The 144179-nt window shown below is 41.7% G+C and overlaps 1 protein-coding gene across 10 annotated transcripts; it reads left to right on the top strand.

The window, feature by feature from the left end:
• Positions 1-76337: 76337 nt before the first annotated feature.
• npas2 (neuronal PAS domain protein 2) lies at positions 76338-142864 on the top strand. Of its 10 annotated transcripts, none has more exons than XM_018746594.2 (23): positions 76338-77359; positions 117390-117589; positions 118813-118869; positions 119250-119404; positions 120446-120537; positions 120833-120922; positions 122471-122591; positions 125076-125189; positions 127441-127559; positions 129011-129093; positions 130954-131060; positions 131351-131498; positions 132357-132438; positions 133150-133279; positions 133846-133949; positions 134049-134138; positions 135965-136129; positions 137051-137242; positions 139269-139456; positions 140069-140161; positions 140351-140446; positions 141002-141212; positions 141459-142864. In XM_018746594.2, the coding sequence occupies exons 2-23, from the start codon at positions 117534-117536 to the stop codon at positions 141618-141620; spliced, it is 2655 nt and encodes an 884-aa protein (XP_018602110.1). In that variant the 5' UTR covers positions 76338-77359; positions 117390-117533; the 3' UTR covers positions 141621-142864. The 10 variants fall into 10 exon arrangements, with proteins under 10 accessions (XP_018602110.1, XP_018602111.1, XP_018602113.1 ...); XM_018746595.2 differs by lacking the exon at positions 76338-77359 and adding an exon at positions 77927-78538; XM_018746597.1 differs by lacking the exon at positions 76338-77359 and adding an exon at positions 104080-104671 and having other exon boundaries at positions 133153-133279.
• The last annotated feature ends 1315 nt before the right edge of the window (positions 142865-144179 follow it).

The following is a 144179-nucleotide window of genomic DNA, read 5'->3' as shown; positions in this document are numbered from 1 at the left end:
CAACATGACAGTAATCAGGATGACTGTGCTTACAGCTGATCTTGTGCTTTGCCAAAGCTCAGAATATGCTGACCCTTGTTTATTTACATTTTTTTGTTATTGGTCTTATTTCAACCCATTGCAGACTGGAGAGCAAGTGATGATCGCTATATGTAAAATCTTTGAATCTGATTATGCTACCATTGTAACTTGCAGCTGGAGCTCAGAAACACTGAAGAGTGAAAAAAATCACCCCATGCAAATAATTTTTTTAATGTGGTAACCCTACAAGGGTTATATTTGGTTCCCTGGTGTAGAGATGAAACGGCAAGGTATTCCACCCACCTTATCCATTTTGGTTGCAATTTGTAAGTGAAAGCTAGCCAACAGCTTTGTGACGGCTTCCAATATGAAAAAGGGTCCAGGATCTAAGTGAGCGTAACGTGATGGGGAACTGCAAATGAATGGAATAAAGGAAAACGCTAATCTCGTAATCTCACCCTATGATATTGTTTCACAGAGACATGCGCAGCCCAGACACCAATCCTGCACTAAACCTGAGTTTAAGAGCTGTGACAACGCACATCTGACAGCAATCAACCATGCTCAGGTTGTACTCTAGATACCATTTAGTAGAGCCATCTGTCACTGTCAGACCAAAATTACCATGCCTCTCACTTCAAATAACATGTAAAGAGTGAAAAATCTACGTGAATGCAATTAATTTTCAAAATCCGACAGTATAGTACATCGCGTGTAATTTATGAATTATAAGGTTTGCATGCCACCATTACTTTGTGTTTCATAACATCTTTGTAATGCTCTCTCGGGAAGTAACGTTCTAAAACGAGAAGCAGATACTTACATAACTTTCTCAAGTGCATGCCCAGCACACACTGAGTAATTTGTCATCGATCTTACTGTAACTCAGCAGTCGCGCTAAGCCACAAGCAACACAAATATTTTCCAGAACTGTGTACAAATGTATGTGAACCCTCGAAAAACACGTGTACGCTCCGAGAAAACTTTAAAAATATATTCAGCAGTGCGGAATCAAGTTGGCTTCTGACTTCTCCGAGCCTTTGCAATCCGCTTGCTGTGTTGCGCAAAGTATGATTTCTGTTATTATTCTGCTTCTGTTCCACGTGAATTAGTGATGCAAATGCATAATAAGTCCTAGTACCTTCTTTAATGGGAATCCCCTGCATCAAATACCTGTAAATGAACGGCCTGCTTAATGCTCAGGATGTGTCCCAGCAATAAAAGCAGAACAGGAAATCCAAACGGGCCATTATATTTGTTCTTTCCTAAAAAGCGCCGATAAATGAATTAACGTTTTCATGGGGTCAGGAAAGTTTGCATTAATGATTGTGTGATGGGGTTAAAAAGCTGAATGGGGTGCGAGGGGTTCGGGGATTGATTGTGGCGCTGTTTCTATTTCTTTTTATTTTTTGCAGAGGGAAGATATTCACATTTGGCGGTGGAAGTTTCCCAGCTGGAGCGTGACAGTGTCGGTTCAGTTTATAAAAATTTATAACGTAATACAAGTCAAAGCTGTCAGTGTTATAGTAGGAATTACTTGCCAATACACACCATATGAATGGCACAGCAGTAGCACAGGTCCCCTCACGGCACCTGGATTGGGTTCAGATCCAACTCAGCGTGCGTGATTCTCTTGTAAAGGAGTGGCACTCCATCTAAGATGTACCCTACCTTGCAGCTTATACTTCTGGAATGGGCTTCTGATCACTGTGATTCTCCACTGTGTCAAGATGTGCCCGTTGCACCACCCTGCCACTTTGTTCTAGATCACTAATAAACCACACATACTGTATGCAGAACCAGAAAGCTGTGTGTTTCAGTGGTGTGTTACCTTAACAGAGGGTAGAACGCATTGCGCTCTGGCACTGGAATTATTCAACTTTTTTATTCTTTATTCTTCTGTTTTCTCTACGACTGTAACCATTACTTGTTCATTTATCTTTTTGAAGCAGGAACTGAGAGCACAGAAGGCATGCATGACATGCCCAGGATGGAGTAATTCCTTTGACAAATTGCAGTGACGGAAGGGTGGTTAAGGCGCATTTACCTTTTTGGCTGCACAAAAAAGCAATTTTTCATTTTCAGTGGATTTGCCCTCCTTCGCAGACACTGTTGTCATTTCAAAACTTTTTAGCCTGTTCCATCAAGTGTCTGAATGACATATTAGGTCTGACAATGAAGTTGGAGGACTTGTGTTTTTTTTTTTTTGTTTAATGCAAGGGGACAGCCCTAACTTTGGCTTCTGAGTATGACATGTTTTCTACTTTTTCTGTCAGTATTGTGCCAGTTGTCCTTTTTTTTTATGTCATAGTAACTATGTGGTCCTAAAGACAAGCTGCACATTTGAACAACACAATATTTCCGAAACACACATACAGTTCTCTAACATTAATGTCTCCCGCTTGGAAATTTTGTAAAATGATACTGATGGTGTGTAGAGCTATTCAACAGTTTTACCTTATTATCACTGTAAAAAAAAGTTACTAGAAGCAAAAATTTATATTTATATTGCGAATTACTTGTTGCAAATCTTTGGCAATCAAAAAGTATAAAACACCCAAGTCTGAACTACATACATGTGTAATTGATCTAAATTCCATAATTATAGAAAATATAATGCATATTTCGGTCTATACTTTAAACCAAGGTCATTGTCATGATTCTAGCGAGGTGTCAGTCAGAACGGAAGCGTGGGGCTCGTTGTCCAAAGTGTCGTAGACACGGTGCAAAGATCTAGGGCCGTGATCCAAAGGGCGATGGTCAAGGAATAAAGAACAATGCTGGTACAAGGGAAGGCGAGGTTTCTCAATGAGATTCTGTAACCCCTGCGGGTAGGTAGTCTTCCTTTATAGGGCATTTTAATGAGGTGTAGGTGTTTGCCAGGTATGAGGATTTAGCTCTGATGACCTTCTCCTGTAGTCCTCTGGTGTAACCTCCCCGAGGTCATGGCAGTCACGGCATTTTTGAAGGTCTCTTGATATTTTAAATTTGACCATAAATTTTATATGTCACCCTTGTTTTCATTACTAAAAAGTAAATTAAAATTATAATGTAAATGGAAATCTAGAATCAATGACTGGTTCTAACCATTAATTCTAAACCAAATAATATTAATAGTTCTTAATTACATTCTGAAATTAAGATATTATCGATACATAGGCTATATATGCAAAATATATGTATATATGTGCTTTACATACTGTCATGGCTGGTTCCGGAAGGAAGTGGCGGACCCAAGTGCAGAGTGGAATTCGTGCTTTACTCAGGGAAATCCGAAAGACTTGGTCACAGGACAGGCAAGAGGTCTTCGAGGCACGAACGTCGTAACAGGGACAACCCAAGAGACAAGGTCGGTACACAGGCAAGAGGTCAATGATCATAAGGAGGTACGAGGACGAAGGACTAGGGTTACGGGATAGGGAAAGAACTCAGGGATCAGGGAGGAGTAGAGTATCAGTAAAGGAGGTCGCAAGCTACAAGGCTGAACAAGGTTCCGCCTCAGCTCCTGGTCTGACGCTGCCTTTTATGCATCAGTCTGTGCCACGCCCACGCCGCCGAGCCAACGCGGAACACCTGGGGCGCGGCATACGTTATATACTATGTGTGTGTGTATATATACTGTAAATACAATTCAAATTAATAATCTTAATTAATTATGAATAAGAAAAATATCTCTGTCTGCTATGAGAACCACAAGGGTTCCAGCCAAAGATAACATTTTAAGGCCTCATCCTTCTTCAAGTATTACTAGACGACTATATTCTGCAAAATGACCCTGTGGAACTGACTTCCTGATATATGGCATACAGCTGCAGTACTTTCAGAGTGACCAGATCTCATTTGAAATAACTCCTATACAAAAGGGCCTCCCCACCTTTCTTTTGCTTTTATTTGTGTTTGTAAGAAATTTGTATTTTATTTTTGCACACATTTGCATTTTAGAATTTATACTCTTTGTTCATGGCTCTTTTGAAAAGATGCAAAAAAAACCATCTGTTATTCCAAGAGTAAGTGGTTTGGTTAACACGAAATGGAAATTAACGAATTTCAACTACACATCAAACTTTTCAAGATATTGATTTGAACCAAATTTTGGATCCCAAGGACATTGTCATAGTAATGCTGAGGAGAGTTATTAATATTAATTCACAGACAGGGATCATGAGAAGTGTCAACATGCTGAGGTCTGGTGAACTCTGTTGATCAATTTCCTCATGTCACCTTTCTTTAAATAAAGATGGATAGCTTCTTTACCCATTAGTCGGAGCTTATCTTCCCCAGCTCATCTTCATCTGTCTCCAAGTAGAGATTTTAATTCCATATTGCTTTTGAGATTGATAAAGGAAATTAAAATCTTGACCTCATGACATTATATCTGCAGCTTCACAAGGAATGCTTAGCAAAATCTCACTTTCTCCTTAAATTAAGGTTATAACAACTTTAAATGGACATCCTTAACTTGTAGTGGAAATTGAATTTTTTTTAGAAGACATTCATTTCATGTCTGTGTCACAACTGACTTTGTTTCAACAGGCTTAGTTTAAGGACATAACATTATCAAATACACACACATTTTCAGAACCGCTTGTCCCATAAGGGGTCGCGGGGAACCGGAGCCCACCCGGCAACACAGGGCGTAAGGCCGGAGGGTGAGGGGACACACCCAGGACAGGACGCCAGTCCGTCACAAGGCACCCCAAGCGGGACTTGAACCCCAGACCCACCGGAGAGCAGGACTGTGGCCCAACCCACTGCACCACCACACCCCCTTCCATTATCAAATAATGAAATTGAATTATTTAAAAAGATTTCTCAGAAGCCTTATGTTGTTCTTTAAGTTTTGTGTGAAAAAAGATCACTTTTGGCAGGTTCACTTAAATAGCAGGTAAATTTATCCAGTGAGATTTACACACCTTGGAACTTTACACTGTATATAAACGCCATATTGCCCTGTTACAAGTGGCAAAAAATAGACATGTATAGAAACAACAATAATGCCTAAAATAAAACTTTCCTCAAGGCCCTTGAGTCAGTCATATGATTATTGTACTACCATTGAAAATAAACTACCTCTCTGCATTTTGAGGTGTTTTGCAATAACCATACAATCTTGAGTACATAACGCAGTTCTGGTAACATGATTCAGTAAACATGGTTTTGTTTTGACAATGTACAAGTCATTACATTATTTATGTACAAGCCAGAATAAATTCACGAATTACAAGATATGGCTTTCTTGGAGTAAATCAATAAATTAACTCTTGGCAGCAAGACCTTCAGTTATAAGATCCCAAAGTGCGGAGTACACACACACAGACTGTCTGAAACCACTTGTTCCAAGTGGGGTCACGGCGAACCAGAGCCTAACCCAGCACCACAAGGTGCAAGGCTGGAGGGGGACACACCCAGGATGGGACACCAGTCTGTCGCAAGGCACTCCAAGCAGGAATTGAACCCCAGACCCACCAGGGAGTGAGATGCAGCCAAACCTGCCGCACCACCAAACTCCCCTAAGGGTGGAATAGTCTATGTTATATTAATCAGTGATTGAGATGCTCCTTCAGTCAATGCACTGAAGTGTCGGTCTGCTACTGTTCTTTACCATATTGTAAATCAATCATTCTATCCAACTTGTTAACGTGTTTGTCCATTACTACCCATAGTGACCAACTGTACACTTGCAGAGCGCTTCATTAGGAATACCCAAACACCTGCTTATTCACGTATTTATCTAATCAGCTAATCATGTGGCAGCAACACAATGAATAAAATCATCAGATACAGGTCTATTAATGTTAACAGTAAACACCAAAATGGGAAAAAAATGTGACCTCAGTGATTTTGACCGTGACGTGATTGTTGATGCCAGACGGACTGGTTTGAGTATTTCTGTAATTGCTGATCTCCTAGGATTTTCACGTAGAACTTTCTCTAGCATTTACTCAGAACTGTTCGAAAAACAAAAAACATCTAGTGAGCGGCAGTTCTGGTGACCTTGTTGATGAGAGAGGTCAAAGGAGAATTGTCAGACTGGTTCAAACTGGCAAAAAGGCTATGGAAACTCACATAACAAACTCTTTACAACTGTGGTGAGCAGAAGAGCATCACAGAATGCAGAACACGTAGAACCTTGAGGTGGATGGGCTACAACAGCAGAAGACTATGTCAAGTTCCACTCCTGTCAGCCAAGAACAGAAAGCTGTGACTGCAGTGGACACAAACTCACCAAAACTGGGCAGTTGAACACTGGAAAATTGTAGCCTGGTCTGACGAATCTTAATTTCTGCTGTGGCACACAGATAGTAGGGTCAGAATTTAACATCAACAACATTAATCCATGGGCCCAACCTGCCTTGTGTCAACAGTCCAGGCTGGCAGTGGTGGTGTCATGGTGTGGGGATGTTTCCTTGACATACATTGGGCCCATTAATACCAATCAATCATTGCTTGAATGCCACAGTCTATCTGAGTATTGTTGCTGATCATGTGCATCCCTTCATAGCCACAATTTAACCATCTTCTAATGGCTACTTCCAGCATGATAATACACCACGTCAGAAAACAAAAGTCATCTCAAACTGATTTCATGAACATGGTAATGAGTTTGGTATTCTTCAGTAGCCTTCTCAGTCACTGGATGTGAATCCACTTGAACACCTTTGGGATGTGGTAGAACAGGAGATTTGCAGCTGACAAATCTTCAGAAATTGCACAATACAATCATGTCAACATGGACCAGAATCTTTAAGGAATGCTACCAACATGGTGTACTTGAAAGAACCTTTTACATTTGGCTGATTCTTTTCTTCAAAGCAACTTACAACTATTCACCCATTTATACAATGAGGTATTTTTTTTAGTGGAGCAATTTAGGGTAAGTACTTTGCTCAAGGGTACTACAGTTGAGGGCAGGAATCAAACCTGTAACCTTTGGGACCAAGTGCAGAAGCTCTAACCACTGCATTAGCAGCTGCCTGCTGAAATTCATATGTTAATCATGCCATGAAGAACTGAAGCTGTTCTGTTAGCAAAGCGAGGCCCTACCAAGTACTAGTATAGTGTTCCTAATAAAGTGCTTTGTGAGTGTATAGCTGTTCTTCCACTTTAAACACCCTAGAGAACACATCTGAGGTGAACTTACCTGGTTGACACCTGCAAGCTCATGTGGTTTCGCTTATCTTCTTATTTTACCTTCTGGCACACATTTTTCGACGTTATATCACAGCGATTACATACACTATATGGCCAAAAGAATGTGGACACCTGATCATCATACCTATACAACCTTGTTGGAAATCCCATTCCAAAACTATGGGCAGTAATGTGGAGTATACCCCCCACCCACCCCCCTGCAGATAAAGCAGCCTTCACTCTTCTGAGAAGGCTTTCCACAAGATTTTGGAGTGTGTCTGTGAGAATATATGCCCATTCAGTCAAAAGAACATTTTTGAGGTTATGTACTGATGTTGAATGAGAAGATCTGGCTCGCAGTTGGTGTCCCAATTCATCCCAAAGGTGTTCAGTACGGTTGAGGTCAGGGCTCTGTGCAGACCACTTGAGTTTTACACCAAACTTGTTGAACCATGCCTTTATGGGCCTGGCTTTGTGCACAGGTACACAGTCATGCTGGAACAGAAAAGTGCCTTCCCCAAACTGTTGCTAGAAAGTTGGAAGCAGAAATTGTCTAATATTTCTCCGTATTCTGTAGCATTAACAGTACCATTTGCTGGAACTAAAGGGTCTAGCTCAGACCCCAAAAAACAGCCTCAGACCATTATCCCGCCTCAACCAAACTTTACAGTAGAGACTATGCATGTCAGCACGTAGTGTTCTCTTGGTATCTACCAAACCCAGATTTGTATATCAGACTGGCAGATAGCGAAGCGTGATTCATCACTCCAGCAAACATGTTTCAGCTGCTCCAGAGTCCAATGGCAACATGCTTTACACCACTCCAGGTGATGCTTGGCATTGTGCACAGTGATCTTAGACTTGTGTGCAGCTGCCTAGCCATGGAAACTCATTTCATGAAGCTCTCGACGCATAGTTCTTGTGTTGATGTTGCTTCCAGAGGCAGTTTGAGTGCTACGCGCTAGAGGACTCAGCTGCCCAGCTCTGTGAGTTTGCATGATCTACCACTTCATGGCTGAGCTGTTGTTGCTCCTAGATGCTTCCCCTTCACAATAATAGCAGTTACACTCAACTGGGGCAGATTTAGTGAGCAGAAATTTCATGTACTGACTTGTGGGAGAGGTGGCATCCTATGACAGTTACACATTTAAAGTTGTTGAGCTCTTTAGAATGAGCCATTCTGCTTCCAATATTTTTCAATGGAGATTGCATGGTTATGTGCTGGATTTTATGCACCTGTTAACAAGGAGTGCAGCTGAAACACCTGAGTTCAGTAATTAGGAGGGGTGTTCACATACTTTTGGCTACATAGTGTATGATGTAACGACATATTTAATGGACAATTACATACATTGCCCTGTTTTGCTTTTATTTTTGTAGTGGGGTAGCTGATAGTGTAGTGGTTTGAGCTGCTGCTGGTTTGAATCTCACTTCCTGCTGTAGTACCCTTGAGGTACTTCTCCTTAATTACTGCTATAAAATTACTCAGCTGTGCAAATAACTACATAGATTGCTTAACATTGTACGTTCCTTAGATAAAAGTGTCAGCTAAATGACTATATGTTCCAAAAATCCATATTTTGCACTATACTGTGTTGAGCACCTAAAAGCATTCTTATATTTTATATTGTATAAATTAAAATTGAACTGGATACTATAATTAAAGCAATGTAGGTTTATTACTTGAACCTGAACGTTTTACTTTCTGCAAAAGTAGAGTTCTAAAACCAATTTGTGGTCTTGGCAGACAAAGTCATCAGTTAAGTCCTCAATACATTGTTTAAACATGTATTCTTTATTCATGATGTAGTTTCTTCACTAACCATCACTTAAAGATGTGATTTTAAAACACATCTATATATATCTATGTGGCATATTAACATTTTCAAACATCAGCAATCTCATTACTAAATACTCACCAAATCATATTCTTCTCTTACAAGATGCCAGTCTATTCAGAGTTCCCATCATCTGTTTGAAAACTGTCATGGAATGACCTACCAGAAGATGTGAAAGATACTTCAGCCCTTAAAACCAGGCTGAAGACATGACTTTAAAACATCTTTTGAGGTCATCAGCTCTTGATCTGCACTTCATGCTTGTATTCCTGTACATTTGTATTTTTTTAGACTAATTTCCCTCTTTCTGCTCATATCATTAAACTGAATTGAATTTAACTGCATTAAAATGAATGGACTAAGTGATTATTATTATTATTATTATTATTATTTAAAGACACTAAGCCAACACAGAACAAGAGACAGCAGTATGTTGCTCATTCTCAGTGGATGTTCAGCAGACATTTAATTCTCCTGGTTTGTTGTTGAAACTGACTGAAGGCCTTTGAATATCAACTGGTGCTGCCATTTTGCTTGACTTCTGTGTCCGAAATTAACTGCCCTTTTAAGAAGCAAGATTAATGTAAGTCCAGCAAAGTCACTTTTAAGACACCATGAGAATGAAAAAGTGGAATAGTAAAGGATTCCACAGAATGCTGCTACTTGCATAATTTCCTTTAGTGATTTCTTTACTTGCATCCTCACTGTGCCACACCGAGTGCATGTATAAAGTATAGTAGGTTTTGCATTTCAATGTAAATCCACCAGCACACAAACCAAAACAAAATCCCACACAGAAAACAGCATGATTTCTTCTACTGCCCCCCTGCATCTTGGGTGCAGTTAGTGTGTGATACTATACATCTGCAGTCCCCATGGCAACTAAAAATTATTGGTCTAACCACACCACCTCCCCAATCCCTAAGGTAACCAAGCATAATGTGTGCAGATATGTTGGGAGAAGAGTCTGTTGAACAGCCCGGTGCCACCAACCCCAGGTCTTCTGCTGGAGAATGTCACTTGCAGAGGGCATCATCCGGTAGCAACAAAAAAAGAGAAATTAAATCAGTTTATTCACATCCCTCCTTCATCCCTACACCAGCTTATAACAGAAATACTTTCACAGACACACAATACTGCAATGTCTTAACGTTTACCTGGTGTAGAGTATGGAGGTAGAAAAAAAGATTTTTAAAGCATTTTTAAATACTTTTTAATTACAATCTAACTGATCTGAAAGAAAATGTTGCATAATGCATTTTGCCAATGCACCTCAGTGTCTGCAGTCTAATGGCTTTTCAAGACTAGAAAAGTAATCCAGGATTTTCAAAAAAAAAAATTGTTTTTCCAGGGACCTGACTCAACGGTAAATCCGTGGTAAAATGCAAGCATTGTTTACTGTGGAAAAAAGCAGGTGGCCCTAAGCATGAGGTGTGTCCATATTGATGCACTGCACTGAGCAAATGGAGCTTCGGTGTGATTGCAGATTACCCCCAGAATCACTTGTACATTGAGATGTCTTGTTAAATCTATCTAGAAAAGATAAAGATGATAATTAAATCATTATACATGTATATTTAAAAAAATATTCTAAAACCTTTACTGTTATATTAAGTTCTTTACTTTCATATGATATGGTTTAATTTCCTCTCATATATTTTCCTGGAACTATCTTCATAGGTCACTTTGTTAAAAAAAAAAAAAAAAACTCAATTGAAAACAATTTGGTTCTAACCAGTAGTTCAAATCATTACATACCAACAATGCTAGGAAGTTCCAGTGATCTTCAGCTGCTGCCCCAGGAGTTCACATTACCTCCAAAACAATTCATCTCAAGTCTTTTTCCTGGCTTGAAAGTAACAGTCCTTTCAGTCTCGAACCATTTATACAACACAAAGCATGTGGATATTATTTCCTTCTGCCAGTTTGCAGAGATCAATGATTTTTCTCCCGTTATTTTCTGAGACAGCTTCCTTTGAATTATGTGTGATACTTATTGCTGTTAAAGGTATTAATGTGTTTTCTCTGTTTCCCTTACCCTATGAAAATAAAACAAAGCCAAAACTTTCTAAAAATGTGCTTTTTGTAATCCTTCCCACAACAAAATATTGATACAGCAATATTTTGCAGGACATTATTTAAAAATATTAACACATTTAAGTTTTTCTGGACATTTTTCATCATGTTCTTAAGCAGTGTATGCTGGAGCCCTCTTTACAGATCGTTGACGTATTTTGATTCATTGGCTCGTTGCTTTAATCATTTTTCAAGCCTTCTCTTTCTAACTTAAAGTTATGCTACAGCACACCCCCTCCCTTTGATTCTGCTGAACACAGTAGTATATCTACCTAAATTCCTTTTCCTAAATTAAATTAGAGTAATTCAGAGAGGACAGCGTGGCTGTACCCAATGCTGTCTAGAGGGCTAGGTGTTCAGCTCCAGTAATTTCACCTTTATTCAGGTCGAATTGTATCCTTTCCACAGCGCCATTAATCTTTGTAGCAGACACCATCATGTCTTGAGTGACATTTGATTTTAGTGAGAGTAGGCTAATGGGTCTGTAATGGGTCTGTAATACTGCATTTATTTAAAGTTTCTACACTTGAACAGTGGAATAACTGCAGTGTAAAATTTCCAAGTGTTCAGTTCTTATTGAATTATATCACTGTTTTATACTTAACATATTTAATTTTATGTTTTTCTTTGTGTGTTATTTTAAAATATTTGCATTGTATTTATTGTCCTTAAAAAGACAGTACACCTGGATTTATCGCACTTTCACCTTTGACATTTTAAGCATCAACACTATAATTTTAACAATCGTCACTGACTTTTATTTGACTTGTAATTTCTTTCTGGTATTTATATATATATATATATATATATATATATATATATATATATATATATATATATATGAGGGTGTGGTGGCACAGCAGGTCTGGCTGAGTCCCATCCTGGGTGTGTCCCCTCCCCCCTCCAGCCTTGCGCCCTGTGTTGCCGGGTTGGGCTCCAGTTCGCCGTGACCCTGCTTGGAACAAGCGGTTTCAGACTGTGTGTGTGTCTGTGTATTTTCTTAGCTTCATTTACATATACATATTTAAAGTGGTTGACATGAAACTATAGGCATAAAAATACACACACACACACACACACACACACACACACACACACACACACACACACACACACACACATTTTCTGAACCGCGTGTCCCATACAAGGTCGCAGGGAACCAGAGCCTACCCGGCAACACAGAGCGTAAGGGACACACCCAGGACAGGACGCCAGTCCGTCGCAAGGCACCCCAAGCAGGACTCAAACCCCCAGACCCACTGGAAAGCAGGACCTGGCCCAACCCACTGCGCCACCATGCCCCGTTGACATAAAAATATTATTTTGATAAAGTTTGTGTGAGATCTGTGCTGGAATAACTTAGAATAGATGTATTTTACTGACTGACTAATTCCACAGCAGAAGCCGAGGGACAATGGGAATTAACGTTAACAGAAATCTAATACTGTCGGTGTACAAAAATAAGCAGTTTATATTAGTCGTGAGCATTACTTTCAATAAAAAGGACTTGGAGTATAATTAAAATCAGAAATAATAATCAACAGCAGAAAGTCACTAAACTTGCTTAGATGGATAATCAAAACCAAAAAACTTGCATTTCCAGTAATCATTGTGCACTTTTGCATCTCTTCATTTAGATTTTATTAATCTTTTTGGCCAGTTGCATTTTTATTGACTGCTTAGTCACTTCAGCTCATTACAAGCAAATCGCAGGAATTCAACGGCCTATACTAATATACTAATTAAGTTTTTGTGAGACAGCTTGAGTTCAGAAAATGTCCATCTAGAGTGAACAGGTGTCCGCACAGCTGGCTGTGGAGAGGAATAAAATAGCCAGTGATGTGTGAAGCTGACAATCATACAAATATCTGCCTACAAGAAAGATGGATGTCTGCTAACAATCAGCTTCCGATGTATTTGGAAGAATTGTAGGATGAGGATATGAAGCCAAAACTCAAGTTCTACTATAACCTCTCTGCAATTTTGAATGTTAAAGAAAACCATGTTCTCACTAGAGAAATGAGAACACCGCACTTAAAGAGGGTTGGCTCCCCTGCCTGGCAAGGCTGACCCTTTTAAGCAGAAAAACACAAAAAAAAGGAATTCACAGTCACTAAATGTAAAGTATTGTTTTTGCAGAGAACTATCATGGAAGATTAACTTAAGACAAATCTGTGCAGTATCTGTTTCCATTAATAGTTCTATTAGTACATTGTCATTTCTAATTATAATACAATTACTGCTGCAAATATCAGAGATATGTACAGGTATAAATAATTACATAATGCACATTGATATTAAATGTGCACCAGCAGTGTGCATCACCAAGAACGTACCAAGAACTGTTGATACTAGACCGCTTAGGAATAACATGACCAATAATAAAGAGTGTCAAGGTTATCATATGGCGTTGCTGTGTCAATCACATTTCATCCTCATTTCTCTGTTTCCGCTGTTTATTGCGGATCACAAGACGGTAGGTGACTTTTTAATTTTTTGTCTTACTCTTAGGGGGTGTGGTGGTGCAGTGGGTTGGACCACAGTCCTGCTGTCTGGTGGGTCTGGGGTTCGAGTCCTGCTTGGGGTGCCTTGTGACGGACTGGCGTCCCGTCCTGGGTGCGTCCCCTTCCCCCTCCGGCCTTACGCCCTGTGTTGCCGGGTAGGCTCTGGTTCCCCGTGACCCCGTAAGGGACAAGCGGTTCTGAAAATGTGTGTGTGTGTGTGTGTGTGTGTGTGTGTGTGTGTGTGTGTGTGTGTGTGTGTGTGTGTGTGTGTGTGTGTGTGTGTCTTACTCTTCTCATACCATGTAGTCCTGCCCTAACAGCAATGAAAGTGTTTAAGCAACGTGGTGACATGGGTGAAAAGAAGGCCTGAACAAAAATGGTAATACAAAAGAGGTGTGTTGAGGTGAGCAAACACCGAGATGGATTGTTCATTATAGCCAAGTGTGCAGTCCGCTGGTCCTGCACACTGACCTCAGCACTAATAAATGCTTCTCAAGTATCGGGGTAATGGGAATCTATGCATCAGTGACTGGCTGTAGTGAGCCCGACCCACCACCAGTTAGCTATGGTGTCCTGTTCTAGGTGCTAGAGAGCAACGTCAGTCCCTGACATTGGAGAGCCAAAAAGACTAGGAGGCTTTGTTGGGCCTGAGTCCTGGGGAAAATAAGAGAAGAATCACATATGGGAAATAAAAAAAATACTAGGAGTATGAAATGTTTAGCAAGGTCCTTTCCTGTTAGCTGTGACAGCAATACCTGGACCTGGAACATCCGAAAGATAGTGTAACACCATCTCATTACTGCTAGTGTCACATCAGATAGACCAGAGTCATGGAACAGCTTTTTAGCTAATACCACAATGTTTAAAATTAAAATTCTGTTGCGCTACTGTACTTGGACTCATCTGAAAGCAGTTAGTCTCTAGTAGCATAGTAATAAGTGGGAACAGAGTATAATTAATGGGACACTTTAAAGAGCATTCTGGTTTCACACAGAGATGGAGGATTTGCTGTGCTGATATGCTGAGCCAAAGTGGAGAAGCCTGAGGTCAAGATGGTCAACGGTTATGGTGTTGGAACCTCATCTGTGTGAAGTATATAGACAGCCTGAACTGCTGCTGACCCTGACAAAATAGCCATCCATAATAATCCCAGACTGTGTTAGATTTTGATATAGTGAGGATGTGAAACAGTTTAGAGGAGGTACACAACCCTGTATCACAACCTTGCGGGGCAGCTAGTAGCGAAGAGGCTAGTGTTGCTGTCTTTAAACCAGACAGTTGCAGGTTTGAATCTCACCTTCAGCAAAAGACTTTCTCTAAATTGCTCCAGTAAAAAATGACCAAGCTGTATAAATGGGCTAATTGTTTCAGTTTGCTTAACATCTTAAGCTGCTTTGGGGGAAAGTGTAAGTTAAATGAACAAATGTAAAAGTGCAGAAGAGCACATATGCGTGGGTTTCAAAACACACACCATCACACTATATAAACACACGACTGGTCTCCTATGCATTCATTTCTTAACATATTCCTTTGTTCCTTTGTGTAATGTATCTTCGGTCAACAGGCTGCTCACAGACTTGATTAAACATGTTATTTCCAATACCAAAATACTAACTTCCATGACAGTATGGAACTTCACATTTTTTGTCATTTTTATTTTAATCGTAAGCAGAGGCGCGGGTCTGATTTTTCTGAAAAATTAGATGTTTAAAAATTTCTGTGAATCAGAAATCTGTTGTCACATTGTCTCTCAGTTTTTTCTCTATGGTAGCCATAAATCTGTTGCAACTGTTTTGTCTATGTTATCCAGAAAAATAGAACATATTTTTTCTTGTTTTGTCCTGCCTTTTTGCTGCAGTCCTTTCAACAAGAAAACTACAAAGCATTTTTCAGTATCTGATAGCTGAAGGCTTGTGGTACTGAATTTCTTTTAATTAAAATCACCATCTGCAGGTGAAAAGGCCCCGTTTTTAAACTTCAACATAGCAAGTTGAGTTTTATAAGCTGAACAGTTCTAAAGAAGTATTATATGACCAGAAAAATGTTAATCAGCTGAAGCCAGAAGACATTCAAAAATTCAGTGTTAGAATAGAATGTGAGCTTTTTTCTCCTTAGGTTTGTCATTTCTTATTTTCACACATATTTTTGGAAGAGATAGCTTTTTGTGAAATCAGGGTAAAAGGCACAAGAATTCATATGTAAAGGCATCAAGTGTTGGATAAGTGCTTTTTCAGTTTTCCTTCCAAGGCCCAGGTACGTTTGTTATAAAGCGTTTATGAAAGCTTTTTAAGGAACACTCCACTGTCTCTCTGTAGTGAAACTGTAGCTTGAAACACCTACAGTGAAACAAGAGGACTTTTCCAAGCCAACTGTTTTTTTTTTTTTTAAATTTAATTTCAATTTGTCACAGTAAAGTTTCCCACAAAAATTCCCAGAACTCTTGTCTCTTGTTTTGTGTTACAGCTGGCAGAAAACTGATCATTGACAATTTTTAAGGAGAATTGAACTGGTTTGAGAGGGGGTGCGGTGGCGCAGTGGGTTGGACCGGGTGCTGCTTTCTGGTGGGTCTGGGGTTCAAGTCCCGCTTAGGGTGCCTTGCAATGGACTGGCGTCCCGTCCTGGGTGTGTCCCCTCCCCCTCTGGCCTTATGCCCTGTGTTGCCGGGTAGGCTCTGGTTCCCCGCGACCCTGTATGGGACACACGGTTCAGAAAATGTGTGTGTGTGTGTGTGTGTGTGTGTGTGTGTGTGTGTGTGTGTGTGTGTGTGGTTTTTTTGCCCTGCTTATGTTGCAGTCTACATTGCTTTGAAGGAGATCAAAATGTGTGAAGAAAGAGTCCTGCTGAGAGTGAATGGATAACCAGAAACTGTTACTATTGTTATTTTTATTGTTGTTACTGTCAGTGTTACTTTTGTTCTTATTATTGCTGTTGCTTCTCTTACTGCTGTTACTATTGTGACTGTTGTTATTGTTCTTGTTGTTGTTACTGTTACTATGGTTACCGTTGTCACTCTTGTTGTTAATGTAACTACTGTTACTGTTGCTGTTGTTACCATTTGCCATCGTTGTTACCGTTACTACTGTTACCATTGTTGTTACCTTAACTGTTTCTACTGCTCCTGTTGTTGTTAGTGTTGTTGGTATTGTCATTATTGTTGTTGTTCATGGCATCAAATAAACTTTGTCACTGGAATTATAATACTGTACAGCTATCCGTAGATGAATTCTGTGAGTATATCCGTACAGTTTATCCATAAAGCAGCAGCTTAATTGTTTCAAAAGAGGAGATTCCTATAGCATAAGGTTGTTATTTTTCCCCACTGATTTTAGGAGCTTGCTGGATGATTGCAGTGGGGAAGCAGAACACCAACCTTGACAACGACAGCTTCAATTATTTCAGACAAGACAACCTCAGTACTTCAAAGCAAGCTTTTTAAACAGAATTTCTTCCTGTTTACCGCTCTTCTCTTTTCAAGTCAAACTGCGTACCAATGAGGTTGTGATCAGCCAGCCTCCCTTGTTTGGGCTCTTTCGACAAGGAAAGTGTTATGCCTGCTGCCTTAGGGCTCATTTGCAAAGTGCACTCTTCCAACTCCTGATTGTTCTCATTTTTCACAGTTTTCACTCCCTGCCTGCAGTGCACACTGCTCTTCTTAATGGATCAGAAGATTAATAGAAGATATTAAGATTTTTAAAATCTTGAATACTAGTATAACAGTAATGTTAAATTACATTAATATTATTTTAAGTACTATTATATAAAGAATATATAATGACAAAAAGTACAAATGGTGTCCAAGCAATGGTATTTTCCACATGATTCATTCTTTCATGCATTTTCAAAAACCATTTGTCCAGTACGGTGCTCTAAGAATGTGAAAGCTGGACAACTGAGGAGCAAGACAGGAAAAATACATTCCTTTTAACTGTGGTGCTGGAGGAGACTTTTAAGGTCACCACGGGCAGCCAGGAAAACAAACAGATGAATCTTGGATCAAGTAATGCCAGAAATCTCATTGGAAGCACAAATGATGAGGCTGAGGTTATTGTGCTTTCTCTTGAAAAGAAGGTAATTCTTGGAAAAGTTGGAGGAAAATAAGACGATGACCAGTTACCAGACTGACGGGCACAGTCACAGCAACAATGGAAACATCTCTTTTAAGCCTAAGGACACAAGTGGAGGACAGAAGCATCTGGAAGGACTTTATCTCTATCAAGAGTCAACACTGACTCAACGCTACTTAGCAGGAACAAAAATATAATTAATAATATAAATCTGAAACAACACAGTAAGAAATTGCTGATATGCTTATTTAACTAAAAAATTTAAAAATTATTATTCACTGCTGTAGTCCAAACAGATAATATGCATGCACTTTTTGAACAGGACTTAAAACTGTACTTCCTTAGTTATTTGCCCATATCTTTTCAAGAGGAAATAAAAGCAACTTAAACTCATTAGAAACAGGCATATTTTAAATTTTCAAAGCTTGTACTTATAAAACATACTGATTTCATAGAAGCAGACTACAGCGACTTATGGAGTTACGGTTTAAAGTCTTAAATTTACTGTGGTATGGTGTTGAGCTTTTTAACACATTTAACCAAGATGTCAAAATGTTCTTTCATTTTTGGGAATAAATAAATGTTTTTGCAGACACCTTGTTCTTTGATGAATATCTTGTACAACTACATTCATTGAAAGTGAGCTGTAAATCCTCCAAAATATCTAATTGAAAAATTGAGGATTTCACGTCGGAAAACACTGACTATTTACACTGGGTATTGACTGCTCGAACAAAATAAAATAGCATTTAAGGAAGGAACATATTTCAGCAGAGAGGAGACTGCAGGTCATCTTTATGTGTTAAGGATTTATACCTGTTGGTTCATGGCTCTCCTACCACTATATGAAGCAAACACAGACTGACTGATGAAACCTATAACCTACCAGCTTGTGAGCGGCTCTGTACATAAAGCTGCTAAGCTCTGCATTCCATTCAGTGCTTCTAACCTGGGCTAATTCATGTAACATTTGTTACCCGAGGCATTGCAGCAGCAGATTATAATTGCCATGGTTCTCTAGCGGGGGCATTGATGGGAACACTCAAGATATCTCCAGTGCCTGCATCAGGGGGCAGCAAAATTGGTGTAAAAATTGTGTGTGTGTGTGTGTGGGGGGGGGCTACTGCTGACAGCTCTTCATCTGAGAGATTAAAACAGCAGAGGTTTTGTGACCTCCACCCCTCCCACAAAAACAGATCACATTTCCATGTACTCTCTAATCTCACTGTATTCTCTGCATTGGCAATTCCCCCTGTCCATTAAGCAAGGGTTATATTTGATGCAAACATTTCCCTTAAAGGGGCACTCACTCAAGTAAGCATGATGGTTTTCTCAGTATTTGCACTGTTGCCCTGGAGACACATCCATCCAAACAAGGTAAATTTTGCCAGAAAGGTAACGGTAAGATTGTATGATACTGAGATTCTCATGATAACGGTGTAACAAACACTAGGAGATCTGTCTGTTGAGACCCTGGCTACTCCTCCTTGTTGGATTCCATTCCACCCCTCAAACCAAGTTTACATCAAGAAATCAAGGACATTAAAAGTTGAATCGGGGCAGAGGATCCTTGCCAAATCTTGTTGTATGCGCGCCTACTTTTCTAAATCCTAGGGATAGAAGCTCCCAGTCTCTTCTTTTGTTAGCATTGTTTGTTTTCCAGTTCACATTCACTTCGAGTCGAGTATCAATGTAAATAAAAGGCCTCCACTTGGGTCCACCTTATCCGCACACCCATACCTTTGATACTTGGGGTCCTGAGTTATTTATCTAGCAATCACAACGTATTGAAATGTATACTATTGCTTACACTCATGCTATACTGTTTGTAGAAAAATGGTGGAAGAAGTGGATTTCCCAGCTTCTCTGACCTACCATATGTTTGATTACAGTGCGGTGGCTGTTCATTAAAAAAGTTAATCTATGAAATGAATGGCTTGTGCTCTTCTATTTCACCTCCTTGAGGTGCACCGTGAAACACTACTGTTTAAATCTGTACATGTGAGACCTGCTCCGGTGGTTTAGTTCAGAACTTACAATATATCTACTGTAAACAAGTCTGCTTGCCTTGAGCTCCTAATTCATTGTTCTGCCTTCCTCACAGACAGGAAGTCCCAAAGGTATCACCATAATATATTAAATTATTGCATTTAAGTAGCACAGAGCTGCACCAACCTCTTATGTGTCACCCAAGAGCTTAGATGAAAAATATTGCTATGCTGATGGGAACAGTTAAGACATATAGCACTTGCCTCATGATTTCAAAGAATATTCTCATGCAAGTGTATTGTGAAACCTAATGTTTTTAAAACTTTTAATGAGTGGAGTCACAGCAGCGCTGTGGCACAGCAGGTAGTGCTAGTGCCTCATAGCCTTCTCCACAGTGTCCTATGCAAATCCAGCTGAGTTTGTGTATTTGCATGCACTCCTTGTGTTCACATGGTTTCCTACCATATTCCAGCACATCTGTTTCATTGTCTCCTCATATCAGAATATAACATTTATCTGATGTGTTTTTCCAAAACAACCTATACTGTTAGGCTACTTGCAATGACTTATGCATTCATTCAGCTGGGTTATTCTTACTGGGGCAATTTAGGGTAAGTACCTTGCTGAAGGGCACTATAGTGGTAGGTGTAATTGGAACTAGCAACCATTAAGTAGCAGCTCTAACCACTAGGCCACATGCCACCCATAAAGTAAAGATATTTCAAATTGTTCTGTTTTTCTGCCTGATTTTATGTCTCTCCTTCACTCAGTCTGAGAAGTGGAATTACTCAGGTGGAGTCTTTTATGAAAGGTGGACACATGTGGTCATTACTTTATGGGTCAGATAAAGAAATGGCATTGCTCTGAATGAAGAGGTGTATGGGTGGAATCAGCCGTGCAGACGGAGTTGTTACTGACAGATGGCACTGCGGATCTCCAGTCTGGCAATGCATTTCCAAAATTGGCAGGGGTTCGCTGTTCTCCAAAGCTTGCATAGTTCTCCGCAGACTTAAATGGTCATGTGTTCCTGTGAGTGTCTGGTGGGCTCGGAATAGATGGGGGCCCCCTAGGAGAGCTTCAGAGAGTAGCAGGGGACAAAGGCATGCAGAGGTGGTTGGGGGTTCTCAAGAGCAACAGAAGGCACTGCAGGCTGGCAGACAGCATTATGCTGTTCAGGTTAACAGGCCTTCAATAGGAGGGATCAAAAAGAGCTAGAGGGCTTGAAGTGGCTGGTGGAGAAACACCTTTAGGGCATGCAAGAAGATCCCTCAGAGCTGCAGAGGGCAGGGGAGAATCTGCTTTGAGGTTCAGACAGGGGCGATGGAGAGAGACACAGCTGTGGGGTTACGGTGAGCATCCGAGACACTTCAGGGCTGCAAAAGGCAGCAGACAGGAGAAGTCTGCTTCAAGGTTAGGAAAATAGCTATAGAGATGGCTTCAGGGTTAGGATGGATACTTGACAGGCTTTTCTATGCTTACCTTGAGCACTGGTGTTATTCATGGCTGAAGATGGCAACAGAGAGATTAACATTTCATTCACTGGAACCTTTCCTCCAATGCATTTTTCAATGTTAGGTTTCTTTATTTAGTGTCTTACAATGATTTACCAGTTTATACATCTTGATAATTTTCATTGGATCAATTAAGAAGTTCTTTGATTAAGGGTACTACAGCAAGAACAGAGATTTAAACTTTGTCTCTCGATTACAAAGTTATGGCTCTAACTGCCACACCATGTGCTGGAGATTGATGTAGCTGCACAGGACAGCAGAGTGGTGGTTTCAGCTGGACAGAGAGCAGCAGAGACAGCATTCGGATGGTAGGGGTCAACAAACTGACCTTTCCTGGTCTACCAAGGGCATTAGAAAAGCTGTTCCAGGCTGCAGAGAACCACAATGACACCTGAAATGGGTCTCTAAGGAACTGCTGAGCTGTTGCAGACAGATGCCCGAAACCTGCAGAGAGAACTAGAAAGATATCTGCAATGTGCAGGCTAGTATAGTATTTCAAGGTAAAACGGTAATCCAAAATAGGGGTCTGGGCCTACAGATTTAGGGACGAATTAAAATCTTTCATATCTGTGGAAGGCTGCTCAGGGAAACAGATGGTTACAGAGAGCACCAGAGTGACGGCTTAAGGTGATGTACTGGGCTGGAGAAAGACAGCTTCAGGGGTCACGGAGGGCACTGGAGTACAAAAGTTTCAGGGTTACAGCAACAGAGCTGAAGCAGTTTCCACAAGAATTGTTTAGACACTACACATATTTTTCACTTGACCTGTTATGCCTAATTTCAGTGATTCGCGCAAGACAGCAAGGATGTCTCCAAGCTCGTCTTTCACAACTCTAACTATAGCTAGAGCTTTTTTATTCTATTTATACCTGTTTCTCACTGGAATGAATGCTGTCTTGTCATTCCTCATTCCGTGGTCAGTGTCATTATTGTCATTGAAATCCCTTCTCTTCTCTTAGATCTATCAGTTTTGGGTTTCAATGAACACACCTGTACTGTTTTTTTTTCATATAATTAACAGTAATTCTGTGGATAGTTATTAAGGTGGTTGACTCTGGTCCATTTATCATGTGCATCTTTGGTGTTAACCTAACCCTATCACCCAGCATCTATTAATATAAATTGCTAGTGTTATTAAGGATAATAAATCCATGAGCTGTTGCTGTTCTGAGCAGAACCTCATTGTTAACTCCTTTTTCCCCATGAATGACAGCTTAGTTTCTAGGTAGCAATACCAAAGAGGGTTACTCTCAAAGGAATTCAAAACTGACCTCACAGGAGCCACTAATGCAATGGATTCAACTCGCTTTTGACTTGTCCTTTAATTAATTCTGTTAGTAATTTTACAAACATAAAGCTATGGGTTCAAATGTGTATTCTGTTTTGCAGATGTAGGTGCTTCTCAGATAACATTTCTGTATCCTACAAGTTTGACTCCAAAGTATTTGTCTGTAAGTGAGCAGCAAAGACATAAACTCTCAGAGAAACCCATTTGCTGTTATCTGTCTGATACTAGAATATGTCAGATATCATGTGGTAATCACAATGTTTACTGCTGCCAATTTCAACCTGGAACACTGTCAGTAAAAAAAAAAAAAAAAAAAAGTTCAGAGGAGGAAAAAAGAAAAAAAAAAATAAAAAGAGACATTTAAAATCATTCAAGTGTTCAGCCAGTACTTACATAGCTGCATATTTAGGAGTGAAGAGCTGACCATCTAATACACATGCTTTTGCTTTAATGGGAACTTTTTCAAGATCACAATGACACTGGTGACAGAGCAGCCATTAAGAAAATACATTAAAAAATTAAGCATTACTTGAGGTTGAACTTGATAGAGAACTTGAACTTCATATTTTCATTGGTCATACGAAAACCAATGCATGGCCTTTGAAAGCCAGCTCCTATCAAACCATGTTTTCTTGAATCACTTTTTCTCTTACAAATAGAGATTTCAAGGACCATTATTGCTAGAATTTTTGCTGCATACTCCACCTGGAAAAGTCCATGTAATATGTGTATTGAGATAGAATCTCTCTCCAAGGCGCATCTTCACTGATCACGGATAGTAGAGGTTCGCTCAAATTAAAGATTTTATGGGATCTGACATTTCATAACCAACCTAAAAGTTCCTAGCACCAACCCAACCAAAAAATATCACATTTTGCTCTAAATTAAGTGCGTAAGGTTTCAAAATTCATTTCCCTGAAAATGTCAGGAAAGCAATTGGAAAAAAAAAAATGTCTTAAATGAGATATTAGACTCAGTATGGATTGTTATTAATTTATCACTCTGGTTTCTACGTTCATATTTATAGACGGCAGAATACAGAGATGCATAGCAATCCAGATGAAATTATTTCAAAACTGAGCCGACTCCAGTGAAACAAGGCTTGAAAACTCTACATTATGCATCATTTGTACTCAGCAACCACCTGTTAGCTATCATATAATAACATACCGTTAGTTCTTCATTAAACAAGTGATTTCAATAAATTCAGTTTCAGGCATAAATCATCATGAATCAGAATAATTTAGATATTGTCCACATTAGTGGAAAATAGCAGAAGTAAGTAGCTTTCAAGCTTAATCATTATCCCACAAGCCAGTTTACTACCTACCATTACTAAGTAGTTGCAAAATGTTGAACACAAATAGTTAATTCAGGGCTAGGGTTATGGTTAGGGTCTGCACTGTTTTAGACATTGATAGATGAGGTACAGTTGTCTGCATATTTTCAAAGGAAATCTATTCAGTATTATACAGTATGCGATATTTCTAGTAAATTAAAGGTATATAAGCTTGTAATTATATTTGGCGTTAAACTGTATTCTACATGGCATCTCCAGCAGCCTTAGCTGTAACCCCTTCAAAAACAGTGTTTGTGTTAATTAAACAGAAAATACACATACACACACACACACATTTTCAGAACCGCTTGTCCCATACGGGGTCACGGGGAACCAGAGCCTACCCAGCAACTCAGGGCGTAAGGCCGGAGGGGGAGGGGACACACCCAGGATGGGATGCCACTCCGTCGCAAGGCACCCCAAGCGGGACTTGAACCCCAGACCTGCTGGAGAGCAGGACCCGGTCCAACCCACTGCACCACTGCACCCCCAAACAGAAAATATTTAATTGGAAAAGAAATGCCAAAGCATCTTCTCATTTGGAATATTGCTCAGTAATGAAGATGTCATATCCTTCACCAGCTTTGTGATTCATATGACGCCCACATCATAGGCAACAATATAAATAAATCACTCTCAATGCACCAGAAAATAACTAATTGTTGAATTTCTTCAAAAGGACAGACGAAAAAGTAAATGAAAGTTAAAAATTAACAAACTTCCCATGCTTTGATTTGTTAATAGCTTTTGTTATAGGTTCCTTCTTGAATAGCTGCTGTTGTTTAAAAACACAAAGGCAAAGTGAATTTGTATGATCCAGGACAGCCTGTTCTCGGTCCCAGTTCTTTTATCCCTCCGGGATGGTAATGGTGAATAGAGGTATTTCCTAATACTCCAGCAGTGGTATTTTTGTTTCCTCATTTCAGTCACCATTTTGTTTCTTTTAACGCCACGCTGCCCACATGAATATTAATTGTGCCCTCAATCCTGCTTTGATACCTCCATTCCTATTTATTTTTCAGTGAAATGCACAAAAAGACTTTCTAGCTATTGCTATTGGTCTGAACTCAGAATATAATTAGAGAAACTAATTAAATAGAACAGCTTAATGCAGCATTTCTCAGTCCTGTTCCAAGCAGACCCCACGCTAGCTTTTTTTTCCTCTCCCCCAGCTGAGCTGTTAATTAAGTTGTTTTGACTGAGCTGTTCATTGAATAAATTGCAAAATTCAAATCAGATTTAATTGAGCACGTGAGTTGAGGACTGGTCAGGAAGCGGTCAGTTTGATGGAACTGGGTGTTCTGTATGCTCAAGATGGAAAACTCTTGCAAGTGCACTGGTGCACATAAAACGTTGTCTTTTTTAATGTTGTGAAAGTTAAAACTGAATACATTCATAAGAAACTTGAATAATGGATTGATTAATCTAAAATATGTTACATAAATTATATATCAAAGCACAAGAACAATAACTTACATATTTATGATAATCATTGACTAGCTGAAATAAAAGACATTGTACGAGTTTGCTTGGTATAACACTGGCTCTCTTCACAAGAGTTTTTTACTCAAAAACAGCATAATGAGCATAATGAGCTGTCAACTATTATTTAAGAGACACACCTTGCAAGTACAGACATGCAGTCAGTTTAAAATACATGCCTTCATAATCACTATATACGTATCAAGTACTGGAGTGGTTAGACCTGCTGCCTTTAGGTTCAGAGATTGCAGGTTTAGATACCACCTCCTTCTGAAGTTCCCTTCAGTAAACTACTCACCTTGAATGACTTCTGTAAAGTTAACCCGCTCTAATAATTGGTAATGAGTTACTATGGGTGAATAATTGTAGGTAGCTCAACATGTAAGTTGCTTTGGAAGAATAAATTTGCAAATAATTAAAACCCAACCTCCCCCATGATGTATGACTTTACCTGTAACTATCCCTTTTATAAATCACCAAAAAGCCTCACTTATTTCAAAACCTGAAGTGATAAAACGCATATATTTCTCTTCAAAAGATATAATTACCTATTACCTTGTACAATTAGATTTATTGTTTTATCACAATGGAAATCATGAAGATCATTAGAGAGGGATTACAAGTATTAATAATTAAAATCTGTGGATTTTGCATGTTCTCCTTATGTTGCCCTTGATTTTTAACCTGTTTGTCTTAAATTGGGATTTAAAGGTGACTGGAGCAGCTCTGATATTGTGTGATATTGTGATATTGTGACTTAGTATTGAATAAGATTTTCTCTATGTTTTAAAGATAAGTCAAGAATTTAGCATGTTAACTGTGAAACCCTGTATGAACTTTGACAAGGAGAAAAAGCACACCTTAAGCTTTATTCCTCTTCTGTAACTACAACACCCATAGTCTTTCTCTTTTTCTGGGACATGCATTCCATGTCAAACACAGCTGTACTTTTAGTTACAGTCTTAACATGTTGACACTTTTCTGGCTCAGGAAGCCATTATTAATTTTTTCTTCCAGAAATAACAGGTTCTTTTTATAAGAATCAGATCATAATAAAAATTGTAATGAAACAGACTTGTTTTTAAAAATAAAGCTTACTTTATATTAAATCTGTTGTTAAATCTTTTCCTGCAGTCCACTAGTATTCTGTCCAGGGTGCTCCCCAACTAGGCTGTTGTCCTGTGCTTCTAGGATGGACTCTGGACCACCACAACCCTGACTCGGTTAATGATAGTGAGTAAGACAATCATTGACAGATTTTTCACTATTGCTGGTATTCCTAGCATATGCATGAAGTCCTTAGCTGACACTTACTTTAAAATGCATTTTAATTGAGTAATTAATTCAGCCAACAGCTCAGTTAATCACAAGATCAGTCTGAAAAAAATTTGACACACTGGAATACAGGAGAATCACAGCAGCATTTTGAAATTTTGGACTACGGTTTTCAATTGAAGTGGACCAATCAAATTTTCCATAAACATCATTCTCATATATACATGTATGAAATGTAATATTTTTTAAAGATTTTTTTTTCGGGGGGGTGCGGTGGCGCAGTGGGTTGGACCACAGTCCTACTCTCTGGTGGGTCTGGGGTTCGAGTCCTGCTTGGGGTGCCCTGCGATGGACTGGCGTCCCGTCCTGGGTGTGTCCCCTCCCCCTCCGGCCTTACGCCCTGTGTTACCGGGTTGGCTCCGGTTCCCCGCAACCCTGTATGGGACAAGCGGTTCTGAAAATGTGTGTGTGATTTTCTTTTCTCCATCCATATTCTGTAAATTTAGGCTTGCTGTAACACAATGATTGAAATTTTCTGAATTTTTGTATATCTTATTGGGAAATTAACTGCTAGTGATTTCACTTAACTGATTTTGTGATATGAAATAACAAGAAACTAAAAGGAGCTTTTCAAAATTTTTTCACCTACTTATCTTTTCTAGAGGATCATGGGGTGAAGATGCTCTCATACTATCATTGCTGAAGCAAAGATTAACGAGGGGAAGAAGAAAATAATAAATTATGTATATTTCCTTAAAATCACATTGCTCTTAATCAGTTTGACATTGACAGTGCATACATTTGCAAGAACCAATAGCTGCCAACAGTAGCCCGAGAAAAATATATAAAATAAATTCCGCAGGTCTGTTTCCACTGCCACAAAAAAAAAACATTTTAAAAAGCGTGTTTTAGGATGACACATCAGCAGTGACAAATTAACACATTGTCAACACAGCTCTTCTAATTCTGCCAGGAGGAAATCAGCACCCAAATATTGAACTCCTCATTTGTCAAGAGGAGGAACTATAAGTCATGATTAACAGGAGGACAGGAGCATTCAGCATTTGTCACCATGAAGCAACCACTCCTGATAGGGTAGGAGCCTGTTCTGTAGAATGTAAATGCTGGTCTTCTCAGCATTCTGTCAGCCCCTCTGTGTAGGGAAATAAAACTCTAATGGCACACAGTTTGTGGAGAATAGCTGCCTGGCAATTTCCTTTTCATTGTTGTACAGTGTGTTTTCCCTGCTGTTCCTTCACAAAACAATACATAAATATGTGCCTTGTTATCTTGTTGTTTCAGCCAAAAAGTTGCAGTTAACTCAGCAGGAGCTCTAAATAAATCTACCATCAGTGATATCACGGCTACAGATTTGTTGAAACATGCTCTTTATCGTACTGGCGTACAATAAAGATAATTTCACAACGCATCGAAAAAACTGCGACGGTTCGCAGTGTTGACTACAATGGTGCTGAGGTTCATGGAGAAACTTTGCCTTGGACAACCCTGTAAGATGAATAATTAATCAAACACCTGTACAAAGCAGCAGGTACTAATACTTTATGGATTATAGATCCATCTCCATCAGACGACATGGCTAACCCAGATACATTTTGTCCGAAGATTTATCATAATGCCGTGCTTTTAAAAACCTTGACCTCTACGTGTATAAAAGCACAGCCATCCCATGGGTATTCTTATAATTTGCGTTTAAATACATAGTTCATGCATGGTAATGTTCTGTACACCATGTTCTTTGATTTATCCATTCTTTCATCTGCAGTTTTCTTCCTGCTTTCAACCAAAAAAGCAGCACAGCCACCTATTTTTACAGCACCATAAGTAAAAATCGCAGTGGGCCAGCAGTCCAATGTCTGAACTCAAATCTGTCATCAGCAGGACATGCAGGTAAATTAAGGGACACATGTGGAATTGAAATGTAGTAGAGAATACATTAGGATTCCAAGCACTTCTGTGAAATTCTTGTTGCACTCACAGAAATTGCAGGTTTGTCTTTAATTTCTTTGTGTCTCTCTATCACTTCATCACTGAGATAAAACTTGGTATTTGATTAAGAAGGGTCTTACTGCAAGAATTAAGAGCGTGCAGCTGGAAGTTTGTATTTTCCCCCGCACTCTTTGAGCAAATGTCTGTGGGCAAATTTTGAACAAATGTCACGGTTCATTCATTTTCCAAAGAAAAAACAAGCTGGGAAATGATAATAAAATGTTCCATTTCCCTAGGCATAACATCAGGCTTTTGTATTTTGCTAAATACAAAATTTATCTGCCAAAATGAAGACTATGTAGCGCTGAACCATTTTCGGTCTCCATACCATAGCCAGCAGAAATCTGGCAATGATGCCCGCATGCTCTCTTTCATTGTGTAAAAATAAACTTTAATTCTTCCTCTGAACAGATTGTGAAAGGCCATCTTATTCTAAGGAAATCAATGTATTTTTTCAGCAAAGATTTATTTCAAAACAAGGTCAATTGAATTGTAAACAATGTTATGAAGGGATATCTCTCAAAATTGCTTGTGGCAAATATCTCTGTCTGCTCAAATACAATATTTTAATGAATCTTCAAGATTTTTGCTCCAGCTGAGCAGTCCAAATGAGCTATAATTTACCCTGCAATAATTTACTGTACATAACAGCATAGTTTAAATCTTTAATGTGTGCAAAGGTATCTGGTATTATGAATATCCAAGCAACTGTGATTTAGTATCATGGAAAAAAACAAGATTATCTCACACAATGTTTTGGCTTATGTAAGTTTTTTAGTGAACAGATCATAGATGCTCTTTTATATGAGTCTTGAGTTCAATTTAAGCATGATATTCAAGATAAAGACATGTAATGTTTTTACTGATTTCATTCTTTTTTTTAATTTTATAATGAACCGTATGTAAATCAGTTGTTTCTACTTTGATATTTTTTTTTATTTTACTCTGCTTTACTTTTAGTATTTTTTGATACTTTTATGAATTTAATGTTAGATATATTATTTTTATCTGATAGGTGCTTGGTGAAAAAGCAGTAAAGAAGAATACTGAGAAAAACAATCGTCACAATTTATGAAAACATGCATTGTCATTGTACCTATCCTGTCAGGACCATAAGCGATGAGTTATTGAGTGGTTTCTGGTTTCTGACTGACAGCAGCATTTCTGACTGACCGCATAATGCGTGAAAAGCTGAATTAAACAAGTGGCAATGTCATCCCCTTCTACCATAGGTTGAGGTGAAAGGGCAACGTATGACAGTTGTCCTTAACTAAGGAGAAGCTTAATCAAACACTGAAAGAGAAGTTGTTCAGGATTGCAGTGTGTTCTTTAAAAGAGTCTGTCTGGCTAGCTTAATTGAACACCCTGTTCAAAAACTAAATATAATATATTCTACATGTCTGTTCCGTTATCGTGGACATTAAACTCTAAAACCATAATTATAGTTCCTAACAGAAACCCAGAAATCCCCATGTATATTACTTTCTGGTGAATTTCTGATCTTCCAACCTCTCCACAACTCGACTACATACATCAGAAGTTACCTACTAAATTAATTCTATAACTGAAGCTGAGTAACCATCATGAATGACAGTTGAAAGACTATTAGCTGCTAATCAGATACTTGCAATTCTGCCATTCATTTCCTTAAAATTGTATATAGTGCACATTAGAAAGCGTTCGATTATATTGAGAGATGCCGCTATTGCAGACGCTGATGAAATAGTTCAAATAAGATGACGTGCACTGAAAAATCATGGGATTCATAGTGTGCTGTTTTGTTTGCTTTGTAAGGTGAAACTTTCTCACTACGCTTTTAGGAGATGTGTCAGAGGCTTATCGCAGTCTCCTCTGGGCAGTGCAGGCCCACTGTGCAAGGCACATTCATTAGACAGAGAAAAACAAGTTGGAAACGGTGGCTAGCTGCCCTACCTGGGCAGTCAACTGTGCAGGTAAAGCCAATTAAGGTCAAACCTGACGGTATCCATCCTTTGAAGAACAGAAGTGCTTTCTGGTAATTAGAACTCAGAGATTCCTGCACCTGAACTGCAGAACCACAGGCCTGTGGGACACCGAAGAAGTGAAGACGTACAGCTACTTTAGAAAAAATCCTCACCATCCTGAAGGGCATCTGCTTTTATTGATCAATAACTTTTTTGTCTTCACATCTTGTTCAGGCCACCTGGTTATTGACTTCCACTCATGTAATCTTGCTGGTTGTCCTTGTATTGCGGTTGATCTCCTGGGTCTTAGTTTTCGACAAAAAACAGAAAACTTTGTTTTTGTAGGTTGCTCTAGCTTCCAAGTGTTAACCATTCTCTTAGTTAGTAATTTTAAGGCCTCATCTGTACTATTTTCTGCATTATTGTCTATGGGCTGTGGAGGCGCGGTGACGCAGTGGGTTGGACCGGGTCCTGCTCTCTGGTGGGTCTGGGGTTCAAGTTCTGCTTGGGGTGCCTTGCAGTGGACTGGTGTCCCATCCTGGGTGTGTCCCCTCCCCCTCTGTCCTTACGCCCTGTGTTGCCAGGTAGGCTCCGGTTCCCCGCGACCCCATATTGGACAAGCGGTTCAGAAAATGTGTGTGTGTGTGTGTCTGTGGGTTTATGGAAAAAGTCCAAAGTTTGAGTACACCAGGGCAAACCATATGGGATGAAGTGGGAAAAAAAGTAAAAGCAAAGCAACACACAAGTCTCCTATGTCTCTGGAAATTGCTACATAAGATTTGTGAAGACATTTGATTTTCTGCTCAGACTTCATAAATGAATGCATTGCATGAAAAAAAGTTTCCAGCAAGTGTACCCGCTTTTGACCAGTTCTGTATATTCTTAGATTTATTTTAAGAAACCCAGAACAAAATTTCACACCAAAGCAATGCAGGCAGGTTGTGGTGGGGACTTTTCCGCTGAGGTGTCAACTGTCAATATGATTTTAACAATGCTCCAGTGATGCAAAACTCATGGACACAATCGATCACTGACATGCCTTAAACCCTCAGTAGAGCACATTATAAGTCGATTCACTGAGGAGCACTGTGTTCAAATCCATTAAAACATTTCATATAACATTTCACCTTTCAATTCTCTATAAGCAGCAAAGTTTTTTTTTAAAAAAAAAAAAATCGAGCAGTATACCATGCTGGAAACTTACATTAAAAACGACTTTATAGTATACCATATAAATTTTTAGTGGAAGGGCACTGAAACCGTAGTGCTGCAGTAAAGATAGCGGTCATTGTATCATTCTATAGAGAAGGTCGGTGCTCCTTTTCAGCCAACACAACCTTCTTTCTCTCGCACGTCTGTGATGATCAACGTGTGAAATAATTTATAAATGACAAGGTCCTCTGTCTGTTGTGTGCTTGTCATTGGGCGTGTGTCACACAATACTTCAATGGACATCGAAATACTCTTCCCGCTCTTCACAACCTGGTGTTTAGCGGCTACAGTTGATGTTATCAAGTCAATAAAGCCCTCGAGGAACTCATTCTCCCCGTGTCATGTTATTGTACTGATTAAAAATGTAAGCATTAATTAGTATGGCACAAGATAATCTAGTGTTGACATTGAGGTCTTGTGGTAATAAATGCACAGCCAACTTCCACAAAGAACAGAAGCAGTTGTTCACCACTTTTGCAAAAAAAAAGCTCAACAGCATACCATTCACCATAGACATCAATGGGATTAAAATGGCAAAGTAAAGCTCACTGACATTTCTGTTCAGGAATATTAGATAAATGTATGCACCCGAATACAAACATTATCTTTGAGAAAATACAAATCTCTGCACTCAGTTAGATAACCAGTTTTCAAAAAAAAAAAATGTGCATTCACACTACAGCCATTAAAATGCCAGGAGCTTGTTATTTCTGGATGGTTTAACAAATAATCATAAAAAGTAGGCATCCTAAAAATCAGTTAGTGCCGAAAGTCATTGAAATGCAAAATAGCTGCTTCATTATAAATATCTGTGAGAGGTCAGCTGAGTTATCCAATAACAAATGTCTCTCAATCAAATCTATTTTTAATTATTTAACATTTTATAAATGTATCACATGAACTGGAATATATAGCCATTCATTGTATATATTGAGTCAACAGGGAATGATGTATATATGTTGGGAAATTCTTTATGCTGGGCAAAGTTATTCAGCATATCTTCACCATAGAAATGCATACAATCAAACATTGCAAAATATTCCCACTGTGCCTAGCAAGCAATGTGTGAATTAAATATCTACTCAAAGACTTGAATTATGTACATCACACACAATTAGTAGATGCCCTAATGCATCATTTTACTCATTGCAAGGGAAATCAGTGATATATGACAAAATAACAATGAAATTCCCACATCTCTGCAATGACTGTAATTAGAGATAAACCACTACTTATACTAAGGACCACCTGGTAGTGTAGGAGTTTGCGCTGCTGCTTTTGGAGTCAAAGGCTGCAGGTTCAAATCCAATTTCCAGCTGTTTTACCCTTTAGCAAGGTACTTAACCTAAATTGCTTCAGTAAAAATTGCACAGCTGTATAGATGGTAAGTAATTGAGCTGCTTTGGAGAAAAGCAACATCTAAACAAATAAATCAAAGGTGTTTTTTCCCTCAGGTGTTTTAATGTGTAAATAACCATTTCACTAATGCAGACTTTTATGAGGAACTGTCACACAGTAAGTTCACTGGCGGTACACTGTTGGAACATGAGGATTAGTAATAGAAACATTGATCGTTCTTAAACACCTAACCGCATTCTAACCATATGAAGGACACACAGGCATCACATAAAATCAATAAACCATACGTAGCATCATAAAATTCATACCATAGGTACCTCCCCAAAAGCTGGATCTGCACAGCAAATATATTCAGTATAATCCCTCTACATTATTCAGTTTATCTCACAGCACTTGCATCACCCAGATCAGTGTCATTATGAGTACATGAATTTGTATGATTTGATGTTTAATGCACACTGATTGGCAATTAAGACTAAATAATATGTTCTACTGCTGTTCTGTGCCCAGACAGAAGGCCTGCTGACTGTTCATGCGTGCTTCGACCCAGTATTCCCGACAGTGTAATGACCTGTCACTCTTTTCCAGCATATGCTCAGTTGTGCGTAAACACAGGGTGTCACCCATTCTGACATGAGACTGAGTAGATGTTGGAAAAGCTGGCATTTAAGAACATATTAAGGTTATCAAAGTGTTTATAAGAGGTAAACAAAAAGAGAAATGTCATTCAGCGCTGTACCCATAAAGAACAGCACCCTCTGAAAGTCTAGAAGTTGCCATTGAATCTATTTCTCTGTTTTTATAGGCGCAAACAGGGATGATGATGATGATGATGATGATGATGATGATGTTTAAAGACGGGTGAAGAAAGCAGGTTATAGTCTGGGTGTTCTGCCAAGACTGCAGACATTGCTAGTCAGCTCTGGTCAGCAAAGACATTGTACCAGATTCACCTTTGTAGTAAAGGTGAAGCAGGCTGTTGACTTAGGGCATCAGAAAGACATGTATTGCAAGTGTTCCGCTGTCTCCTGCATTGTAAGGACAGGGGTCGACGATGCAGAGGTGTCGTGCAGGTTGCGGGTGGGCTGGTTCAGAGGACCGCTCAATGACCAGAGGGGGGGAAAAGGTGAATAAAATCAATTTACAAATTTCCAATGATACCAAAATGTTTCAATTTCATCATATTTTCTTCATATACATCTAAAATTTGCAATGAAAAAATTAGTTGAAAAGCCAGACAGCTGTGGCAAATGTTTATGGAATGATTCAGTCTGCTGTCTGAAATGAACAAGAGTTTGTGGAGACAACATATTTTTATTTTCAGTCAATTTAGTTTTACTTTTCGTGTTTTGTGAGGTCAACAAAATTATTGTCGTGAAAAGTATTTTCTGTTTATTGGTAAATCTAAAATTAACAAAATAAATCAAGTCACCTGTATTATGACTAATGATTGTAACAGGGGGCACAGTGGTGCAGCGGGTTTGGCCAGTGCCTGCTGTCTGGGGTTTGAGTCCTGTTTGGGGTGCGTTGTGACGGACTGGCGTCCAGTTCTGGGTGTGTCCCCTCCTCCTCCAGCCTTGCGCCCTGTGTTGCCGGGTTAGGCTCCAGCTTGCCGCGACCCCACTTGGAACAAAGCGGTTTCAGTCAATCTGTGTGTGTGTGTGTGTGTGTGTGTGTGTGTGTGTGTAATGATTGTAACTTTGTGGTTAAAGCATTTTTTCGCTCTCATTTCTTTTTTATCTGTAACTGATGTTCACTGTGTGGCAGGGGTGTCCAGAGTCTATCCAAGAAGTATAGGGTGCTAGACTAGGCTGGGTACACCCCGGGCAGAACACAACACCATCACAGAACAGCCACGCACACAGACACTGAGTCACAAATCCCCCTGAAATGCATGCCTTTGGGAGGAACTCAAATCACTGAGGAAACCCACAGAAGCACAGAGAGAATGTGCAAACTACGCAGAACGAAAGGAGATCGAACCTCGGTCCAATAGCACAGCTCAGGTGCTATGGAGGCACCAGCATACCACTCTGATTTTTGGCAGCTGAAAGGTATGAACAGACTTCCAGTCCCAGTAACAGCTCTAAAGTGATGGAGCCAGGGTATGTTAACACAATGATAAGAGCCTGGATCTATTAGATGCACATGAAAAGTATACATGAAGAAGATACTTGTGACGGATTGAGGCTGAATTCATAAAATGTTTTATGTAAAAGGTTTATGCAATCTGAATATTTGTTTCAGATGATTTGCATCTGGTTCTCAGTATTGTTCAACCTAAACATGAATTTTCTGGCGAGCCATACCATCTATTCACATTTATGCCATTACCTTCTATTTATTTCTGTTGCAGGCTGTTTGGATGCAGAACTATAACAAAAGCTCTGGTGGATAGTTCCCTAATGCCTGATACATGCCAGTTTCAAGAACAATGAAATCCAGCTGCCAGCTGTTAGGTGAACAGTCAATGCCAGGCCAAGGCAGGGGATTGAACTCCCTGAGTTGCATAAGTTAGAGAATTATTTCCCCTCAAAGGTTTTTTTTTTTATTATTTTGTTGCTGTTTTGTGGCCAAGTTTCTGAATAAAACCACAATTTCAAATTGTTTATTCAATTTTTTCCTCAATAAAGCACATTTATTTTTTGTTTAAAACCCACTGTCCTGCTGCTTTGTCCACCTCAGCCTCATAAACAGCCACAGATTGTATGGATGCTGCAATAGTCACTACACTTGGATAATTGCGCGGGTCACATTTAAGAGCTTAATAGGAAAAGTTTTTCTGTCTGTCAGCCTAGATAATTTGCTGCTTGTCCAGACTTCTTGGAAGATGACAAATCCTCCCCTCCTGGTAGTTGTATTCATTCTCTATGACTCTGAGTTCATTTCTTTGTTAAATGCTAGACAGGCTCCAGAGTAACATTGCCTGTTTTCAAGAACTTCACCTTCAGGTGGTCATTTTCTCCACCAAAGTAATGAAATAGCTTTCTGGATTCCTCACTGAAGTTTACTAATGGATATTATCCTGCAGCAAAGAATATAGTGTGGCCTTGGTAAGAAATTTCATATACATGTTTTAGAAGCGGTAGGCTCCGGTTCCCCGTGACCCCGTATGGGATAAGCGGTTCTGAAAATGTGTGTGTGTGTGTGTGTGTTTTAGAAGCTTTCATAAACTGGATGATTTCACAGAATGTACTCATTACCCTCATTCTCGAAAAGACTCAGGTGAATGGTAGGTTTGGGGATTTTAAAACCAAATTTACTTAATTTAAGTCACACATTTTACATTGAAAAGGTTCTGTACTGTACATGGGCTTTTGATACCAGCAGCAATTGCCTGATCTCACAAATTATCATTAGCTCATTTGATGTTACACCCTATGCTTCTGGGATAGACTCCAGACCACCATGACCCTGCACTGGAGAAGCAGTTGCTTACAACATATGGATGCATGGGTCCATTCCACATCAGATGTATTCCTTATCAAATTAAATGAAACTCACATTAAATCAGTAGACTTGTTCTTCCTACAAAGAAGTATTGTTGGTAGTTTTTTGTTGTTATTTTTGTGTTCAGTAGCCAAAAAAATGACTTAGTTATCTAATGCAGCAGAAACCTTATCTGACAGGTTCAAATGACCTTGGTTTTCTTTACGCACAGATTCACAAACCGGCTGCTGAATAAGGTAAATGATGCAAATGAGGAATAATGACCATTAAAAAACATTGTGCTTCAGTATATTTTTCTGTTTCTTTTTCAGTGTGTATATTCTACATTGCCCCTTTCTTACGAACCTGATATTAGGCGTTGAAACTAAATCTACATGTTACTTCAGATTTTTACTTAATGTCAATTAAAATTTACAGGCAAAGAAAACAAATGATAAAAACAGCATGTTCACTGTCTCAGACTGAATTTAGACAGGATTTTTTAAGTCTGGTGCACTACAGCCCTATTTACTGTATGTGGGGGGTCAACAGGGCCAAGGCCATTGTGTACATATTGTTCCAGCTGAGTCAAATGAATTATGTTCAAATAAGTTGCAAATAGAATGTAAACATTGCATCACACTCATTACAGGATGTGATTTCTACCACAATTAAGTGTCTAGGAAATTTTTTTGTTCCTCCCAAACACACATTGATTGGCCTCATTTTCATGTCATGCACAAACACTCAACACATGCAACACTTCATTCCCCTCTGTTATGTAATACACATTCATAATTACGTATAATGTATAATGCTAATGTTACTTGTGGATTACTTACCCATCAGCATCGCTTACTTTTAGGTTGGCGAAAGGCCCAAGCATGCTTTCAGCTTTTTTAATGTATTCCCTGTGTCCATGGTGCACATGCTCAGCTGGAGCTAAATAGGAAAATGTATTGTTGGAAAGTTTGTTTACTTTGGATTCATCATTGCGTTTTATACTAATGGTAGTTTGTGAAATGAGAGAAAATGATATTCATGCATAAATTTACTGAAATATCTTGATCTACAACGGGGGTGTGGTGGTGCAGTGGGTTGGACCACAGTCCTGCTCTCCGGTGGGTCTGGGGTTTGAGTCCCGCTTGGGGTGCCTTGCGACGGACTGGCATCCTGTCCTGGGTGTGTCCCCTCCCCCCTCTGGTCTTATGCCTTGTGTTACCGGGTAGGCTCTGGTTCCCCATGACCCCGTATGGGACAAGCGGTTCTGAAAATGTGTGTGTGTGTGTCTTGACCTATAACTTCTCATGTTACATTTAGTTCAATGTATACAGTACTGTGCAGAAGTCTTAGGCACCTAGATGTTTCACAAAAATATTTGTTTTAGATGGTTATTTAATGTCTTCTGCATTAGTGTCAATGGGAAAGATCATATTTTATATTTCCAAGCATTCCTTTTGCAAAAGTTACAGAATTACAGTAAGGGTTTTATATGTCATTAAAGAAAGAAAATACACACACACACACAGAGTCTGAAACCGCTTTGTCCCAAGTGGGGTCACGGCAAACCGGAGCCTAACCCAGCAATACAGGGTGCAAGGCTGAAGGGGGAGGGGACACACCCAGGAGGGGTGCCAGTCCATTGCAAAGCACCACAGACAGGACTCGAACCCCAGACCTACCAGAGAGCAGGACTCGGCCAAGCCCACCGCGACCCCAATCGGGACACTCGGTTGTTGACGATGGATGGTTACTAAGCTTTGTAGGAAGTTTATTAAGAGCATTATTTTGGGAAACATTTTCACTTTACAGCTTTTTTCCACATCTGCCTAAAACTTTTGCACAGTACTGTATGTGGTTCAGATTTTAAACAAATGGTTAAAACGTACAATAGTCAAAGAGATGTATAAAGCAAAGAATGTTTGAAATGTTTTATATGTTGATAGGATGTAATAGGGGGCACTGTGGTGTAGTGGCACAGTGGGTTTGCCCGGGTCCTGCTCTCCCCTGGGTCTGGGGTTCAAGTCCTGCTTGGGGTGCCTTGCAGCAGACTGGTGCCCTGTCCTGGGTGTGTCCCCTCCCTCCTGTGTTGCCGGGTTAGGCTCCCCACGATCCCGTATGGGACAAGCAGTTCAGATGATGTATGTGTGTGGGATGTAATAAAAGTAAAGTTTTATATTTTAAGATTTTGGTATCACACGGATGAGAAAGCATAGTGAGCAACCCAATAATGTACTTAGTTGTGGTTTTAATCTTGCGATTCTAGCTATGAAGAGCTAAAACATGAAAAATTAATTAAGGGTTCCAAAAAAAACATACATGAGCATACACAGGCAGTCACCAGAACTAGGGTTTGGCACTGCTCAGCTGATCCCTAACATTGTGAGAAAAATAAATCCTTTTCCACCTTAAATGGATGTGATATGTAAATTATTCCAACGGCCTTGAAATACTAAGTGAACCACAGATCACAGAGTTTTCAATATTACTCCAAATTATATTATACTCAAAAAGTAATTATTTATTAAACCAGAAGGGTACGAAGTGTGTTTGATTTTGTCATCTATTTTTATACTTCAGCCAGACATATAAGATATGTGACAATATTTTTGTTGCCTAAAAATGGCATGAATTTTTTAACTGTTACTGATACCCAATTTCTGAAAAATTAAGAAACATTGAAAATATTGCAGTCATTTTGATTTCATTTACCAAAACCTCCCTGGAAACCAGATGGTTATTGAATTTCATGATTTAAAATGGCAGTTAAAGTCAATGAATTTCCAGGGACATCATTAGAAGGAAATGCCCATTCAAGAGTAAAATTGAAATGAACTGCTGTAAATATTTACTCCAGTGTATCAGTTTTGTGAATTTGGTTTCAAATTACTTGCCCTAGGCTAATGGATTTAATTGCTTTCCTCATCTATTTGTGTGATGTAAGACACTGTCTAGTCGCCTTTAGGCATTTATTGAATTCTGTCCCTCTAGTACAGGGAGCACAGTGGTGCAGTAGGTTTGACTGGGTCCTGCTCTCTGGTGAGTCTGGGGTTCAAGTCCTGCTGGGGGTGTCTTGTGATGGACTGGTGTCCCATCCTAGGTGTGTCCCCTCCCCCTCCAGCCTTGTGCCCTGTGTTGCAGGGTTAGGCTCCAGCTTCCTGCAACCCTGCATGGGACAAGTGGTTTCAGAAAGTGTCCCTCTAGTAAGAACAAGAAAAAAGCTGGCAGATCTCAATACTCTACAGGTGATAACTCACATTCCTTTATTTATGGCTTTATTCTGGGTGTGTGTACATCCTACATCTCAGTATGCTTTAGTTGGTGAATTATGGTTCACATTTTCAATACTGGCTAAAGAAACTGGATTTCATATATAATTCTGCTGCCCAACAGCACTAGGGAAGAGCTGCAGTAGCTGGTGCTGTGACCAGGTGCTCAAGGCTAAGGCAGGTTCCATCAGGGCTGAAACAGCCAACAGCAAGACCCATCTCCCAGCACAGCAAGGTCATGGTGTTTGTCAAGGAAGGGGAGAGGATAGAATCAATACCCAGAGCCAGCCCAGCTCAGGGTTCCTCATTTCACCAGGATACTGGCAGATGATGGCTACCATAGGAAGGAAACTCAGGTTTCCACTCACTATCATGTAGACATACCTAAGGGCAGACATTGTCCTACTCCCTGAAATATCCAGACAACTCATCTTCCCGGAGCTCATGGTCCCACAGGATGAGCATGATTTTTCATTTAGATGATGTAAAATTCTTGGCAAATGAAAGTGCATTTCTCAGCAAACGGACAGTTTTAGATATAGACACATGATTCTTGAAGTTGTCTGCTTGTTTAACAGCCTACTTTTTGTGCACATTATATAAGTAGCTAACTATAGAATTAATGAGAAATACAAAGGTGGTCAAGATGCAAGTTTATGGACTATCTAGGACTTCCTGCATGCTGTATATAGAAGGTATAGTACCCTTTTTTAGCAAAAATGAAGCAGCAGAAACAGATGAAGAAGCCACATAAGCCTGAAATATAGGTCGCCACCTCTTATAAAACAAAAAGTTCATTGTGATGTAGGTGTTGTCATCCTCTTTTCTTCTTCAGTCATATGTTAGCATAGAAACCCCTTGTGAATGAACAATGCTATGGCCTGTTGATGTGTTGACACTAGATATCTGGGGAGATTTCCTAAACCTATTCTTTTTCCATTCTTTGCTTCCTTCTAGAACAGTGATTTATGATAACTAGCTTGTGAATGGGGTTTTTAAACTGGCTGGTTAACGTAACTCTTTGAAAAGGGTGTGAATGACAAGGTGATTGTTTGGCTGAGGCTGTCTTCAGCACTGAGATGCTGGGGCTACAGGTAGCTGGTCTTTCATCATGAGATGAGCAAAGATCTCTGGAGGCATAAAAAAGAGCAAGGATTTCATCCCATGTATTAATAACCATACCCAGAATTATGGCGCCCTGAGGCACTTCATGCATAACCAACAGTGGACATTCCCAGTCAAGGTCCCAGAGATCTCATTTCGGCCGTGCCGGGACCCGATGACCTGGGGACTGTGGTGGCAGTTGTGTCGTTATCACCTCGTACCAGCTGCTTTGCCAGGAGGGAATAAGAGCACATGACTGGTGAGGACACGATGGCGTTTTGTTGCCCCTATGTTCAATCATACAACGTAGACCCAACCTTCCATCACGAACGCTGTCCTCAGCCACCCTAACTCCGCAAAAGCAATTTTTGTGTTGTTAGTTTATCTTTGATGCCAGATCCTCAGGGATCATCTTCACACTGAGCTCAGAGACAGTTTTGTTGTTTCAGCTGATCTTAAAATATATTACTACTGGGGTGGTGTTGGCAGTGAAGTTGAGCAGCACGTAGAGCTCAAGCCTGAAAGCATTAGGACCTTAGTTTGAGTTACATGTTAAGGTGGATTCTGAACATGAGTGTCACTGGCTTATTATTCAGGGTGTGCATTAATGTTATCGTGAAAAGTTTCAGCTCTCCATGAGCGCAGTGTAGCATAGCGTAGGAGATGAACATGTGACTTTGCTGCCTGTCAGAATTTTTTTAAGCTTAGAAATGGAATCCTACGTAACTTCAGAACTTGACAAAGCTGTAAATAAACCATCTGAGCATTTTTTTAATCTTCCAACTTGCTTTTTGCAAAAAATAAATTGCTTTTTCAAAAAATATATATCCAGCAAATGACCAGCTGCGGACACATGTAAATATGTCTAATGATGTGAATTTAAATAAAAGTTTTGCAGGAAAATGAGAGATCAGTCATGAATATGGAGAGTTTACTGGAGGTGCTCCTGCGTACAGAGAAAAAAAATTAACACATCTAAAAAAGTTTGTTCTTTTAAAGACGCAGTTAGTCAAAACAAGGACTAATGCTAAAGAAATTTATTCTTTCACCTGTCATGAAACTGGACACGTGCTAGATAAAATGTTTTCTTATGACAGAAAATTCACTTATGTCATATAAATTATGAAAATGAACACCTCAGTGGCCTCTAATAGCACCCAGATGCCTTTTCTCATCTAGTAGCGCCGAACCCCGATGTCTAATATGTCTTAATCTCTTCTGAGCCCTCCAAATTAAATTAGACAGTTAGCTCCAAAATGACCTCTATCAATTAGGTATGAAATGTGTGCCAATTAGGATCACAGTGGTGTTAATGTAAGCCATTTTAGGCGAAACAGGTAACTTTCCAGTGTTTTTAGGTACTCTATCACTTGAAGTATGCTGTTGTTTTCTCTGCTGGCACCCATTCCCTGGCACTTCTCCAGTTTCCATTCAATTTAATTTCCATAATTTATGCGGATGTATAGTAATTGTTATGTAATTATGAGTGTTTAACAACAGGGATTACATAAATAAAAAGGTCTTAATTTTCATTGCACATTTTCTCTCCAGGAGCATTTTTTTTCTATTGCAGCATCTTTCGACGTTTTTTTTTTTTCTTTTCTCGTTCTGCCTTCTGTCTCTTCTCCACACAGCTGGCCTTAACAGTGTGTCTTTGTTCTTATTTCTTATTCTACTTATTGCATGTCTTATTCATTGCATGTCTTAAACGTATTGCATGTGCTTTTGAATTAAAAGAAAGGAACCAGTGGGAAGGACATTGTAAAAAGGGTACACTGTAGAAAAATACATGGAATTGAATATTCTGTGTGATTTTTCTATTGTGTTTTATAGTTTTAAAAGTATTGTAAATGTATTTAACATAGAAAGAGTGAGAATTCAGGGGGCGCGGTGGCGCGGTGGCGCGGTGGGTTGGACCGGGTCCTACTTTCCAGTGGGTCTGGGGTTCGAGTCCCGCTTGGGGTGCCTTGCGGCGGACTGGCGTCCCGTCCTGGGTGTGTCCCCTCCCCCTCCGGCCTTACGCCCTGTGTTGCCGGGTAGGCTCCGGTTCCCCGTGACCCTGTAAGGGACAAGCGGTTCTGAAAATGTGTGTGTGTGTGTGTGTGTGAGTGAGAATTCAGCTGTGCATGCCATTCTGGTATATTATTATTTATTCATCTAACTCTTTTCTCCAAAACAGTTCACAATGTTAGATATTCTATGCTAAGCTCCTTGCAATTATTTTTCTGGAGAAGTGCAAAATAATTCACTTGAGCATGGGTACTGCTGCAAGTTTAGAGTTAGGGTTAGGGTTAGGGCTAGGGTTAGGGTTAGGGATAGCGTTTTAAATCTGGGTCCTTTTTTTGCAGGTAGCTGCAAAATACCATACATTTATTTTAGCATGAAGGCTCTAAAAATTCAGATGCTTTCACAGTACTTCATTTATGGACACCCTTCTGCTTTAATAAATTGTGCTCTAGTTTCTACATGCTTTGGGTAGGCAAACTAGATATTGCCTATAAGACACCGAAAGCTAAGCATCCTTTCAAATCTACTATTTGTATTCAGCGCCAATGTAAAGATATTATTTTCTTAAGCTTATCTGGTTGTTCTTATAGCACTTTATTGAAACAGTGTTATGTACTCTCCTAATGCATGTGGTGAACCATTACAGTCGTCAGCCTGATGGGTCACTGTATAGCAGTTGTGCCTCACTGAAATATGCTGAGGCTCTGGACGAGATCGCAGCCTCGGGATGAGTGGGAGAGACGCCTGTGTTTCTGTGCGGTCTTCATCTTTTAACTGCTCCCACAAATCTGCAGCCGACACAAGTCCAGGTTTCATGTATCTAATCAGGGAAGAAATTGCATATTCAGATACAACTAATCTTCCAAATAAGGTGTTTACATGCTTTCCATTTTCAGGTTATTAGAGGGATGTGCAGCCTACCTTCTGGTTTCGCATGACTGAAATGAGGAATTAAATGGGCTAAGCTTTTCAGAATGAAGCATTTAGGTGAGCCGCACTGCTCTCTGTACCCTTGAGTATCCTGTGATATTGATGCGCATGTAAACATGACCATTGTTTGATAACAATCAAAAACAGGTAATTAAAAACGGGAGCTGCTTGTCATTCTTTTAAATATCCATTTGAATATGGTCCCCTACCTGACTTTTATCTTCCTGTTAGCACCACATGTCCCCCATTTCCATCACGATTCATGGGTCTGATATCTTTGAATTCGCAACTAAGTATTCACAAAGAGGTCCTCCTGAAGGACTTGACTGACTGCAGCTGATTTATTTAAAAAGCACTGCCTTTTTCTTAATACCTTTAGGTTACACACAGAACCCAAGCTCCCTGATGGATGGGGAAAGGGAATTGACTGCCAGAAGTATGGGATATCTCCTTGATCCCATTGCTTACTTGTGGTTAGCAGACAATATTTCATCAGTTTTGGTCAACGACTTCCTCCCTTCCCTCTGGGCTGTACATTACCTATTGGCAGCCCATTCTTGGCAGTCCATTCTTGCTGTCAGAGAGCTGGAGTTACCTAATGTGTAGAGCCTAATGATCCCTATCATTCAGGCCAGGGAACGCTAAATATGTGGTAAGAGTGCACCCACAATGCTTAGAAGGAAAATCTCCAGAAGGTTAGCATGCGTTGCTGCATACAAAAATGTGGAGTCCTTTTGACTGATCAGTGTCCTATGTAATAGGGATGTAGGTATGTGAATCTTGGAATGACCTCTAAAGCTGCTGAAGAAAAAATGTTGCACGCAAAAATAGGCCACTAACTAGTCACTGGACCGTCTCATTTGAATGGACTCCCTGGGATACAACAAACAGTAAAAGGTGACAAATGTGTGCGGATACGCCAATCTCTGCAGCCTAGAGACGTGGGAGAAAGGCTCACATTATACACCGCCTGATGCAGTCTGCGCAAGTACTCATTCACCTCACCTTGGAGCCTGTGTGTGTGTACCACATGTGAAAATGTGCCTGTAGTAGTTGACCAGGAACGCTGAAGTTGAGGGTCAAGGACAATCGTCCTTCCTCCAGGAGTGGCTGTAAGCCCTGATGTTAATTAAGTAAATATCATCCCAGAAATCTGAAAATGTTTTATGACTTACAGTGGACCTCTAACAGTTCATGTGATCGCCCTACCTCATGAGTGCAGGACATTCATGGTGGAACCCCCCCCAGGAGCATTATGCCAGGTTCTACAGATCATCCTGCCTTTCAGAATACGCCTACAACTGGTCTGATCCTTCTCATTCCCTCCATTGATATGACATAAAAAAGCTTAAGAACCCCTGTTCTAGATGATGGAAGACCCTTTCAACCTTGTGACACAGAGCCTCAACGGAGGTCAGCTGAGCACACACCACCACCACCTTCATCCATCCTGAGCATACCAGTGAGGCACAGAACAATACCTTGAGTTCATGCTCTCTTATGAGGAAATGGTTGCTCTGTTTCAGAGGGACAACATAATGCCAGACCAGGAGAAAGGTTCCAAATGGTTGATGGCCCTTTTTCCCATTGTGTGAAATATAGTCATACTGGAATTGTATATTACCACCACACCCCAACACACACAAATATGACAGAGGTCGGTTAGATTAATATGCCAATGTTTTCACCTTGAGAGGGTGCGGTGGCGCAGTGGGTTGGACCGCAGTCCTACTCTCCGGTGGGTCTGGGGTTCGAGTCCCGCTTGGGGTGCCTTGTGACGGACTGGTGTCCCGTCCTGCGTGTGTCCCCTTCCCCCTCCGGCCTTACGCCCTGTGTTACCGGGTTGGCTCCGGTTCCCCGTGACCCCGTAAGGGACAAGCGGTTCTGAAAGTGTGTGTGTGTGTGTGTGTTTTCACCTTATCTTGATATGGTAATAGAAATTTGACACGGAGCCAGCAGCTTGGGGTAACCAGATAAGCCTTGTTCTGACAAGATTCATTTTTTTATTCTCTTGCCGCAGGGGATATTTGCTGGGTTAAGTTTACAAAGATCTTTCCTCAAAATCCTTCTATTAGACCACGAGGAAGAAACAAGGAATCACCCAATTCGCCAACAAAACAATACAGTGCAAACTCCTGATTGGTCTTTCGGCAGCTTTCGTATTTAAACCTCAGCCAGTCCCACAAAACACATTTCTATTCCCAAAATGAACAGAAAATATTTTTGAAGAACCTGAATATATGAAGGCATGATAAAATTGTATTTGATTTCAGTGGGATTTGGGCTTCAGTTATTTCGGGTTTCAAGGGAAATTTAAGTCGTGCAACTTTTCTCCTTCCCCTTCTGGTCTTGAGAGCGGAAGCACACGCTACATAAGGTATAGAATATCAATCTTAGTTTGATTTGGAAGCTCAGCTATCAATGTACCGTTTGAAAGGAAGAATACATGTCTGATTGCCGTTCTTATGTTTGATTGCTACATTTCAATACTTTCAATTGCTGAAGGATTAAATTGCTTTGTTGTTTACCAAGTAATTTGTAATTTAGTGTAATTTTAACTTTGTGTCCTCAGTGGTGGCAATCTAATATCATAAAAATAATTTCAGGCTTTGCCATTAAAATATTAAAACTCGGTCGCCATTGTAACTGACAGTCCCTGCCCAGGTTTGCCCTTGTATCCAAAACTGCAGCAGTTGAAATTTCATAGACGTACTTCAAAAATTGTGCTTATTACTGATAATTGTTTGTGTTGTCATCAGTCTTCCATGAAGTGCATTCATTTGCCTAAAATGTCTTTTGATTATGTTTGGTGAGAAGTCACATTTTCTGTTCTAACGAAAACACACAAGGTTCAAATGTGTGCAGTAAAGTCGATGTAATAACCGACGCAAAAATATCATAGCTCAGTTGTCCAGATTTAAAATTTTTATCTAATTTCTTTTTTCTTTTATCCACCTGTATTCATCTGTTTTATACTGCTGTTAATTTGACAATACCCTCATGATTACAAAATTTCTTTGTTAGTTTATTTGTCATTATTTCCTCTATAAAAAGATATATAGTATTGGTTTCATTGAAGAATTTGCCTGATAAATGATTGCATAAACACAGAGACCAGCAGAGGAACAGCAGCCAAAGAGGAGTCAGTTAAATCTCAATTTGGCAGTTGGATACATCTTATGCTTGAGAAATTTGGATCATGAGAACCTATGGCTGGAAGTACAGAAGCCAAGCATTAGGCAGTGTTGATTCCGAGTTATGTCTGAGCTCTAAATCTCCATTTTTTAATGACTCATGAGGAATTCACTAGTCAGTGCACTAATACCATTCTAATCACACAGGTTCATTTTTAATGAAAGACAAAAAAAATCCCCAACAGCAGAGAACTGCAATGGTAATTACACATGACAACTGATTATTTGCCAAATAAATGGACAATCTCCACTGTCTTATTTACAGAGAGAGTGTGGCTCGAAAACGCAGCTGGCGCCCCGGCACAATGCAGAGCAATGGAAGGTCACCCCCCCTCAGCCAAATTAATTGCAGCTGCTAGTGGCATGAGCATAACCTTATCTGTTACACGGTGGATTGCCATCCCTATTTCCCAGCACAAAGTGGCTCATTTTTAATTGCACTGATGATACCCTAAAGCAATTCCCCAATGGCGGACCTCCCAAAAATAGAGCAAAGCAAAAAGGTTGTGAAAAAGTGTTCCCCTTGCAAAGCCTGATGGATGGATTCCCTGAATCATGTCATTAAATGCTGTTTCCAAAGCAAATTAAGGAATTGTAAGAAAGCAATATTTTTAATGTTTGTCCCTAACTCTTCCGACCCCACATGCCAAGGTTTAAAAATAGACGTCTAATCCTTTATTCTTTGCCCCCAGTCAACAGACTTTTGTAAGTGTAATTTCAAAGCCATGAAGCGAATCGGTTATTTTAGCTGTTTGGAAATGCCCTTCGGCTCCCGGCTAATCGCTTTTCTGACAATAAAGTGTTCTTAGGCTACCGCTAATCATAACCGAGTCACTCATAGAGATTCTGCAGATATGCAGCATCCTAAGTAGCCTGAAATGCTGAATTTTCTGTGCGTCTCCATCCATAGCTTAAAACTTTAAACAGGCATCTGTAAATCATTAAAACGTATGACAAATTATCATTTCATTAAGAAGAAAGGCTATGAGAGAACTATCCCAAAGATTTGCTTTGAATGCAGTAAATGCTTACTTATTGTATTTACTTTCATTTACATGTAGTTCTTTTTTTAAATGACACCTTTCTCTAAAGCAGTTTATAGTGACAGGTTGGCATACGACAGTGCTCACAATATACTCATTTACACAGCAAGGTGGTCTTTACTGCGTTCAGGGTAAGTACCTTGATCAAGGGTGAGCCAGCAGCAGTAATCAAGAAATATTTCTACAATTCAAATTAAACGATAGGTAATCTTTCCAGATTTCAGTTTGAGTTTAAAATAAAACTTCACCAAGACAGGAGAGATCATGTATCATGTAAGTATCATGCAAAAAATATCACATTATTCAGATCTGCATTTTCCAAGATAATTCATGTGCATTTTAAATAGTGCAAAAATAATTCTTGAAACCTTTAATACCATTTGGGTCACGCTTCCTTCATTTTCATTTGAGATCTGTATTACTGAGATACCCCTTTGGCTTAAGTCGCTCAGTCTTCTGTGCTAAAGGCAGAAAGGAGGAAAGTTAAGGGTCTTTTTCTGTTTGGGGCTGTATGGTGGAGCGGTGGGTAGCGCTGGTGCCTCAAGGTTCCTAGAATGTTTCTTCTGGTGGAAGTCAAGAACAAGTCTGAGTGGTGTTTGCATGTTTCTTCTGTGATCACATAGGCTTCCTCGTGCTGCTCTGGTTTCCTCCCACAGATAAAAGGCATGTGTTTTGGGTAAATCCGTGACACTAAATTGGCCCTAGTTTGTCTATGGGTGAGTTAAAGAGTGTGTGTGCGATTGTCCTGTGATGGACTGGTGTCCCATCCAGGATGTTTCCTCTCTCACAGCTAATGTTTCCAGTACAGGCTCTAGACCACTATGACTCCAGCATGAAGAGGCTGGTGAAATTCTGTTTTCCTAAGGTATGGTGTACTTGCACACTGAGTGCATATTGTTAGTTGTATGTGAGAAATATGAAGTATATTCATAAATATGTTTTCCTCCTTTTAATTTATCACATTAATAAATACTCGTGCACCACATGGGTTGTTGCGACTTGCCATCAATTAAAGGAAATTGACGACCCGCAGAGCGGACTCCCCTCACCAAGACACGAGCCGTGACAATCAATCAGACAACAGCCTTTTTTCTTATTTCTGTTTGAAAGTTGGCTGATAAGCATGAGAGAAATTCCCTGCAAACTTTAATGACTAATTAAAATTACTTTAAAGATTTTCAAAGAATGTTTTCTTTTTCCGCGGGGGTGTGGTGGCGCAGTGGGTTGGACCACAGTCCTGCTCTCCAGTGGGTTTGGGGTTCGAGTCCTGCTTGGGGTGCCTTGCGACGGACTGGCATCCCATCCTGGGTGTGTCCCCTCCCCCTCCGGCCTTACGCCCTGTGTTGCTGGGTTAGGCTCCGGTTCCCCGTGACCCCGTATGGGACAAGCGGTTCTGAAATGTGTGTGTTTTCTTTTTTGCTCTTGCTGTTGTAAGTTCCTCCTCAGTAAACTGTACTGTTTTCTGGCAACCTGCAGTGTACCAAACACCAGGCATGTGACTTCTTTATATTTCCTTAAAATTATGAATAAGGGTATAAAAAAGATCCATGTATCATTGTTATAATAATTTCCACCAATTATACAATAATTTAAAGAAAAATTACTATGTATTGGCTGATTATAAATGATTGAAAAATGAAATTAGTTGAAGAAATGTTTGAATGATTGTAATAAACATATTGTGATGTTTATGCTTTATATGTATAGTGTCGTGATATTATGGTATGGACACCATAGGTGTTTAAGGGTCAAAACTGTGCATAAAAAATATCATTTGAAAATACTAGTTAATATGCTCAGTCACCTTTCTCAGACTCTCTTCCTCCTACAGAACCCCAAAAGACATGAATGTACTGTGGTATAATTGAATTTTAAACTTTTAAGCATAAAGTTACTGCTCAGATTCTTCACGAGTGACTTGAGTTTGGTGGGAAATCTGCAGTTTGGCTCAAAATGTGAATGATATTTATTTCATTTCCAGCGACTGCATACGGTTGGACCAGAACATTATTAATGTAACTTGAAGGCCTTAATAAAAGTTTGCAGGAGAAAAACTCCACAATTATTTTCCATTCATATGCATTATGATTGGATAAACTCATATTCATCTGCTCAACGTTCACGGAGTGTTTTTTTCTGTCGAGCAGTTTGGCTGAGCTCCAGAATGAAAGGGGGACTTTTCTGATGACATACTGATGCTGTCCTTGATGTACACAGTGACAAAAACAACGGAGCCTTTTTTTCTTGCAAAAAATGCTCTGATGGGAAACAGGCATGTGTTTGGGGAGAGTCTTTTATGCTAAATTGCCTAAATTGTGTGTGTGAGATGACCTAGTATCCCTACCAGGGTGTGCCCTGCCTTGCACCCTATATATGTAGGATAGGCTCTAGACCACCATGACCCTGCACAGAGGTAGCGGTCATTGATAATGAATGAGTTAAGGGATCGTGCACAGCGCTGAACCAAGTCACCATGGTAATATTAAAACCACAGTAGCACAGCATACTGACAGGATGCCACACTATATAAAGGGATGAGCAGTAATGCTTTTGGAATGGAAAAGTTGAGATACACAATATATGTGTATTGTGCATATATTGTTTATTATAACCCAAAACATTTACACACTTTGAAATGCTGGAAAGCCAGCACACACACACACTTTCAGAACCGCTTGTCCCATACAGGGTCACAAGGAACCAGAGCCTACCCGGTAACACAGGGCGTAAGGGGAAGGGGACACACCCAGGACGGGACGCCAGTCCGCCACAAGGCACCCCAAGCAGGATTCGAAGCCTAGACCCACTGGAGAGCAGGACTGTGGTCCAACCCACTGCGCCACCACACCCCCTCTAACCAGCCTACAAGAATCACAAATAAGTGTTTTTTTTTTGTTTTTTTTAAATCTCAAATCAGTTTCTCTCTCTCTTTTACGCAGGGGCAATAATGCATGAGGAAAATTTTTATGTATGATGAAAGTCAATCATTCTCAAAAAAATTTAAATTCCTTCCCTCATAGAGTTAGTGTCCTTACAGAGACAATCCATGATGCTGCCATGAAGAATAATGTGACTCTAAGTTGTCTAAGGCATCTACAAAAAGCTATATATGCTCATCAGTATTCAATACAGCAATTTAAATTAGTACATAAGCAGAAAAAAATGCAAAAAAAAAAAAAAAAATGACTTTTTTGCCTGGTTTTATCAAATCAGGCAACAGGAGCTTTAATTGATTTAATTTTCAGTAATTGTGAGTCTGGGAAATAAGATGAATGCTGGTGATTAAAATTAAGTTACTGGCTTACAGCCCTCAATAACAGCGAGATCAATTTCTCCACCAAAAAAATTCATGAGACAAATAACAGTGAAGCCAAGAACAAATTACCTGACAATAATGGAGGCTGAAATGTTTTATAAACCTTTCTTTGAGGAAACCAGGCAAAATTAACTTTCCTGGCTATATTTAGCACGCTTAACACAAAAAGCACAGGAAATTGTATACTGATATTGTGAAAACTCCTATGAGAACTACAGGTGGTCCCAGATTTACAATGGTTCCACTTACGATTTTTTCGACTTTACGTTGGTGAGTTGGTGATAGACGTTCAGCAGAAACCGTACTTCGAAATTTGAATTTAGATGTTTTTTCCCGGGCAAGCGACATGCAGAGCAAAACTCTCTCGTGATGCTGGGCAGCGGCAGCAATCCGCATTTCCCAGTCTGTCACACAAAGGTGTGTATTAGGTGTATTAAACGCATTTTTGACTTACAATATTTTCAACTTATGATGGGCTTCGCAAAACATAACCCCGTCATAAATCGGAGATCACCTGTATTTCGATACTGATTGTAATAGTTTTGTATCCCCCTGATATCTCATAAGTTGTTGCACCACAGTTTCCCTATGTATCTGTTATACTGTACTATACTGGAGTACGCTGGGGTCGGATGGGGAGAAGAAGGATGCACGGACAGTGTTCGTTACGAACGTTTATTGGAACACCAACACACGGTGAGAGGTATCGGTGCAAACACAAAGAAATAACACTCTCGGTCCAAGAACCCCTTTTTCTCAAAGACCTGCACATGAGGCCAGCCTTCCCAGCCTACTTAGCATCCCTCGGGCTTTTATCCTTCACTGGCCAACACACTCAGCCCCTGATAGTCCCTGTAAGTTCCCACAGCGGTTGAACACAGTTCCATTTTACCCACAATTCAACTATTTACAGTAAACCCATTTTCCCGCTCAAACTACCAGTAATGCAGGTCATTATAATATCTATATGACTGTATGTAAACTCACACACACACACACACACACTTTCAGAACCACTCGTCCCATACGGGGTTGCAGGGAACCGGAGCCTACCCGGCAACACAGGGCATAAGGCCGGAGAGGGAGGGGACACACCCAGGACAGAACACCAGTCCCTCGCAAGGCACCCTAAGCGGGATTCGAACCCCAGACCCATCAGAGAGCAGGACCCGGTCCAACCCACTGCGCCACCACACCCCCCGTATGTAAACTCTTTATCTATAAAATCGGTATCAAGCTTTTTGTTGCAGGTCACCCAATACTTCATTTTATATACACACACACTGTCCGAAACCGATTGTCCTAAGCGGTGTTGCGGCGAACCGGAGCCTAACCCGGCAATACAGGGCACAAGGCTGGAGGGAGAGGGGACACATCAAGGACGAGACGCCAGTTTGTCACAGGGCGACCCAAGCAGGACTCAGATCCCAGACCCGCCAGAGAGCAGAACCCGGGCAAACCCGCTGCGCCACCCCCTCTATTTTATATATGTTTAAACTTATGGAAAATATAAGCTGAACTGAATTGGACTTTCTGCATAAATTATTGCAATCATCTTTTTTATTACAAAACCAACCATAGATACCATAGCCAGTACTATGCAGGTTCCATGAGATATCACACCAGGGACCATTTGTAATATGTACTTTATTCATTTAACAGCTTTTACTAGAGCAACCTACACTGTTAAGATGTTAAAAAATATTTATCTACTTATACATCTGTTTTATTTTTGCTGTATCGGTTTAGGGTAAGTATTTTGCTCATGTGTACTACATGGAGATGTGGGAATGTGGGTCCTTCGAGTGCAAGGCAGTGGCTCCAGCCAGTATGTTCCCTGGGCTTTAATAATTTCATACATGTGCTTGGAGGCAGAAGGTATTTTGGCCCAAGATTATTGTTGTTTTTGGGCAGGTACAGATTTGACCTTTAACTAGTGAAAGCTGCAGGGTGTTTTCTTGTAGTATTTGTAAAGCTTCACTGAGAAGCTTGTTCTACCCATTGAAACATTTCCAGTTGTTCGGTGATTCTTATTTATTTCTTTCAGGACCAACGAATGACATTTTTTTCTCAAATCAAAAGTCATAGGATGGTCCAAACACACTGAATGTCGTTTAAATTTACATTTACGTTACATTTATTTATTTAGCAGACACTTTTCTCCAAAGTGACGTACATCTCAGAGAATACAAGTTGTGCATTACATTAGGAGAATGCGAGACATAGCTGAGACATGTGATTCCTAAGTAAAGTTAGTTTGTTTCTTTCCATTAAATGCACCGATGTTCATCACACGAGTAGCTGCGTGAAACTCGGAATAGATGAATCCTGATCACCTTTCAACATTTTCTTTTTTTTTTTGGGAGATACAAAAACATTTACGTACAATACAGGAGTAGCGGCTGCGTAAAGCCTTATCAGGGCATGATCATAAAGTTATGGTGCATGAACATTTACACCTGACATGAGCTTAAGAGATCATGGGCGAAGTGAGTCTGGAAGAGATGAGTTTTAAGACCCTTTTGAAATGTGGACAGAGATTCAGCAGTTCTGAGTGAGAGGGGGAGGTCATCTCACCACAATGGAGCCAGAACCGAGAATCTCCGTGCTTCAGCTTTTGTGCATGAGACCACCAAGCGGGCAGAGGTGGAAGAGCGTAGCGGTCTGGTTGGGGTGTAGCGGATGATCGAGTCTTGTAAATAGCTAGGAGCAGTTCTATTGATGCTTTTGTAGGCAATAACCAGAACTGCGATGCAATTCACACTCCTGCTGCTGGCCTCTCAGACAACGCTGAGCAAGAGTGAGCATAGGAAATATGGACACTACCAAGGCAAGCCAAGGCGTAAAAATTGGACATTTTTTCTGACCGTCCCCGCAACGTTGCGTTTCTGCGCACAGAAGTGTGCGCGATAGAGCGTGCTGCACCGCGTGAGCTTCACGGCCCCAACGCACACAGCACGCCCTCTTATCTTGTTTCCCAAAATGAAGCAGCCCAACATCATGTGAAGCCACTGCTACTGAAACGTGGAAAACCTCTACGTTTTTTTCCCTTCCTTCTCCCCCCAAAAATAAAAGTAATGCAAACAGCGCCACCTAGCGGTGATCAGTTCGGACGACGCATGAGCGGTGCAGCAGACGCTGAACAACCGTCACCTTTAGTCTATGTTCGCACATAAGCAGGGTTTTCATTTCGATTATGCCTTTCATTTAGATCATGTGTTTTCTCTGTGATTCACGTAATTGTCAGCGATGTTGCACTGTAGCGTGTTAATGAACCTTGAGCAATAATCAATCCATTATCAATAACCACATGTCTAGGTCAGGACCGCAGTGGTCCGGAGCCTATACTGGATGCGCAGGGTGTGAGGTAAGGTACACCCTGGATGGGATGCCACTCATCACAGGGCAGCCACACACACCCATTTAGTGACATTAACACACTGTGGGTAATTAGGAGTCACCAGCTCACCTAAAACACAACGCTTATATTATGAAAATCAGCAGGCCATGTGAAAAAAGTGCATCAGCAGACTGCCTAATGACATTTTGCTCCAACACTGCAGAAATTTGTACGTCAAGGGTGTAGCGAGAGGCTGCGGCGCGGGAACAGATGGCCAACCTTTAGTCCTCAACATACCTGTTATTTTCCGGCTGGTTTAGCAAAGGTATTTACAGGGACATCAGCTGAGCTGCCAGTTTTGAATGAACATTGTAATAAGATTTTTCGTTGCTTGGGGTCTCGGCAGGAGCTGCCAGTCTCACCATGAAAGCCCCTTCATTTTAATATTGCAGAAAAACGAGAGCGTGCCGCATTTCGGAAGGATGAAACAACGTCGGTGCAAAAAGGGGTTTGAGGAATCGGTGACCCGGATTAAGCCGCCATTCATTTCTCCGTTCAGTTGGCTTCTGCAAATGGACAACATGGCTTTTGCGTGTCCCATCTGGAAACAGGCCCTGGGGAGCTAAGGAGAGCAGACAGACACATCTCACACTCTTAAAAAAAAGAACATAAAAGAAAGCCGGCACGGTTCGTAACAAGGCTGAGTGGGCGATAAAAGGGAGCCGTCTTGTGTCAGGATCTATGCTTTCTGTTTTATTTCTTTTTACCTCCTCCGACAAGAACTTGGGTAGTTGGACAGTTGTTGTGAAGCAGTGCCTTGACAAAGATATTAAAGTTAAAATTACAAATCAGTCAAATTGGTCTAATTATATGCTATTATTATTTTTTTATTGTCGCTTATTGAGACTCACTATAGCCTCACAGGTAGGTTGTAGGTTTGAACCTTCTGCTGTAGTAGCCTTGATCCTTGAATCAATATAGTAAGAATACCCTTCGGGGCAGCACGGTGGTACAGTGAGTAGCTGGGTGGTGTGAGATAATGTGGGTTTGATCCCGGCTCAGTCCGTGTAGAGTTCGCATGTTCTCCCCATGCCTGCGTGGGTTTCCTCCAGGTGCTCTGGTTTCCTCCCACAGTCTAAAGACATGCTGTTCAGGTTCCCCATAGTGTGTGAGTGACACACAGAGAGAGTGTGTTCCACTGATGTATGGATGAGTGACCCATTGTAAGTAGTGTATCTAGCAGTGTAAATCACCTTGGTGAATAAGGTGTGTGGGCTGGTAACGCTACATAGTATCCATTGTAAGTCGCTTTGAAGAAAAGTGCCTGCTAAGTGAATAAATGTATGAATGGGCAAATAATTGTGAATAAACAAGTGCAACAAACTGAAAATGCTGCATAAACTTAATACGTTGCCTTAGCGCAGGGCAGCGGCTTAACAAAAAATTTCCGAGAATAAAGCAAAGAGTTGATCTGATATCAGCAAGTTAATATGAATATGAGCGCCCTGCAATCAGACAGTTCTATGCAAAGAGCGGACCCACTTGTCCCGCACTGTTGGCAATAGTCTCTGCGCTGTGGAGACTCTGGCTAGATGAGCAGTTAATGAAAATGAACAGGACTCTCATACGGTCATTGCGTTATTACACTTTTGCATTGTTATGTTCTCAGAATAATAATGCTGTTGTGTGTATATATAATGGTGAAATGGAGTTGGAACTTCGTGCGCTCAAGTGCAGAGTTGATGCAATTACCTCGGAAACTTTTTCACTGGGTAATTACCTCTAATTATTTCTACCTCTGAAATGCCCTTAACAAAGTTAAAGATGCAGCTGAATGCATTGGGAATAAACAGTAGCAGTTGCACTGAGGCTGTTCAAAACTTTTTTGTTCAAGAGGAAGCAGAGGGCCGTTTTAAAATCCTGGCGAAAATGTGCATATATCCCGCTGAATGAGGCCTTCGCAAATAAAACACTGGGTTGTTTTTCATTAGCCATGTGCCTAATGAAAACTTTTGTGAATAATAAATCTGACATTACCTGTTTGCGCTGTTTATGCAAGTTTTCTGCTTTAGGAAAGGAGTTGGAAGGTGTATGTTGGAATCTTGGCGAGAGACGGGAACATTCCTGCAGCCATATGAAAATTCCGATGCGAGACAGCCGCCACCCGCCGACAACCCCGCGATCATAATTTTGCACACGGAGACACAAACTTCAAAGCCCAGAGACAGTCCCACAGTAAGAAAGCTAGGGGTAAAGTTGTGGTACTGCTCAAATTGGGATGGAGATGGACATATGTGGTGCTTCAGTATGTGAATGAATCCCCGAACCATAAAGCTAGAAAACACTGAACCTCATTTTGCTTAAAAGACATCTTGCGGCAACACCAACTGCTTTGGGACAAGCTGCCGCAGGGCTCAGGCTTCAGTTAGAATCCTGGAGCAAAGGTCAGTGTTGCAGCCAAAAGGTCAGCATATAAGCAGTGCAATAGCTACAAAGCTCAGCACTGGGTTGTCATACTTACAGTTACCAAAAGCAGGAGCAGCTCAGAGAATTGGTTCTAGAAGTTTGTGGGAAAAAAATCTGAAGGTCAAAAAAAAATAAATAAATAAAAGCACAAAAGGTTCTCGGTTCTAGCACCGATATAGCGGAAATACCTCCCCCCGTCACTCAGAACTGCTGAATCTCTATCCACATTTTAAAAGGGTCTTAAAACTCACCTCTTCCAGACTAACTTCTTCCATGATCTCTTCAGTTCATGAACGTGTAAATGTTCATGCTGTATAACTTTGAGATCATACCTGTTGAACAATGGATAAACCTTCACACAGCTACTCGTGTAACGTAAATGCTTATAAAAAAAAATTAGGAATGTGATTAGAATCATCGATATTCTGATAAAGTTTTCTGCAGCTGCTTGTGTGATGTACATTGTTTCATATGGTGGAAAGTAACAAACTAACTGTACTTTAGAATCATGTGTCTGCATCGAAGTCCCTCTTTGTGCTAATGTAATGCACACATTGTATCTTCTATGAGATGTACATTTCTTTGGAGAAAAGTGTCTGGTAAATGAATATATGTAAATGTAAATGTAAATCAAACTAGTGTGAAAGTGATAAGCCATTCAAAGACAAGAATAAAAATCTGAACAGTGAAACTCACACACACACACACACACACACACACTCACTCTGTCTGTCTGTACCGCTTGTCCCATACGGGGTCGCAGGGAACCGGAGCCTACCCGGCAACTCAGGGCGTAAGGCACGAGAGGGAGGGGAAGCCAGGCCGTCGCAAGGCACTCCCTCCGAGAGGGACTCGAACCCCAGACCCACCGGAGAGCAGGACCTGGTCCAACCCACTGCACCATCGCGCCCCCCACAGTGAAACTCAGGTTCCTCTAAAATGAGCATATCTGCTTTGCCTGGTTTTTAAGGTTTTGAAGAGGTAGCAACGTGACTGACTCACTAAAGTACCAGCCGGAAGTTTGAGCACACTTACTTTTTCACTGCCCATGTTTTATCATTGAGATCAGTGCTTTGGGGTGTCCATCACTATGCTTCTTCTCCAGGTAGTTCTTGTACAACTTTGAGGTATGTTTTGGGTCAATATCTTGCTGAAGAATGAAGGGCTGCCCAACTAGCCATAACTTTCATGCCCTCCTGCCTCTGAACTATGCTATGATCTCCATGCTGGTTGAGATCTCCATGTCCAGCAACCTCAGACCATCATGCTGTATTTATGCTGGATAATGGGAGCCTCGGGCACAACTCATGCCCTCATCCTCTCTTCGGCATTCACAATTCAGCAGCTGGGCTCAAATATTTTATAATTTCACTGTTGAGTGCATAACACCGACTTCCATTCCTCAAGAACTCTGTATCCGGTATGGTATCAAGAAGGTGGTCTCCAACCTGTTTCTGGAGCTCCGAAAGCAGCTGGAAAGCTTTGCATTCACATGGAATAGAGCTCAGAGAGGGCCCTGCCAGTAGAGAAGTATTCATCCCAGGTGTAACAAGGTGGAATTCAGAATTATGTTCCCTTCTAAATGATGGATTGTTCTGTTTTTTTGCTTGAAGACCATGATGCGAGTGGTCGCGTAATTTTACATTCCTTTTTTTTATTGGTGTAATTGGCCAACACTCAAGCCAGCAGGTTCATTTAGAATTATTATCAATCAAACCAGAGCAGAGCAATAATAAACAACTCTCATATCTTTTATTGTTAAATTGAGCACAAGAGACTAATTTGCTTAACGGCAAGCGTGGATGAGCATTACACGCCTTTCTGAGAAAGGGCAACAATTCAAGCACGACATTACGAATGACACTTCAGACGCAATTTGCATTAAGAGTGAATTCATTTTTACCGCTTCTCAAAGATCCAACCGTGTTTCGGAAAGTATACCGAGTCCTTGTACGCATTGCACCAACGTACACTGTTTTAAAGGCTTTACGCTCATCTTGTTTACTTGTCTGCCTTTCTCATGATGTTCGAATCGCTTTGCGCTGGCACAGATGGCTGAGAAATGAATCAGAAAACTTTGAAAAAAAAGTAGTTCCAGGGAATGAGCTTTGGTTGCTGTCTAATGATAGGGAGAATCACGATCCCTTCAAAGAAGCACATTTCCATGCAGGTGAACCTGATTAAAGGCTTTTTTTTTATTTTGTTTCTTTCCCCAGCTGTCAAGTTCTTAGCCCGGAGAAGGAGAAATACGGACTTCTGAGGAAAGCAACGCTCCTCTGAAGTGTCACTGAGATGAACAAATGGAGGTCTTCAGGTGCAAATCACCAATATTGCTCATGATTTCTGATTTTTAAAAAAAAAAAAAAAAAACAGCTGATGACAAATTGAACATTTTATGCACAATCTATTGTCTGATTCTTCGGTGTACTGTGTGTTCCTCACGCTCATATTTCATTTTAAGTGAACATGTAGGGAAATAATTGGCTTGTGCTGTTGCTGACATTCTAATATTTATACACGTTTCACAGGTGCTGGAAACAGCACATTGTACATGGGCAGCGGGGGTTTAGTGGTTAGAGCTGTCACCCTCCCGTCAAAGGACCTAGGTTCTTTTTCCGGCTGTCATACCCTTGACCAAGGTACTTACCGTGAATTGCTAAAGTAGAAATTACCCTGCAGTACTAATGAGCAAACGGCACAGGTCTCTTAGTGTACAAACCGCAGACTGAAAGTTGCTTCAGACAAAGGCATCGGCTAAATTATAGTCAATAATAGTATGATGGGTCTCATAATTAGACGTGGGAACCAAATCACCTGCAAAAAGGCTGTGTGTTCTTTGTTTTTCCCAATAAAATAATATGTAAAAGAGAATCACAGATGTGTTGTTAACAGACAATAATACATTGGATTTATGCATAGAAAATGACACCATAGTAACATCTCATTATGAAAGTTTTAATTTAACTGTGAGACGATAAGGGCTTTCTGATAAAGCTATTTTATGTTCACATCACATTACTTTTTACTCCACGGAAGATTAGCGGATCACAAGGTTGTTCAATCAAAATAAGACAAGGATGAATCCAACCAGTTTTGACTCGTCTACTCGTCTAACATTATTCAAGGCTGCAGTATGAAGATATCTCCGTGTTCCATTTCATTGTTCGGTAGCTTGCCAAGTCATCTTCTCTCCTTGACTGAATGGCGGCACTTCATGAATGCAAAATATTTGGCATTTTGTGATTTAATTATTGAACACTCACACAGTTCCTTTCATCAGACAATGGGAGCTGCAGTTCACTGATCAACAGATGACAAAAGGAGCCAGAAGTGGGAGAGCTCCTGCAATGCCTATGAAAGAGTATGCCGTCTGCCTGTGTGTGTGTGTGTGTCTGTTGTTTCCACCTGTCTGTCAACGTGCATCAGGTGTGTGTCTGTGTACGAGGATCTGTGCCCACCTGTGTGTATGAGTTCACGTGTGCTCATCTGCGTCTATGCATATGAGTGTCTCTATGAGAGAGATGGAGATGGAAAGAGAGAGAAAGAAACGTTCAAACAGGTGTGAATATTACATAATTTCTCTTAAGTGTTTTAATTGTTCATTTTTTTGCATAGAATAATAATGTTTTGTATCTGCGCTAAGTGGAGAGGAGGCAGTTGATTTGGCATATCCTGAAGAGTTCGTGTACCCACCTCTGTAGCAGTCAAATACAAGTAAACATACTGTATGTGTTACAGAAACTTACTGTAGATAAGAACTATTAATCATTCGTATTACTAGTGGATGCAGTGGATGTGTTTAAAATTTGTTGATGAAAGATCAAATATTAGCTTATTTGAATCTCTGTTCTTTGTCCACTCAGTCCAAATGAAGATGAAGAACATATATCTTAGCTGGGGTTCCTCAAGGCTCAGTTCACAGACCTCACCATTTTCACTCTGTAAATTGTTTCTTGGCACTGCATGTTTTCATCCTCATATACTCATATGTTTCTTATGATAATGAGTTTATGCTATGGCTTTTGTTTCCTCTCACATGCTTGGGCATCTGATACTGAACTGGTTAGAGCTTACTATAGTAAAAGAAATCAAAGTGCATCCACTGAGTGAATGTAATTATAATGTTGCCTAATGTGGCTATAGAAATGTGTGAATCATTGCAAGTATCTTACTACACAATACAACCTAACACTATAAATTGCTTTGGAGAGAAGTGTCAGCTGAAACAATAGATGATCTACTGGAGAGCACATTGTAATCAGTCAGGATCTTTGCATGAATGTCACCCAAAACTGATTTCTTTTGAGACGGCTTTTTACATCCCAGCTGTAATGTTGTCACTTGATGACATCCTTGTCACTGAGAAGGGAACTGTTTTAAAATATGTGACTGACACCTGCCTGGTCATATTCCTTGATAACATTCATGGAACCTGCCTTCATGTACATTATTCCTGCAACTCGGTCATTATGAAATGGGGCTGCTTGTGTATTTTGTATCATCATCTGGCCTGGAGTCCATCAGAGGATTCCCACCCACAGTTGAGCACAGTGCTGGATACTCCTTTTGAACATCTTGACTTGAAAAGAGGCTGGAAACATGTTGGGGGTGGCATGGTGCAGTCAGCTACCACAGGGATGTGAAGAAAGAGGGCATTATTTATACTCTCCGTCAAGCGCAAGTGTTGTCTAAAATCCTCCGCAGCGCTCGCAGTTGTCTTTGTGCAGCTCTTAGTGTACACCTCGCCGATCCTCCTGTGATGAGTCTCCATGCAGGTGTAATTGGATCGCTCAGCGCTCTCTCAGAATGCAGCCTCACTGCTTGTTACCAGGCTCATGAATATACATGAGACAACCTGTCCTTAGTGTTCACCACTGGCTGCTGATTTCTGCTCATATCGGATTCAGTGGCTTCGTGATTCTCGTCGATTTATATGGCACCTGTCAAAAGTTTGAGCACACCTGGGCAAACCTGAGTACTTGTTTGGGAAGAGCTGGACAGAAGGGAACAGAAGGCAAAGCAGCACACAAGTGCCCGGCATCTAGAGGAACTGCTACAGAAGAGCTGAGAAGACACAGCGCATCAGTTCCTGATAAAAAATTGTTCATGAAATGCCTTGTAAAAAGACTAATTTTTAGTAAGTGTGCTTAAACTTATGACCGGTACTGTATTTTGCAGCCAGATTGCTTTGTTCAGCATCCCTGACCATGTGATGGTCCATCATCCCCATGGCCTCTGTTTCGGCTGTTTTTTTGCCTCTACATGTTTAACATCTTTATGCCTGGACTGGCGGTAGCAGATACCGGATAAGTAGAGAGAACTTTATAAAAGTTCTCAAAAGTGTTTGTTAAATTAAACTCTGCAAAAGCATTTCTCCCAAGCAGTCATCTGCTAATGTCTCTCAGGGCCCTTCTTGATGTTCTTCTATTGTTGTACTTGAACCTTCTTTTTCATTATCGTGTACTTTAAGTCACTATGAAGAAATGCAGAATATTCAAAGAGAAAACACAAGAGTGCGTTCTAGAAAGATAAGAGCTGGGAAAAGTTTAGTTTAAGGCAGAAAAGAAAGGAATTTGACGTAACAGGAGAAAAAAAAAAGCGAAAAGAGGCCCACGGGGGCCTCACTTTTAGCAATGCAGACTTCAGAGCCACGTCGTCGTTGCATCTCCTCAAAGTTCTGCTCGATGAAAGCGAAATTCCCCCTCTTTCTTCTGTAACGAAACAGAAGGAACCATTTATTAAAAGTAGTTCAATAGTCGCCATGAAGCGGTATTGCAATATAGTGTATTTTAGCATCATTGCACTTAGAAATAAAGGCAGGAAATGCACCACTCCACAGCATTAGTACTTGTCAAAACTTTAATTTGTAAACATCTGAAAATAATATTCACATACATATGATATGACATTCTTGACATTCTGGTTCTTCCGGAGCCCCAGACAAGCTCCTACAGACTAAGACACCAGTAGGTACTTGGATCTCAAACTCTTCAAAATCAGCCAAATTACACAAGTAATTCTCCTTTTAATTTAGTGTTGTACATTTCAAGGAGTTGTATTTTTATTATATGTCAGATTATACGATTTCCATGTGATTATGGCAGTAATTACCAAAAGGGTATGAAATACACCACTCTGCTTCATTATTACTTATGAAAACGTATTTGAAAACGTATTAATAATTAAATACTCAAAAGAGAATTGATCAGTTTTAACTGAATAATTTTTCACACCCTAAGTTGTCAGTAATTAACATAAACACAGTTCATGATAAACGCAAAACTGGAGTCGTTTAAGAGCCAAACGAATACATTTATTGTGAACTGCTGAACACGTGAACACTAGAGGGCGCCAAAATATGTTTTATTTGGGCCTGGATTTTAAAACTAATTTTGGTTTCTTACTTCAGTTCTCATAGTGAGCATTTTGGACTTAAATTCTGACACACGCATCTTTATGAAAAGCTCAAGTACTTGTTTTCAGTAATTAAACACGTTTAGTGAACCGCAAACAAAAATGTGAGACTTTTATTTTGAAGCCCGGGATCCCTCCGTTATTCTTCAGCGGCGCTTGAATTTGATGTCAGTCGGTGTCATGTGACCAGACAGTTGGTTATCATGTGTTTTATAAAAACGTGTTTTTTGTACTTCTGCTCTTTTTCCACTTCCGAAGGACATCTGCTGGATCATTTGGAACAGCTGCAGTTTGGGGGAGCTTTGGCTTCTGAGCCTGTGCGTTGTTGATTTGACACAAACGCTGCCTATGAAAACAACCATCCAATCAATAACCATCCAATTTTATGCTCTATCGTGCATATGTAAGAAAAAAAAAAAAAAAAAAAAAAAAAAAAAGCAGTGGTACTGGGGTAGTGAGGGGAAAAGAGGTTTTGGAAAAGTTCCAGAAAGGTGGAAAGCCTGATAGACAACATAGAGAATCTTGCCAATCAAACTCCCAGAATTCACCAGTACAGCTTTAGCACTTGACCGTAACAAAAAGCAGTAGTACCTGCCCCGTAATACCACACGACTGGTGCTGGGAGCGTAGTCTCACCTGCCAGTGTGGTTCTGTTTCTGGTTTGTACCGGTAAACAGGAGAGTCAGGATCCCATCCTCTTGGATCTTGGATACATCCTTTTGTCATGGGATCCCTGCTGTAGAACAGGAAGAATCCCTGCCGTGTAGATTGTCTCTAATGCAGTGTTTTTATTGGTTAGCTCTATTAAATAAATTTTACTGGGTATGTGTGTTGACTTGGTGGAATTCACCATTTTATTTATTGAATAAAGATTTTAGTATAGCAGATGTGGGCCAACTGGTAGCGCACCTATTAAGACGTACTAACTTTGAACCCAAAGGTTGTGGCTTTGAATTCCACCTCCAACTGAAGGATACTTGCTCAAGGTACTTACCCTGAATTGCTCGAGTAAAATTGCCCAGCTGTAAAAATGGGTGAATCACTGTAAGTAGCTTAACTTTATAAGTCGCTTTGGAGAACAGCATCAGCTAAATGAAAAAATGTAAGTGATGCATAGAGAGATGGTAACGTGTTGTGTTGAACTGACTGCGGCACAGGACACTTCCATTGTCTCAGTAGTTCATTCTGATCTGTTAGAAAAAAAAGGTAAAATGGTAAGTTTCTCATTATAGAGACATAACCCTGTAGTGCACTGCTGCCCCAACCCATGTGTACCCAGCATTATAATCAATCACTTTAATTAGCTCTGTTCATATATTATTGTTATATTTCATTATACAGGCTTTTATTCCCATCTGCCTGTAGAGGGCAGTACAGTGTGACTTCTGCAGGTGAATGCCATCTTCTTATACTTGGGAAAATATGTCCTGGTGTTATTCTTAAAGAATTTTTATAATATCATGATCCAGTAATGTGCCAAGAACATTGTATCCATACCGAGACTAGTGCGTCATTCATTTGACCCAACATAAGAAATGACTTCCTTGTGAAAATTCTCCCATTTTAAAAGAAAGCTTTATTTTAATGAAACCATGATATAACAGCATAATTGGGACTGTTAAGGTAATTTTTTTTTATACGTTGTGACATCTTACGCGATGCTTTCAGAGGTTATGGTGCGGTAACTGGCTGGGGCTCCAAGATCACTGGAAGATGCGGCCTGGGAACCTCTGCCCTTTCTTCCAGCTGTCAAAAGCCATGTAGCATCAGCACAAGAAGGAAGAAACGATTCTGAGCTGGAAACTGTTTTGCTTCTTGTTTAAGTGGCACTTTCAACATCAACAGGCACAAGTTAATCGCACTACACGTCAGTGAAGCCAAAGTACACTGAATAACTATTGCAGGAAACTCACTGGATGAGGTTTTTGTTCTGCATTCTGCTCATTTCAAGAGCAGCACCATCTGAGTTATTGTAACTCGACCCATACCGCGGTATATGAGCCCTGTTTACAACACTTCACTTCCACAGGACATTAAAATTCCTGCGCTAGACTATAGAGTGCCATGCAGGGTGTACTCCGCGTGGCCTAGCACCCCCGATTCCAGGGTACACTGTGGACCACCACGACCTGCCGAGGACAAGTGAAGGAGCGCGAGCGAGTGAGGTCGAGAGGACAATAAATTTTCGAGTTAAAACTGGTTAACTGTTTCCACTACAGTTAAGTAAAACATCTAACATGTAAATAATCATGGAGTTTAGCATATGATGACCAGATTAGCCATAGAACTTTGTATCATACACCAAGCTATTATTTAGCTGACCCTTTTCTGTGAAGTAACTTACAATGGTAAGATACATTACAATTCCTTCCCCATTTATACAGGTGGGTAATGTTACTGGAGCAATTTAGAGTAAGTACTTTGCTCAGTGGTATTGTAGCCAGAGGTGGGAATCAAACCTACAGGCTTGGAGTTTAGAGGCAGTAGCTCTAACCACTATTCTACCAGCTGTACCCATCATGGGTTGCAAACTGGTCAGGGGTCACAAACTGGTCAGGGTCAAGGGGGTCTGGAGCCTAGCCTGGAAATACTGTCTGCAAGTCTGAGGGTCAGAGGGGTACACCCTGGACAGGAGGCCAATTCATCACAGGGTAGCCACACACACACAGTCACCCATTTACACATTATGGGCAACTTAGCATCACCAGTTCAGCTGAACTGCATGTCTTTGAAATGTGGGACGAAACCAGAGCACCCAGAGGAAACACAGAGGGAGAATGTGCAAACGCCTGCACCAAACTGCTTAGAATCATTTATACGGTTGGGTAATTTTTACTATATCAATTCAGGATAAGTACCGTGCTCAAGGGTATTACAGCAGGAGCAGGATTCAAATTCAGGTCCTTAAAGTGGAAGGTGACTCTGATCATTATGCCACCTGCTGGCACTATACTGCAATAGCTAAACAAAGCAGGTAATAAGCTGTACAGAAGTACTTAGAGAAAAAAGAACTGCCTTCTAGGCCACGTTATGATGAACAAAGCTGCGTGTCGAAGTAAATTTGTCCTTGTTTACATAATCAGGTAATTATTTAGCATATTTCAGCGAGACGTGGATGAATTTTTGGCTCAGATCCACATCATAATTGTTCTAATTTAAATTAATGGCAACAAAGGGCCCAGTGTGCAAGAATTCAATTTGCGGGCAGTTCTCGGGAGCATGTTACACTCATAAATCAGGGTGAGGCTGTGTTTGAAATGAAACACTCCACAACTGAAATCCAATAAGCGGGTCTTCTGTAAGCACCTCCTAATTTGCTTACAAAACTCCGGTACACAGCAAGCAAAGGCAGGCCGTCGCGGTTCGAATTTGTGGTTCCGCGGGCCAATAATCAATGGACGCACACAGGGGAACTCGTGCTAATGCGCCTCTGTGAGATTTAACTGCTGTGTCTCATTAGCCCAGCGAACACTTTTCTCACAGAGCCATTAAACGTGCGAACCGCAAACCCGCCGGCGTTCGCCCAAAGCCGTGCCGGAGCTTCAAAGGAGAGCGCGTAATTGGCGGAAGTAAGCAAACGAACTCGGTAGCCCAAGCTATCCAACAAATCAAGCAGTAATGACATAACCGCAATTTCCCAGGATGCCTTCCTCGGGACTGCTTCGGACCCTTAGCGACAACATGCGTTTACTGTTTCTATGAAAGGCAGAGCTTCTTTATTCATATGGCAACGCTTTTCTCAAAACTATTTATGTTCGTACACGCGCACTGGCCGAAGCAGCTTGTCCTGAGCGGGGTCACGGCCTAACCCGGCAACGCAGGGCGTGGGGCTGGGGACACACCCAGGACGGGACGCCAGTCCATCACAAGGCACTCCGAGCGGGACTCGAACCCCAGAGAGCAGGACCCGGCCAAGCCTGCTGCGCCACCCTGCCCCAATGTTTGTACAGCAGGGTCATTTTTACTTTATCAATTAAGGGTTAGTACCTTGAAGGGCAGAACAGAAAGAGGTGGGATTCAAGCCCAGGTCCTTCAAGTGCAATGTGGCAGCTCTAACCGTTGTGCCTCCTGCCGGCCATGCCTGCCTTTTTCCAGTCCCTTCTCTCACTTTCCACGAGGTATAATCACAGTAGGCCGTTCAATGTAATGGATACAGAGCAAGCCTGTGATTTGTTCTTGCTGAAACGCACCCTTGTTGATCGACATATTTAATACACACACAGAGCGTGCAGACAAAAAAGAACACAAAATCAGTTTTTATATTCTGAAAATACCAGTCACAGGAATCACTGGGAGTATTCAGTTAGTTAGAACCGAATATCAAAAGTCTTAAAATTGCATACTGATTATAAAAAAAAAAAAAAGTTTTTTACATTTTACATTACATTTACATTTATTCATTTAGCAGACGCTTTTCTCCAAAGTGACGTACATTTCAGAGAAAAAACTGTGCAATACATTAGGAGAAAAAGAGACAGTTGCAGACATGTGATTCTTAAGTAAAACTAGTTTGTTTCTTTCCACTTTGCACCGATGTTCATCACTCGAGTCGCTGTATAAAACTCAGGATAGATGAATCCTGATCACCTTCCTACAATTTTTTTTTTTTTTTTTTTTGATACACAAACATTTACACACAATACAGGAGTAGCAGCTGTGTAAAGGCTTATCCGGGCATGATCATAAAGTTATGGTGCATGAACATTTACACCTTACATGAGCTTTTAAAGGACAGGAAGTTAAGTTGTTAGTCCTGGAAAGCAATTATGATTTTGTGAAGCTGTAACTGTGCTGTTGCTGAGGCAGTAATGCATTCTTACGAATATTCTGTTTGGCATTGAATGGAACTACGAGTGATAAGATATTCAAAACAGGTCCAAGCGACAGCAAAATGTGCAGAATGAATAATTACAGCTGAGCCATTTGTCTTTTACCAAGGACCTGCCTCTTTACTGAAAAGCACCAGTGACATCATCAATATCATCAATCATTAAAATATCAATCAGTTTTCTTCTTAACTTCCACTGTGAAACCTGTTAATTGTCTAAGCTTTTTGAAACTGCAAGTAAATCTGTACATATCTCTGTACATCTGTACATAGCTTTTTTTTTTTCTTTTAAAGAAATTTTAATAGATAGCGTGCCATGGTGGTGACTCACCGCTCTTAAGCTCTGGGTTTGGATGTGGGTTCGAATTCACCTCTCGTGAAGGTTTCCACCCACAGTCTGAACACGTTTGTTTCAGGTGAAATCCGTGTGCGTATGTGTGCGTGTTTTAGATAGTGGATTTTTTTACGCAGGTCTATGATTCTCTGTGTATGAATATGTATTTCAGTTATGTTCTGGTTTTTTCCTCTAATTTTGATCCTTTTTTATTTTATTTTCAGTTATTTTTTTTCTCTTGTTCACTGCCTACAGTCGCCTGTCCTTCTACCTGGAGCCTTGGAGAGGAGCAGCATCTGAGTGCAGAACCAAGGGCATAATGACTCCTTACAGACTATTGTAGTTAAAACCCATCCGCCGAGCACACCAAACACCAGCATTTACGTCATGAGCTGCTTTAGGGTCCCCAGCTGTTTGACAAAACCACTCTGTGTTCGAGATTGAGAGCAAGACGGTTGTGTAACTGTTCCCATGACTTGAATGCAAATAAAAATTTGGGAATAAACTCACAAAATATATTTGTGTACGACGACGCAAATCCAGCCACGCGCTATACAGAAGTAACAGAACAATGCACTTTTTACCCCTGCAGATTAACCCAGATTGCGTTCCAGTCTTTGCAGTGATCTCTATAGTCCTGCAGCCGGGTCTTTTCCATTTTCTCTGTCCTCAGATCATATGATTCAAGTATTGTATTTTTACTGCGCTTTTACCTACAAGCCGAATAAAAAGCACCATGAAGGATTCCTAAATTAATATCTCAGCCTGGAAACAAATTCATGTTTGGGTGTAGTGGCTATGTGTAATTAATGTGTACAGTATGAATGAATGAATGAATCAATCAATCAATCAATCAATCAATGAAACTTTATTAATCAGTTTTAATCAGTTGGACTAGCATACAAAACACAACATACTGTACATATACACACATGCCAGTAAATAGCATACTGGAATCGGCTGTGTTTCGGTGCCAAACAAGAAACAGAATATAACAACACGCAAGAGAGTGAAGGACAAGAAAATAACAATACAGAAAACAGTCACCATGAAAAAAAACAATATAGAAAACAGTCACCATGTCCAAAACACTGAAGAAACAGTGACAAGTAGATTTTAAAAAGTTAAGTGAATAAGATAGATAGATGGATGGATAGATAGATAGATAAAGCAAGCATACGTGTGTATATGACAAGATGTATATATGTATAGATTATATATTAATATGTACATAGATTTACAATTAGATTTACAGTTCAATTTGCAGTGTGTATAGTAGATCACACAAAAAATCTTTTTGCTATGTGCTGTCTATGTTTATATGTGATCGGGTGTTGATTTATCAACTATGAGTCAATAAATATTAACATGTGGGCACAGAGGTTGAGAAACATGGGAATGAGTCCCACGTCGGTCCCCTCTCACATCTGACACAGACGAATACGGAAAAAGCGGAAAAGTGAAAGATTGAAAGACGTCGGGTGTCGTATATACGTGTGCGGGTGGATTCATCTGAACCTCTTGTGTCTGACTCAGCTCAGTCCCACACCCACAGGCCACAATGTAAATGGGAGTTACATAAAACACTTCATGTTACGTTTGGCAAATATTAAGATACGCAGTGAAATTCACTTACTCTGGTTGCTTTGCTCAGGCTTGTCTATGAATTATGTATCCACTATCTTTTGTACTTATATAAGCCTTCGTTATTTAGATGAATCTCAAAGAAAGTACTATTTGTTTTAACATCCTGGTTGTTGTCTAACACTGCCCTTCCAGTTGTCATCTGTGTTTGCTCAGATCATAGGCATCTTATTCATATATGTCCCATAGAATAACACCTCTCATTTCACCTGGAGCTGCAGAACACTTAGCAAATTTAACACCATATTACCACAACAAGACTTATCACATAACAAAACTGACATCAGGCTAAACGTTGCGAAGTTTCCAGCAGTTTTACCGATTCATGCAGTAAAAATTCTGGCATAAATTCAGGTCTTTTCTTTAATCAACAGGGTGTCAATAGGTTCCTCCTCGGACACAACGCATCCGCAAGTCAACTGTGTTATTTTTCTTCCTGTCTTACTGCCCTACCGTATTTTACCCTGTTGAATGATTTTGCAATTCACTTCATCAGTGAATTTTTCAACCAGTCAAAAAGGAAAACTGTAATTTACAGAAAAAATATACAATTACATGCTGAGTTTGTGGAAATTTACATCCATCCAGAATCACTTGTCCTGATCAAGGTTCAAGGGGTCTAGAGGCAGCTGGTCACATAGTAGTTAGAATTGCTATCTTTAGACACAAAGGTTGCAGGTTCAAATCTCACTTCTGGCTGTAGTACCCTTGAGAAAGGTACTTGCCTTAAACTGATCCAACAAAATTCCCAGCTGCATTAAAGGGGTAAATAATTGTAAGTAATTTAACACTGTAAGCTGCTGTGGAGAAAAGCATCAATTAACTAACTAAATAAAAATAATGTAGAGTCTAATGTAGAAAGGCAGAGGGGTGAGGCAGTGCAGCCCCAGGAGAGGATGGCAGTCCATTCCAAGAGAAGCACACAAACTACGGGCAATTTCAAGTCACCAGTCCACTTGAAACACTTGTCTTTGGACTGTGGGAGGAAACCAGAGCACCCAGAGGGAACCCACACAAACATGGTGAGAATCGACCAACTCCACGAAGACTGAGCCATATTTGAACCCACATCCGAACCCACAGTCCAGACCCTGCAAGGCACCAACGTCACCCACTGCATTTATGATGACACGGAGGCGAGATTCATACTATAGCAGCTTCTGAGAAAGTTACCGAAGTCCTCAGTTTCACATACTTCCAAAATAAAAAAGATGCGTCACTCTGCCTACAAGTTTAAACATCGACACACTTAGTATCACTTAATTAAAAATTTTCAAAGACGCAGCCACGCTTCTGTGAAACTATTAGTCTTCAACATACTGTTATGTAATATAATAACTGCTGCATAGTAGATAGTGTTCAAGTTTTTTTAACTTTTAATGGAAAAAGGGAGTAGGAGTGCATTAGTGAAATGGGCGTTGGATAAACCCGTATCTCTGCGCTCTTCCGAAACTCGATGAAGTCATCACCGCCATGGACACTCGTGTATTTATATTCTGCGCTGTAACTAGGGGTGATTCACTGAAACGCTGTAAAATCAAGGTGGCCCACAGGGACTTCCTCTCGCAGAATTTCACACCATCACCATCTTTAACAATAACTTGTTTTTCCCTGTTCATATATCAACTCACTGGATGTTAATAAAGTGCTCTCTGCTGTTTTTAGTGAGTCATAGTAACTGCAAATGCTGTTACTACACGCTCAGAGCAAACAGTCACAGGGGTTGCATCTTTCTTTGGTTTTATTTTATTGCTGCAGGTCTCTTTTGTACCATGCTGCACACAAGCGGGCCCTTTTTACTGTACTAGACAGACATTATCGAGACCTGTGTGAAAACACACAGTGAGAGGTGCCGATGTACAGCGACCACGCAATGACTTAAGTACACTAAAAATAAGCACGGGCAGCAGGTGGCGTGGTGGTTAGCGCCATCACCTTGGCCGCAAAGGACCCGGGTTTGAATCCCATTCCCTGCTGTTGCCTTCCTGATCGAAGAGACTTACCCAGAATTTTTCCAGTCGAAATTACCCAGCTGCATAAATTAATAAAAAGCTATAAACAGTATCTTAACACTCTAAGTCATTTTGGAGGAAAGCATCAGCTAAATAATGAAATCATCAGATACTCTTTTTTTTTTAAGAAATAGTCTAGTAAGTCATGGGAAAAGCAGTGTACATTCATTTTGCCCTCTGGACTGCACAGCATCTTAGCGGTTAACGGAGAATCTGTGTCAGTGGATGCTCGGATTTTCTCTTTCCGGTACTTTCATTCCAGGCTTTTAAAGGTCCCTGACATCTATAGTACTGCACCCCATTAAAAGAAAGCAGATTCCTTTTTTCCCCAAAGGAGGGGCATCACATCAAGGGGCACTTGTTTTCCCTTATCACTGATGCGAATGGATGGAAACGGGCTTTCAAGATAAAAGTAACTCTTCTTACCAGTCTTGTCAATCCCTCTAAATGGATTATGAACCAGCAACCGGCACCACAGCTAGACTGTAATTAATAGAGGCAAGAAGACACCAGTAAATGCCAGAGATAAACATTATCCTTCTTGTTTCGTCTTTTAATATATTTCTTCTGGTACCACTTTATGGGATGCATGATCATTTGCATATTTAATCTAATTTCTCTTTGAAAAACATTCCCGAACACATTAAGAATGAAGAAAGCCAGGATCTTAATTGTAGACACAACCAGGATGCCTGTAGACCAACTAAAAGTCCTATAATTAACATTTATTGTGTTAACCTTAGGCAATGAAACATGACGGGAATGGGAAGGGAAGAGGGAAGTATTTTTCTGGGTGCACCATCATGTTCTTGACCTTCTGAGGAACATAAAATGATGATCAACTCCCTATTTTCACTGCATGTTCTGCATATGAATAAAAGAAGGCTGAAAGGGATTGAACCTAACCACCCATCAGCAACAGCATCAGATGGAGAATGACGGGTATCCTATCTCAGGTAAAATACAAGCAGTTGACCAATGGCATGGACTCACAGCGTGCACAACTCTTTTATTGTAATTTATTTTATTTAACAAGAGAACAGAATTGGGTTATGAAAAGAGACAGAATTGGATATGGAGAAAATTTATAAGCACCCTCTGTCACTCAGAACTGTTGAATCCCTCTCAAGACTTAGCACCTCCAGACTTTCATTCATTCATTCAAGAAGGATCTCAGAACACATCTCTTTTGGACCCCCATTGCTCTTGATCTCATATCCGCTCCATGGGTACATGGATGTGTAGACAACTGTATGGATGGATAAACATCTACACAAAGCCCAGCATGCAGTTTTACACTTTTTGCACTAGATCACCTCTTTAAAAAAAACTGTATTCTCTACTAATACTATATTCAGCTACATGGAGCATAACGAATGCTGGTGAAACAGTGGCGCTGAGCTAATGAACCGTACTTTGAGAATCATGTGTTGGCATCTATATCTCTCCATCTGTTTCTCAAATGTACTTTTCTTTAAGTTGTACATCAATATGGATAAAAGCATCTGCTAAGTGAATAAAATAAATTTAAAAAGTGAAATTTATACATAAATGTAAAATTGAAATACATACACACATGTAAACAGAGGGCCAAGGCGAAGGGTTATAATATTTAGGACAAGTGTAGCACAATCTAAGAAGGTCCAACAGGTGCAACCGGATATTGCAGAATTCATTCAAATATTCATACAGGTCAAATGTTAATGTTTCTAGTGGAAGTAAATTGAACATTTCAGTCAGCCTTGTATTTGCTATGTTTTCACTAGAACGTAGAGGTAGACAAGTCCAACTTTTCGTTGATGATCTTTCGAGTAGCTAAATGAATGAACTTAGACATCTTCTCCAAAGAGAAGCCCAGTATCACCGTGGTAAAAAAGGGAGCAGGGGATTCACGTGGGGCCCGACCGATTCTGATCACTCTCTCTTGTTTGTCCATCTACAGGAGAAGATCACGAGGAGTCGCTCCTAGACACGGCTGTCTCCGTTTCCAGTCTCCCCCGTGAATAAACTGATTAAAAGAAGCGTACGTATGCTAAACCAGTAGCCAGTGAAGAGTCTTCTTCGCCTAAGAGGATCTCTGAGACGTCCAGGGAAAAGGAATGGAGCGCTGTGAGGTTAATTCCATCGACGCCATAATCCCTTTACCAAAGAGGGCCAGGCTGCTGTAACCAGCCTTTTACACAACACACTTGTTTATCAATACGGGGATGATCTGTGATCTGGGGTCAATGAAATGGCACTGAATTCAAGTGGAATTTGCTTAGTGGATGTCGATCTTCAGAAACTGCAGTAATTTGGTGCACATACAATAAACTACTTATTTTCCTTTGAAACATTAAGGGAATTAGCCTGAGATGTACAGTATTTGCAGATACTCTTGCTTCATTTCTGCATTTTCAAATATAATTCCCTGTAATATAACATAATAAAATCTTAATTTTCTCATATTCAAAGAGCATCGTACTCACGACGAATCCTTATGATTTATTTGTATTTCAAAAGGCCTTTTTTCATTAGCTAATAGATGGTAAATGTAACAAGAATATTTATGTAATATATTTGTGTCAGTCTAACACAAAATAGTTTAAGTAACAAAGTTTCAACTAAAATTTCACTTTGCATAACATAATTCAGTACTAAAGCCATGTTGTAAATACTGTAAGCCTTGTATGATATATATTTGGATTTTCTCCCTTTTTCCCTAACTGCAATTCAAACTTTACACTACATGCTAAAGTAAAGAATTTTTTTCACTTAAATTTGTTAGACCTTTTGATGTAATCAGTAATATCTGATGCTTTGATTGTTTAATCATTGATAGATGACTAATAAATAGCAAAGAAAATTACACTTTCCATGTCCTGACTTTGTGAACCGTAATATATTCTGTCTTGAAGAATGAGGGTATTTTAATGAGCTAATAAACATCACAGCACTGCCACATCGTGATGTGGATTTAATTCATTATTTTACTCACGGCTCTGCTTACAGCCTGTGTGAAGGTCAGGGCATCTGCACCCAACTTAGTATCCAGGACCTCATGAATCCCTACACCCCAACCAGACTGCTTCAGGCCTCCACATCATACCACTTGATGGTCCACTCACAGGGAGTCCAACATCAAAAGCCTGGATGTTCTCAGTTTTGTCTCCATTGTGGTGGAATGAGCTCCCTCTGTTCCTCAGAACTGCTGAATCCCTCTGAACATTCAAGAAGGGTCTCAAAACATTTCTTTCAGGCCTTTTCATAAATCTGTGTTACACAAACTCTCACAATCATCATTACATTTGCTTTCTGACTCTCAATTCTGTAGGCAACTACTACGCTACCTCTGATGCATTTGGGTAAAAATGGCAGTATCACACAAAGAAGTTGTACTTTATACTGAAACGTCTGTACCCGAAGCTCACTGTCTGTTGTGAAATGCAATTTTGTTTACCCTGAGTTGCATGTATCTTCGGAGAAAAGCGTCTGCCAAACGAATAAACACAAATGCAAATGTTAGCGGCATTCACTAACACCTTGCTGAACTTCCACCGAACGTTAAACAATCTCACACCTCATGGGTTTGCAGGCCTGGTATGACACCTGATGAGATATTTATGTATAGTGCCACGTGTGACTCAGCCATGCACCTGTAGAAGTAAACAATGATCCCAATGCAGGTTCTCTGGCAGACCCACGTTAGAGCATATGTGACAGCACATAGTGTAGCGGTTACAGTTGTCCCCTTGCAATCTGTAGGTTCTAATCCCCAGTGCTGCCATAGTGTCCTTGGTGAAAGGTACACACACATTTTCAGAACCGCTTGTCCCATACGGGGTCACAGGGAACCGGAGCCTACCCGGCAACTCAGGGCATAGGGCCAGAGGGGAGGGGACACACCGAGGACAGGACGCCAGTCTGCTGCAAGGCACCCCAAGCGAGACTCGAACCCCAAACCCACCGCAGAGGAGGACCTGGTCCAACCCACTGCGCCATTACACCCCCTTTGGTCAAGGGTAGTTATCCTTAATTGCTTTGGTAAATATACTGTGGTACAAATGGGTAAAACAACAGTCTAAGTCAGCTTGAAAAAAGGTGTCAGCAATATAACGGTCAATAATAATGATGTCAAATGTATTGTTTAGTCCTGTTTACTATGGTTTTATGCAGTTTAACGGTAACTTATTGTTCCACTGGTCTACGTCAGGAAGGGTCAATATTCCCATTATTGTGTCTTTGTATCTTGGGAATTAACTGCCCAGCCATTTTACTGTACGTCTCTCCTGCACATTTAGAGCTCTTCTCAATTTGTATACGCATTCCATTCGAAAGCCAGCCTTTCGGTCTGTGTAATTGTCTCCGTGAGCCTGGACGTCTGTGTGTTTCTGTGTACGGCTGTGTGTCTTTCTAGCCGTTCGTCCGCATGAACGTGCTTGGATTTGCCTGTATGTGTGTGTCTGTGTTTTTCTGAGGCCAGATTAGCAGATTTCCCCGTGTACTTGTGTGTATTCTTTGTCATGAGTCATGGTGTGTGTCCGTTTGTGTATTTGTGTTTTACTACACGTTTGTCTGTGTCTATATGGCTGGACTCGTCCGTGTGTGTGTGTGTCTCGCTGTGTAACGTGTGTTCTTCCGTGTACCTGTGTGTCTTTGCGTGAGTGTGGCTGGATTTGCGTGTCCGTGTACATCTGTGTATGTGAGACATCCCTTGTGTGCTGTTGTGTGTGTATTTGTCATGGTGGTGCGCGTCTGTTTGCGTATTTGTGTGTGTTTCTATGTACGCGTAGGTTTCTCAGTGTGTGTGTGTGTGTGTGTGTGTGTGTGCACGCGTGCGCGGGCCCGGCGTTGAATCAGGAGGAATGGTGTCAGTTATGTAAGGCCCACGGAGCAGTGAGAGCAGCGCGAGGTGCCTCTCGAGCCGCTCCTTCCTGCCGCCGCCGCTGCCGCTCCGTCTCTCTCCGTCTCTCCGCAAAGCTCCGCTCCGTCTCCGCGCCACCCGCCGCCGGTGAGTTTCCCCGTGAGCGCCGCGCTACCCCCGCCGCTTCCCCCTCCTCTGCTCTGTCCTCTCCGGCGCTCCTCTGCTTTGCTTTTATAGCGGATCGCAGCTAAGAGGCGCCACTAACTGCTGCTGCGGTCACACGCCGCTCGTCATGACACGTTAGTTATGGGTCCGAAATGCGGACGGAGCCCAGGCAGGCGCGCGTCCCTGCTGCTTCACACTACCTCCTGTCGCGCGTTCCTCCGTGGCGCGAGGTGGACACAGACTTATTGCAGTCATCACGAGAATATCACTGATTACTAGGGGACTGACTCGCAGCGATATTCTCTCACAATTTTCTTCACAACGAGGAAGGAGGTTTCCGCTACTCCATTCATTCATCACGTACTTTGTGGTTAAACTACTGTAAACTTCTTCACTTCAGATAATCATGCAGTCGGCTGTAGGCTAGATGATCAAATAGTTCTGAGAACACCGGCTCGGAACGTAATTATATACATAAATGATATATTCTTGTACGTCATTTGCTGCTTTTATCGCTTTCATTATTGTTTTTGTCGTTATTGTTGTTTTGTGACGTTTCTTACTGTCAACGACGTTCCATGTACATCATGTGACAACTAAGTGACACTTAGTTCTGTTTAAAAGTAACTTAAGGATTAACTCATGAATATATTTTAATTTTTCGCCTTTGAAAAAGCCACTTTCGCGTTGTGTGATGCGCATTAGCGCTCCTCCTCGAGTTGTGGGAGGACGGGAGTGTGCGGAGTAAGAAACAGCCCTGGAGCGAACGGTGGCTCTGTTAAAGGGGCTCGCGCTGCGCTATATGGTTACAGTTACGAAAGGACCTTCGGTTACGTAAGAGCGTCGACTTGGAAGTCGTTAGCCGCTCGCGGTGACGTCACTGCACGGATCGCTGAAGAGGAAAAGATACCGGAGGGACCTGCTCCATTGGCGTCAAGTTATCATTGGCCTTTGCAGGAAGGACTTCTAACAAACGCTTCTCTGGAATCACGCCATTCGCTGTGATTATCCTCTATGAAATATGATCCCAGGACTTGACAGTATTTGTCAAATTTAGAACTCTTAGCTGTGATTTACTGCTAGTCCCCAAGGCTAAGGCTTTGTGCACCACTGATTATCTAACCTTCATACATCATCAGCCAACCACACGCCGGGCTTAAGGTAACATCCTAAAACTGAACAATATAATTAATGTGATTCATAATGATTTTATTACTTTATTCTCCTCTCTTTTCATCATGTTACGATGTCCAAAGTTTTTTCTCTCTTTTTCTTTTTTTTTTTTTTTTTGCCATGACTGGAGGTGTTTTTCTGCTTTTTCTCTTGCAGCAGGAAAGTGTGAGACATGCTGGAAAAAGTTTGCTCACGTAGCAGTGTTTACAGTATAGAGCATGAGAAATGCGTGTTTTTGAGGTGTATCAGAACTGAGCGGTCCAAAACCAAGGGGCTGAAGAGCTTCTTTTCAAATGAGAATTTAGATTGTCATAAAATTCACAAGTCCTGGGACCCAGCAGAAACCCACGCACCTTGTGACGCTCAGACAAGATGTGACTTTTAGTATCTGAAGGTTTCTAGTTCAAATCCCAGAAAGAAGGCATGGTGGCTGTACAGAAGTTCCATTTACTCGATATATTTATAAACATATTTGTCCATGATTTGCAGATGTTTTAATGATAATTCAGCTGCAATTTTTAATCGGTAGTCCAAAGTTTAGCGGACTTGCACGCTTCTGGTTCATCTCTTTTTGACTTTTAGGGCATTTCATCAGCCAGCTGCCTTTCTTTGTCAAATCAGAAAAGCTGGTGGCACAGATGTGTCAGATACGTAAGAATTGTTGCTGTTACAAGATATCACTGTGAGCCGTACAGCAGCTGCAGACACACTAGAGCTCAACTCGGCCACATGAACATCTGTTGGAAACTCACTTTCACCGCCACTCGGTCCTCTTAGTAATTTTCTAATTCTAAGTAATATAAAAATGTAGGCTTATTCACACAATACGAGTATGTTTTATATAAATTGTCATATTATTATATAATGAACGACATCAATAGGCACTATAATTGTGAATATGTGGATAAATAAATATGTGGGTATGTAATTGTTTCTTACATATAGTACTAAATACCTTCAGATCTGAAGGCTGCAGGTTAAACTCACACCTTCTGTCGTATGCTCGGACAAGGTACTAACCCTAAATGGCTTCGGTAACATTACCCAGCTGCATAAATGCGGTAAATCATTGTTGCTAGCTTGACACTGTCAGTCCCTCTGGAGAAAAGTGTCAAAGTGTCAGAGTAAATGTAAATGTATCCAGTGTAAAAACATTTCAATATATTTACATTGAATATATTTACATGTTGCATATATTTTCAGTGTATTTCAATATTGAAAATAGAACAAGAAATTTTAGGCAGCATTTGTGTGATATTCAATTTCACTGAAATTCCTACTGAGAGTAAAATCTTACCAGTTTAGAAATAACAGATGCAATTTAAAGAACAACAACAGACACAGACAAAATTTCCTTTAGCAACTTAGCTAACTTCTCTCTGCCATAGAAAATATCCAGACCATGAGTGAATTTATTCTTAAAAAATTGGGGTCTGTAAGCCATTTCTCTTATCCACTACCAAATAAGCACTGTAAACGATGCAACCACAAAACATAATATTTTTGGCAGATTTTTTTATGCGATCTGTTTTATTCAAAATCCCTCAGCTTTCTGCAGTTTGACGATGTTCGATTTTGCTTTCTGAAATTTGCAAACATTAATTAAATCTAATTCATATTTATAACACCCACTGGATCCCATGTATGCACAATAGAAGGGGAGAGTATCTTACTGTGAGCATCCTCAGAAACCCCAGTTAATTTAAGAAAGTAAGTGAATTCAGAAGGGCCACAGTCATGCTGATGGGTAATGAAAGTGACGCGTAGATGTAACGGACACTGTGCTCCAGTACCTGCGTCATCAGCGGCGCCACGCACATCTCCTTGACAACTAGAGTCCCAAACGAAAATGTGATGTCACCACTGTGATATTTAAATAGCGAGTGCAAATATCATGCCATGCCTCCATATGCCTGGGGTTTGGGGTTTCTAATAAATTACAAAGTAATTATTCATAAATATATTAGTATGAAATTCTGTCCAGTGGAGTACAGATTAGAAAAAATAAAGCTGTACCTAGAATGTGAGAGTGAGGTGGACTTAGTCATTCCCTGTGTGTCCTGTTCACTTATTAAATGGTCTTCTAATCCAGTTTATAAATGACAAAATCTCCATCTGTTCAGTCCCATAGATCCAGGGCCGTATTAACATTTTATTTGTCTCGCTGCCAAAGATTACAGTGGAAATACTGTTCTTACGGAGAGACAGAATTCCAAGAACGTTAAGTAAATGGCTTATTTCAAGGCTGTTCCAAAATAGACTCAAATTCGGTATATTAGAAAGAATTGATTTACTTTGACAGGGTCTGCACTGAAAGGGTTGAGAAGATGCCTGTTAATTTTTGTTTCATTTTTGTTTTGCGTATTAAACGTACATAAGGTTGTGTGCTTCTGGTTTCAGGAATTGGAAATAGTTGATCGTCCCACTGAAATACTTTGGCAAAAACTTTGGCGAGGTGGTCAATTAAACTGCAACAAGGGAGGAGAGATTATGAGAGTGTGTGGCAGGAAACCGTGTTGGAATTTTCTGGAAACGTGTATTGGTTTTGTAGCCAGGATCTAGTTATATCACTGTTAAGGCAGCCTGATATAGATAATGTGGAAATATTGTCATTTCTTCTTTATGTCACAGAGCCAAAATGATCAGAATATTGTTTTAATTCTTATCAATGAGCGTAAAGCAAGAATGAGAGATACTGTATATAAAATGCATCGCAGTGAGGAGATCTCGGACCCTCAGCTTTCCCATCAGGAGCTCAAGTGGCTGTGAAGATGAAAATACATTTTTATAATAGGCTTGTTCCTGTTGTAGCTTATTCCATTTGCTATAATAAAAGAACACGGAGTCCAAAGGAAATATTAATGAACACAGAGGCAAATTTCTGTCTTAATCAAAAATGGCTTATCTTCAACATATTTCCTATATTTTACAATAGTTAAGAGTTAAGAAAACCTGGGATGAATGGGGAGTCATTAATACTTGATTACATAGTCAAAATATGAATTACACAATACAGGATTATTGGATTTCAGGCTGATTACGCTTATGGGGTTAGGGTCAATCTGTGGTCAATTCACGCCTAAAAACTTTGCTTCCTGTTGTGGTGCGAATCAGAATTCTTGGTGACGGGACCAGTTTTGGCTGCTCAAAATCTTTTTTTGACCTTTTTGATTTACATTGACGTGTATTCATTTTTCTTTATTCTTAATGTAAACAGCAAGAAATTTGTTTAATTTTTCCCGAGCCAAGGGGGGTGCAGCGGCACAGAAGGGTTGGCCAAGGCCGGCTCTGTGGTGGGTCTGGGGTTCGAGCCTTGCTTGGGGTGCCTTGTGGCGGACTGGTGTCCCGTCCAGGGTGCGTCCCCTCCCCATTCAGCCTTGCGCCCTGCGTTGCCGGGTTAGGCTCCCGCTTGCCGTGACCCTGTGGGGGTCAAGCGGTTGCACACCTTGTGTGTATTTCTGGATCCACAGATGAGCACAGTAGTGCAGAGGAAGCCTAGTATTAAAGCAATGTCTCAAGTCAGAAATACATCAAGAGTAGATGTATCATCAGCCTGGTCTGGTTTAAATATTATAAACCATCTCATCGTGTAATGAGCGAAGGGACACTTCTGCATGTTCTCCCATCGGCTCTTATGCCTCAGCGCTGGCAGTGCAGTAGGCAGCACAGCTGATGGCCGGTGCCCCCCAGGGCCTCGGTGTCTAGAAGCTGCCGGCAATCCCGCCGATGTCTACAGCAGTTTGGACGGACCCCAGAGTCCGTGGTTTAGCCTTCCCTCCGGAGCCAGAATGAGGTCAAGTGGTTCAATGAGGTAAATCATTCAGCACGCTGGTTGCCAAGAGGAGGGTTTCAGCCCAGTATTTCCGCTATGTGACACTGAGTGCCTCCTGGTACCTTCTTTCTTACACTCTTCCTTAGGGTGAGCTCAGACAGAATACATGGTATTTTATGCATCCATCCATGAAGCAGGAACCATGAAGCCCCTGGAGGGGACAGCAGTCTATTGCAAGGCAATCACACACTGATTTGCTCGCACACACCCACTAGGCGCAACTCAAGAGTCACCATGTCACTTAAAGCAGGTTTTTGGACTGTGGGTGGAAACCAGAACACCCCGAGGACACCTAGACAAACATGGGGAGGATAAAAACTCGTACAGTGTTTTAACGGCAGCAAACCCAAAACCCAAATATGTTTGCCGGGTTTGTATAACAATTACAAGGCTATTCCCGTCTGTGAGCAATGAAAAACTGCCTGTTTTCCCCTGGATGCTTAAGCACAAAGACGTTTACTGTGAGCTGTCCTTTACAGTGAGCCAGCTGACGTGGTTTGCTGTGCCACATGTCCACCGTGCTTACGGAGAACTCAGTGGTCGCGTAAGGCCAAGGGGGACACAAGTTATGTTCTCGATCAGCCCGCATCGCTCCCGAATGGGAACGGGGTCTGCGGTCTCTGCCCGAAGGAGGGAATATTACTCCCGTTTGACCAAAAAGCCGCAGCATGTGAATGTTAGGTAACCGATGACACCGCCGCCCCATCTCAAACCTCGCAGAGCGTGCGGAGGGAAAAGTAGGTTACCAGGCCGTGTCCTGCTGGCTTAAAGTGGATGCCAGTCAGAGTATTGCTCGAGCGGCTTAGTGTGGCTCGCCACGCTGAAGTGGGGAAGGGCTGGGCAGCGGCCCTCGCCTGATTCCGGTGCGCTGTTCCTTTAAGAAAGCCGGCGTTTCCGTAGCGATCTTTAACAAACGCTCAAGCCCTGTTGGCTCATTTCTAGCACACTCGCCATGACAGCAGGTTTTGCGAGGATCTAACAGTGCGCAGTGAATTTATTGCATGTCAAAAACTGCATGTAACAAACACACACACACACAGCACGGTTTATTTTTGGTTTATAACAAGAGAGAGGAGAACTCATCTCTTCCAAGGCATGTGGAAGTGGAAGAGCACAAAAATTACTTGATGGCCAAACAGTTTTGTGAAGTAACATTATTTCTGCAATAACGATCTTTAAAGTACTGAGCAAAGTCTTGATGATTTTGCAGTTCACTTTAGAGTCCTTGTAGGTACAGCAGGGTATCTCTTTCGCACTACAGTATTCACATGTTGACTCATCCTTTTGTTTTGGATTGTATATAATCTCCATGTCTTCAAAATAATTAATCGAGACAAATTAGCTATTGGTTTTGAGAGGTGAGCTCAGAATGAGCGGGCGAATATTTAAATTCCACAGTTTTCCATAACACATTTGGGATGAATTTTTCAGATGGGGTCTGACCTTTTCAGTGTGTCAAAGAGTTGCCTAATGATCAAATGACAGGAGCCACAAGTTTCCAAAACTTTCATAATGATGTTCAGAACATTACTGTTCCTCGACAGGAAGCATCTGGGCATTGGAAACTGGGGTCACTGGAACATTTTGAAGGGTACAGAAAAAACCAAATTGATCCTCAGGGTTTACAGCTGTCTTGTGTGCTATTCAACTGTGAAATATTATGACCCGTTCCACACGGGTAAAAAATACAGAGGTTACCGGAGTGACCGCTGGGCATTCTCCCACTAGCAGAAGTTACAATTGAAGACACAGAGGGAAAACTAATTAAGGTCCAAACATTAATTCCAAGAAAAATGCATTTTATTCTTTTAAGACTCAATGACTCATTGTCATGTAAACATTTCATGGCAACGCTCTAGAAATGGATATCAGGCCATAACGATAAACTCTCTTTTTAAACTCTTTCTAAGGTGAAATTAATCAAATGATCGCAACAAAATGTTTCGATCATGCACCATATTGAAAAAACCAGTAAATTGATCACTTCATTCTTACCCTATCGACTGCTTGCTCTTTCATCTTGACCTTTATTTACAGTGCCTGCTAAATACATGGACATTGATTGTTTTTCCATTTTACTCCAGTGTTAATATGTGGTTTAGTATCATTAACTAGATGGCACCAACTGCTAAATTTCTTTGAGTGGACATTGATCATTCTTCCCTCTGTGTCTTCAACTGATCAAACTTCCATGTCTTATTCAGAAGGTATTGCATTGTGCAAACAGTACAGCCTGTCTTTTTATTGCCTTCTTTTGACTTCTTTTGCCTTTCAAAGTAACACCGTGTCATTTATTTGCACCCTTACCTGCCAAGTCTGTCACGTTCATAATGGGAGAACCAGCAGGTGATGTAGTGGTTAGGGAGACCGTCTTTAGACATGACAGTTTCCAGTTTCTGGTGTACTACAAGTCCCACTTTCTGCTGTACTACCCTTGAGCAAGGTATCTGCCTTCATATGCTCCAGTAAAAATTACCCTCCTATCTAAATGGGAAAACCAGTCTAAGTTGCTCTGGAGAAAAGTATCAGCTAAATTAATACACGTAAATACATGTTTTTCAGCCTTGAACGGCACAGTAGGTTGGGCTGATGCTTCTCATTGTCGGGCTGTCAGTTGGATTTTGCATGTTCTCTCCATGTCTGTCTGGGTTTCCTCCCACAGTCCAAAGATGTGTTTCAGGTGAATTGGAGACACTAAACTGTGTGAGGGTGTTAAATTATTCCGGTGTGCAGATGGGAATATACTTGCTGTAGTATGTCAAGCACTGTAAGATACCTTGCACAACGGCGTCACGCAAAGAGTACACACTCACACTGTTCAAAACCACTTGTCCCAAGCGGGGTCACAGCAAACCAGAGGCTAACCTGGCAACACAAGGAGCAAGGCTGGAGAAGGGGACACACTGAGGATGGGACACCGGTCTGTCACAAGGCACCTCGAGCAGGACTTGAACCCCAGACTCACCAGAAAGCAGGACCCGGCCAAACCCACTGTGCCAGCACATCCCCCTACGCAAAGTGTAGTTCAAAGTGTAGTTAACAATAATTGTGAGTCGCTTTAGAAAAAAACATCTGCTAAATGAATCAATCTAAATGTAGCTGGAATTATATACAGCAGAGCAGTGCACCCTGGTAAGAGCCAAATTCAAGAGTCTTTTATTTGGAAGAAAGACCCAGGAGTCTTAAAGTGTGTGTGGCAGGGACAACTGTCACAAAGGTCAAGGACAAAATATATAAAAAAGAATTTTTTCACAGCATCCATGATAAGAGAAGAGTGTAGACTTCTTTCAGACTACATTTCTGACAGTGGCAGTTGGGTAGGACCATCAGGTATGGACTTGAAAGGTTGGATGAAAGGTGTCCTTCAAGAAACAAGTGTAAAATTAGTTTGTTTTTTTTTTTTTTTAAATGGAAAAGAACTTAAAACCTGTATTCTTTTGTAGATACTTGAAAATGAAAAATTTAAATTTTTTCCTAAGTTATCAGTTATTCAACATAGCCACTCTTTGCCTTCATAACAGGAGGCATGTGGTCAAGAAGTTTTTGCTGGTGTACTCAAACTTTTAAATGGTGCCATGTGTCTGCTACATTTAATGCAAAAAAGGGTCAGTGTGTCACATGTGAACTACGAGGCATAATCCATTCAGGGAGTAAAGAAGTAAAGATATGGCATTTGTCAGAAAAAAAAATGAATGAGTGTCAATGAATGAATAAATAAATAAAGTCCCAGGGACGGATAAGCAGGATTATAGAACAGCAACTGGACAATGTGAACACAGCAGTTTTGTGAGCAAGGTAGTGGTGAAGCCAGGAAAAAAGGGAAAGGATGGAAAAATAAGGCCGACGGGAGAGAAAAGGGCAGTCTCTGGCAATAAGGGCTTAGTGGAATCAAATCACCTCGTATTCAGGCGTGTATGTGTGGTTGGAGAGGATATTGCAGCAGCGACTGAGATCAAGAGCAAGGAGAAAAAGCAGTAGAGAAATAGAGCATCCCGACATAGCACACATACTGCCGGAAGAAAGAGAAGTATTATATATTGGTCAAAGGCGAATGGAAAAAAAAAACACATAAAAACCAGATCAAAATTTCAAGCAAAAAAACCCAGTAGAGTTAAAGAAAGCAAGAAAGCATCCAGCCTTTTTACAAAGGCTATACATGTAAAAATCGTAGTAAGTGGAATAAAGATTATTTATTGTATTTTATTTTTAGGTGTGGTGTATTGTTGAGATTTCATAGCTAATGTGAGTCAATAGAATTTCTAGTACTTATGGTAGGCTGAGTATATATTAACAATGAAAGATTAAACATTGGAATTAATTTTATTTTATTTTATTTTATTTAGGTGTGGTGGTGGTTTCCAAGATAGCTAACTATAACTGTATTATAATGTGATACAGTAGAATTTCTAGTATTTATGGTAGGTAGGTGGGGTCAAAGTCCCACTCAGTGCGCGCGGAGCTTGCATGTTTTTTCCCACAGAACAACGAAAACCACATGGGTGGTCGCAATGAGTCAGGATTCATTATGTACGAATTAACATTGAAAAGAATTACTATTAATTAAATATACTTTTTTTTATTATTTTATTGTGTTTTATTTAGGGTCGGGGGGTGCGGTGGTGCAGTGGGCTTGGCTGGGTTCCGCCCTCTGGCGGGTCTGAGGTTCGAGTCCCGCTTGGGGCGCCTTGCGAGGGGCTGGCCTCCCGTCTTGGGTGTGTCCCCTTGCACCCTGTGTTGCTGAGTTAGGTTCCAGTTCGCCTTGGGACAAGTGGTTTCAGCCAGTGTGTGTTGTGTAGTGTAGGGGCAATACGTTCCTAAGGCTGTGTATCCAACTATAACGATATGATAATGTAACAATAGAATTTCCAGTATTTATGGAAGGAGGAGTATGTACTAATTTTACAGATCTTGAAGGTCCCGAGGCTGCCGCTTGTGACACTTCCGACACCCCCGGTTTAAACAGCCTGTTGATTGACAGGCTTGAGCGCTCAGTGGTCCTGGCACATATCGATGATACCTTGAATTGTGTTGCACTGGGTTGTGTTAGCAAATGGACAGAAGGGAAATTATTGTTATTAGTTAAAGTGGAAGGCTTTGTAAAACTGGCCATATTGTAAACTGTAGTATTTTGTTTACACTCTTATAGGCTTTGTAATGGGACTATTTCCCCTCCTGTTGAAAGAAGAACTAATAAAAGCTGCGCCTTCCTTTGAACTGAATGACAATGGACTGTCCTGAATTGGACTTGTCCTCAACTAAATGAATGAGGGCTACAGGGGTACTAGTATGTTGTTTGTACCATTAGATATGTTTCTCTTTTGGAAATACAGAAATTACTAAAAAAAAAAAAAGGGGGGGGAATTTGCAAAACGGAATTCTTGATATAGTCATAATCATAATGGATTATCATAAATGTTAAATGTGAAATTATTTGAGCTAAAGGTCTTATCAAGGTCACCTTCTATATTTCCAGCTGAAGGTTCCCTGTTCGAATACCACTCCTGCTGCAGAACTCCTGATCAGGGTGCTCACCCTGAACCGATACAGTAAAAATTACCCTGCTGTGTAAATGGGTGAATAGGCTGTGACTTGCTTTGGACAGAAGCGTGAGCCAAGTGACTGATCATAACCGATATAAGAGGGATGACTGCGAGGCAGCCTCATCCTACAGCAGCTCAATGGATGTCAAACAAGGGAGCTCAAAGTCATGAAGGCCCAGATGGGGGGGGGGGCGTTCCAGTTGCTTGGCAATGGATTCATGTGCCTACTAGAGCTGTGCTGCACATGACTGCTGAGAGTATGCCTGGTATTTATATCGACCTCTGCAACCTTTAACTGTGACAGATGCAATGTTCCTCCGCGGTTATATAACTGGCGGTAGGAGCGTCATTCCGTGGCACTGCTGATGTCATCAGTTCCCCGTTCCTCAGCTCTGAGTTCCGTTGCTATTCTGTAGAGTCACTAAGATACTGAGCCTCAGTTCCTTTTCCCTTTTATGTCCTTTTCCGTTACTGCGTAGAAATGGATGCGCTTGTGGATTTCACAGGGGACTCCGCAGACATACAACGTTTGCTACGAAATGTTACGCAACTTTTTAGCATGACCTGAAGATCCCATAAAAGTAGGTAGGGTGCTTCTCTGCTCTTCACCTTGACAAGCAGAAATCTGGGCAGCTTCACCAAAGTTCAGCCAGTTTCCCTTGATCCTCGAGTTTCTTTCAGACGCCGGTGCCCTCCGATTACGCATAGTCTTCTTAACCTCTTTTCTTCCCGGTCCTGTCTGCTCCTGTCTTTGTAATCCTGTTGTTTTACGCTTGAGACTGGAAACAAAAGGGTTACGGCTGAGCGAGGGGCAGGGCTGCAGAGGAATCTGCCCTGAAAAAAAAAAAAGTCCATTTCACAACTCGAAAGCGCCCATCCCTTGCGTGATTGACCTAGATGCTACCGAGATCTCTTTCTGTAAGAGGGCTATGTGTGTGCGCGTGCGTGTAGACATATACAGTCCGGTTTTTCTCGTGGTTGAGCCTCTACGGAAGGATGAGCGTACCCGTGCTGCGAAGTGATGAGCAGCCAGTGACATACTCCCGAATTTGCACATTTCTTGACATGTCCAGTTATGGAATATGGAATATGTTGAAGGCTGTGCATCTGGGTTATCATGGTTCAAGGTGATGGGTAACTTAAATAACAAATATTCTGAAAAGGTTATTTATTTACATGAATCCATCTTTTCCAAGAGCATTAATTAATTTAAGGGCCAGCATAGTGTTTAGAACCGCAGTCTCTGGACGCAAGGGATTGCAGGTTTGAATCCCATCTACCTCTATAGTAACACAGATGAAGTTACTTAACCTGGACTGCTCCAGTAAAAATGATCACATACAAATAGGTAAATATGGGGATTTTTCTTTGGAGAAAAGTATTAGGTGAATGAATAAATGTGAAGTTACCTAATACCACCCTTCTCCTTGCATCTGTATGTCCTGAAGAAAGGCAGAAACTACAGAGTCTAGTAGAGCTTATCTGTGCATAATGTACCTTGTATGTCAATGCAAATAGAGTCTACTGCCTGTACGTTAAAGACAGGGCAGAGGCGGAGATGTTAAAAATGACCATAGCCACGTGGAAAAGAGAGCAACATCATGGAACCAACAGATGTTTTCCACAGAAAGTGAATTATTATATGTTCAACATCTATCTATCTATCTATCTATCTATCTATCTATCTGCCAGTTTAATCCAACTTGTACTGTGTTTATGTTACTATAGACTGGGTCATATAATAATAATAATAATAATGATAATAATAATAATAAGAAGAAGAAGAATTTTTCTTTAAATAAATAAAATTACAAAAAATAATGATGAAAAGCCAAGAAAATCCTTCCTGGCCAGAGTGAAAAAAACCACGCTTTGATGTGGACCCATAACCCTCCAGTAGCCTGAAATTCAGTAAGAGAATCACTTGTGGAACAGCCTCTCCTGTGGTTTGGCTCTACAGCTTGTGCACCCATGGTGCCCTAGAACTGTGACCCATATATCCCTTCAGACACCATTCAGGATAATGGTGACGATGTAGGCCGTCAAGATGCTGTCTTTGAGCACCAAGTCCTGGAGAGCAAATGGTCGATGACTCCACATTAGTGTGTGTGTGTGTGTGTGTGTGTGTGCGTACACATGTGCTGCACATGGATAGACAGACAGCGCAAGTGAAACAGAACTAAGATTATTTACATAAGCTCTGGGACAAAGAACAGATTTGGCAGAGACACATTTTCATTTTTAACCTACACATCTGCAGCATTATTTAACATTTAGAAAAGCTTTTTTCTTTAACCTCACAGCATCTGCAAACATTGCTTCCAATAAAATTCAAAAGAACCGTGATGTGAGGACATTTATACAATTGAAGGGGACATATTCCAGCGAGCGGCGTCTTTGTTTTTCAATATGTGTTGGTGGACAACATCGCGATTTGGCTGGCCTTTTTGTGCAGTTTCCACGCGTTTGCTTTTCAGACTGGAGCCGCAGATTTTTGGCCTCATTTTACTGATGTGTACTTTCATGCCCCTCATCCTTTTTTAAGCGGAAACACTTGTTAGAGCGCAAAACTTACATAATTTATATCATTTCTTCGAGTTGCAACGGGAGGCGTAAGTGCAGTTAAGGTTCCCTTCTCTTGAAAAAAAAAAAAAAGGACACATTTGCTGGTGCAGAATGACTTCTCCTTTTGTTAAAATAAACAGTTGTGCTTATTAAGTACTCCACAGATGCATAAAATTGACAGTACTGATTGTTCGCATAGTGAGTCAAGCGCTTACTAAGTTAATCCTTTGAAACAGCAGGCTGAAAAATATAATTTTTTGTATTTATGGAGCAGCTTTAGAACTGTATGCCTCGCTTCATGTTGTGCGAATGGACATTATGCAGGAGAGCAATTCTCTAAAGCAAGGGTTATGTAAAGCTGAGTTGTCATTAATATTCCCCGCGGAGTATATTGTACGTGGTCCAGGTTATTATTTTAGCTGTAGGCCATTGTGCGCTCCCGCTGCTGTCGAGAGCGATATTTGCTTGTAACTGTTACGGTTGTACAGGTGCTTGTGTTTAGATAGGTGTCCCCCGTGACCGTCTATATTTACTAAACTGGGGTAATGCCAATGTGCATATTTGTCGGAGGAAATTAATTTTTAAAAATACCGCATTTCGACGGCAGTTGCATTCTTCGCTTAAGGTCGCTGCCAATTCTAAACTGCTAATCTCGAACGGAAGTGCGACGGTGACCCTGCAAAGTATTCCGCGCGTAAACATTTACGTGCGACTCCGAAGAAACACCCGAGGAAACACGTGGCACGGTTCTGACGGGTCTCTGCTGATGCATCAGTAGCTGTGCGTTCCCTATTCCTCGAAGTGCCACATCGTTTCCACTCTTCCAGTTGAAAGAATTTAGCCAGTTTAGAGGTGCTGGTTCTTGGTTTGGACCCCAGGGTGGTGGAATGAGCTCCCTCGGTCACTCAGAACTGCTGAATCTCTTTCAACTTCGAACGTCCAGGATGGCATGGTGGCACAGTGAGTAGCGCTGTCGTCTCACAGTATCTGGGTGGTGTGAAAGGATGTGGGTTCAATCCCTGCTCAGTCTGCGTGGAGTTTGCATGTTCTCTCCTATGATGTCTGTGTGGATTGCCTTCGGGTGCTCTGGTTTCCTCCCACAGTCCAAAGACATGCTGTTCAGGATCGCCCATAGTGTGTGAGTGACAGAGAGAGAGTGTGTTCCACCGATGTATGGATGAGTGACCCAATGTGAGGTAGTGTATCTAGCAGTGTAAGTCACTGCGGTGAATAAGGTGTGTGGGCTCATAACACCACATAGTGTCTTAGACTTGCTTCTTTACACCTTGTATTGTTTTTCCCATGTAGATTCGTTCGTTTTCTTTCGTGCAACATTAAATATATCTCCTTAAAGAGGGGTTCAGGTGGCGGAGCTGTAAACGACAGGCCCGCTACGCGTGTGTCCCGTTTGAAAGTTTGCTGGATTATTGCGGGTCAAGTTTGTCATTTCAGGCAAACATAACAAGGCGCTGACCTAGTAACACACTGTAGCCGACGCGCTCATCTGCCTTCTTCTCGCTCGCTCACTCGCTCTCCCTCTCGAGATGGGCTAAAAGTAGTCGCAGGGTCACAGGATCCGTCCGTTTAATTCGGAGTCTCCGTTTCCGAGACTCTGCGGTTACATCTCGTGTAATTACACGATGTTGCTTTGTCTTGCTTTATAATTGCACTTAATTTCTGTTTTCATCGAAATACTCCGAGCTCTCATTACGGTAGCTGAGCCCCTCTAAGGGGGATGTTTAAAATATAATGGGAGTCGGTGATTCATTTAAATAGTTATACTAATAACTGTTGGCTCTCATTCAGCAGAAGGCTGTGCTTGAGACAAAGGCCTTTCAGATGAGTACAGCACCATGGTTTGAAACCTTACTGCGTTACAGAACCGCACCGAAGCCCGGCGAATACGCGGCGTTCGTTACGAGTCGAGCGTGTTTACATCAGACGCGTTGCTGAAAGTATATCGCTCATATTGTGCGTTTATTTAAACTAGTTATTAAGACCGCACGAGTTTAGCTGAAATCGTTAAGGCCGCGTGTGTCTTTACCCCCACGTTACTGAGCTCCTCATGTTTCATTTATGGCTCTTCAGTAAGGAAATCAGTCACAGGCAATGGCTCGGTAATAAAATGACTTACTTAAGGCTTTGCTAATAAGATAAGACGAGGCTCTTTTAATGTTTAAGTCATTTATTTGCTTTGTGTTTATGTACCCGGTGCCCCCGATACTTAGTGAAATTGATCATTTATCAAAATGAAACTTTGCGGAGCGCTGCAAAGTTACCGCGGTTCATTTCTCAGCTGTCGGCTGAAGGCGCCATTCATTAAAGAGCAATTTGCATAATTAATTTATTCCGCACGCCATCAATCGAGTTCGATTCATTTAACGTTAGCGGAGATAAGTGACTGCGCCGAGAACTTTTTTTTTTATGGCGTTCTCCAATATTGCACAGCTCGTCTTATGTCGGAGTCTTTGTCGAGTCCCTGCACGAAAGCCACGGACGCTTTCCTCCGTCTCATTGTTCTCCTTTTTTTAGAACCGCCGCTGGAAAGAGGGATTTGAGTGAATTTATCACACATTTCTATCAGGACAACGGATATGCGAAAGGGCGCATTTTATACGCCGCGTAGAGCGGTAGGCCGGAACAGTACCATGCTTGCACCGCAGCATACCGGCGTCGGGTCTCCTGGGAGATGTATACAGTTTTTTATCCATTAAAAGTAAATTAACCTTTCTATACGCCACTGACTTATCGGCTCGCCTCGCCATTAATAGCTGCTGAGAACCCGCAGCCTCGGCGTGCTCTTGACTTGAGTGAACTGAAGGAAGCACTTTGTAGTATGTGGTATGGGGGAAATGCATACATACTGTGCTCAGCACCTTTTTAATGAAAAGCGCTGCCTGTGGGCGGATTCCATTGTCTAGCACCCAACACCGACACGATTGCCCAAAATGATCCGCTTACTCGCGGATGCGCGGTACGCCCGATGCGTGTACCGCTCTGTACTTTGACGGCAAATATTTACTCAAGTCCTGGCCAGATTTATTAACTACGAATGATTTTCAGCGGGACCACCGGGTACCCGGCCGATTAAGGCGGCAAAATTGCCGTCCAGACATCTTCGTTGGCCCCGGCACAAGAAAGTCATTAGATGAGGAGGAAATGGGGAAGTGTTACCACTGGAAAGATGATTCTGATGAATGCATCTCCTAAGCAGCAGCATTTAGGATTTCAGCTGCTGACTTGTCCCTCCTCATTATTCAAATGGGCAAGGTAAGTAATATCAGAATATGTAAATTAACACTGTCATGTCTCTTGTAATTTGACTGGATGAAACACTGTCCATAGCGGATGCTTAGTGACTTGGCAAATACTTTGTATAACCTTTGCGTTACAGCTTCGGGCACTTTAAGAGGAGGAAACACTCATTTGCATCATTTATTACTACTGCTATTGTGTGGCTTTCATATGAAGAGATGTACGCAGCATACAGTCATAATAATGATATATTTTACTGCAGGGTACAGAGCTGCTCCGCAGATTTCAGCTTGTTTGAACACAGGCTCTTCAGCGTGGTTTCATTTGTTGTGCCATGTTTTACCCTGCTTCCACCTGGAGGCGATTGCTTTCAGGTCTGTATGAGACGAGCAAGTTCAGGGGAGTTTGTGTCGCCAGCGTAATTTGTGACGCCCGTCTGGTTGCGCGCGCACGGACACGTACGCGTTCCCGGTTGGCGGCCCAGCAGAGGAAGCCCGTCTCCGAGATGCCCGCGAGGTGTCTCGGACCATCCGGTCAGGGCGGGATCGGATGCGCTCCCGTGGAGGAGTTGCGTAACCACGCGCCGAGCGTGAAGCCTCACACGAGGGACAAAGGGTTGCCGAACGCACGGCGATGGATACCGAGGGAAAGGCGGGGTGGCAGAGCTGCATAGCAACTGGATGACGGGGCTCCGCATCCATGCGTGTGTGCAGATACATGGACGGGGGGATGGACGCTCCGCAGTGACATCGCCAGGCCCTGTGCTGACATAGCAGCAGCAGCAAGAAAAAATATTACGTCAAAGTGCCGGCGGGTTGCGCGTCATCCCGTGTGCAGCGTCGCAGGAAGGTACCCCCTTCCCCGGGACCTGCGGCGGGGACTGAGCCCGGCAAGCGCTGCGTCTGTGGCGCTCCTGCCTTAGTGCTCCGAGAGACCGCATTTTGAATATGGGTGTCATCCCATTATCCAATCGTCTGACCTACATAAGCGAAAGGAGCTAATCTCTGCGTGGGCGGATGCTGAATAATGCAGAAACCAAAAGTGGGAGTTCTTTATGAATCATAAAATACGCCAAAGCCCCGTCAGCCACTGGCACGGAGACAATTACATCGGCTAAATGCCGCCGTCCTGCAGTTTTCTCCTAAACAATCCATGATTCGCTGGGCCCTTCTTTTAAAATTCCATAACATGTTAAATCCTTGCCCCTGCTTGGGTACTCAAGGTGGGGAGGGAGACGCAACAATAAGCTTCAGATTTTAAAAAGCTCTTTTTCCGTGTTTAAGTTGCGGGGGGGAAAAAATGTTACTGCTACCAAGCATGAAAAATAAATGCAATTTACAAAGAAAATAGCACAATTCTGCTCTTAGGGTTTTAATATGTGTTATTACTATCTGTTGACAGGATAACAAATGAAAATGTAAATTATTTTATTGCAATTCATTTGGTAATGGCTTCTCTTTAATAAGTGGCACCAAAACGTGGTTGGAATGAACAAAAAACTCATGTAGAGATGTAGCAAATGTAATTATTTAACATTTTTTTTTCTCTCATACTTCTGGTTATGACAGTAGAATTCATGTTTTCAGTGCTACTGTGATGAATGATACTGGGAAGTTTACATTGCATATATCCTGTACATGTAATTATTTCATAGAAATAAAACCTACACACAATTCAGATTAAGACATAATTCTCAGCATAACTATGTTGATTTTATGATCTTTTCATCAGTCTGGAGCAATAATGGAAAAGGCCAGATGGTATAAAACCAAATGAGCATCATGAATATCATACTCTGTTTGTCAATATTTGCGTCCAGAAAGGCAAAATCACAGCGATTCCAGCTGCTTCACGTGACCGTAATACTTAACTGAGCTATCATTTGTGAGTATTTTCCTTGTAATTACCGAGAAGAATGTTTCGCTAAAAAATGGGTCACTTTAATTATAGGGTCTCACATATTCATTTGTGAGCAAATGTGGTTCTTGAGTAAAAACACCTTTTTACTACACTGCAAATGAGGACATTCATCCTGCTACTGTATGAAGTGGCAGTGCAGAGCACTAATGGTCATGGATGGATGGATGGATGGATGGATACTGTGAGTGGCATAAATACGAAATTATGGCACAAAAAATGAAATTATGAAGTGCAATTTCAAAACATTCACGCATGGAACTGAGCAATACTAATATTGACAGTATATTAAAGACTATGGGAAATGTGAGGGTGCAGACTGTAGCAATGTGTTCATATAAGATTCGACAGACCGTGAAAGACAACTGTAACTGTAAGCATTAAAACATACAGCAACGCCTCAGTTAGCGCTCCAGATGTATTCTCCGTTAATAGTTCACTAAATGAAAAGGCGCTACAAGAGGTCGTTAACTGACTCATTTCAAAAAAAGTCTGGAATTTTTAAAGATTAAAAATTATGATAGATTACTCACACACACACATTGTCTGAAGCCGCTTGTCCCAAGCAGGGTCGTGGCGAACCAGAGCGGACCCCGGCAACACGGGGCGCAAGGCCGGAGGGGGAGGGGACACACCCAGGACGGGGTGCAAGTCCATCGCAAGGCACCCCGAGTAGAACTCGAACCCCAGACCTGCCAGAGAGCAGGACCTGGCCAAACCCGCCACGCCACCGCACCTCCCCCACGATAGATTACTCAGAGGGCTAAATAAAAAGAGTGCTATTCTCATTAAGGAAGTACGGTAGTCCGCTCAGATGAAAGACGCCTCCCCCGGTCACGGGCAGAGAGGAAAGCGGCCTGGCCCAGTTCTGCCCGATCTCGGGTTCCGGAAAAGTGGCCTCTCATCTGAATTATTAAATTCGTCCCTCATCCGCTGGAGACATCAAACAACTGCAAGAAAATTCTCCCTGTAAGTGGAGAAGTCCCGGTCTAAGACGGCGAGCTGCGTCACGTTATTTGCGGCAACCCGGTGGCTTCAAGCATAACTGATTGGCGGAAAGAGAAATGACTGATTCGGTGGTGCCGATTCATTTGATCTGGAGAAAAAAACTGATAGAGGATCTCTTCTGAGAAAAAAAGAAGGGATTATTTTTAGCCGTCCTTTTTTTTTTTGCGGAGGGCAGCTGGCAGCGTTCACACATGTTGTCTGACAATTAAGTCAATATGGTTTGCGTAAGAGGCTTGATAATCCACACAGTCTGCCGGCACACGGGAGCCTTACCTGTACGCGATCAAGGCTGTCAGACCGCGGCCCCTGTTCTTTGGACTTGTGACCTGTGGGGATGCGACCCCACGCGGGATTTGCGACCCTTGGGATCCAGCCCCGCTTTGGATGTGGGATCCGACCCCACTTTTACATTTCCTCCTGTATGCTGCATATCCGAAGCTCTCCTCCTAACGCTTTAATAACATCTGTGAGCTGCATTTGTCGGATTTGCTCGCATGGCATTAGCGTGACTGTCCTCACCGGTAGCTGCTGTAAAAAAGGAAGAAAATTCACTGTGCAAGTATTTGGATTGTTTTGTATGCTGAAGTGCTTTCATTTGTGTTGCTCTTGAAAATTGCTGAATTCCGAGCAGAAAATAACAAAAGGGGACAAAACATAGGCTCAGCATTTGTACGTTCCCCCCCCCCCCCCCCCCATCAGGGCGTTGCCACAGAAACACAGTGCAGACTGGCAGACTGTACAAGCGACTGATTTTGATTCCGTCTGATTTCGTTTCATAGATTTATGACAATGCTAACGGAAACCCTGGGCCGTTTTATGAGCATAGCACATCTATAACATACCGACCTAGTGAATAATTTAACTTTGCGAATTAGGAACGGTCGTCTAAAGCATAGCTTGTAATGCAATATAAATCAAAGCCCCCCTTTCTTTTTGCTAATAGTTGTTCAATTATTCAGGAATAAAATCTACAACATTAACGGACATCTGGATGTAGACATTCAGATAGAATAGAAGTTGTGTGTTAAGATTCTGTTCCATTTTTCATATAACAGAATATCAGTCCAACATAGACAACACAACATTGAACAGCAATAGCATATATTTCTGTCCACATATTAATACAAAAATTTTTAGATGTCACAAAGTTGCCTTTTCCCTGTCAAATCACTTTTATATCACCAGTAGTTTTGTGTTTGAATATGACAGTGATCATAATTGTTGCATATTAGCTTGCTCCAAGCTGCTTTTCCCAACATGATGTTCAAATGTTAAAAATACAGTCAAAATACTGGTTAAAAATATACTTGTTGAAAATATACTGTTAGTGGTAAAAATATAATGTCAAAGGGTGCAGTATATTCGGAAGCTCAAGAAATGCTGGGGAACTTGAACTGTGTTGGTTTTGTTCTAAAAACAGCTGTTTGGAGCATGCTGCCTGCCATAGATAGAACCAACCCACATGGTTATAAAAGGATCAATATAACGCTGAAATGCTGAAACTTGGTGCACTTTCTGAGCAGTTTTGAAAACATTTCTGATGGACAGGATGAAGTGAATATAAAAAGCTCACATTTTTATATCTTACAATACACATATAACCATAATATAACCATTAATGAGTTGACATCTTTCCCCAAGACAGTATAAAACACTGGGCTGCATACTAAAGTGTTTACTATTGTTTAACCATTTATACACCTGGGTACTTTTATTGGAACGGGGGCGTGGTGCCGCAGCGCCGCAGCGGGCTTGGCCGGGTCCTGCTCGCTGGCAGGTCTGGGGTTCGAGTCCCGCTCGGGGTGCCCTGTGATGGACTGGCATCCTGTCCTGGGTGTGTCCCCTCCCCCTCCAGTCTTACGCCCCGTGTTGCCGGGTTAGGCTCCAGCTCCCCGCAACCCCGTATGGAACAAGCGGTTTCGGATGATTGTGTGTGTGTGTGTGTGCACTTTCATTGGAGGTGTTCAGAGTAATTACCTTGAGGAATGGCGATTCAAACCCGGGTCCTCTAAGTGGAGGATGACGGCTCTAACCACCGTGCTGCCCTCTGTCCGCAACTGCCTCTGAAACTTAGATTCATAAACATCTACCGTACAGAGCTGCTCGAAAGCATGTGAGCCCTATAGAGATGGTCTGTATTCTTGAATAAAATTCTTAAAGTAAACATAAAATGTATGTCTAAATCTCAAAATTAACTTATAAAATAAATCTACTTACTAACTTGGTTTCACTAATGGAGCTTGGACTTTGCTTATTTTTGCACCTGCAGCACTTCCGTGTTTCTACCACACACGATTTCCTCTAAAGCAATATATGGAATTGGTCATTACACACCTGTTGTGTCAGGTTAGAAGCACTGCCTCTCATTACGTATCTATTTTGTAGTAAAAGTAGGGGATACAAGGGGTTCACATACTTTCAAGCAGCACTGTATAATGGAACTCGGTAATCGAATGAACAGTAGGTAATAGGTTATTAAAACTGATTTCCAGTGCAATTTACTCCAAATCACTGAACAAGCAGTTATTCATAATTCAGTATGTTTCCGTGGCACTTGCAATTTCCAATTTCCACTTGCAATTTCTTGCACCGACAAAGGGAGAAAAAGTTGGGGTGGCAATTGATCGGGGGGGGGTGACGGGGTATGTTATGGCTGTGTAAGTTTTCCCCCAGGCCCACACTGAATAACCGAGCCCTTGTCCGCCCTCTAATGAGAGCGAAACACACTGCCAACACACTCCGGATAGCTAATGAATGTGGGAATGCGGCATCTCCCTCTCATGGTGCAAACCCTCTGATCTGCCTCACTTTCATTTTCTCAACTGATCAAAACATATACCGTACAAGTTCGTTTTTTTTTTTTTTTTGCGGTGTTTTGATGTTGTGGATTTAGTTTGTGCTCGGTAATCGCGCCTCGGCAACGGTGACCTCCTTACTGCATAATCTTGAATGCGACGGGAGCGCCTTGCTCCTAAACAAGACGCTTCAAAGTTAGTCAGGGATGGTGGCTTCTCTCCATTTTTTTGTCCACTCGCTATCAACCTGAATCCGCCGTCATGTCGCTGAAGAAACTATTAAGAAACCCCAAAGACCGCTTAAGGTTTTGGTTCCGTTCCAGTAACCACGAAATGACTTCTGTTTATGCCTGTTTTTTTAACACAAGTACCCTGATCTCCGCACTCTGCGCTCCTCCACCTCTGGTTGCCTGGCGGTCCCTCTCGCAGAATCCAAAGTCCCGATTTGGCTCCGTCGTGGTGGAATGAGCTCCCTCGGTCCCTCGGAACTGCTGAATCCCTTTAAACGTTCAAGAAGGGTCCTTCGGACCCACATTTTCCCTGATCTCATAAGAGCTCCACATACACATGAATTTGCGCCCCACCATCTGTGCACATAGTCTTCACATTCCCTGTCATACTCAGTTCTACAGGCAGCTACCCATGTAATGTGCACCAGCAAAAACTATTCTTTGTTAATCGTATTTTAGTACATAAAGCTCTTTGCATGTTGTAAAATTGATTTTTCTTTTCTCAGTTATATGTACATTTATTCATTTAGCATTAAAGCGGCATTAGTCCTATACAGAATTTATAGAGGAAGTTATTTTCGAAAGAGAGGGGGTGCGGTGGCGCAGTGGGTTGGCCCATGGTCCTGCTGTCCGGTGGGTCTGGGGTTCGAGTCCTGCTTGGGGTGCCTTGCGACGGACTGGCGTCCCGTCCTGGGTGTGTCCCCTCCCCCTCCGGCCTTACGCCCTGTGTTACCGGGTAGGCTCCGGTTCCCCGTGACCCCCTGTGGGACAAGCGGTTCAGAAAATGTGTGTGTGTGTGTTATTTTCGAAAGATACCGTAGTGCAAGTTTATGGAGCAAACAGGAGATCATGAGATTAGTGTGTCCAAAAGAGATGTTTTGAAAGCCATCTCAAATGCGAGAGAGGGAGATCGTTCCAGCACACTGGGGCCAGAACCGAGAACCTCAGAGATTTTGATTTTGGACCTCTTCTGCGTCCGGCCAACTTCCGGGTATGTTGCTTTGGATAAGAGAATCTGCTAAGTGAGCAGAAATAAGTGTAAATGTAAGTGACGCCGTCAGCCACCGACCGGCCTTGCATTTACTGTCCCATGAGTCGACATTTTACAGCTTCTCAACTTCCCATTCCAGATTTCACTTTCTCTCTTAAACTACGTTGATAGGGCAGAGTAAATGAATTAAGAGATTTCTTTATCCTTTAATAGAGTGAGTACAACTTGCCGTTTAAGCATGACTTTGCTTCCATTACTGATCGCTCCACACTATGGACTTGGGGAGGGACTTTGACAGTATTTTTTTAATTTTTTTTCCCAGTGCTGCGGGAAATCGAGGGCAGTAATTAGTTATGAATTAACCGGCAAGTTGGAAGGGGTTCAAAAGCATGTCACCCTTTCAAGTTCAATGGTCTCTGGCAAACAGTAATAAGCCCTTACTGCACACTGTACAGTAAGTTGAGCTGGACTCATGCGGCCTCCGCCTTCCATCCATCTGAATGACTTCCTTCCTTCGATGGGACGCGTTGCGACAGCCTCCCAGAATGAGTGCACCTTTCTTTTACCGCAAAACTGCATATATTCATCATGACCAAGTGCTGATTCAAGGGACTGTAAATGTCTTTGTTTTTTTTTTTGCATCTTTAGTGGGAGGTAAAAGGCACCAGGAATAGATTCTGTTTCATAGCAACAAGTGAGCGCGAATTTACATGCTTTTATTTTTGACTTGCAGTGCTTTCTGATACGATTTCAAGACGATGAGCCTATGGACACAAAGCGATCTGTATACTGTACTACAATTGCTTGTGATAATCCAGTTCCTTCTAATCTTCATGTCTTCATGTGTATGCAATTAATGTGAGTGAATATCATATAATACCACCCGTTAGCATACTATTGCAATGAATTACAAATTACTGCTTAAAATGTGTTCACTTTCTTTTTTTTTCCCCCATTACAACCTCTGCTTGTATTTTTATGTGTTTTCCAGCACTCGTTTCTGCTCTGGACTCCCTGGGCTTATATTTTATTTTCTGCGGGTGCAGTGATTTATTTCATTTTATCTCTGTTTCTATCTGATCAGAGATTATTGAGATGATGAATGCAGTACTGAGTGCTCTTGCAAACAATTTCACGCAAGTTTATGTCTCGGAACACATGGATTATCATGGATGAGTCATCAATTTAAGTTTATTGTGAATGTAAAAGACCATGGAAGTCTACAGCAAAAACAGTACATGCATTATGAAATAATTACCCCGTAGTTGGTGACTGTGCGGAATTTCTTTATGGTTATGTGGTGGAACGTACACCTTTTTAGTTAATCAGTAGTCATTGTTTTTAGACATTATTTCTTCTTAAGGTAAAGGTCCATCAGTTATTAATAATAATGAAGGTATGAAGAACAGAGAACCTGCAGAGGATGGTTTATATGGGTGGAATAACTGTTACATGTGTACACAGCAAAAATACAGTATATCTTAGGATAACAACAGCAATTAGCAGCAGCAGGCAGTTGTTTTTTACAGCACAGGATTTCTGGAGACTCCTTTTGATTCTAGTTTCACCTCTTTTAGTCAGATGTATAATGTGAGCAGTATCAAAACCAGGCTGTATTTACTCTAAACATTACCTTAATTAATTAACCTCCTTTAGATAGTTAAGTAATGATAGCACAAATATAAATTGGCTTTCATACTCCATATATCATGTATCTGACAATGTTTTTATAGTGCAGAACTTCTACCCGGTATGTGTACAACATAGCGTAACATAGTAACTGAACGATTAAAATTAAATGCAAGTTAACTGACTGCTCCAGGAATGTTGCTGTTTAGTGCTGTTTATGGTAAATGTGAATAGTTACAGAGAAAAATAAGTTCACATACTATATTGCTACTCCAGAAATGTTTGGTCTCGGATTGAAACCGAACATATCAGTTGGCTGCCTATCATTTGTTTCCTCATACTCTATGTATTCAGAGAAAGTTTCTGACCATCTCAAATTTAGCTAAAGCCCTTAACAAAAATCACTGAGCAGTTTGCTTCCTGTGTGAAATATTTCTCATTTGCTTCAGCTTGCTCTGTACCGGGGGCGTGGTGGTGCAGTGGGTTGGACCGGGTCTTGCTCCCTAGTAGGTCTGGGGTTCGAGTCCCGCTTGGGGTGCCTTGTGACAGACTGGCGTCCCGTCCTGGGTGTGTCCCCTCCCCCTCCAGCCCTGCGTTGCCAGGTTAGGCTCTGGCTCCCTGCGACCCTGAATGGGACAAGTGGTTCAGAAATGTGTAATCCGTACTCTTTAATTGCCCCCAATGCTTACTCATAAAGGTTGTAAACGTTTGTTGATATTTAAATGACTTTTAAAGGTGCAAATGACTTGTTTATCTCACAACCTGCTTATATCAATATTGTACCCTAATGCATAGTATGAAAGGAGCGAGTGGCACGCTGGTTAGAGATCGAGCCTCATGATCTGAAAGCTGTGCATTTGATCCCCGCACTTCTGTAGGACCTTCGGTGAAGATACTTACCCTGAACTGATACAGTGGTAATGTCTTGCTGTACAGGGACAGCTGGTAGTGCAGGGGTGTTAGAGCTGCTGCCTGCACACCCAGAGGTTACAGGTTTGATTCCCACTCTCAGCTATATAGCCTTGAGTAAGGTACTTACCCTAAAATTGCCCAGCTATATAAATGAATAAATAATTGTAAGTTGCATTGGAGAAAAGTGTCAGATAAATGTAAAGGCATAAAGGATAAATTACTGTAAGTGGCTTAGTGCCCGGACCTAACATCAATCAGTAATTCATCAGATGTCAGAGATCATGGGTGTGTTTGCTGCAAGAATGCAAACCCTGCGTGCTTAGCATCTCGCACACCGACTCAATGACATGAGCAGAGTTCAATGGCAAGGAATACTATTTTAATTTTTTTCAATAATTTTACATAATTCTGATATAATATTACAGACACGCATTTTTTGTCCTCAAATTATACTACTTAAAAGTAAACGTTCCGGGTTAATCGGCTGAGTGCAATTAGGACAATCATTCAGTAAATACTTTCCATGCCTTCTTCTCGGTGTGACGGTAGAATAAAACAGAGTTATTAGAATTATTACTTGGCCTCGGCGGGCGCGTCGTCTGATGTTCCTCCTCGAGCCCGGGCTGTGTGTTGCGCGCGACAGCAAACCTGTTGAGCCTTTGATCGCAGTCAGAGATAAACCCCGATCTGAATATTTATTGACAGTGTGTGCAGTACAGTGCGGGTCCTTTTCGCTTCCTCGGTGTACATGATGGGAAGTGCGTGCGCTCCATTACCAACTTTTATCTGGGAGGCGGACTTCTGGCAGCCGCTCTGAACCCGTATGTTCGAGGCTACGAACACAGAGAGAGAGAGAGAGAGAGAGAGAGAGTGGGAGAGAGCGAGAGAAACGCGCGCGCATAACGCGACAATAACACAATTTGGAGGTTTAAACGGAGCGCGCCTCGTTTTACGGCGATGACACGCTGCGCGTCGCGAGCGCTCGCGGCAGCGCGACGATGACAGTAAAGATGACGGTGGCGGTGCTGGTGGTTATGATGATGATGATGATGATGATGATGTGGTGCTGGAAGTATCGAGCTGCGGACTGACCTACTTTCCTCCTCCAGTCCTGTTTACGGAGGCTCAGCGGCGAAGGGCGGCGCGGAGCGGCGAAGGAGAATCCCGCAGAAGCCCCGCGCTGCTCTCGCGCTCCCTCCTCGCGCTCCCTCCTCGCGCTAGCCTCCGCTCGCGCTCGCCTCACACTGTTTTCTCGCAGAACGAGGAGGTGGCGAGGACGCGCCGCGCTTTTCCCCCCCTCTCGCTTCTCTTCGGCCGGATCGCGGCTTCCATCGATCGCTCTCGGACCGGGACCAGTCGGGCTCCAGACGCGGGTTCATGTGGGCAGCAGCGCGTCGCGAAGAAATCCCTCGCAGCCCTCACGCAAAAAAAAGTCACTCGTTGGCAGGTACGGTAGGCGATTCTTCTCTTCTTGGTGCATATTTTTTTTTTTTTTTTTGTGCACGTTGATCAGCATTTTCCATCTGTTAAAAAAGAACAGCGACGCGAAGATCGCCGGCAGTAGTAAAAACCGTCGCGTAACCGTGGCTGACCTGACTGACAGATCGTGCTGCACTTTTTTCAACATTGATGGAGAACAAATTAGGTGTGTGTGGTGGTGACAGTGGTTGGTGTGTGTGACACGCGCTGTGTGTGTCCTGTTGGTCAGGCTAAGGCGACGCGACGCGCCGCGGTCCGGATTATTGCGCTGACTGACTGCTCTCAATCACTTTCGGATCCCTGACATTCCTTCTCACCGAAGATCAAGTTTTCCGGGTTGGACGAGAGCACAAGAAGAAGAAGAGTGTCCGCACTCGGCAGAATGTCGCTACTTTCTTCTCTGTACTGTACACTGTGTCCATCATCATGGGCACTTGTCAGATGATCAGTTTTCATAAAAGCACAGTTCTGTAGTATTGACCTTCTCTAGTGTACAGATTCCATACGTAGCATACAGGTTCCCTGGTTTCCATACTGTACACATTCCATAAGACATAGATAGGTTCTATAATATATATAGATTCCATTGCAGGTTCCATAATGTGTGTTTTATATACAGCTTCCGTCAAATAGAGTTTCCACAATACAGATTGCATAATGTATTTTCCATATTGTACAGGTTCCATAATGCGCGGGTTCTATAATGTAGTTTCAGTCATCTCCAATTCTGTGGAATGTAGTTTCCACAATGTCCGATTCCATATTATACAGGATCTGTCATGTATAGTTTCCATAATTTTCAGGTTTTGTAATGTAAAGATGGGGGGTGTGGTGGCTCAGCTGGATTGGCTGGGTCCCGCCTGGGGTTCGAGTCCTGCTTGGGGTGGCCTGCGACGGACTGGCATCCCATCCAGGGTGTGTCGCCCCCCCCCCCTCCAGCCTTATGCCCCGCGTTGCTGGGTTAGACTCCGGTTCGCCACGACCCCCCTCGGGACAAGTGGCCTCAGTCAGCGTGTGTGTGTAATGTAAAGATTCCATAATGTGGCTTTTTTAATGTACCGTTGTATAATACACAAGCTCTGTAATGTACAGGTTCCATCATGTAACATTTCCATAATTTACTTGTTCTGTAATGTATAGTTCCATAATACACAAGCTCTTTAATGTACTGGATCCATAACGTGTAGTTCCCGTACTGCACATAACCAAACATCCCCCCACCCTAGAAAAATGTTTTGGGTCCAGTTTGTATGAAATGGATACAGAGTGGTTACATTGACCCTTGTGCTGCTGTTGTCCCAGTGAAAAGGTTCGAACCCCTTTCACCATGGTGTTCCCTAGCAAACTTTCACTGTAGTTACTGTATCTGTACTGTACTGATGTTGGGGGGGGGGGGGGTCTGGGTTTTTGTGCCTTGTATTGTACTTGAATTTTACCCCTTCAGATAACTTGTTGAGTGAGACAAACACACCCTTACGGTAAAAAACTGCCCATGTCTGCCCATTAGCATTCACGGACACAAGGAAAATGCCTTCTGATGAGAGCTTCGATCCACAGAAATATCATGATAAACCAGTATCTCATGTTTTCACTCATTTACACCATAGGCTATTTTAAACCAGTCACAGTTAATGGTTAAGTAATGGTGGCTTTTTTCTTTTTTCACTAAATGAAGTCTCACATAAACAATAATATTTCGGTTCCTTATTGTGGGGCAAATCCAGGCTGTTTGTACTGCTTTTGGAAATGCACATCATTTTTTAGAAATATAATGTTAATGTTAATATTTATTTGATAAGTTTACTTATTACTGGCCAGCCCTTTAAGTGAAGTGGGGGTGAGAAAATGTGTGCTGTGGTTATTTCAGTTTCATTTTCCCATGGACCTTTTACCTTTAACTGGCACTCCTGTTGGATGCGTTGATTTAGAACAGGCCACGGAATCTCCTGGCAGCCTGTCAAATCAATTTAGGGAAGCCCAGCATTCCCCCTTAATGTTCATTATATTTAATGTACTCTAGATGGAAATTGCAAATACGGGTTTAGGGTGAATGAAATGGCACGGCGAGGGTGTGGAGTAATTTCATCATCTGCCGTGGTTTTGGCCTTAACAGGCAAGCGCGCCAGTTGGTGGGGAAAAAGGCTGTGTTGTTGCATGTTTAGACCAGATTGACTCATTAGACCAGTGAACAGCTATAAACCACCTTCAAAATACAGTCTTCTTGATGCAACAAATGACAAGGTAATTCTGTAATTTTCCATCAAAGCTAGCATTTAGACTTGATAATTGTCTGGGTGAAATGGCTGTCAGGTTCTAAAAAAAAAAAAAAAAGCATATATTTACATTTTATTTATTTATTTATTTATTTTTTTTTAAATGGATTTTAGGTAAGAACCTTGAGCAGAGAAATAAAAATATTAAAGTAGCTAAAAAAACTTCCCAGTGATGAAATTGAACCCCAGGCTGAAGTGGAACTGAATCATGTTGCCTTCCATGGTGATAATTAATGAACTCTTGGGGGTCTGATAGCCAGTTGCCAGAAATATTCTGAAATTTCAACGTCAGAATTTCTCGACTCATTGATCTGGGTCACAATATTGTGTGTGTGCACAGCCAAAGCTATTTGAGAAATGAACAAAAAAATGATTCGGCTAGCTATCTTTTACTGCCTGTTCGATGTTTACGGTAAAGAATATACGGTACATCCCAGCAGGGAAGCGACTGGCTGGGAAACGTAGTGATAATGTAAAGTAAACAATGACAGTGTTTTAGAATCAGGAATTTTTAACGTCTGTCATTGATTTAAGGAGTAATTTTCAATAACTTGCAAAGACTTGTTCTCGCTGTTCATGACTGTTGAACCTACCTGGAATGGAACAACACACAGGCTTTACGGGATGAACTTGCTCATGAAGTTTTAATTTTAAAAGGAACAAGGTCGGCTTGTAAACGATAACGCAGCTTTGACCAGAATTAAATTGCATCCTTGTCAACGTGAACCTCCTCAAACTCACTATGCAACAGTCTGGAGTTTTGTGACTGAGGACAAAATTGAAAAATCCCACCGTAGAAATTAGAGCGGAAAAGACATTTGTAATTATAGCTGGTAAACAGCAGCTGACTAAGATTACCTTGCAAGCAGCTGTGCCTTAACAAATAATTTTAAATTGAATCCGTTCCCCATTAAAAGACAGTACTCTGCAAGGTACTGTCATTATTTTCCCTCCTAGCTGAGATTTATCTGAAATGGAACTGCGTCAAGTTGGGTTAAGAACTTTGCTCTGGGAAGCTGCAGCCGGCCTCGCCTGGGACTCGATCCGCGGGGTTACGAATCCGTGGCCTTGGCTGCAATGCTACCTGCTGCCGTCGTTCTTGGAGGCGGCACTGCGGCGCTTTGACCTGTTAGTAACATTTGGACCTCACGCTCCTTTTGTTAAACACGTCCGATCATGTTTCACTGCGGTAAAACGGATATTCTGTAACTCCGGTGGTGTCAATGCCTTCATCTGCTTTATTCTATGCACCTCTCCTTTGAGCTCAGGAGCCGTTGTTCCTCTTGACATGATACAAGAATCGTAACCCATGGAAGTAGCATCGGGGTGTTAATACCATTTAAACTTAAATGATGAAAGGGTCAGAATTACCATCCACAAATCCCATCTTGCACCCGATACTGACTGCAATACCTGTCTTATGGCGCATGATTTAACCTGAAGTTTAACATGAAAATTCGTTTTCAGAAAGTAATGCAATAGCAATATTATCTGTTATCTATTATCTCAATTAGATATTGAATAATTTCTTAAAGCGAATTCAGCTTGTACTCCATCTTTACGGTTTCACTTTTTAAAGTGCAAGTTTTTGCTTTTATGCTACAAAAGGATCAGTGTAAATCAAACTGAATGACCGAAAACACATTTAGTCATAACGATAATATTATACGTAAAAATGAACGACTGTGCGCAGCCTTTATTGCACCAGTCAAAAGTATTTTTATCCTTGCGCTGTAATTTTAATCTATGAACTGCCATTCGTACTGCCGAGAATAATTTGTATCCATCCATTGCAACTTGAAATTGTGACTGAAAGAGTTTGTGTGAAATGAAAAGATTTAATTTGAAGCCGTGTTTATATGACGTTTGATTCTGAGGTGGTTTCACAATCCTGACTTTTACATCTGATAATATAATATCTAATTTACAGTTTAATGTTTACAAACTCCATGTTACAGTGCCTAATGTCATTTCTCCGGCCTTTCTGGCAGCGAACCGATAAAGTCGATTACAATCTGAAATTTGTATTTATGTGTTTTTAAGTAATGATGTTAGAGAAAAAAACGCTCAACAAGCTTTTTGTGCTAAAAAGAGCACAAAGTCTCTAGGAATTTACTTGGAATGTGCTGTAAAACCAATTCCTAGATGATTAATCGTTTCAAGTCTTGCCAGCTGCAGATGTCAATATGGGGGCTATAAAACAGAAAGACTGAGTGAAAACAAGAAGCAAAATCTTGAAATCAGAAGCAGTTTATAAATCGCTGGCATTTCGCACATAATTTGTCTTTATGTATGAGGAAGTTTATGCTGTTCTAGCTCTGTTGCATTGTAATGCTCATCAGCATGCTTACCGCCGAGTCACGGTTGCGTTGCATATCCAAGGCACGTGGAAGTTGTTTTACCAGGGTAACACTGGATTTCCTCCTTATTGTTTAAGCATCGGGAACAAATGCAACTACCCAGAAATAGCCCTGTATATCATTAGTGCAGTGTCAGTAAGGAAACGGCAGTTAGGAAATGTTCATAGCGCATCGGTAACATGAGCTCACCACCTGAAGTACTGGGAACTTTTCGTAAGGAAGCACTGGCTAAAAAATAGAAAGAAAGAAGAAATCCATCTATTCTCTTTGATGATCCGTGTTGATGTGACTTTGGTTCTCTCTCTCTCCTTTTTTCTGGAAAAATGTTCCACAACTTCACAATCCACAGACATGTGTTTAGTTTACAACGGATAAAAATGGCTTTGACATTTCAATGAACTGCCATTATTCGGATCACAGTATGCTGTTGTTTTATTCTGCCTTGTACAGAAACAGCTTCATCTTTTGCATTCAGTTTTGAATTAATGAGGTTCCTCAAAGGGTGATCAGATTTGCACGGTGCAGGTTGTTGATGAAATTCCCTCGCCTGAATTAGAACATGATTATTGATTTTAATTTCATGGCTAGGAAAGGCTTATCAAAAGGCACGCTCATCTCAGTGTCAAAATCAAGTAATGAGTTTCGGTGCTTCAGTCCCTGTAAAATGCAGTATTGAGCTCCACATGGTGACCATGACAATAAGGCATCTCAAGGAATATGAGGATTGTGAGTACCATGATAACAACAGCCAAAATATTGGAACAAGTCACATTTATCTGATGCTTTTCTCAAAAGTAACTTAACAGTGTAAAGATATATATATATACAATTATTTACCCATTTAAACAGCTGAGTAATTTTACTGAAGCAATTGAGGGTAGGTACCTTGCTCAAGGACGCTACAGCTGAAGGTGGAAATCAAATCTTGGACCTTTCGCATCGAAAGGCAGCGGCTCTAACCACTACGCTACCAGCCGTCCAATTGTAGGGACTATTATTAAAAAAGACAATAATCAAAGAAGAGAAAGGAGCCACAAAGGAGATCAAAAATGTTGATGAGAACCTGAAAATAACGTCCATTTGATGAAAAATGTTTAAGAAAACAGAAATGAGTAAACTGGAGACCATTGGTCTTAGCTGTTGGTTGAAGAACAATGACATAACTAGTGGCATGGTCTCTGCATCGTACATGTCACTCCTTACGTAATACAGATGCACACTGATGACGTCCTTCTGAAACGCATCTGATTCATACAATTTATTAATATACGTATATACAAAGTATTAATCTCACTAAGCTTGAATGTGTATTTTCTCTCTAATTTCATAGCTAACCAGTTTATCTGAAAACTACTTTCAACCATGTTGGTTTTATGTGTATTTCACTGTATGTAAATGTATGTAAATAGATGTATATATGGTGGGGTTGCGCTGGTGCAGCGGGTTTGGCCAGGTCCCGCTGTGTGGTGGGTCTGGGGTTCAAGCCCTGCTTGGGGTCCCTTCCAGCGGACTGGCGTCCCGTCTGCGGTGTGTCCCCTGCCCCTCCAGCCTTGCACCCTGCGTTGCCAGGTTGGGCTCTGGTTTGCCGCGACCCTGCTTGGGACAAGCAGTTTCAAACATTGTGTGTGTGTGTATATGGCACTCTAATGCATGAGTAATACACTTTTTTGTATTGTACTTAGAGATGTACATTGCTTTAGAGGAAAGCATCTTCTAAATTAATAAATGTCATTATAGGGTAATTTAAAGAATATGAGTTAACTGCTGTTCCCTGCTCTGTGGTACAGCGACATGAATCCTCAGCTGCATCTGTTTTTGCACTTGTCAAGATAAGGTACCTGACTCGTACCCCAAAACTTATAGTATTACCACACTACACTCCACAATTTGGGGCCAACATGAGATAGAAGCTCCCCATCTACCTTTCCCATGTCTTCGTTCAGTGGCCTTTGCATTTGCACAGATTATTTTCTATGTATGTTTTGGGTAATCCTGAATGTTTATGTTCTTCCTGGATCCAGCCCTGATAGAAGTAAGACTAGACTAGACTTCAGAGTCTTGACGCTTTCTGCCTTTTTTCTGAAAATTTTTGTTACATTCTTGTGTTTTGAAACTTGCAAAGTCGGTGAGTTTTGTAATTGTTGTTTTCTGGCAACAAGTGGCGCAGTGGGTTGGACTGGGTCCTGCTCTCCGGTGGGTCTGGGGGTCGAGTCCCGCTTGGGGTGCCTTGTGACAGGCTGGCGTCCTGTCCTGGGTGTGTGTCCTCCAGCCTTGTGCCCTGTGTTGCCGGGTTAGGCTCTGGCTCCCCGTGACCCCGAATGGGACAAGTGGTTCAGAAGATGTGTGTGTGGCAACAAGGACACCATTTAAACCTGCATATCTAAAAATTCTGTTTGGTTCATTAAAACTGCCCCTCATCCTGTCTCTCAAGTGTTTATCACTGCAGTGACACTTTCCTATCCATAACATAAGCGCTGTAATCTGGAACTGCGTCCAAATTCTGACCAGAGCAGAACTGTATGAATGAAGCCAAGTGCAAGAAGGATTTCACGGCCTCTTCAACAAGGTCATTATTTAAACTACGTATTCTTACAAATTTCATCGAACTGCTTTGCTAGTTCTGTTCAGTACTTTATCGACTTCTGTAGTTTGAATTCTGTTATTGTTTTTATTCGGAACTTATTCAAGGGTGTAGTTAGTTTCAGAATCAATACAATGCTTATTCTGAGTCTTCAAGATGGATTTTAGAAGAAAATCATGCGTAAGAGTCTATCTTAGTAAAAATGCACATTTTTGTTGGTGTTTTGTGTTTTTTCCATTGCTGGAGGTGCTTATACCCGCCATCCTTTCTTCCTTCAAGCTTTGGAAAACTTTAGACGTTGTAGAATTTCCTGCTTTAAATGATAAAGTTGTTGAATTTCCAATTTCTTTTATTATATCATATCCATTATAACAGTGTTACAATAATGTAAATGCATATAACTAATATTATTGTATTATTTTATCACTTTATTACTGTGTTATATTTTATTTATAGCATCAGGGCAAAGTAGCTTTTCCAGAGTTAAACTGATGCTCCAAGACAGACTTCACTGCCTTGCAATATTATCCATAGAATGTGATGATGGAAAAAGATGACAGGATTTTGAAAGAGCTTGCATAACAGAAAGCACAAAAGAAGCTTAGTTTTAACACATTTTCTGAGAGAAAATAAGCTACTAAATATATCTGTTGTTTTGTTTTTATACAACATAATAGCATATGTTGCTGATACCTCATTTGAAATAATCAGTAATCAAAATGGTCCACATTTGGCCCCACGGGCGCTTTGGTCAGCCCCGATCATTCCCGCTATTTAAGAGCTACAAAATTATTCCTTTTTGCATATCTATTGTTTTTTTTATGAGTTTTACAAGTTTTGTCGGTGACTGGAGACACAAAGCTTAGCTCTTTAGTAGTTTTGAGCAGTGGATCCAGTAGAACAAACTGTAGATCCCATATAGAACCCACATCTACGTCAAGTGGAACTTTTTATATATGCAGATAGTTGGTGTTGAACTTGAACCTCAGTATGTGTCTCTGTGTATGAGTGTTGTACTCCCCAGTGTCCAGTAAATCAACTCCAGAAAGCTGCTCAGGTTAACTGTAGCTCATATTTTATGGAACGGAAGGCCGTATTCGAACCTTGTATCTGTGGGTAGGAACTCTCAAATGACCATTCGCCCATCAGGTCTTCACTTCCTCCTTGAGAGAGCTGCCTGATCTCTCATAATGAAATCACCATTCCACTGAAACAATTCATTTCAGCCCAGCTGCATGCTAATCTGCTGTACACTTCAGTTCTGAGTCTTCTTATGGCTTTTTCAGTTAGTCTTGGCCCACATTTTTCCTCTGAGCTTTGCTTTGTTTAAATAATACATGTTTCACCATTTTAGGATCCAGTCTGCCTTGTTAGACACATCTTCAACACCAAGTCCCTTCTTCCCTGCTGAGAAAAGTAAGACACACCCCAAATCTGACTCAGTAATAGTTCAAAATTTATACCTTTGTTATATCTGTGGGATGGAGAATTTAGCAATTCCCTGTTGTACATGGTCTGCCACATATGATATGACATGGGTTCGTAAGGAGGGTTGTTATATTTTCAGGGCAGCAGGTAGTGTAGCAGTTAGATTTGCCACCTTTGGGCTTAGACTGCAAGTTCATACCCCACCTCCCGCTCCAGTACCCTTGAGTAAAGTACCTCCCCTGATTTTCTCCTGTAAAAATTACCCAACTCTGGGTAAATTGGTAAATCAGTGAAAGTATTGTAATTTGCTTTGGAGAAAGGTGTCAGCTAAATGTCTAAATTTCTGTTTTGAGGGGTGGACCATGAAAATGCTGACTATAACCAGCAGGTTGTGTAGCATTTAAAGCCATGGGACAACCTGATGATTGCTCATTCAAGCCCCACTCCTCACTATGCTTACCCTGAAGTGCTCCATTAAAATTCCCAGTAGCATAAATGGGTCAAATTCTATAAGTTGCCCTGGATGGAAGCATCAGCTAAGCAAAAAATGAATAAAAATCCATAAAATGACCTTTTCGTTGTCTTTAAAGAAATCGGCAATGCAGAAATGGCGTCCTGTCAAGAGTTCAGTTTGGACCGATTTGTAAGTTCCACAGCCATGATAAACGTCACCATCAGAATGAACTGTGGTAAAATAGCAGCATTTCACAAAAGAGGCCATTCAGGTCCTCCTTGGCCCGTGTCTTTACACCATGTTTACAAGGCACACAACGTCTTTGTTTCTTCTCAAGTGGTCCTAATTGCAGAGCACCAACCGTCTCGCCTGGGTCCGAAGTGTCGGTGTTTGCTGTGTCGTCTCATGGCAAGAGATCCCCACGCCATGGAACAACTATTAACTCAGCTGTTCCACCCCCCCAAAAAAAAGCATATGCATTTCATTTCAATGATCATCTTGTCTGGTTGCTACCACATGCCTTGCTTAAGACGAGCACATAATAATCAATTTGTGGTCTCCTTCCATTGAAAATGACCGCCAAGGCCCGGTCCTTAAAATGTAAGTCATGGAAAAGAGCCACTGAACCTTCACAGTTCCATCTCCCTAATTAAGACATTTTACAGAGCGAAGCCCTGTCCTTTCGGTGGGGGAAATAACAGCAGTATGTTTCTTTCCTAATGAGTTTGGAACTAAATCATAAAACGTTCCGACGTGGAAGGAAACGGTTCCAAATTCGTCATTTGATGGTTTTCATTTAATTGCCTTCAACGTGCAACCCAAGCAGGAGGGAAGACGGAGGAAAGGTGTCCGTCTTTGTAGTCTATACACCACACAGGTTACTTTGGGCTCGGATCCAAGATAAAGTGACCTACATAGATGAAGATTCTATCTTTAGAGGCTGTCAGTCTTAAAAAAAAAAAAAAAGGTTATGACCGATCAAGTGTGAGGTGATGTGATGTAACATTTATACAACGCAGTACATCCCGGTGGCAACCATTTCGAGGACTGTTCTGCAAATGTATCAGTCTTTCGCGTGGAACATTAACAATACCTTTTCAAAGTCAAATTATAATCCAGAGTCATTGCAAAATGTAGTCTGCGGAACATTTAAAACTGTCGACATAAATGTAGCTAAACTAATGAAAAAGTGCTGTCTCAGTTCACACATTGCATACATTCTTCAGAGCTGCATACAGCATTTGTCAGCTAAATGTATTTAGGCTTACTTGACAAATTGTATATCTGCAAGAGGGGATGCGGTGGCACAGCGGGTTTGGCTGGGTCCTGGGGTTCAAGTCTTACTTGGGGTGCCTTGCAATGGACTGGTGTCCCTCCCTGGGTGTGTCCCCCCTCTCTGGGTGTGCCCAGCCCCACACCCTACGTCACCGGGCTAGGCTCCGGCTCACCGCAACCCCGCTTGGGACGAGCGGCTTCAGCCAGTGTGTGTGTATATATATCTGCATATCATGCTGAGAATGTAATACTGTAATGGGGTAGGAGGTGGCACAGTGTTTAGAGCTGTTGCTTTCCAGCTGAAGAACCTGGGTTTGAATCCGAGCACCTCCTGTTATAGTGCCATCTAGCAAAGTACTCTGAATTGCTGCAGGGAAAGTAGTATAAGTGAGTATGTAGTTGTAAAAGTAGCTTAGTATACAGATCTGACGTAAGCCTTGAGAAAATTGTCTGCTCAATTTCACTTTTTATTCATCTGGCTGGATGCTTTTCTCTAAAGTTACTTCCAATGTTAAGCTATTTACACTGATTTACTCACTTATACAGCTGGGTCATTTTTTTCATCAGTTATACATTTAGGGCAATCAGTTCTCCGTTTGGGGTTAGTACCTTGCTCAAGGGTAGTACAGCAGGAGGTGAGATTCAGATAAAGGTTCCTCAGATTCAAGGCAGCAGGTCTAACGTCTACACCTCATACAGCATTTTGCTTGTTCCATCTTTCTGTTGATTGTGAGTCTGCAGCGATGTTGATTCCACTCATTCAAGCAGCCGTCCACATGCAGGGTACTGTCTTTCATCGGGCAAAAAGAACAGCACATCCCTACTCATCTCCTTATTTTTAATCATGCAGGCTGACGTACCGTGGTGCGTTATAATTCCGAGCCTCCAGTTGGATGACTATTTAATTACATCTTTACAAGAAATGGAGGAAAATTCCCGGCGGCTTTCGGGAGAATGGAACATTTCCTCTGCATTTCTCGCAAATCCCCTTTGTTAATCAGAAATGTGAACTGATATTTTGGCCCCTCCTTCCAGTCAGGTTTCTAGGATGTTTTTAGGTCACAGGAGTTTCTTCGTGTAACCTTTGCTAGGTGTAGGATTAGCGACTCCTCCACTGAGGCAACTCAAGACGTCCCGAACATTTCCCTCCTTTTTTCAACTCTGGCAAACGTGGCATTAACATACTGGCTTTCCCTGCATCTTGAAAATGAATTGGTTCACTCTTTTTCCATTTGAATAATGTACACATCGGTGAATCGAAAGCCTTCACTCTTTAGCAGTGTAGTTTACTGTGGTTTACAGTGCAGTAAATCTTTTAAGAAGTTTTTTCCCCATTTGGAAGGGAACTGAACTGGTTTATGCAACAACATACTAAGGAAATACAAATACATACAAGTACACAAAACAACTGAAAGGCGCAGGTTATAATGGGTTGTTGAATATGAAAAGAATTTAAATTTTTTGAAAAAAAGTTGAGCATTGCTGATTTATCCAAAGTGGTCAAGTTTCAACAGAACCTGGAATGTGTTGTTGCCTGTGTATAGGTATTTGTTATATTTGTAAAAGCAAAGTGTTAACAAGCAACCGATGAATTTATGTTGTACAAGATTTTTTTTACCATACTGAGGATTTGTCTTTAATTCAAAGTAAGTACAGTCCAGAAATATTATTGTACTTGTTTTGAAATAAGCAGTATACCTTTTTTTACACTTTGTAATGCTATATGTTTAGTAATTGAATTCTTCGTGTATGCATGGGATTCAAACATTCATCCTTCTAGCTATAAATGCAGCTTACCACATTTACCACTAGTGTATTGTGAGTAGGGGGGTGTGGTGGCGCAGTGGGTTGGACCGGGTCTTGTTCTCCAGTGGGTCTGGGGTTCGAATCCCGCTTGGAGTGCCTTGCGACAGACTGGTGTCCCCGTCCTGGGTCTATCTCCTCTCCCTCCAGCCTTACGCCCTGTGTTGCTAGGTTAGGCTCCGGTTCCCTGCGACCCCGTATGGGACAAGCGGTTCAGAAAATGTGTGTATTGTGAGTGCATTACTATATAGGGGTAAAAGTTTCCGCAGTGTTTTTTAAAAAGAAATGTCATTGCTCCGGATACTTTTTGACTTACCCTTGTACATATAGGTAAATCTCAGAAATTTCCTCTTCTGCAAAAGAAATGTTAGATGTATGTAATATGAAGAGATGAAAGGTGACATCTAGTTGTGGCTGCAAACTTCTTCGGGCTGCATGCCTAAAGAATGCCTTGTGTGCCATGAAGATAAGTTGCCACTTTCCTAAAATGTGATGGACGTTATATTTTTCAGGCCTTGGTCTTCTGTGTGTCGTGGCCCATTCCGGAAGCGGACAGGGGCAACGCGCCTTCACCACCACTGGGAGCTGCAGCCCCGGGTAGCGCGAATGGGACAAGCGAGACCAGAGAGCGGGCCTAGACGGGTGTGGGAGTGAGGATGGACAACCTTTCTGAGTTTGGGAGCCTCTGTCCGTCCAGTCGGAGGGAATGGGAGTGAGTACTTCCGGCTGTCCGTGGAACCGTTTCATTGTAAACTGCTTAGTTATGATAGGACCAGGAGCAGCCTGTGTACACGGCTGCGGTCGAGGGTCCGTAGCCCTGCATGTCTGAAAATATATGCGAATCAACCACATTTGTGTCCCTGAAGCAACAGGTGAGGTAACACAACTATCCCACGTGTATATGTGTGTTTGTGTCATATACACGTATATAATCACGCATTAATTTCTACCTTATCTGTTCATATTGTAAGTAGCTTAACATTGTAAGCTGCATGAAGACAAGTGTAAGCAAAATAATGTGAATGTAATGTACCTATACTGAGCTCCACAGTAAGTGTCATTGAGGGTTTCACATTGCATGGGATGCATTTCGGTCCTATTTCAGCGCTTTCAGTGCATCAGAGACGGATTCTGTTAGCTAGTAGTACTTTGAGCAGAAAAAGATTGTTTTATAGTTAAGGATTGATTAACAAAGCCAAAGTAAGGACGGATAAAAGTTGGTCATTACTGTCAAAGGCCTCATTACAATTAATTAAATCTTGATTTTTCTGAGGAATTTTCTTGGAATTTTTAACATCATTTGTGTATTTCTTTAGTGTTGTTAAAGATAAATAAAAATATTGATCAACACAGCATACAGCTGTTGGTGAGCACCAAAAATCCCAAGATTTACTATTTAACACTTTTTTAAACCTGCTGTATAAATTATGCTTAATAACTTGATGTACAAACATAACATTGTAAGTGACTTTGGTGAAAGGTACCAGCTTAATATAATATAATATAATATAACTCAATTACCTGCTCTTGCATCACAGGCATCTGTTTATATCCACACATCCACTGTGATGCCTTAATAGTCAATACCAATAGTGGCTTAACCCGTTTTTGTAACTTTTCATTGCTATTCTTTCCTGGTAAATCTGTGTTAAAATTAAATATTTCTACTTCTTTTGTGTACCGCTGCAGCCCTGCCAACTATACAGCTCAGGATGCTACTTTATGCATAAATAATAGATTGAGGCTTATTCTGTAGCTGTGTTATTGTTGCTTAAAGTGCTCTGAGAGGGAGCGATTATCTCCGCGATGGAGGGTAAATCAAAGGGAGAGAATCCATGTGCTGCTGCCATCTGCTCTGCTCTCGTCTGCTGATATCAACATGGACTGTCGCAAGAAATGACACTGTGGCCCTCCCTCTCTCGCCTTTTCCTGTAGCACTAGCAGTTGTGTGGATGATCTGCTGGATGAAGATGAGAAGGACAGGGCAAAAAGGTAATTCTGCCCCCGCCGTACACTAATGAGCTCTGCCTCTAGTCCTTTTTCTGTGGTTGAGAAAAGTTAGAAAAGGGGCTGCAAGTAGGGTAAAGATCAGCAATTGAAGGCATGTAGTTTAAGTCTGCTCTAATACCCCTGAGTAAGGTACTTACACTGATCTGATACAGTAAAAATGACCCAGTTGTATAAAAGGGTAACAACTATAATTAGCTGAGTATAGAAACCGAACATTGCAAGTTATTTTGGACAAACGCATCAGCTAATAAACAAACTAATAGATGCCTACTCTTGACTGAATAATGAGAGGAGAAAGCTGCAGGTGTTACACATGTTGCTGTTGTTAAATCATTTCCCCCTTGTCCTTTTCATCCCAAAAGGGCATCGCGAAATAAATCGGAGAAGAAGAGGAGGGACCAGTTCAATGTCCTCATTAAAGAGCTGTGCACCATGCTGCAGAGCCAGGGTTACCCCCGCAAGATGGACAAGTCCACCATACTGCAGAATACCATCAACTTCCTGCAGAAACAGAAAGGTGGGTCTTAGGTGGGTCTAGACCCTCTTCAGAAGGTACTCCTCATTGATCAAGCTAACATCATACTTAGGAGCTCCTGAGGAGTTAAACCCCAGCAGGTAAAGACACGTTACATTTATGCTGTAGCCTGGAAGCCTAGATCACAGCTCGGATCCTGACCATGTCATTCTCCAGCCACGGTAGCAGAAGAACATGACCTTGCCCTCACAAATGCGTTATCGTTTAAGGGTGCTTGGCTAGTTACTCCACAAGACTGCCTTCATCTGTCAGTTGTCAACAGTGAGATTAGCTTTGGTCCCCTGTCATCAGTTAGCTGTCCTTCACAGCTTTGGGGCCAAAGAATTTGAATATTCTCCAGTTGACGTCGCTCATCTGGCTCTTCTTGTCCGTTTCGTTTATATAGATTTATTTGATATTTTTTGACATACTAAAAACACTTATGTATGAATCTAGCTCATTGTGTGAGTTTTACGCATTGTCTCCCTATTTGTAATCGAAGCAATGTTAAACCAGTTCCGTACCCTCCTTGCCATCAAACACATGCGAACGATCACTGAGTCAAATTTAACAACAGATTCTCCTACCTCAGCATAACAGTAAAAATAAAGTAGTGGTGAAGAAGGTAAAAGGGCTCAACAGCAGAACCTTTTTCTAGTAATTTGAGTCAAATAAGTATTCCTTGCTAGTGGATATGTTTAACCCATCCCTAGTCCCCGTCAACCGAGGCAGTGGAACGGAAACACTAGGCTTGGCAGCAGTGTTACTGACTCCATTCGTTGATTCCAATGGACAGGCGAAAATGGGGTCGCACCCCAACCAGAAGCCACTTTGCACCTGTAGAAGCAGTAGGGAAGTTGCAGAGCAGAGGCTTTTCTCTGCAAGCTCTGAGACGGCAGCCGTCCTTCCTCTCGGCAGGACGGCGCATTTCCTGGCAGAGCTGAGGTCTCAGCTGACGGCGGTCAACAGATGGCCTCCGCAATGTTTTTTTTTCACTCCCTTTTTTTTTTCTCTCCCCCCCCCCCCCCCCCCCAACCAACTCAGAGATCTTGGCACAAACTGAGTCCTGTGAGATCCGACAGGATTGGAAGCCCTCGTTCCTCAGCAATGAGGAGTTCACCCAGTTGATGCTGGAGGTTAGATTCAGTCTAAGTGCCTTTTCACTGACACTGTAATTTCATTTTACTTTGCTGAGTGCAGCAGCCCTGTGTTCATATTTATACCAGTGATGCTTTTATCAACATAGCCTCAATAGATGTTCTAACACCTGCAATGCTTCCATTATAGAAAAAGGATTTGAAGTAATGTGTTTACTAGAACATGCTCTTATTGTAATAACTCAAGAAAAACCTCTTTCCACCCTTAAATGTGCTCTTATTGCAATAACCCTGAAGAAAAACCCCTTTCCATGTTTGTATTCTCTTCTCATAGGCCTTAGATGGTTTCCTTATAGCACTTACGACAGACGGAAACATAATTTATGTCTCTGACAGTGTTTCTTCACTTATTGGCCATTTACCGGTAAGTCAGAAGCAGGACAATATGCTTGTTGTAATGTGTCTGCTGGATGCTTAGCAATTGTTCACGTCACTGATGCTGGTTTTCGTGTACATCGTTGTATGTCTTACAATGAAGAACTTGTACTATGAGAATGAGAAGCTTTCAGAAGCTGTTACGTAAAGCACAAAATGTTAGCGAAAAACTGCAGCATCTACATGAAAGTGCATATTGAGTTGATGCATGGAGTCCATAACACACACACACACACACACACACATACACACACAACACACGCTGGCAGAAACCGCTTGTCCCAAGGGGGATTTGCAGCAAACTGGAGCCTAACCTGGCAACACAGGGCATAAGGCCAGAGGGGGAGGGGACACACCCAGGACAGGACACCAGTCCATCACAAGGCACCCCAAGTGGGACTCGAACCCCAGACCCGCAAGAGAGCAAGACCTGGCCAAGCCCGCTGCGCTACCATGCTCCCCCGAGTCCATGACATACAAATATAAATAATAATGTGTGTGTACAGTATGTATGTATAAATGTTATACTGTCAATAAGTACAAACTCCACAATTTCTACCATTATAACCTTTTTCTCACCATGCTTCTCCTATGTTTGCATTGCATATTTGAATTGAGAAACATTTTGACACACATGAATTGCTACCCAAATGAAAAAGACATTCCGTAAGATTACAACAAAATAAAACCAAGGAGAGAGTTAAAAAACAGTATAGAACATCAAGTCTAAATCAGCATGAAACAAAACATGTTTTTTAAATAATTCCCCAAGAGGGATGAAACTGCACTTTACAGACAAATTAGCTAATCAGCACCAGAGCTAATTATTTGTGCAAACTCTTGGTGCAATACCAATAAAATTGGTCACCTATCCATAAAGTGTAGACTTTTCATATAGTATGTTAATATCATTTTGCGCTTCTAATTTAGGAAGCACAGAACAGATTAAGACGGGTGATTACCAAACATGACCAACTGCCATTTTTTGTCAGTCAGTTATGGTGGGCCAGAATATTCTTGATGAATTGAATTAAGTAGATAACATTTTGAGAGACTCTGAATTGCTACACAAATGTGTATGAAATCATATTTTTTATTGATCAAGGCAAACTCCCACTGAGATTATAATCTCTTTCAAGGTACCCCTGGATGGAACAGTCCACTATATTACAAGAAAATGAAAGTACATAAACCAAGCAAAAACTATAAAATAGTGCAGGACATCAGGTCTAAATCGTCAGTAAACAATGTATGTTTTTTATATAAATCCCCAAGTGGGGTGAAGCACTGTACCTTAAATCCAAGGTACAAATTAGCTGATTAATACCTTACCTTATTATCTTGCCAAAATCTAGGTGCAATAATAATAAAACTGGCCAATTATCCATAACATTAATACTCTCTGTACTGCATGTGAACGTCACCTCGCACTTTTCCCTTGTTTCATTTACAAAATTGCTGTCTTTTTATCAGAAGCACAAAACGGCGTACATTAAGACGCGATTACCGAACATGACCAACTGCTGTTTTGTATCAGTCAGATATGGTGGACCAAAATATTCTGAACTTCCTCCCTGAACGTGAGCACGGGGAGGTCTACAAGCTGCTTTCATCTCACATGCTGATGGGTGACCCCGTCGCTGCAGACTTCCTGGAGAGTGAGTGACACCGTGACGCCGTTCCTTCGAACCCATCCAGCACCATCAAACCAACCTCAAACACTGTGCTCTTGGTTAGATATGGACAACGATGCACTTCATATAATTTCCTTTCATGTTGCCATATATTTTAAACCTTATCAGAACATCTAGGGGATGCAAAAAGGCTGGGAAAATACCCCATCGTTCTCCCCAGAGGTTCCAAAGAAAATCTTCGACACGTGTCTTGGGAATACATTAGTGTGCCTACGGTCTTTTTTCTCGTCACATGATGATGAATCCAATACCTTTTTGGTGAATTTCATTTATACCTCTTTCGCAGGGGCAGTGGGATTCTGTGTAGCGGGGATTATTTTTGTCCTTCAAGTCAGAGGAGCTCTGGGAAAAGAAACCAAGGCCTTGTTTCACTGGAGATTAGAGTTCTGTGCAGCAATGTAACATTTAAATAGATGACACCAAAAAATGGAAATATGTACAATGCATCCAGATCCCCCCTGAGGAACAATTAATGTTTTTCAGAGAGCAAAAGTTACGACTGCAGCCCGGTCAACCTTTTTCGCTTCTTTTGATGTGTGGGCTAGCATAGCTGTTCTTTTTATTAGAGTTATTGTCATGAATTAAACATCAAAACCCGACAACCACCGAGAGGCATTCGGTTCTGTTGCGCAAACAGAAATTATACACTCTTGCAGTTGGAAAAGAAATTAACTTGAGGGGGAAACTTCTTTCGCTTGTAGTGCCGGAGCTACCTCCTGAAGGTTCCCCGCACAATGGTTTATTAGCCGTGAGACTGCCCGCTGTGATAGATGACACACTTATTCACACAGGCTATAATACCAACATAACCGCAGCAGGCAACTGCAAAGACAGCTAATCATTTGGCCGTAAAAGCCATCGAACAATACTCGGTGGGACCGGTGGCACTGCGCAGCCAGGACAGTTTTATTGGTTTTCTCTGCAGCGATGGCCTATTATTAGCCGCTCTGCTAATGATAGCCACTTGGCAGTTTAGTTTGTGAGTTTTAATCACCGTTATGGTTGTCGCTGTGATCCAGGGTGGTATCTAGGGCTCTAGACAGTGACCTTAATCTTTGCTTCAGCCGGCCACTCATCTGAGGATGACAGTGATCCTGCTGTGTGTTCTGACTGTTAGCGGGAGGCAACAAGTCAATAGCTGCGCCGCGCCGCCGTCGCACCAAAAGGGCTAACCGTCATTTCAGAGAACTTATTCACACAAGAGGATGTCTTTTTTTTCTTCGTTTTGTTTCCGCGGCACTTCCTTCTACAACAGCTGGGCATCGTAAATGGCTTGCCGCCACTCCTCTGGTGCGAAAAGGCCCGGCCGTATTGTACCGCGTCACCAGGGAACAATCGGTCCGCAAGCTTGAGGGGAAGCAGTTAGGCGGGAAAGCTATTATCACATCTATTGATGAGCCTTTCTTTACACAAAACCAAGAAGGATGTGTGTAACAATGGCAAAAACACATTCTGTGCCTCCTGACCCAGCGTCCCTGACACGTTGTCAGAAAACCGGGTGCTTAAGTCACCGAAATGTGCGTCATCTGCTTTAAAAATCAATTTGGCTTCCTCTGGCCGTTCGAAATGTCACCGTACCCTTGTTTTCCATCGCTGCATCATTCTTGGTATAATGGTCGCCAGCATATCGAGTCGGAGGCTTAATTGGTAAATTTAGTACAGCTCTTAGATGTGCGACTGAGCAATAAAAGGCACCAGGTCTGACTCATTGTGTTGCAAAGCTGACCCAAAATCACAGTTTTTTTCCATCTCTGCTTTGCAGCTCAAAGAAGCCTTTGTGGCAAATGACTGGAACATTACCACAGTATTACTGTGTGTTTGGTGGCACAGTGACATGTTTTCTGCCCCCGCTCCCTGGCACCCTCCCGTCCTCTCCCCTGTGTCCGTTCCACTGCCAAGTCTTGTTTAAATAAATCGCACATGAAAATGTCGAGCCACGGTTAAGTATTCATGATGACTAAGACCGACTGTGCGTAGTTTTAATAGTGTTTGGATGAAGCCCTGTCCCAGATTTTGTGCTGTGTAATGTAGGCCAAATACCGATCAGCACTGACAGCAGTGTGTGGGAGTACCATTTCAAATAATGCACTGATGTTCATCTTTTTTAAGCCTAAGAGAGATGTTTTTTAACTTATGAGTACATTTATTTATTTAATCCAGAGCAGGGTTGTTTCAGTCACTTACAGTCTGAATGATAACATTTTATTCAAAAATAAATAAAACATTGCAGAAAATCCCCTTTAACCACAACCCTTCTCTTAACTGACAAGCGAAGGCAGGGGGAAGTTTATATTCATTTGAAGGTTCTAGCTTTACTGAGCTCCTTACAACTGTGAAGACTTCTACTTCCTGTGAAGTAGAATTCACTGGTATTTAATGTATAGAAAAATAAAGAATGAACAGTTAGATTTTGATGTGCACTTCTGACTCGTCCTCTTTCTTTTTCAGATGAAACGCAGATTGAGTTCTGCTGTCATTTAGCCAGGGGAAATATGGATGCTAAGGAGCCCCCTACATATGAATATGTAAAATTTGTGGGAGATTTCAAGTTCCATAACAGCGGTAGGTGCCATGTTCTTAGTCTTTGACAATACTGGACAACAGAAACTGATCACCTTTAGCACATCAGGATGTCCTCACTACCCCCTTGTGACAAGTGTACTGTTTCTACATTAAGAGGACACAGATGTGGGGTTTCTGCGTTCAGTCTTTATTGTAGAACTCTGTGGGCAAGTCCTTTCTCACTCAGGTAGAGGCCTTAATAGGGGAGTCACGGTAACTGGGTGTTTGTTAGTGGTAACTAAGTTTCTGTGTTTGGGTAGCATGGTTAGCAGTATGGTTGGTATGTACACGCATTATGTTCCATATGTAGTAATTGTAGTGCGTTCTCTTCCAATTCTTCTGAGTTGGTGTGTAGTACATTTAGTTTCCTGTGTATATTGTGCTCTGTCTTCCCTCGTGCCACACCCTTTAGTGGAATTTGCAGTATTGTTACTACTGTGCATTATGGATCAGTTTTGGGGGGACTGCTGTCACTGTCCCTAAACCTGATAGTCAGCTCACTTTTATAAGGAATATACAGTACCAGTTGAAAGTTTTGAGTATAATTACTGCAAACGAGATTTATTCATGAGGCATGAGGCAAGTTTGATCAAGAAATGAGCCAACATATCTCCCCAGCTCATCCGTAGCAATTCACATAGATGTAGGATACTTCTGGGTTGCGTTGCTTTCACCCATCTGTCCAGTTCCTCCATAAAGTTATTGCCCATGTTTGTTACCCAGATCTACTCAGACTTTTGAGTGGTGTTGCAAACAGGTCATTAAAGTTCTTGTCTGACTAATGCAGACAATGAAGACAATGCTAATTGCTGTGAAGGAGAAACACAGCTGAGTAGCAGTTATTTACAGCTTTACAGGCTTGGGTCACTGTACTGTTCTCCCTGCGTGTTATGCACATCCAGTACGTTAACGCAGTTTTAACAGCAAGCCAAACTCAATTCTCACGAGCCAGGATATGAGCATCTTGCTCCTTTATTGTCTCCAAATGACAAGTGAAAATGTGAGTAAAACTATGATAAACAGAAACAGTAAAAGAAACTTAGTCTAATTACAACAATCGTTATAATAACCAGTTAACTCATTTGCCGATAGCACACTTAGCATGACACAGCGCGAACTCACACACGCGTTTCACACGGACAGTAACGCGGAGTTATGGCTGAATAAACAGAATTTACACTACAGAGATTAAACTTAAAAGCAAGTAAACATTTTAACCAATGTCTACAAGAACTTCACAACTTAGTTATTGCTTCCACGGGCGTAGGAAAAACACACAGAACTCAAGATGCTTCCACTATGGCTATCCCGACAGTAGTGCATCATGGAAATGGCACACGTGCACAAATTGCGTATTAACTTATGGAAATAAAGGTTCCGCTCAACAAAGCAATTAATCACATGAACTAAACAAATCTGCGGGCAGAACAGTCACACGTAGCCTGTCTCACACTGAAGGGGAGACAAAGATGCTCCACTGGCTGCTGGCAAAGTTTGGACAGCAAAGAGGGGCAGACTAGGGTGTTTTTATCACGTGCACATGGCAAGGGAGAAAAATCAAGGAGAGTTTTGAGTTGAAGTCATTTTTATTCATCTGGCTACTTTACCCCTTTGTTTGTGTCCGTTAGCTATAGTTTGGTCTCTAGTCTGTTGTGTTCACTAGAAAAGAAGCTTCGGACAAGTAACTAAAGAAAGGAAAGGTGTTTTGAAGAAGCTCTTTGGGGTTAACGATAGGTCTTTGTGTGTGGGCAGGTAGCAGTGGAGCCTCACAGGTCATAAATTGGGGGTTTCAATCTGAGTTTGCATGTTCTCCTCGTCTTTAGTTGGGTAGTCTGATTTCCTTCCACAGTCCAACGATGTGTTTCAGGTGAACTGGTGACTCTAAATTCCTTTAGGGTGTGTGTGTGTGTGTGTGTGTGTGTGTGTGTGTGTGTGTGTGTGTGTGTGTGCGTGATCGCACTGGTGTCCTGTTCAGAGTGTGGCCTGTCTCACGCTCTGTGTTTCTGAAATAGGCTCCAGACTTCCACAACCCTGCAGTGAACCAGCAGCGGGTGGATGGATGAATGGATGCATGGAATTAGGATCTAGTTGAGGAATTGATTGTGGCCAACATATAGAGATTCACCCATCTAGTTTAAAAAAACAACCTTAGTTTCAGTAGATATTTGCAAGGTATAACTCAGTAGCTGACACCTTTTTATTTCTTCTGTATCACACCAGGATTTTGATTGTTTTGATGTTTTCGTTTCAGTGCCTACGTCTTCAAGCAACGGCTTCGAGCTGGCTTTGCCACGGACCCTGCAGTCCTCTGCTGAGGAGCAAGTCTGCCTGGTTGCCACCGTCCGACTCGTCACCCCACAGTTTCTGAAGGTGAGAAAAACCTGTGTGTTTTCTCACTGTATTCATACCAGTTGGTGTGAATCACAGTGATTCTGCCCCATTGGTAGGATGTGAAAGGCCACAGCAAACAGTGTAAAAAAAAAAAAAAATATTGTAGGATTCTTCCCACATAAGTATAATTTGCCTTTAAACCTTCAAAGTGAGATGTCATTGTTTTCATTATACAGTCTTCTCCCACCTTGCAATGATAATATATTTCTAAAAATCCATTTTTAAGGTGAATTCATATAACTCCAAGACATAATTACCATTAGTTTCAAGGGAAAACACTTTTGACTCTTCCCGAACTCAAAAATTGTCCCTTTTTTATGCTAAAATGCAACCAAATCCACTTAAAACAGACAGTAATAGGTAACACTGATTATCACAACACAACATAACAAGGCAGTTTCCCTTCATTACTGACTATAATACTGTGTGGCTGTTTACCTTCACTCCTTCAGCTCTTTCCTAGCTATTATTTACTATACACTTAACAAAGCCCAGGTTTCTTCCAGGTGCCCCGATTTTGTGTTTCAGGTGAATGGAATTGCCCATATTTGCATGTGTGTGTGTGTGTGTGTCTGTGTGTGTGTGTGTGTCTGTGTGTGATTGTTCTAGCCTATATATTGGTGAATGACCGTAGAGAGTTCAGCGTATTGTATCTAAGTGTAAATCGCCCTGGTGTCGGCTAAATACTAATTATTAATCATTGTAAGTTGCTTTGGAGAAAATTGTACTAAATGAGTAAATGTAAATGCAGGAGTCTTGGCAGCTCAGCTGTTGGGAGCCGAGTGAAATCCAATTTTGGTCCTTCTCAATGTCAAGAAATGCCTGGTAAGATGAAGTAGGGGTGTTGAATGGAACTCCTTGTAAAATCAAAGTCTTTTAACTTGAATGGGTGTATCTCAGCAATGACTGCATTAGTGCTGCATTACTTAATCCACCAGTGTAGTATTAGACTGGAAGGGTCTGGTCTGAGCTTTAAATAGCAACTATGAAGATCTACCGATAAGGGTGACATGGAATTATAGAAGAATTCCAAGCACATGATGTTCAGGGAAACTGGGGGTCCCTGAACTTTCTGTGGACTGTATGTGTGTGTGTGTTTTGTGACAGTGTCCTGTGACGCCTTGGCCTTGCGTCCCGCGTCCCACATGTTGCTCTCCCTCTCCACACACTACCTGGTTGTCTGAGGACATGGGGCATTAAAATGGGTTTCCCTTTAATGCACTATGCACAGTAACCAAATGATTTACCGCTGCTTGGCGGGGGTTGTATATCAGAGGAACAAAAAAATCCAGTTTCCTTCAGGCCAGCTTGGCAGGAATCGGGGTGCTGGGAAAAACAACACTGAATGTCGAGAAAATGTGATTAAAACTGACTGTGCCTAAACCTGTTTTGCTTTTCATTTTTGTCTTTTTTTTTTTTTTTTTTACCAGGATCTGTGTAACGTCGATGATCCCTGTGATGAGTTCACATCTCGACACAGCCTGGAATGGAAGTTCTTGTTTTTAGATCACAGGTAAGGCAGCAAATAACTTGTTTCCTATTGTTCATACGGATGTTGTTTAGCCCATTTCTTTTCTCTCATGGCTCAGTGGCACATATTCACACTGACTGTTTTAGTCCAACTTTATGCATCATTTGGGGTTCATCAAAGAGAAAAATATTCAAATATTGGGCTCCTGCCCGATCTTGACTGCGTACCGTGGGTCCTTTCGAAAACAGCTTTGACATTTCATGTAAACACGTGAGCAGAGTGCAAGGAGTTGGCAGAAGAGTAGCAGTCGCTAACGTTGCGGGCTACAGGCCTCTGAGCACACGTCATCCCCTTCCCTACATGGACGCACTCAGCTTGTCACCGTTTTCCTGGGAGGGAATACTCACTGGGTGTGTTAGCTAAATGCTTTATGAGGTATGGAAAAGTGTGTAAAATAAACCAGCTACGCTCCCTCCTCCCTTTGTGAAGTGACACGATGCTAATGCTAAGAGGCTAGCATCTGCTTTCTGCTGACCCACAGGCTCTAGTCTGGTATAGCTGATTTTTAACTGCATGTTAGTTAGTCTTTGAGATACCTCTTATAACAGGCGTAGTGTTAAGGAAATAGGAAACGGGAATAAAACGTGTTCATCCTCCCTTCCTGGTTGCTGTCAGGAAGAGACATGGAGTTCTAGTGGTGATTTATGACATTTTGCCTTCAGTCTTACTGGTGAAGTTGTAGGAAGAAAAGTTATTGGTATGAATCAGATGTAACATTCGGCGTTGAGATGCCATTACAGCTGTTTGTTCATTTCAGTTTGTTTGGAGCCTTCACTTGGGTACTGCCTTTGACCGCCTCCTCCTCCTTCATTTCTTTTTCCCCGTTCATCTATTTCTGTATGACTCGTAACCAGTGTATGCAGAAGCACTTCTGGCTTTGCACTCACTGCCCGGTCTTGCCATTGCAAGGGTCCCTCTTCCCGAGACAGACCTGACTGAGCCGGTGAAACGCAATGCCGCAGGGCCTCGCAAACTCACACTAACGCTGTAATTTGACCACAGACCCATTCATTGTAAGAGTATTACGTAACCGTGACGGGGGTGAAGTCGGGATAGGAAACGGTACGTCCTGTCCTCTGCTGAGCTATAATTGGACACTTGGCATGCTCTGTCAGCCTACTGTACCGCTCCCCGTCTCGAGGAATGGCAGCTCCCGTCGTCTCACCTGCCTTCTGGTGGCTTGGAGCCTCCGGTCTTTCTTCAGTGTGTCAAATAAAATGCAACACCCAAGATTTTTATATTTAGCTGGTGCTTTTCTCCAAAGCAACTTACAGTTATTCACCTATTAATGCATCTCAGGAGCTTTTACTGGAGCAGTTTTGGATAAGTACCTTACTTAAGGTTACTGCTATAGTAGGTGGGATTTGAACCTGTGACCTTCAGAGCTGAAGGCAACAGCTCTAACAACTATGGTATCAGATGCAGAACCGATTTAAGTACTGAATATCTTTACTAATCTGAAAATACAATCACGTATCGCATACATATAGTTCGCCTAGGTGCTGTTTGTCTGTCCTTCTGGAGTTGTCAGTTTACCAACAGCAACTGGGAAAATTTAGCGGGTCAGGTTTCACAAATTATTACTGATTATGTTTAGAACAGTGGAATGTTTCACTCTCGCATTGTGCCAGTTTATTATTCTCAAACACTTACACCCCTGGAGCATTTTATTATTTTAAGGTAGCATCTAGAGGAATTTCCCATTAGCAGTTTTTGCGGTGTTTCTGTTCTTATACGTTTTACATAATTCACCCATCTTTGTCAAAACATTTCCTTTGACTGGTTTAGTTTATGTCATTGATAGGTATGGAGGATGAATGTCTGTTTTGTGTTTCTGTTCAGAGCTTCGCCGATTATAGGCTACCTACCTTTCGAAGTTCTGGGAACTTCTGGCTATGATTACTACCATGTGGATGATCTGGAGCTCATTGCCCAGTGTCATAAGCAATGTGAGTTACCTCCTTCCCAAGGCTCATACTCTGCAGGCTTTGCAGAAAAATAGGTCAACTACACTACTTAAGTGGTATGCTTACTGTAAGCAATGAAACAAAAAATGCCTCAGTATGGTTCCAAACCCAGATCTATGACGTTTCCTGCCAAATATTTTTTTTTAAATCGTGCCAGGGAATGTAGTGGAATCCACATGGTCTGGGTGTAATGGACATGAATTTATGAGACTATATCAGTATGCCGTTTTGTGCATTTTGAAACATGTAGCTGTTTGCATCTTTTTCCCAAGTGATGCAGTTCGGGAAGGGCAAGTCCTGCTACTACCGCTTTTTGACCAAAGGTCAGCAGTGGATCTGGCTGCAGACACACTACTACATCACCTACCATCAATGGAACTCCAAGCCCGAGTTCATCGTATGCACACACACTGTGGTCAGGTAGGCCCTGCTCTGCTCTTTGTAGACTAGCACCCTCATCTCTCCTGGAATTATGACATGGATTTTACAGAGAACATTCTAGGGATCAGTTATGCTTACTTTCATTAATGAAATAGGACATTTTGGTATTTTACTTTGAGTGGCCTCAAGGGGGATAGTTTAGGTGTGGAGATGGTTCTTCCTGGTTTATCTCGACCACTAATCAGAAACTATTGCCCAAATTTGGTTTGTTTTTAAAGCAGCCATACCAGCTTATTATACAGATATTCTGTAGTATAATATGCTTTTTCATATGCAATAAAAGTTTTTAAAGGCCAGAAATAACGGCAATATGTGTTCATGCCTTGAGGACTGTGGCTCCCTGCTTACTTTATGGAAATCCAATATAACCTGCCAGCTATAGTAGTCCATTTAGAATGTATAGCTCACCCGTTATACATATTTAACGTACAGAATGTCTGAATAATTTATTGCGGAATGACTACATTATACTTAAAAGTAAACATGTACATTTTCGAATGTATAAATGCACTAGTGCTAAAGGCTTGCCAGTGAAGGCTGTTCAGAGAGTTTACTTTTGGATCACTTGACTTTGCTGCTCCGGCACTCCAGCTTGAAGTCTCAGTTCTGATCCACTGGCCTGAACCGCTCCTTCTGACATGAGAGGAGCACCGGACTGTTGCGGGGAAAGTCGGTTTTAACTGCTGATTAAGATGCATTGCACAAGATCCCGCTTCCCCTGAACTTGTACTGATTCACTATGCATAAAAAAGATGGATGTTCAAAGTGAGAGACAAGTCAGTGATTTAAATGAAAGGCTATGTGTGTGTGACGCGTGTCCATCCCCTCCTTTTGCAGCTATGCCGACGTGCGGACAGAGAGACGACGAGAGCTTGGGCTTAAGGAAACGTTGTCTGAAATGGCCTCCTCATCCGTTAAGGTGTGTCCAGTCTTCTGTGTGGAGGGGTGGGGGTGGAGAATGCCTTTATACTTTCAGTGGGAAATATGACATTTTATTAGCCTCACCTACACATGCATCTCTGTATATTCTTAGCCAAAGAGCTCTCGCAGGATAAGACTGCACGAAGCAACACAGATATTGTGTTACTCAGCAGGTCTGCTGTTTCCATGGTGATTCATCTTCCTTAAACAGGAGGTTCTCTGCGTCTTGACAACTTTTTAAGGCCGGCGCATTTTTCACAGACAAACAAGATAAATTAATCGCAGACCTGTGTAGACAGTTTTGTTAATAGAAATGCCTAAGTGATGTTGTTGTAATATTCCAACCCTTAAATAGTGTGAAAGATGTACTGTCATAGATTGTTTTGGTCTCTGTTGTTGCGTCGATAATGCAGGAACAAAAGAAAATATTTTTGACCTTCTGGATTCATACCTGTATTTTGCTCAGAGACACCAAGAGAGGCTTTTCATTTATTTTGAAAGTCATATCTGTTGAATAATCCTCTCCCCAGATTAGACAATAAGGGACATAGTTCCAGCATACTTGAGCATGATGTCCAGCAGATGTATTTTTGATCAATGTGATGTCCTCAGTGTATTGTATATATGTAAACCAGCCCTGTTTCCGTTATTATGGAACCATTACTAACCACAGTTTTTGTCAATTTTGCAACTTTGTCGTGTTGAACAGCAGGATCACACTGTGTACCTGGACATCAACCCCCCCACGGAGGCACCAAAAGAGCGCGTGAGTGGAACCCGGTCGGTGTCTTCTCACAGCTCCCGCAGGTCCTCCCACACCGCCATGTCCGACTCAGCATGTGAGTGAGCGTCCGTGCAGAGCACTATGCATTTATGTTACCCGTTCACTTCGTGGCGTACGTGATGTTTTTTTCCACTGTGACTTGCATAGCTTATGATCAAATGTAGAAGAGCAGCACTCAGTGCGGCACTTGACCCAACACCCTTTTGGTCGTAAGCTCCATATCTACTAGATTATCTGCCCTAGTTTTCTGGTTCAGAAGAAGCATGTCAATGTTGTTTTATACACATTATGGAACTTTCTGGATGGATGGATGGATGGATGGATGGATGGATGGATGCTAAAGGGGATGGTGCAAGACAACAGGAGCATACATTCAAGAGTAAATACCACATTCAGAAAAGTATTTCACTATTTCCTTGGCTGCATATGAAAATGACAAGTATATGACTATACAATATATTTATGTACTGCAGATAATTTAGCTGATTTAACCATGGTGAAGGGTAAACATCTATATTTCTACAGTTATCTCAAATTTCAGCCTCAATCTGCAGCTGAAACAATTATGATGTTGTGGTGAACTTGCCTACCTAGATGTAACATAAGGCTTGTTCCTTCCAGCAAATTCCTCGGTGAGATACACAGAAGCGAGCACACCACCACGGCAGTCTGGACCCATCGGACCTGAGAAAGCTGCATCCAGAATTCAGCCGAGCAGCTCAAAGGTCAGCTGACAAAATTATTGCTGGGATAAGGAAGAAAAAACAAAGTGCAGTTGATGGTTATTAATGTTTTCCCTCGTTTTATTGGACCCCTCTCTGTAGGCTTTGGCACAGAGGCAGAACTTCTCGTCCGATCTGCTGCCCCAGCCGAGCATCCCCCTTTCACCTACCAGCAGTCAGCACTCTGTCACGGTTGGTGTTTTCTCTTTGTCCATGAAGCTCTCCAGGCTCTCCTGAAGTGATGGTGTTCCCTACAGGAAAACCAAGTGTTCGATAAACACTGGCAGAGTGTAAATGGTCCTGCCTGCTCTCATTGAAGCTGACTTAACTGTCACAGGGTTGATGTAACACTGTCCATTCTACCATCATTTACAACATCTAGTTGTGCAAACTGACAGGTATTTTTCCTCAAGTACAAGATGAGTTTGAAATACACAGAATCAGTTGGAGATTTAGTACACATCCCACAGGCTAGATTTTTGTCATAATTGTTTTTTCTCATATAACCTTGTTGTGGGACACCATTTCACTGGAATGTACAACGTTTTTATTTTTATTTAAAATGTACATTTTCAAGAGACAGTTACACAATTTACAGTGTATAATGAGGAATGAAAACTGATGTCAGCCATATGTAACCAAACCTTTGACACACACTGTAGTTCAAGGACTGTTTTCTTTTTTTTTTTAGCTGAAGCTTTTCTCTAAAGCAGCTTACTATTATTTCCATGTTTATGCAACTGGATATTTTTCACTGGAGCATCTCAAGATTAGTACCTTCCTCATGGGTATTAAGGGTGGTGGTGGGATTTGAAACCCAAGTCCTCTGAGTGCAACACAACAGCTCTAACCACTGTGCCACCTGCTGATTTTAGAAAGCAGTTTTGACCCAAACTCTGGACTTATTCAGATTTTCCCAAAAAAATGTTCATTCAAACAACGGTGCGACTGTGCGCGTAGGGAGATATCGGGCCAATGATGGGGTAAATTAGCTGTGGAGAAAACGGTGCGTGGGCAGTAAATGTCATCCTGAGTGCTTCCGTTGTTTTTGCGTTTCTGCTTCTTATCTTCAACCAAATACCTCCCACACTGCGGTCACACGGTGCCACAATCAGGCAGTATGATAGCATGAGGAATTCAAGCAGTGTTTGGTCATCAGCGAATTAACCTCTGGGACATGAAACTGAACTGAGCGTTTGTTCGAGAGATGTGCTGCCGATAGCCGTACCTACATGAAGTGCCATTTCCTGTTACCACATGACCGTGTCCAATGGTTGAAAAGTAATGATCCGCCGGTGGTCCTCGATTTACAACAGGGTTCCTTTATAATGGTGCCATCGTAAATCAAAAATCCCCTTATATGTGAACCATATGGGTATATAAACCATTAATATGCATAAATGTTCCATAGTATAATGGGACTATATTCCTGTATTTTTTTTTTTCTAATTTCATATATTGCTCATGTTAAAATAATACCGATATAGAATAACGGTATCATATTTTTTCATGTTGTACTATTTTCAGTTTCATTTCTAAATCTATCATCTTCCAATTCTTCTTTTCTGCACCACAAGAATGGCCACATTTCCACCTGCCAGCCGTTGTAAATAAAAAGTAATTTGCGTGGAGCCACAAAGGAATCATTTTGCAAACAAAGCACAGCAGCTGATGGTCACACTGACTAAGTCAATATGAAATATGGTCAGTTGCGGCAGAGCAGCCAGTCGATGTTTATCGTACAGCAGATGGAGCAGCCCTTGTTAGATGTTTCAACCAAACTTGAGGACTCAGAAATAATACCGTATATTAATATGTAATAATATATTGTAATATGTAATAATATAATAAGGCTGATAGAACAGCCATTGCAAGTTGGGGTCGTCATAAATTTCTCGTGTCATTTCAAGTCGAGGAGCACCTGCAATTACCCTGGTTGCTAAGGTGTTAATAATTTAAAGGCCTGAAACATATAGTGTTTTTTCTCATCCTTTTGCCTCCCTGTCTTTGCATTTCAGCAGCCGATGTACCACTTCCAGGCGCCGCAGCTAGGCGTCATGCATCAGCTGAAGGAGCAACTCGAGGAGAGGACTCGGGTCCTGCAGGCAGACATCAAGACCCAGCAGCAGGAGCTGCACAGCATCAAGGAGCAGCTGCAGCGGGTCAACAGCTCCAACCTCCAGGTGACCTGCCTGGGGTCTCCGCAGTCTGCCCATCCAGAGCCACCCCAGCCCAACGTTCCTGCACTGAAAAGAGCTCAGTCACAGCTACTGCTGCTGCCTTTAGTTCCCGAACCAGAATTTGGCGTCTCCATCGCATCATCTCCGGGGCGATTTTGAAGTGAAACATCAAAGGGAATCGATATGTGCTGCCTTCAGACGCGCTCCGCTCTCAGGCCTGGGGGGCAGGGGACGGGGTCTCTGAAAGGGGCTCGCGGCTCAGTGGCATCGGATTAAACTGATTTCATCCGAAGAGCACAAACTTGATTATTTTTTAATTGAGAGCAATCAGCTGAGCCTCGCTTGTTGAGTTGACTTGGCAGCACTTTCAGGAGTTACGCATTCCTGGCTGCGAGTCAGTTTCAATGGAGTGTCACACTCAGACTTGATAATTATTACTTAATTCATTATAGCAGTTGGGCGCCATGGTGGCGCCTCAGGTACGACTGGTGCCTTGCAGCTCTTGGACTGTGCATTTTGGCATCACTTTGAAACCTGGCTTTTTTACTTGGAGATTGCATGTTCTCTCCATTTTCGCGTAGGTTTCCCGTTCATGCTCTGGTTTCTGCCCACAGTCCAAAGACTTTTTTCAGGTGAACTGGTGTGTGTGAGTCGATGAGTGTGGTTGTTCTGCAGTGTACTGCCGTACCCTGTCTCCACTCCATGCTTTCAAGATGGACACTGGATCACCACAATCCTGTATAGGACAAGCAGTCGCTGAAACTGAAAAATGAATTAAAAATTTAAAAATCATAGCAACTGAGTAGGAGACCTGCTGTCCAAAGTTTAAACAAAGGCTACAACAACATGGCCGCTCGTGGACCTTGAACTTTGGTTTCAGGTCCAAGTATGTAACTGCTGTATTACCTGACCCCCCATCCCCAGATGTTGCTGCAGCCGGTATCAGTGGGATTCAGCCAGGTGCCACAACCAGAGCAGATCCTGTCCGTAGCCACCCAGCCAGCGCAGCCCCCAGCCATGAGGCAGGCCTCCAGCCAGGCCAAGAAGCCACGCTGCGGACCCCATGGTGCCTCGGCCCACCCTCTCCTAAGGGACCCCTGCGCATCCTCTGCTCAGGTAAATCCAAACACTCACAGCTGCTGGCCCTCCCTGAGTTTAAGTACCATGATTAAAGGCCCTTCACCAGGAGGTGGGATTCAAACCCATCAGTTTCAAGGTGATGACTCTAACCACTATGCCACCTACTGATTCAAACATAAGGCAGAGCAGAAGTCTAATGGTAGCTGATGTTCAGTCTGTTTGAACGTGTTACAATAGGTAGATGTCTTCGTGTTCTAAAAAATAAAATAAAAATGAATACATAAACAATAAATGTATCATTATCTGATAATGGTGTGACTGAGCAAAATTACAGGGAGGGACTTGAACGATCTGAGCTGAACCAGTCCAGGGTTGTTAAATGAGTCAGTATCTCATCGTAACCTGTTTCCTCAGTACATTTACTCATTCAGCTGATGCTTTTCTCCAAAGCAACTTACAGTGTTAAGTTACTTAAATTCTCTGCACAGCTGGGTCATTTTACTAGAGCAATTTAAGGTAAGTGCCTTGCTCAAGGGTACTACAGATGGAGGGTAGGATTCAAACCTGCAGCCTTTGGGTGCAAAGGCAGCAGCTCTAACTTCTACACTGCCAGCTGTCCCTGGTATAGTACAGTGCAGTGATCAGTTCGGTGGTAGACTTTGTGCAAAGTCAGGCACATTAGGTCTGATGTCGGATTGGTGGTCGTTTTACACAAATAGGCCCGCCTTCCATACCCAGCGCGCGCGCACACACACACACACACACACACACACACACACACACACACACACACACACACACACACCATGTGGGTCATCCCAAATGTCAGGGGTCTTTAAAAAAGAGGTCTCCTTTGGTTCTGCTCCACCGAGCACAATAAAGTTGATTTGATGAATAGAGAAAAGGCTCTTCTACCGAACAACAGTCCATTTAAAGTTGCAGAACCACTGTAATTACATACCCAGCAGGCCCTCGTTTTGCGAGACAAAACAGATTGCGGAACATCTGTTTTCACCACACAAGTTAGAATAGCCGTGGAATTATTCTGTAAAAAAAAAAAAAAAAATTGATAAATGCTACTTTGGTTTGCTTTTGTGTTTTGCTTTTATGTTGAAAAGCAATATTTAGGGCAGCCTTTTGGACAGGATTTTCTGTCTCGCTTGTGGAGAACCACGAGCTGTTTTCTCGAACCGAGTACCACCCATACAGCAAAATAACATTTACATATGCCATGTAGCAATGCTAACAATAAAGCAGAAAGTTCAATGTGACAGAACTTCTCCTCATGTATCCCAAAAAACAAATATAATGGTCTTGTCAGTTAATCAAGGGCAATACAAAGAAATCCACATTTTTATTGTGTAGTGGGTAGCACAGCGGGCAGCACTGGTGCCTCGCGGGTCCCGGATGCTGGGTATGGATGTACGGTAGGTTTGATTGAGCTTAATCTATGCAGGGACTGCATGCGTATGTGTGAAAGAGTGTGTATGTGTGACTGCCCTGCAGTGGAGTGGCATTCCACCCATGGTGTACTTTGCCTTGTGATCTATACCTATACCAGATAGGTTCTGGAATACCGCGACCCTACAGTGGACAAGCGGTTATTGATAACTGATGAAAGATGAATGAATTATTGTGTAAAACACCACAGTACAAGGTGTATGTATCGTACCAGTGGGCAGCCACTAGTACTTGAACCACCGGCACTTTATTTCTCTCTTTTTGGTTGTGATTGGTAGTTTTTTGTTTTCCTCTCCACCATTGCCAGCTGGCTTACTCTGTTATTAACTATATATGTATTAGCATAATTCTGGATTTTTCCAGTTTTGTTGAGCACTGTAACCTTGTTCAGTTCTCTGTGTCACTGGCGAAAAGAATGCACAATAAAAACAAATTTTATTGACTGGTACACTAGAAGGTGATAATGAAAGTAAATTATCGGCTCTTGTATCTGAGTTCATCGGCCTAAAAGAAAAAGGGAGCCTCCGGCGTCCATGAATAAGTGGGTGTCGTTGCAAAAACTGTCTCGGTGCCCCTTACCGGTGTGTCCCCCCTCCTCCAGGTACAGCCGCGCCCCGTGAGGAGCTCCGCCCAGGTGCAGGCCATCAGCCTGCCGGTGCAGACCCACACCAGCCTGACCATGCCGCTGTACAGCAACCCCATGATGTTTTCCCACACGAGCGGGCGCCCCCTGCAGGAGGTCAGCCAGAGACACCTCGACGGGGATTTCAGCCAAGACGGACAGCTACGGTACGGCCCGCCTGCTCGGCATAGCGAAGTCATGAAGCGGGAAACAGGTTAACCCGCACTGACAGCGATCCGAAAACGCAAATATGCGGTCAGGAATTTGCGAAACAGAATTTGCTGAGTGTGGAATGTCAAATGATGTGCAGCGATGATGTACAATGATGTTCATTCCTCTTTCATCTCCTCATTTCAAGGTATTTGTTTTCTAGAAACACTGCTAATGTCCTGTCTTCTTCAGCGTTGGCACCTGTCTTCTGCTTTTAGGAGCGGAGTGATTTTTCACTAAAGATTCTCATCTCTAGTGATTTAATAGCTGATAAAACTGCTTATAACTTGTAGCTTATAACTTTGCACGTTTATTCAGTTCCGTTCGCCTTTGTTGTCATTATACAAGCATAACGAAACTCACTTTCTACAGCTTCCAGAATACGGAACAAACAGTACTGCGAAACATGTAGTGTCTGTAAATACCCGTTGTTTTTGTCCCACTTTTCACCAAACACAAACGCGTAGACTGATCAGTTCCAGAACATACCCAGCTTCATTAACGAACTCTCACGTACGATGAAGGTCTTAGTTCTGCATTGGCTGCACTGACACCTCTCCCTCACACAGCATGCTGCTCAACCAGCCCATGCAGACCATGATGCCGGAGAGCAGCGCGAACGTGCAGAACTCCCTGTGCAGCACATCCATGTCGCAGACCAAGTGAGTTTACCCCAGTGTTCATGGAATAAGATGTTTTGGGCTCTTCTCGCCAAGGCCAGTAGGTGGCATGGAGGTTAAGGGGACACATTTGAAACCTGAATGGTGCCAGATCAAAGGATGGACCTTGTTGGGGGAGGGTGATTTGCTTTTCCTGAACTCCCACAGTGAATTATTTACTTCTACCTTTAGATCAAATTGTTACTTTGAACAAAAACTAGCTGATCAGCAACTATTGCTATTACCTGTGATGGACTGGTGTACCCCACCTCGTGTTTCCAAGACAGGGTAAGTACTTTGCTCAAAGGTGCTACAGCTGGAGGTGAGATTCAAACCGGCAACCAATGCATCCAAAGGCGGCAGCAGCACTAACCGTACACTACCAGCTGGTTACTGCCAATAGATGAGCCAATAAATATTAATTACTTTCATTAGTATTATTAGGGGGGCGCGGTGGCGTGGTGGGTTTGGCCTGTGCCTACTCTTTGGCGGGTCTGAGGCTGGAGTCCTGCTTGGGGTGCTTTGCGACAGACTGGCGTCCCGTCCTGGGTGTGTCCCCTTCCCTTCCAGCCTTGTGCCATGTGTCGCCAGGTTAGGTTCCAGCTTGCCGCGACCCCACCTGGGACAAGGGGTTTCTGACAGTGTGTGTGTGATTAGTACTATTATTTTTAACATCAGCAGGATAATAAGCAATGTTTAGAAGCCTCTTTTGCATCAAGAGCTACTTTGCAGGACATATAACATTCCAGGAAAACGTCATTAAGCACACTGTATTACTCTAAGTGGTGTCCATACATATGCTCAAGAAGAACACTCATTGCCATGGCAACCCTGTCTCTGCAGATACACTCTGGAGCAGCAGATGATGGGGCCACCGCTGCCTGTTCAGCAGGTGAACTGCAACGCCGTCATCGTGCCCTCACCCGTCTTCACGTCCCCCATCGTGATCCCCCACAACAGCTTCATCTCGCACCAGGCGCAACCCACCTACCTGGCACCGGGCCAGGTGTCGCAGGACCCAATTCAGCTGCAACAGACCCAGCCCTTCTTCCAGGTGCCCCGTCGCCCCATCACAGAGGTTCCACTTAGCAACTGGCTGTTCACATAGCAGTCAGTACAGCAACGAAGAGCCGAACTTGAGAAAACATACATTCTGCGGCTCCCAAGAACTGGACACATACTTGTATATACACCTGGAGACACAGGTGGATGTGAGGATGATCGCTGACGTTCCCACTTACCGACATGGTTGGCTCCTCCCAACAGTGATGCTTTCTTTTGTTTTGTGTCCTCTCACCAGCAGATGCAGTCTCAAACCCTATTCCACGCTGCCCACGTCCCACAGCAAAGCACGATGGGATACATCCAGCAGCAGCAGCAGCAACAGCAGCAGCAGCCGCATCGGCACTCCCAGAACCAGACTGGCAGCCTTTCAGACTTCCGGAACATGCTCACACGGTAGCCCCGGGCAACCAAGGGTGTTGGGGCAGAGGGTTGGACCCCCCCCAGATGTGATGGTTGTGTATTCTGTGATGAGACGCAGAAGGATACCCGAAGCAGAGAGCCACCCGGCTCCAATACTGCGGGTCTCGGTGCACCAGGCCAAAGCCCCCGTCCTGCGAAAAAACCCGGAAACTTGCAATCTCCTCGCGGTGGCCTTACTTTGAATAAGGTACTGCCTTTGTTCTGATGCGCGAATAGTACTACGTTCTATTTTTGTATTTCGCACGGGTGTGAAGCATGGGCCGAGGCGGCCTGCTCAGGTTCGAGGATTTCTGATCAGGCCCAAGCTCTGCTCCAGGAATGCTGCGTAGAGGCACCAAAGCTCTGCACGGCTCCCACCTCCAACACGTATGTCGAGGCACACGGAAGTGCTACGCTGGTGACCACGTCGCAAGCAGGTGCCACGGACGGACGTTGGGCATCCCGTTTTGATCCAGTTCTGCTTTTTGTACTGTAGCTTTACGACATAGTTGTAACCGCACGTCCTGTAACCTGTTGTACAGCGCCGAGCGACAACAGAGCACCGACCGCTTTGGTGGGGAAGCACACGGTGGGTTCCAGAGTACCAGTGTCAGTGACTTGAATTAAAAAATTGCACAACGTATTGTACCACTGGGCTCCCACTGCGGATTCTGAGGCGGCAGGGAAGCCAAGTGCTCTCACTTTACACTTCACACATTAAATGACAACAGATGACGTTGCCTTGCGCGCGGTTGAGCGACCGCGGTGTTGACAGGCAAAGCAGAGATGCAGATTAACTCAACACCAACCCATCATGGCGATCAAAGAGCGGCGCATAACGGATGATTAAAATAAATTTCAAAATTGGGATCTGAAAGAATACACGTGGTTTGACCTTTAAAGCAGGAAGGGCTGTAAACTGTGAGGTCACATGTGCTCTTTGGCCAAACTGAACGTGTCTGTCCAATTACTAGTCCATCAGCAGATGCAGTCCTCACTTGCTCGGTTCCTCTGGTTTTCACTCAGAAGGAAGTATCTCACAGCATGTTCTTCAGCAAAAATTTTGACCAGAATAATAATCATAATAATGAATTAATTATTATATATGGCACCTTCAGACTGAGCTTTTGAAAGCCCTTTTACTGCAAAAAGATGGTACGGTAATAAGCAAGTAATAAGCTGGTAGCGTAGTGGTTAGAGCTGCTGCCTTTGGGTCCAAAGGTTGCAGGTTTGCATCTCACCTGTTGCTCTAAATTGCTCCAGTAAAAATGAAATTACCCAGCTGTGTAAACAGGTAAAAAAAAAAAAACCTAACATTGTACATTGCTTTAAAGAAAAGTTTCAGCTGAATGAATAAATGGAGGATGTAATTCATAGTAGTAATCAGCATAATACAAAATCACAAGAATAAGATGTCTTGCAACGGGCTGGCATTCCATTGAGGTTATATCCCCTTCATCTTTGCACTCGGCACTTGCAGGATAGGCCCTGATTCACTGCAGCCTTGCTTGGGACAATCTGTTATGGAAATTAGATGGATAAGATATCAGCAAAAGGCAACAATATAAAGTGAGAATGGTAGGAAAGCACATGGCGAGAGATCTGATCTGGTCGAGTCCCTCCGAACAGTGGCTAATGTAATCGCACCGCAGTGAGCCTTTAACACTAACAGGTCGAAACGAATCACACTCTTTATGTTTCTGCACCGTGGGGAGCGCAGATGCAGTCTTATTCGAGCAGAATAAGCTAACCAAGCAGAACGCTGACAAGAAGAAGTCGTTTTTCTCTCGTCTCCAGTGGCGTTGCAAGACGTCACATCGTGATGCTGCGTTGAGCCGCCTAGTCGGCCGATGGCGCAACAGCGCTTCAGGTGATGGAAATATTATTTATTTGTATTCTGATGTGTGTGTGTGTGAGCGGCATCCGAAACGCGGGAGAGAAGGGGTGTCGTAAGAGCTGACCTCGGTGTCTCCCGATAACAGACTGTGTGTAGCCTTAACGGAATAATGTTCTCTATGCACAGAAGATTTGCTCATTACGCTTGAATATACTGTAAGGAATATAAAGAGAGGGGAACGGGAATGAGGAGCTCATCAAGAAGGAGAAGTGCAGTGTGGTTGTCTTGCTATGATTACATGTACCTTTGCTTTTAGTCATTTTGTTTTCCTCAGGTTATTCTTTGCAATCAACAGTCTCAGCAAAGTATTACATAAGTACAGTCATTTTGGTAACTTTATTTAATGTCATTGTGCTGGGCTCAAGCTGAAGGAAACAGGGAGGTAATTAAATCATGCATAATCAAAGTTGTCCACTATATATTTTGTATTTGTGCCCACGCCGTAAGTACTTTTTTATTGCATGGACAGGAAATTGTGGGAGGAAATAACATGCTGGTTTAAAAATGATGCTCAAATATTGACTTCTTATGTGAGGATTTTTTTTAAACAGATGTTTTTTTTTATATTTTCTATGCCCTTTATGTCAGAATATTATTTTGTAACATTAGGAACTCATAGCTTTTACTGTATTATACATTTTTTTTCAATGCTCTTCCCTA

The sequence above is a fragment of the Scleropages formosus genome, chromosome 14 (genome assembly GCF_900964775.1).
Source record: "Scleropages formosus chromosome 14, fSclFor1.1, whole genome shotgun sequence".
Taxonomy (NCBI): domain Eukaryota; kingdom Metazoa; phylum Chordata; class Actinopteri; order Osteoglossiformes; family Osteoglossidae; genus Scleropages; species Scleropages formosus.
The sequence above is the reverse complement of the archived record's forward strand: the minus strand, read 5'-3'. Positions and strand labels throughout refer to the sequence as shown.

Coding starts and splice junctions, on each gene's coding strand:
- npas2 (XM_018746594.2), top strand. CDS start 117,534: ATGGACAACCTTTCTGAGTTTGGGAGCCTCTGTCCGTCCAGTCGGAGG. Junction 122,592..125,075: donor CGCTGCAGACTTCCTGGAGA/GTGAGTGACACC, acceptor TTTCTTTTTCAG/ATGAAACGCAGATTGAGTTC. Junction 140,162..140,350: donor ACATCCATGTCGCAGACCAA/GTGAGTTTACCC, acceptor TTCTACCTTTAG/ATCAAATTGTTACTTTGAAC.